Source organism: Miniopterus natalensis, chromosome 1 (genome assembly GCF_054644295.1).
Source record: "Miniopterus natalensis isolate mMinNat1 chromosome 1, mMinNat1.hap1, whole genome shotgun sequence".
Taxonomy (NCBI): Eukaryota; Metazoa; Chordata; class Mammalia; order Chiroptera; family Miniopteridae; genus Miniopterus; species Miniopterus natalensis.
The window spans coordinates 193,298,568-193,439,845 of record NC_142081.1 but is presented as its reverse complement, the minus strand read 5'-3'; the positions used below and the strand labels follow the sequence as shown (position 1 = coordinate 193,439,845).

Below are 141,278 nucleotides of genomic sequence, written 5' to 3'. Positions count from 1 at the left end.
TCTGCAGGCTGGTTTTCCACCACGTTTTCGCATCTGTTGCCAACGCCCGCCCCCCCGTGGACAGTCCTCAAACTGCCTGTATTTTCTAAAAGACCAGGAAACTTGGAAAGGCTCAATCAGCAAGGTAAAAATCCGACACAGATTCTTCACGATCCATCCCCTGCCAACCAAGACAACCTCCTCTCCATGTGCTCCCCACCAGCACTTTAAGCTCCAATCATAGCAAGCTTCTGTAGCCCCCCAGCAATAGCATTGATAAGAGACCAGCCTGGGGATCAGACCAGGGTTCAAAACCCTAACTCCCTTTCCCCCTAGCGGGGGACTCTGGGTGAGTCAGCTTGGACCTCACTTGTAAAGTGAGGACAGTGATGTACCTATCTCCTAGAGATGCTGGAGAGGTGATTGAGGTAAGGCTGAGAAGCATCTTACAAATGCAAAGCTCTCCAGTTCCTTTGAGCTGCTATTTGTAAGCTCATCGTGTGCTTTCCACCTCTGAGCCATTTATTTAATGAGCATTTATTATGAACTACGTGGATGACAAATAAGGCACAGTCTTTAAAGACCTTGTAGGCAGGTGGAAGAGGGAGAAATATAGACACATAATTCTTCTATTTTTAATTTTGCCAAAGGCAGTGGTAAAGTTAAAGATAATTTGAGATCTCCTCCAACAAGCAAACCTAAGATAGATGATAGACTTTATTTTGGGAAGTGGTCCTAGGAAATAGAGATGGAGGGATGGGGGCCTGGGAAGAGTGAACCTGGGCAGGAAGGAAAGTCACTACAAGGTGCTCTATGAAGCTGGATCACGTGGGCAGTTGGGTTTGATCCCACTGGGACTCAGGAGCCACGAGGAACGTGCCTCATGTTGACCTCCTGAAGGGGGACACTGATTAACCCACCAGCTCCGAAGCCCCAAAGGTCAACAGCTGCATCTTGGAGTGTGAACTGCCTCGCCTCCCAGGTTTCTTCCCAGCCCATTTCTGCAGGCATCCAATGCCTCAAAGTCAGGCAAGAGAGGGACGAAGAGTGAGAGAGGCAGGACAACTGAGGAAGTGCAGCTCACCTCCCGAAGGCCCCACCTCCTCACGTTACCTCCCGCAGGAGGGTTTCAACATATGAATCAGGGGAAACACAAACATTCAGACCACAGCACGGGGCGATGGAACAAACCAGTCCTACTTTTCTGAGCCCCCGTCTTATTTCCTATAAGACTTGGATGTCACCCTGAAGAATGAATGTCAAGAACCAAGAAAGACGCCTCAAATAGTTAGACACAGAAATGCCCAACGACGGAGGAGCAACCTGCTCTGAGGAACAGATCCACAAGAACTGAAAACAGGTACCCAAATGTCCGCAGCAGCACTATTCGCAGCAGCCAAAGACGGGAACGACCCAAATGTCTCTCAACAGATGGATGGAAGAACAAAGTGTAGTCTAGACAAACAATAGAATGTTGTTCAGCCACAAAAAGGAGTGATGTCCTAACAGCTGCTCTGACATGGATGAATCTCAAAAACACGCCAAGTGAAAGAAGCCAGGCACAGGAGGCCATGTAGTGCATGATTCCCTCTACATAAAACATCCAGAACAGGTGAATTCATAGAGACAGAAAGCAGACTGGTGGTCTGCTTAGTGGGTACAGGGTTTCACTTTGGGGTGATGAACATTTTGGAACTAGACAGAGATGGTGGTGACGGAACATCATGAACATACCAAATGCTACTGAATTTTTCACTTTAAAATGGTTAATTTTGCGATGTGAATTTTATCTCAAAAACTTTTTTTAAAAGGATCAAAAAAGAAAATGCATGGTACAGGCCTGTAAAAACAGCAACCTGGTGCCCAGGGTTCTGAGCTCAGTTCTGCCACCTATTGGCAATGAGGGGGCTAAGTAGCCTCGGTCTCCACCTGTGTAAAACAAAGGGTAGGATGGGTCACTGGTTCTCAGTGAGAACAGCCTGTGTCACTCCCATGGAGAGCTGCTTCTAAATGCACAGGGCCAACCTGCAACCTCAGATTCTGACGCGCCCAAGGGAGAGTCGTGCCCATCACTGTGTTGAAAAAACGTATTTCAGGCCCTGCCCAGGTAGGTAGCTCAGTTGGTTAGAGCATCGTCCCAATACACCAGGGCTGTGGATCTGATCCTGGTCAGGGCACATACAAGCCAGAAGCAACAAATGAATGCAGAAATAAGTGTAACAAGTGGATGTTTCTCTCCTCGTGTCTCTCTCTCATATCAAAAAAAAAACAAACAAAAAACGTATTTCAGGGCTTAAGTCTACCCCCTTTTGAACACAGCAGACTGAAGCCCGCTAGCAGCCCGCGGTTCTAGTGCATTCATCTGTAACTGTGTATAAGACGCGCTTCAATTACAGACGACAAACATCAATGAAGTGCATTTATTAGGAAGATAAACTCCAAATAATCACAAGTGGTCCTAACACACACTTGGCGACCGCACAGGAAAGACACCTGACAGAATCCATGGGTTTTGCTTACACCACAAAAGGAGTTTTAAGGCAGTTTAATTCAATGCTGCAAAAACTACATCTGTGACAGAAACATAACATTCAACAGTAACTCAGGCCCCCAACTGCCCCCGATGACAACAAACCTCTGAACTAGTCGAACCGACAGCATTATCAGGGGCAGATAAACTGTCTCAAAAGCAACTCAGCGTGACACCGACCCAGAGAGGCCGTTCGGAGGCCTCCGAAGCTTAGGTGGCCAGCATGGATGGGTGACAGCGCTATCTGCAGGCCTCCACCCACACGGTTTTATTTCACACAAACATTTTACACCACCTTAGGAAGGCAAATGCACATCAGGTGAGAGGAAAACAGGTCTATCTCATATCACAGACAGAATTACAGAAAACACAGCCAGACGAGGCTACACTGGGATAGTTGGCTTTCCTGGCAGGCTCCTCTCGGGCACTGAGATGGAGCTTAAAAATATGCCGGGGTAAGTTCCGTCTTTCCCTCTGTCGTCACCACTTGGATCAGGCTCCCTGAGCTTGGTCGGTTTTTCTCTGTGATCCAGTCGTGGAAGGTTCTAGAACAAACAAGAAAAGCATTACATTTTAAAAGCAAAAATCTGATATGTGCTTATATTCACATCAATGGCTTGGGGGCTGCTGTGAAAAAGCCACTGAGGCATCGAGGACACAGACCAGGCCCTCTGCGATTTCAGTACTTCACTCCTCTAACTTCCAAGTGGCAGGAGCTGGCAAGATTTTAACTCTCATTTTTGTATTTTCCTGCATTGTTGGAGTACTTTATAACACAGTAGTATGATTTTAAGTAATTAAAAAAAAATTTCAGTTCATTCTAAAAGATAGACATGTGCACAATATTTAATACGTTGCTGTATTACCTTCCCAGAAATCTGGGAGAGAGAAAGAAGAAACTCATTCTTTTTATTAACAGTAAACATGGAACCCCACAGCTCTGTCAAGCAATAGGGAAATAAATACAAAACACAGACTAGTAGAGTAAAATACATTAAAAGCTAGAACAGGGGAGTTTAATAGCCAACCCTGCTTGAGGGAGTCCAGAAGACCCCCTCGAAGAAGACAGAATAGGGAAGGGCCTAAGAAATCCACGAGGTTGAACAAGTAGCTGCTGATTCTTAAGACACTTCCTCTGAGTGTTGAGTGCACCATCCCTCTGACAGTCCCCCAGCTGGGACCCTGAACCCCCTTTAACTGGCAAGCACTCCGAGGTCCTGGGATATTCCTGAGTGTCCAGCGGTAACGCCTGGACCAGAACTGACGTCTAACGTCCAAGTCTTTCGAGCTCCACTCCAGGGAAGGGACAAAGGCTCGAAAAGCGAAGCGCTGCTGAAATTCCCGAAGTGCTGACATGCCGTGACCCCATCTCCAGGGGCCAGGCAGAGCTGGGGGCAGCTCCACCACCCCACCGACCCCCCACTCTATGAGATCCACACTAAGGTACTACGGGCACTCACAGGCCAGGGAATGCCCAACACCACCTGCGTGGTTAGGCCAAGAGAACACGCACGTGCCCTCCTGCCCATAGCTGGGGGGCAGGGAAAGGGGGCGGGAGCTGCCGGTCACCGACGTCATGACTGTGATACTCACTCCACGAGGAAATCCAAGGGCGTCCAGGAGCTGAAATCGGCCTCGGGCATGGACTTCCTGTTCATCGGGGTGTCCAGGGTAATCCTGGGGTGCAGAGATAAGCTCGTCACTTGTGCCTCCCTTTATAACACCAGCTGCCCGGCCTCCTCGGGCAGGAAGACGCGCCGGGAGCCCCTAGCACCGCGGGAGGCAGCATCTCCCATGGGGAGATCCCGGGATGACAATCGGAGAGAGGCCAGGAAGCCGGCAGAGCACAGAGGTCGCCTCCGAGCCTAATTCCATGTGCGCTTTGTGGCTCACCGTTGGGCAAACGGAACAAAATGAAAGAGCCACATTTGGGCTTTTTAAAAAATACAGTCTTTATGGAAGGAACCGGCTTTGCTGTTTCAAGTCTCCCTTTACTCCCTGAAACGTGGCAGGCTCACTCTGAGGACTTCTGAAGTGCGACAATAACACCCTTTGGCTATGGGGAAAAGACGGCCTCCTCGTTCTGCGGCTATTTCCCACGAAATCATAGGCTTTTCAGGGAGAATGCAGAATCCAGCTGCGTGCGACTTTCCCAAGGACGTTCAGGCCTTGGGAATCGTTCAAAACCGCTGTGGGACCAGGTCACGGGGCCACCGATGCTCACGAATGAAAGGAAGCTGGACGGTCCAGGCCCCCAGCAGTCCCAACAGCTTTGTCATCGGACTACAGGCGAGAGGCGAGCCCGATGGTCCCAGGACCTTTCCAGCCAAAAGGAACTCGGCCTCCAAAGCTGCTGCCTCACCTGCACAGCTGAGTGGGGGTCATCCCCATCACTCGCTGACCCATCGTCGCCCAGTTTCCAGTGCCCTCCCTCAGGCTCCTCCCCACCCCGCACCCTCACAGACTAAATACCGTCTCCCTTCCACAGAGCTCCAACGGTGTGAAACACAGAACTACAAGTATTAAAATAAAATGTGTACACTAGCCCTGGCTGGTGCGGCTCAGTTGGCTGGGCGTCGTCCCTTACACCAAAAGGTCATGGGTTCGATTCCCGGTCTGGGCACAAGTACAGGAAGCAATCCACTGATGTTTCTTTCTCATATTGATGTTTCCCTCTCCCTCTCCCTTCCTCTCCCTCTAAAAAATTCAATAAAGACATATCCTTGGGTGAGGATTTAAAAAAATAAAAATGTGTAGGGTATGATTAGGAGGAAGGGGGGATGGATGGGAGGAAGGGAAGGGAACAAGAAATAAAGAGGCAAGACAGGCAGACCCATCCATCTGCCTGGAGGCTCATGCGACACCCAAAGAAGGCTCTTCAGGGCCGGGGATGAATTTTAGGAGCTGAGGTGACGGCACACACAAGTCCCTGGGGGAGAGCGGCTCTAGGACACGTGGACCCTGGGCAGGGGCGGGCAGAGGCCCCGAGCACTTACGGGAGCACGGCGATGGCGGCAGACCCGGGCGGCATGCCACTGTTCTTCCCCGCGAGGCTCTGGCACAGCTGATGGACGGCGCCCTTGGCCATGCCGTAGGCGATCATCCCTGGGAAACGGGGAGAAAACGGTTCAGTGACCACTGGCGACCGCTGGTGTGTCCAACGACCACCGGGCCAGGGTCCACAGGAAGCCTGGAAGAAGAGAAGGGTGGACATCTACAGAAAGAGCATGGAAGGGACGTAACCTTTCACGTGCACCCCGTCACCTGACAGTTAACATTTATCACAAAAGCCATAAAGATGCACATATTTTTACTTTTATTGTTGAGAAAACCAAGGCTCCAACAGGGTGAACGGCACGCCCAAGCTCACACACACACTTGCACTGAGGCCGCCCCAGAGGCAAAAGGCCAGGCAAGAGCTGGGTTCTGACCCCGTGGATGGTCAACTGCTTATGAGCAAAATCGAGCTGTCATTTGGAGTCAGGCTGCACAGATTCAAATCCCAGCTCTTCCACTTACCACCAAAGAAATCCTGAGCTGTTCTCATTGTCCCTCTAACCACAGTTACCCCATCTGTAAAATGGGGATGTACTTATTTCTGGGCTCAGCACAGGGTAGGAGCTCGGTAATGTTTCCCATATAAATTCACAGAAGTCATGTGCCCCAGAGCCCACCTCCCCGTGTAAAGTGTGAGCAACTCTGACATATGTATACGATGCTGCCTGCTAGTCTTCCTTTGCTCCCACTGATCAGTGACTGTTGCTGACTGAGCAAGGCATGCCTTTTATTAGGACAGGTTTCTGCCTGCTCTGCAGACACATGGCAGGAACAGGGTCCCTCCTCTCTAAAGGCCCCCATAGCACCCAGCTGTGGATGCTCACTAAATGCTGTAAACACCTCTCTTCCTTCACAAAACTTCTTCCAGGAGTCAGCAGCCTCTTTAAAAACAGCCAACAAGCATGCTCTTTAAAGTGTAACAGCCGAGGAGGCATCAAAGGTCCAGAGGGAGGTGGAGAATTATAGCCCAGCCAGGGAGCCAATCACTAAGCCGCTTCCAAAGCAAACTCAAATTGCAAAAGCCGGTCAAGGTCTCAAACAGTTATTTAGAAGCACAAGCGGAATATTTCACCATCCCCGGCTTCTCCGTTTAATCAGGGGCAGGGAGCCAACAGTGGCAGAGAGAAAGGACAAACTCTGCAGGGATTAAAAAAACCCAGCTTATGAGTCTCATTCATTGAGCCCCATCCCCAGCCAACTCCAGGGCTCACTCTTCATTCCATTCAAACAACATGAGAGCCGGGATCCGATGACGCAACAAGCAACCTGCAGCTCTAACGGTTTAATTCTACAGAATTCTGCACAATGCAGGTAAGGAGATCATTTACAAGAAATGGGGGAGGGGGGGAGGAACGGATTTCATAGGAAGATAAACACTTTCTTCCCAATTATAGGGAAGGCAGTCCCTCAAGACTGATTTCCAAGCACAGCAAGACAAAAGTGGTCACCAGCATTTTAATCCAGTTTACCCTCCAGCAGATAATCTACAAGTACAACCCTGGGAATAAGAGGGTGGGGGTTTCTCAGTATCTTCCCAAGTGAAAAAAATATATTTTCATTTTTGAACAACTGTTCTTGGGTTTGAAGGACTACTAAGCCTCTTCATCGTTTACTTTCAAATTATACATAGATTTCCCCAGATTTTTCTGGGGTCTGAATCAAAGCTGAAAGATTTCATGACTCAAATGAGTTTAACAATATCTAACTAAGAACTCAGAGATGAACACATGAACACCTGAAGCAAGAGGACCTGAGAAAAAGCAAGCCTGGAGTAAATAACACCAGTGCACACTTACTGCTGCCTCGGTCATACCTTTCTAAGACATTTACAACCATTAAGATGTCTGTAAGTCACAACCGCTATATAAAGGACCTTATTATTTATCTCCATTTTACAGATGACAACACTGAGGCTCAGAAAGGTTAAGGAACTTGCCAACTATCACAGAGTATGTGGCAAATATCAGAACAGAAACCCAACCTGTGTAGTCCCAGAGTGTGCAGTCTTAACCAGTACCCAAAGCTATAAACAAAACGATACTTACAAGCCAAAGAAAAAAAGGAGACTGGTTTGTCCTTCAGAAAAATTAGTCTTTCAGTCCTGGGCTTTTTTTTCTAAATGTCAAGCTCTTACTCATTTCTCTGTTTGCTTTCCAGTGCCTCTGCTCTCCGTCGCCTTTAATAAAAATCAGAGCTCAACCAAACTAACATCTGACATTTACACAGCTTTAATGACTGGCTGCAACAGCCATGGACTGGTAGGATCATATGCTCCGAGACACGTAGTAAGAAAGTAAGAGGCAAGAAATTGTTGATTTGTAAAAGTCTCACAGTTCAGTGAGCTGCATTAAAATTGAAGATGGGCCAGGTGGGGCGTGGCTCAGAGGTTGAGCACTGACCTAGGATCCAGGAGCTCCCTGGTTCGATTCCCAGTAAGGGCACATGCCCGGATTGCGGGCTTGATCCCCAGTTGGGGCACATAGGAGGCAGCCGATCAATGACTCTCCCATCATTGATGTTTCTCTCTCTCTCCCCCTCTCCCTTCCTCTCACTGAAATCAATAAAGATATAATTTTTTTAAAAATTGAAAAAGGTATTCAAGGTATCTGGCACACGAAACACACTACAGAGGCCACAAAACAGCCCCCCTTTTTATTAAAGAATTTAACTCAGGTAGTGGAAGTGGACACTTTCTGCCTCTGAGCTGTACCCTGCAAACCGCCACTTAAATTCCTTTAACCCTGTCTGAAAGGGAGTATTATGGATTGAAATGTGCCCCACCCAAATTCATATGTTGAAGTCCTAACCCACCCCCCCACCCCCCTCAGAATGTGACTGTATTTGGAGATGGGTCTTTAAAGAGGTCATTAAAATCAGGTCATCAGGGTAGGTCCTAATGTAGTGACTCGTGTCCTTATAGAGGGAACTGGGACACAGACAGGCACAGAGGGACAACCACATGAGGACATAGGAGAAGACGGCCACCAACAAGCCAAAACAAGAGGCGCCAGGAAGAAATCAAGACATTGACTCTGCTGACACCTTGACCTTGAACTTCCAGCCTCTAGAATTCTGAGACAAATTTCTGCCGTGGAAGCCACCCGGGGTACTTGGTTACAGCAGCCCTAGCAAACTAACCCAGGGAGTAAAAAATGCAAAGGAAGCCTGGACCCACCTGATATAATGGGAAAAGCACACAGCTTAGAAATAATTGGGATTCTGGTTCAAAGTAAGATTACAACTTACAAGTGAATTAGCTACACTAAGTTTTCGTTTCCTTACCTATAAGTGGAAAAAGACCAATAATGCCATTGGCCCCAGGACCCGATGAGGACATATGTGAAGCGACCTTTGAGGAGACTCCCATGCACTGGGCACCTCATGTATGTTAATATCTCCCATGCTTACAGCTGCTCCTAGAGGCAGGTGACACTGTCACTAGTTACAATCAAGGAAACTACGTAGAAATTTGGTCAAACGGATACATAATTTGTTTGCAACCAAGCAGCTGGGACGAGGAATCCACCCCCAGCCTCTCTCACTCTATCACCCAGTTTCCAGCAGCCGAGCTGCTTCCCTGGGACACATGAACACGACGTGATGGTGATAATACGTGTTCATTAACTAATTCAGACCCACTCAACACGATCATTCCCTGAGTGGGTCATGGATAAATAAATCAGGTGGGGGGAGGGCAGGGTACAGCATTCCTTCACCACCAGGAACAGGAGGACACTGCACAAAAAGGATCAGGAGTCCTCCTGAGAAGATTCAGGCCTCAAGGAAGCAAAACCCACCCACACAGAGCGTAAAGGGCTCATGGAAGTGCCCAGAGGCCCCAGTGAGCAGGCATCAGCATTCCCATTTCACAGGCGGGGAAACGAAGGCTTACCAGGAGTCCCGTCCAGGGCAGCCTTGGCACCGGCCAAGGTCAGGAGGCCTCCTTCCTTGAGGTGCTTGGTGGCCAGGTGGCTGGAGATGGTGGACGTCCACATGCTCTGCTTCCACATCAGGTCACAGTTTTTAAAGAGAGCTGAGTGAGGAAACAACAGGTGGGCTCAGCCCCTGGCGTGGGGACTGGCAGGGAAGCACAGCTCACGGCGCTGAAACTCAGGCAGCACCAGCCTCTCGGCCCGGGCGGCACCAAGGTCTAGTACAAGCAGCAAGGGCTTTGTGGTCGGGCATGCAGGTCCGAATCCAGGCCGCTGGATCGCCCCAGTCTCAGCTTCCTCATCTGGACACTGGCAACATTTTGGCCAATAAGTGAGGACTGTGAACAGCCCTGCGGGACTGGGACTGGCGTCCGTTCAGAGATTGTTCTGCTTTAGGAAGGGCGTCAGATTTGTAATAGAACCTTCTATTCTGCCCTGGCCGGTTTGGCTCGGTGGTTAGAGCGTGGGCCCGCACACTGAAGGGTCCCAGGTTCGATTCCAGCCAAGGGCACACACCTGAATTGCAGGCTCTAGCCCCAACCCTGTGTCCTCCTCACACCGATGTTTTTTTCTCTCTCTCCCTTCCAATCTCTTAAACGCAATGGAAAAAATATCTTCAACTGAGAATTAAAAAAAAAAAAAAGGAACCTTGTATTCTAAGTCAGGTTTTACTTATGATAAAAAGTGGAGGGAATATTACCCCATGAACATAAAGGGCTTTTACAGAGCTACGTTTTTTATGGCCGAAAGTTTAATGCCGGCGTTAAAGACCCTTTAAAAGAAAGCTGAAATGACAACCATTTCACATTTATTTTAACTCTCTGGCCTTGCTAAAAATGGAAGCAGAAACAAGTGGTAACATATGCAACTTTGGCAGCTGGCAGCTGTCCCCTACCGCTCTCCAACCCCCACTGGAATAACCGATTCCGGCAGGGGTAACCCATGGGCGCTTAAAACCCTGAGGTTTTAGAAAGCTGGGGTTCTCAAGGTGTTTGGGAAGGGGATATTCACACGCAAAGCCAAAGCACCATCCCACTGGTCACTTAGTAACTGCAAGCAGACAAAGGGACATTTATAATGGGCGCCTATCGGCTACCCCCTTGACCAAGCAGCAAATTTGGCATCACTAGGGATGGGCAGGGCCATGTGACATGGTGACAGTCCCAATGTGATTAGTGTGCAGTACTTATTACTCAGGAAGGATTCTCACCTCCAAAATATTTAACCTGAATCTAAGCCCGTCCTTAGATCTAAATTCCAGTTCACAGGAAATACTAGGGCTGGATGAACAAGGTAAATGACAATTTAAAGAAACAGGAAGACACATTCATATGAAAAATGCCCTGATTCACCAACTCTATCGCCGGAAGAAAAAAATCTAGGTTAAGGGACTAAAAACAACAACAAGATGAGGCATAAACCCTGATGTTTAGGGGGAAGAAAACAAAAAACTATAAAAGCCATGGAATAAATTGGGGAATTGGAATGTGGGATGGATATTACTAATCTTACAGAATCACTGTAATTTTCTTGGACACGATAACGTAGGGAAACGAGTGCACTTTGGGGATGGATGCTGAAATCGGTGAAGTGTGAACTTACTTACACGAGGTTAACAAAAAACACCTACACAGAGCACACACGCAGGGAAGCCAGGGAGCAAGCACAGCAAATGTTGGCAGCTACCGAGTCCAGATGGAGGGTGTCGGGCGTTCCCTGAACTTTTCTTTCAGCTCTTCTGTGTGTTTGCAAATGTTCATAATAATAAAGAAGTTGGAAAATGTACTTGGCATTAAAAAAAGCTCAATTCTGAGTTCTGACCTGCGGAACCATCTCCCCATTTCCTATACATCCCCCGATTCCCTGCAATAGGCCCTGTAACACTGGGGCAGGAATAACGCTGATTTTGTTCTGCCTCTAAACTTCAAGCTCGATGTCCCCCTCCCCGATCCCTTTATGGGAAGCTGTCACTGTGTCTGTAAAACGGGGTGTGCGTCCCTACCTCACAGAGCTACTGTATAGACCGGGACACGCAGGGAAACACCTGGCCTGGCGCACGGCGTGGACCCAGCCCCTGCCCGCAGAGTGAATGATCAGCTCGGAAGGGGACTCACACTTGGACTTGGCGTTGCCCCCAGCCCATCCTCCGGCCACGCAAAGGATCGCATCCACCTTCTCTTCACCCAGGAGCTTGCCAACCGCAGCCGTCACCTTAACCGCAAAGGGCAGAAAGATCATGAATGCTCGGGCAAACCTAAACAGGCTGCCGTCTGCACAGACACTTCACATTGTTTTTCACTCTCTTTTAAGGCGGGTAACAGTATCTGGCAAATAGCAGTTTAAACACTAGCTGTAGGATGAATCTATAATAACCATTTCGGGCAGTAAGGCCCACCTACATTTCAATGTGACTTTTACAAAGCAATCTAGAATCTTCTTTTGAGCTCTCTAAAGGGTGGGGCCATAAGCATCCTTGGAATAAAACAATTAATTTAAAGATTGGTAAAAGGTTTAAAAGGTCACCTACAACTTCAGTGCCTGCAGCTAACCTTCTGCATATTTCTTTCTAGACTTTTCTTTGCAAATCACAGAATCATAATCTGAGATGATTCTACTCTTCCCCCAATATAAAAACCCCTCTCGCTGCAACTCCAAGAGAAAATGCTAAAGAGAAATTATTTTCTTAAAGCAGTAACAAAAATACAGTCAATGGCAAAATGTTGGTAAATACAGAGTACATGGGGGTTTATTTTATTTCTCTCTCAATTTCTGTTTGACTGAAAATTTTTAAGTGTTGAAAACACATGCATGTCCTTCTGCTATAATTTATTAAAACAAAGTTTGGAGAGGGGCCACTCTAGCCATTGGCGAGGGCCCTTTTCCCCATTTCTCAGGAAGGGCTGAGACGACGCCTCCCAATTGCTTCCTTACGATCAAGTTTCTGAAGACTTATCGCAAGACGAAGTATCTGTCTCAGCGGCACAATCCAGTCCCTGCCCTCTCCCCAGCAGTGTGTGAGCCTCCGATTATTCCTTCAAAGAGAACGCTTGGCAGTGGAAACCATTCTTTCCTCTCTACACCCCACACCTAGCGATTTCCTTTCAAGAAACCCCTGAAGTCCCCCTGGCCCTATTCATGAGCATCTCACCTAATCCTGACTTTTCTCTGCTGGCCTCCCTCCTGCCACCCTGGTTCCCTGGCTGGGCCCTCCCTTCATTCTTAATCCATGTTCTGTTGCCAAGAGCCCAGACCCCAGCTGCCAGGGGCTGGATCATCTCCCCTGACATCTGTATGTCCTAATTTTAAGAAAGCAAGGGGCCCGCAGCATTTTTTAATTCCTCCCGCTTAACTTTTGCTCTCTGCCCAGTTTTCTAGATTCTGTGCCTTCTTCATTCCTGCATCTCTTCACTGTCACTAGTGAACACCTGCCCAGGGGGGCAATCTGACATGTATTACGCTTGAATTTCCTCTTCTGGAGCTTTACAAACAAAAACTAGATGTCATGCTATTGTCCAGAAATTCTTAATTGGGGGGGAGGAGAAGGGGGGTTGTAGGAGAAGTTAAAGAGTTTAAATACACTGTATAGTCAAGTCTCAGATACAGACAACTTCACACTCAAAAAGCACACAGCCATCAGCACCTGCAGCTAACAAGAGGAGACGCTGACTGCAGGAACACACTGGCGGCTGCTCTGAGCCCAGGGCTGCCCCTGGATTGATTTTACCATCTGTTACTTCATTCACACGGAGCTGCTTTGCCGAGGCAGCTTAGCATGCAGTTAGGAGAGCAGACATCCAACCCCCACTGCCCGGTTCAAATCCTGGCTGTGCCACCTACCACCTGTTTGACCGTGAGCAGATACCAGGGCCTTTCTGTGCCTCAGACTCCCCATTTCTAAAAGGAAGATAAATCAGAAACTTTGTTCTGGGTGTTACAGATATTCAGCAAGTTAACGTGAATACAGCACTTGGAATGGTGCCTGACACACAACAATGCTACGTCAGGTTTTCCTATTACGCCTGGTAAGGCCAATAGCACAGGAAACATAGGACCGTATTATAAAAAGTAAGAATAACAAAGCCCTGGCCTCTGTGGCTCAGTTGGTTGGGCGGCGTCCCATACACCAAAAGGGTACCAGTTTAATTCCTGGTCAGGGCAGGGCACGTACCCAGGCTGAAGGTTCAATCCCCGCACACGGGAGGCAACCGATCGATGTTTCTCTCTCATATTGATGTTTCTCCTTCTCCCTCCTCTCTAAAATAAAAAATAAAATATATTTAAAAAAAAAAAAAAAAAAGAACAAAAATCCACTGTCTGGAATAAGGGAGCTGGCTTTTCATATTCCAACCTATGTCTAACTGATGCTTTCAAAAGAGAAAGTGAGCAGGGCAGTATGCTCAAGATTTAGGGTGTTCTTATTTTAAATTTATACATGTGCACATTTGGAGAAATGGACTGGAAGGAAATCTCACAACACATTAACTGCATAATGGGACTAGACACAATTTCCCCCTTCTTTTGGTTTTACTGTATTTCCTACATCATACATGCATCACTTTTTAAATGTTATAAAAAATAGCTGAGGAGCCCTAGCCCATTTGGCTCAGTGGTTAGAGCATTGGCTGGAGGACTGAAGGGCCCCAGGTTGAATTCTGGTCAAGGGCATGTACCTCGGTTGCAGGTTCGATCCCTAGCCCTGGTCGGGGCTTGGGCGGGAGAAAACCAACCAATGTGTCTCTCTCACGTCGATGTTTCTCTCTCTCTCTCCCCCCACCCACCCTGCGCCCCTTCCTCTCTCTGTGAAAAGCAATGGAAAAAATATCCTCAGGTGAGATTAAATAAATAAATAAACCAATGTAGGCTGCTTTTAAAAAAAGTGCTGTGCTCAGATTACTAGCGAGGGCATAACTAAACGAAAAACGATAAGTCCCTGGACTTATTATAGTTCTTAATAAACTGTGAACAAGTCTCTTGTTAGGAGACCCATGCTCCCAACTCTTCCACTAGCTAGCTTGTTGGCTGTGTCAGTTAGTGTCTGAAACTCAGTCCCCTCGGCTATAAATGGGGCTGCCACCCATGCCCACCTGCCTCACTGAGAGCCCATCTCACAAAGAAGGATGTCATTTCCTGGGGAATGTGGCCTGGAGCCCTGGCAGGAAGACCACACAGAGCATCCTTCAGGTGGCCTGTGGGAACCATCGACGAGCATCTCAGCTACTGATACCAACACATCCATCAAGCTGCTAACAGCTTCCTTCTGGGAGGGACACGGTCTCGGGGTCACAGGGGCACTTCACCACTGACTGACACATTTACAGAGTTTTGTTTGACTTCTTGTTGTACAATAAGTACATCACTTTATAATTCAAAATAACCTGTTTTGTTGGTATTCTTGCTTTGAACTAGAGAGCTCCACTCTTTAGAATGTATCCTAAATAAATCATCGGTAATGGGGAAAAAGACGTTCACCACTTCTTAATGGTAAAAATAAAAAACTGCAAAGAAGTTAAATGTATAACATGTGGGAACTAAAAAAACTGTGGCCAATCCACAAAATTAAACTACACAGACAGGTGTGTTTTTTTAAGTGATCTGAAGAAGTACTGAAATTAAATTTTATTTAAGTTTTTTAAAAGCTGATCATAAAATATAAAATACAAGATTATCTCAACTTGCAATGCTAATAACGTTTAGTATCCACAGGAAAGACAGGAAAACAGGACCAAATGTGAGCAGTCGGCTAACTAGAAACAGATAATAGGTAATTTATCTTCATTGTGTTTCTTTTTCCACTTTTTCCAAATGTCCCTCAATGGGTACACATGGCTTTCATAATTAGAGAAATAATATTTGAGAAAGGAAGAACACGTCACCCGTGGGCACCTCTCCCCAGGCGTGGGGGGTCCTTCTCTGGAACTACCTGGTCAGCCTGCTCGGTGAACGAGTCTGTCATTTTGACGACGACGCTGGCACTGGCATCATCATTCTCTACCACGTCGATGCTGGCCACCCACTGCAGCAAAGAAATAGCTCTGGTCAGGAGGCGACAAGCTCTTATTCCTTTAAAGGTCCATGCCCAGAAATGGGGGCAGTGGAGACAGAGGGGAGGCCTAAAGGAAAACCCATGAGAGAAAGGGTCTAGCTACTGACCTCTGGCACTTACAGGGAGGTCTGACCTGAGCCAGTCCACGCCAGCCCAGCCCAGCCCAGCCCATTCCACCTCCAAAGGCCTCACTTTCCTTTTCTTCCACTCTCACCTCTGAAAGCCAAACCCTGCACTTCCAGAGACCCTCCTCAAGCAGGGTCTGCAAACTTTTTCTGTAAAGGGCCAGGGAGGAAATATTTTAGGCTGTGCTGGCTCTGTGGTCTCTGTTGCAACTACCCAACCCTGCTGTTACCATGGGAGAGCAGCCATAGGCCACAAGTGAATGAACGAGCGTGGCTGTGTTCCAAAAACATTTCACGTGCTGAAATATGAATTTCATATCATTTTCACACATCACATAATATTATCCCTCTCTTGATTTCTTTTCAACCATTTAACAACGGGAAAGCAGTCTTAGCTCTTGGGTTGTACAAAAACAGACGGCAGGCTGGACTTGGCCCATGGATGATGAGAGTTTTGGACCCCTGCCCCAGAGCACAGAGGGAAGGATGGCTCTGGGTTCGGGAATCAGGCAGACTGGGGTTTGAATCCTGCCTCTGCCATACAGTGGCTTTCTCGAGCTCATGCTGCTAAGTGAGGGTTAACAATGAACAGGGCGAGAGTGAGAATTAAGTGAAACAGGAGGCTACGGCTGCCAGCACAGGTGACACATGGTTCTTAGAAAGCTCCAGGGCTCTGGGGTCTGAAGGCCCCAGACATAAAGGTCTCTACCTACCACAAACTTTGAAGGACACAGCATCCATTCAAGAACACTCACTTCTTCTGTCACCAGCCAAGGGAGACACTGAGACAAAGAAAAGTTTCTATCCCAGAACTCGCAGGAATGAAGGGGGTGGGACAGCCAAAGGTAAACCAGTTCACCAAATTCCACCACCAACTCAAAGGTAATACAAAGCACCCCCGCCAGGGGAAAGCACAGCCCTCACGTGTGTCACATGTGGATACCAACAGGACTACTGTAGTAAAATTACTGGGTAGAGTAAAAGAAAGTAAGAGTATGTAAGGGCCTGGCTGGCGTGGCTCTGCAGCTGAGCATCAGCCTATGATCCAGGAGATGGAGGTTCATTCCCCGCCAGGGCACATGCCCGGGTTGCGGGCTAGAACCACAGTAGGGGGAGTGCAGGATGCAGCTGATCAATGACTCTCTCATCATTGATGTTTCTCTCTCTCTCTCCCTCTTCCTTCCTCTCTCTCTGAAATCAATAAAGACATATTTAAAAACAAACAAACAGGAGTACGTAAGGGACCTGGTATGTAGGAACACAGTGCCTGGCCTGGCTGGAACTCCTCACACGTTACAGTTGTCACCGCCTTCCTTCCGTCCATGCAGACTTCCTAGGTTCCGGGGCAGTGTATGGCAGGAAGGGGGGGCAGCATGTTCAGAATCACTTAGAAGCATATTCCTAGACCGGATTCTGAGCCAGAAGAAAGCCCTGGGCCCCCCCTCCCCCCCGGTCCCAGGGCACCCTCTCCCAGGCTGCTAACTGAACCCTCAGGAAAACTCCCCAGAGCTCCAGCTTGGACTTTGAGCAAGTGACAGGAGGCCACAGGGCAGAGTCTCCGCCGGGAGTGCACCGATCCCCGCTCAGAGGCGGGGGTCAGGGTTCCTGGCCTGCGACCCGCTCAGCTCCCACCTCCTCCTTCAGGGAGTGAACAGCTGATTGTGCAAAGTAGCTGAAATGGTCCCCGAAGCAAAGACGCCGCCAGTGTTTGAGGGGCTGAGCCTTCGCTGCATCGGGGTCCACTGGGGGCTAAATGGACAGGGGTGTAGATAACAGGGGGAGGAAGAAACCTCTCCCCTTCCTCTCCCCTTCTAGGTTCTTCCAGCTGGTCCAATAATGAAATCAACGAGGCGGAGGTTAACAAGAGGAAATAACCAACGTAATTACATGGGTACATATGGGAGCCCCGCACGGGAGGTCAGGGGCAGACAGCTCTGCGTGAGAGCTGAGGTGGGCGCCTCGGCCTCCAAGGGGAGAGAGGTCATTTGAAGGACATAAGAGGAGCAGATGTCCAGTATCGGGAAGCTGGCACTGCCCTGTAGGTAGGTAGGTCCTTAAGAAATATTTCTGGTAATACCTCTTCTTATGGGCAAGGCCTCTAATTTAAATTTTTGAAGGGAGAGGGAAAAGTTTCTCCCAAACCCACAAGGTCTCTGTTGCCTTAAGCTCAAAATAATTCCCCCGAGTGAATTAAAGTGAATTCACACGAAATAAACGCGAGCCAGTGACACCCACACGCTGGGAGCCTCCTGTGGGCCCCTCAGGACGCAGGGCAGAGGCATCAGGAGCGGCGGGCACCGGGCACCCACCACCCACCACCCTCCACCCGGCGCGGGCTCCCCGCAAGCGAGCGCCGTTTCCTCACCACCCCTAGGGGCAAATGCACCGGCACCCCCATTTTACAGATGCGGACCCGGGCCTGGGGAAGGTGGGCGGTCGGCTCAGGGCGGCGGGGCCCGCAGCCGGGGTCGGAGGGAGCGACTCCCGGGCCCGCCCCGCCCGCCGGCCCCTCTCCTGAGTCACGCCGGGCTCCCCGGGCCCACCGAGCCCGCGGGGCACCCCCCCCGCAAAGGCCCCGAGCCCACGGCCGCGCGAGCGCGCGCTCGGAGGCGGGAACGGCCGTGCGGACGGGCCCCGGGCGGACGGCGCAGGGACCCCGCCTCCTCCAGGCCGCCCTCCCAGGATGCACCGGGAGGACCCCGGGCCCCCCAGCTCCTCGGGGCGCCCTCGCCCCCCGGCCGCCCGCGCCCGCGCCCGCCGAGTTACCCAGTCGCGGGCCCGGAACGCCTGCACGCATCGCGAGCCCAGCGCGCCGCGGCCGCCGTACACCAGCACCCGGCGCGCCTCGCCCGCCGCCGCCATCCTGCGCCTCCCGCTCGGCTCCCGCTCGGCTCCCGCTCGGCGCCCGCGGCTCCCTGCGCCCCGAGCCCCCGCGCCGCGCCCCTGCGCGCCCCGCCCCGGCCGCCAGCCAACCGGCCGAGAGGCGCCGCGCGCCCGCCGCGCCCGCTGCTGCCCCCTAGCGGGCGGCCGCGCGGGGCGACGAGGGCCTGCAGCCCGGCTGGCCCGCCCGCCGCCTGCGCGGGCGGGTGTCCGGGGCGGGGCGGGGCCTGGGGCGGGGCGGGGGCCTGGGCGGGGCCTGGGCGGGGCCGGCGGAGCGCGGGGCGCCCCCGCCTCGCTGCAGCAGAGCCCGGGAGCTGCTCCGGGCGAAGGCGGCCCGCGTCCCGCACCGCTCCCCTCGCTGCCGCCCGGCCTCCCGTTTCGTAGCCTCAGTCTCCCCGCCGGTGAAGTGGGGGTGCTAGTGGCCTGGCCCCCTCGGGTTTCGGAGGGACTTTAAAAGCCTGGCTGGCGTACTCAGCGTGAGAGGCGAGTAGCAGGAGCTCAGTAAATGCCGGCTGGGCGTCGGTGATCCTGCTCTTGCCGCTGCTTCTGCTACAGTTCACTTGGGCCCCTTAGAGATTGTCAGCTCCGGGCTGCTTGCATTTGGGGAGGGGGGAGGGGTATTTAAATACCTACTTGGGGGCATATTTAAGCATTAAAAATTGCCTAGCAAGTGATACAAAAATTGTAGTATACTATATTTTAAGTGTTTATACTTTACAAATTAATGCTTTTAATAGTAAAAAAAAAACTGCAGGAAATGATTACAAAGTTGCTTAAAAATAGGAGTGCACCGAAGGCCTTTGTTTTGGTAGGGACACAAGTTCAATGATGTAAAGTCCTGTAATACTGTCCTTGGACATCTGTGGCCATATGTGAGCCCCCACCAAATGGCACCACGTGCCCCACCAACAGAGCCTGGCATTTTCTCTCTTGCAGATTAGTCACTTCTTCGCATGGCCTGTGCCCCTGAGACGAGGTTTCTCAGTTGCAGCTCTGTCGGTTTTGTGCAGCATGGGGTGGGGAGATGGGCTGTCCTGTGCATTTTAGTAGGTTTAGAGCATCTCTGGTCTCTACCTCCTAGATGCCCGTAGCAGCGCCCCACCCCTCCAGTCATCACAATAAAAAATATCACCAGATATTTCCAAATGTCCCCCCAGGAAGGGGGAGGCAAAAATCACCCTTGGCTGAGAACCGCCGTCCTAACGCTTGTAACCTTGACAGCAGGATCCCCTATTATGCACCTCTGTGTCACCCTGCCCCAAACACAGGCCCTGTACCCAGCAGACACACAGATGTTTGCTCAATAGACTTGTGCCAGATAAGGCTGCCAGAAGTGCATCCTGGGAGAACCGGCTGCCTCCTGTAGCTCATTTTATTATCAGAAACGTCATTACCAGAAACAGAATTGCTAGGAGACTGGATGGAGAGAACAGCAGTTATTTGGGGCCCTCTGTATGCCACGCACTGTGCTAAGAGACCTGCCTGTGCCATTTCATTTTACCTCGCACAGCAATCCTATGACAGCTTAGGAAGCTGAGTCATGGGAGTCCCAGGCACTTGCCCAGAAGAGCAGGAATTTGAACCCAGGTCTTCAGCAGTTCTGCTTAACCACACCTCCACTGGTCCTGACAAGAGCTTGTTGGGAATCAGTTGTTTCCCATATAATTTTTCTAAAAATAATTGCTTAACCTCTAAAACACCAAAAGTTGACATAGGTCCATCGTTTGGGGCCGAAATGTGATGCAAAAGTAGTAGACGTTTCCTATGTCTCAAAGCAAGCTCAATGTTAAATAGAAAATCATTATCGGTGCACTCTTCATGTGCCAAGCCGTCTTTTATATGTATTTTGTTATTTATTACCGGAAAAACATTTGCTGTTTTAAGGTCATTGTGATGAAGATGAGCTATTGCAAGTCAAAGACCTGACCTCCAGTTTTCTCGGGAGAGAAATGGCTGGAATAGTGCATCCCCTGCCCACCACGGAGGGTTACCGAGCGTCGGGGTGAGCCAGCGTATGGGAAAGCCCTTTGTGGGTGGTCGAGCTCTGCAGAAGCTTTGGGGGCACTCTTCTTTGGGTCCACTGTGGAGAGACCACAGAAGTGAACTCTGATTATGGGGAAGGAATCTGCCATTTCCATTCCTCTGTCCCTCTCCCCTCTCAGCTCCCTCCAGGTAAAGTTCCTGAAACTCCTGTTGGTTAGCAAGGAAATCTGAACCCCCGTCCAGACTTCTGTGACCAAAAATGGAATTTTGCCTTGACCCTTCTGCCCAGTCTTGCTCCTTAAAACTATGGACAGTGGCTGTTGCCAGTCTCACAAGATAATATATTGACATTTAAGCAATAGACTAAAAGTCAAAATTTCAAAGCCATAGTATAAGTTAGAAATATGGGAATATTTCATTGCTGGTGCCTACAGATTAAAAGAAAAAGAGAGAACGCCCCGGCAGCGTGATCATTATTTGCCAACACGTTAGAAACTCACTTTCCCATTTCAGTGACACGACAGGCAGGGGGCGGAAGAGAGGAAGGTAAGTGTTGGGATCCAGGCTTCCCAGCGGTCGCAGATGGGCCCGGGCTGCAGGCTCACCCACGGCAGACTCACCCAGGGATAAATCCAGGAGCCATCAAGCCTTGTTTATACATTTCAGTTAAGAGGCCCGAGCACGGAGGTCATCTCATGGTATTAATAGCAGTTCTGGGGATTCTGACAGCCGTGACATTTTAGAGAAAGAAGGGCCCGGGCACACGCCGGAGCAAGCGACATTTGATCCCATGCATTGTTGGCAGTGTGCAAGTCCAGCCATTGTCTTATTTTCTTTCCGCCGCAAGCATTTTTGAAAATCGTTGGTGTCTCTTTACAGTCGGACCCACCCGGTTGTGCCTGCTGAAGGCGTCCCTGTCGTGAAGAGGTGCACACCAGGGGGATTTAAATACTTGAAAGGAGGAACAATTAAACCCTGGGCTGAAACCTAGTCTAGTGGGAGGTGTAGGGTTACGGCCTTCAGTAACACACTCTGCGCTGTCAGGCGGCCCCGGCCCTGCAGGGACTTAGACGTGCTCGTAGTAAACACGGCCGTGGACGCAGGCGCCCGGGGAGGCCCGGGGATGGGCTTGGGACCTTGAAATGCTGTGTTTCCAAAGCGGACCTCGGACCAGAGGATTGCCCAGTGCCCGGAAGATGTCAGCCGCCCCCCCTGCAGCTCGGACACCTGGGGGGTGACCCGTGCCCACTAGGATGCCTGGATGGTTCAAAAAGGTGTGGTACGGGCTGGCATCTTTACTCAGCTTCTCGTCCTTCGCCCTCATCATCGTCGCCCTGGCAGTGCCCCGCTGGCTGAGTGGGAAAATCCTCTGTCAGACGGGAGCGGACCTGGTCAACGCCACGGATCCAGAGCTGGTGAAATTCATCGGGGACATTTACTACGGGCTCTTCCGAGGGTGTAAGGTGCGGCAGTGCGGGCTCGGGGGCCGCCAGTCCCAGTTCACGAGTGAGTATATTTGGGGCGTGAACGATGCTTTGGAACACTTATTTTTTTCGAATGTGGAGGGTGCTTATGTCTAAATGTGGGATTCGACTTCTGTCTCACTCTGAGGCATAATCGCAAAGCCCACTGGCCAGGGGTTCTTGCTCAGAAGAGACCGTTTTTCCCCCTGTAGAGGCTCATGGAGACATTAGAAATAGGGATTTGCATTTCTGTTAGTTTACCACTATTAATAAGAACTACTTAAATACCAAGCGCTTGCATGTGTCAGACACTCCACTCGGGCTGCACACCTTGCCTCTTAAGCCTTATTGGCACATTTATAAAGAAGGAATTATCAATGATCCCATTCTGCAGAGGACCACACTGAGGCTCGGAGAGGTTGCGTAACCTGCCTGAGGTCACCCAGCCAGGAAACAGCAGAGCGGGACTTCAGGGCCGCGCCACGTGACGCGGGCGCTCAGCCGTCCAGCAGGCAGGCTGCCTGCAGAGACGAGCCTTCAGGGAGCAGCGACTGCTCCCACCTCTGTTTGTATAAGAGCACAGGGGCTCCGGCCACTACCCTGGTCCAAGCCCAGCTTGCGTGTTTGCTGGCGGGGAGACCTCAGGCAAGGCTGCTGGCCCAGAACGCGTGCGGGCACACACGTCGGCTGACAGGCACGAACGCTGGCTGGCATCCAGTGTCACAGCTGAGCTGCTCTGGATGTAAATAGAGCAGGACTCTGTGACTGGCCTATGCAGGGTCTTCTGGGAAGGAAAACAAAAAATAAAAGGCAATATCCTACAAGCCTTTAGAATCAAACAGATCGCTGATGAGAACAGTGTTCTACAAAATCATAATTAATCAACATATTGCTGATGCAAGGGGATAAGGAATTTTATTCATTATTTGATTTCTGTATTTCAGAATTGTAGTTCTTAGGAGCCTGGCCAGGGTTAGTGTCTTATTAAATTTATAAAGACAGAAGCTGGGCCACTGACAAATACTCTAAACAAATTGACATCATTTATATACATGAAGAAAATACATATTTGTTATGTGCATTCAAGAAAAAAGGCGTCTAGGAATAGTTGCATTTACCCAATAATTAATTGGAACTGGGATATTGGAAAAAATAGCTCTACTAAAAACATAGCATAGCCCTGGCTGGGTGGCTCGGTTGGTTGGAGCATCATCCTGGACACTGAAAGGCTGCAGGTTCAGTTCCAGGTCAGGGCACATACCCAGGTTGCAGGTTCGATCCCCAGTCTGAGCGTGTGTGGGAGGCAACCAATTGATGTTTCTCTCACACATCAGTATTTCTCCCTCTCTCTCTCTCTTCTTCTCCCCCTCACCCCTCAAAATCAATTTTAAAAAAATATCGTCTGGTGAGGATTAAAAAAAAACACAACATAAAAGGCTGAAAACATACACACACACACAAGAAGAAAGAAATCAAAATAAAGGACATGTTAAAAGAAAACTCAACCCAGAAATTCAATTTCCAAACCATTCATAGAGAAAACCAAAGAACTATATAGTTGACCCTTGAACAACGTGGGGTTAGAGGCACCAATACCCCACAAAGTCAAAAATCTATATAACTTTTGACTCCCCCAAAACGTACCTACAGTGACCACAAGCCTTACCAATAACATAAATAGTGGGTTATGTATGTATTATATACCATATTCTTACAATAAAGTAAGCTAAAGAAAATATTAAGAAAGTAGCAAGGATGAGAAAACCCATTTCCAGTACTGTACTGTATCGATCCATACCATAAGTTTACCCCATCTGTTTACGAGATGAAAAAGATCATCATGTAAGCGGACCCGTGAAGTTCAAATCCGTGTTTTCCAAGAGTCAACTGTAGCCCTGGCCAGGTAGCTCAGTTGGCTAGAGCCACATCCTGATACACCGAGGTTGTGGGTCCGATCCCCAGTTGGGACACGTATAAGAACCCATCAATGAATGCATAAATAAGTGGAACAACAAATTGAAGTCTCTGTTTCTCTTTCTCTCTCTACAATCAATCAGTAAATAAAAATTTAGGGGGAAAACGTCAACTGTACATCACACCCAGTTAAGGTCTTTTTTTCTACCTCCGAGAACACAGGACTGGCAGTTTCATATTTTGGTTTTTCTTCAATCTTTTGCTACTGTGATGAAGAGCCAATAAGTACAGCTTTGAGCACATGTGGGTGCGCTCTCGTGAAATTGCTTCGATGGACGTTACCAAATTGCCTTCTGAGGAGGGTGTAGGAATTAATATTCCTACCCAGTTTGACAATGCCTTCCTTTCTGCACTTTTGCCAACACAGTGTCTTAGCAAACATTTTTATCTTTGCCAATCCCATAGGTGATTATTTTCTGTTTTAAGTGTCTGGTTAGGATGCTAGTCACATGTTCTCAGGATTGCACTTGAAGAAGGGATTATGAAACAATTAGGTACCCAGGCCTAAGCTACCACGTCTGGAATGAAAAGGGCTGAAAGTGTGAAAAACATCTAAGGGGCACTGAGATGGAAGGGAAGGAAAAGGGAGAGAGAAGCCTTACGGAGAGAAAGCCCCTGGAAAGAAGTTTATTTTCCAGGGTAAGGTTTCCAACGCTGACGCGATAACCTGGTGGAGATAACTATAAATGGAAACACAGAACTGGGAAGTTAGATCAAAACTAAGACCTTAACGTAGAGGGTCTGGAAACTTCTGAGTGGAAAGGACACTCTAAAGGGAGAAGTGCACCTGGCCGGTGTGCTCGGGATCAAGCGTTGTCCCAGGCACCAAGAGGTCCCCAGTTCAATTCCCAGTCGGGGAACGCGCCCTGGTTTCGGGCTCAATCCCCGTAGGCGGCCTGCAGGAGGCAGCCGATCGATGTTTCTCTCATCTGTGTTTCTCTCTCCCTCTTCCTCTGCCTTCCTCTCTCTCTAAAAATCAATTTAAAAGAACATTTTTTTAAAAAGGGCGAAGGAACAAAAATGCTAGTAGTTCTCAGGCTTGGGAGACCCCAACCTTCCATGAATAAAGGGAGGCAGTGAGCCAGCAAAGGCCCAGAGGGGAAAGGGGGGGGGGGGGGGGGGGGATGGAACCAGGAAAGCTTTGAGTCCTGGCTCCTGAGGGGAACAAAGAGGTGCTTGGTCAGTGGTGTCAAATGGTGACAGAGGGAGTTTGGAGCTCAAAGACGGACCCCAATTTGACCAGGAAGTGTGGAGTAGAAGCCTTGGAATAGCTGCAGAACAGTGGGTAGTTTTCATCACTAAAGTCTTCGTTTATAGCTACTGAAAACAGTGATCTGAACTCTGTATACCGTATGCTGTACAAGACTATCATCCTACGTGTAGAGTTCAGGGTCACCTTGCCCAAAGATAAGGGGTTTAAAGTCTCCAAGCCTGTGGGAAAAACTGCTCATAAAATCGACCTCCTTTCCTTGGCACAGGGGTTAAAGGAGACAACAAATGTAAAATGCTTGGTCCGTGACTCTGCTCAGTAAATGCTGTTATTAGCCCCATTGCACTGATGAGGAAACTGAGGCTCTGAGAAGTCACATGACTTTCCCCAAGTCAGAGAGTAAAAATAGTAACAGCAACAACCATAGCCACGCTTTTGAGAACTGACTCTTTCCCAGGCAATATTTAAAATACTCTTACGTCATTCAATCTTCACAGCTAGGACACGGTGGCAAATATAGAGAAAACAAATACAAATGAATATTTCCCTCGATTATCCTGCCACATGCCTATGCAACGTAAGGAGTGAGTGCCCATCAGACACGGGAGATAATGTCTCCCTTGCTGAGTCGTTAGGAGGGACGCAAGCTGATGGTCCTTGCTTCCCACAGTGCCCAGGAGTGGGCGTTATCATCCATACTCTTGATCCGCTGACAATCTTGTAAGATGCGGATGGAGGGCAGGGTTTAGAGGACCCTGTTTTGCAGTTGTGGCAAATGAGTAAAGCTGGGATTTGAACCCAGATCTTCAGACGCCAGATCTAGGCTTCACTTGGCTACACCCTGCTACCCTCTTCGCAGATACTCCTGAGACCAATTCTGATTTCATGAAGGCAACTCTCTGACCCAGATTCAAGCTTTGTGATCGGCCCTCATTCGCTGACTCTCTTGCCAGCCTCCTTTGAAAGAGACGCCATCTGGGCTCACGTGCGCCAGCTCACACCAGATCCCAGAGCTGCAGGGTCAGTGCAACTTCAGTTGCCAACCAGGACACATTTTGACTTTGCACCCCCCCCCCCAACCCCGAGGAAGAGAGAATTGTTGGTCAGCTGACAAGTGGCAAGTCTGGGGCCATGACTTCATCTGGGGAGTGCTCCTGCTCTTTGAAAGCCCAGCGCTTGCTGCCCGGCCCTCGCACCCCTCTATTCATTAAAGCCTCGTGGTAGGCAAGCTTGGGCCCTATGAACTTGAGCCGAGCTTGGCATTGCAATAATGGCCGTGTCTTCTCTCTGCAGTCTTCCCGCAGCTGGTGAAGGAGCTCAATGCAGGCCTGCACGTGATGATCCTGCTGCTGCTCTTCCTGGCCTTGGCCCTGGCTCTGGTCAGCATGGGCTTCGCCATTCTCAACATGACCCAGGTTCCCTACAAGGCGGTCAATGGCCCTGGGGGCATCTGCCTGTGGAACGTGCTGGCGGGTAAGGAAGGCCCCTGGGGGGAAATTCATGTCCCCACTGTCCCCAGGCTGAGTTCCCAGAACTTAGGAAGGTGTGAGGAATTAACATGCCCGCCTCAGCCTTCACTTCCCTGGGTCTGTAACCTTCCCAATGCGGCAGAACCTCTGTCACAATAAAGAGCCAAATGGTTAGTGTGCCCGAGGAGCTGCTGGGAGGCTGGGAAGAACCCTCACAAATGACAGAAGAGGAAAAACCTGGGGGTTTACCCGCCTGTTTCGTTTAAACCTCACAACCTCCATGTAAGGGGTGTGAGGGATTATTAGACCCATGTTTACAGATGAGGAGCCTGAAGGTCACAGCCAAGGTCACACAGCATTGAGCAGCCGAGGTGGGATTCCCACCCAGGTAGAGCTGAGTCTAAGCCATTTGCCTTTTCATTAATTCATGGTCTCATTTATGACCATCGTGACCTATTTTCCAAGCCAAACATTACTGCAAAAGGGGGGTGTGTGTGTGTGTTGATTTGGATGTATATTGATACACAGAAATTAATTCACAATTATAAACTTTAAAAATCATCTGTAATGAAAATAGCACATTCTGAGAAATGAGGGCTGTCTGTGAAAAGCCAGGTCCAGTGTCAAGGTAGCATAGCAGTAATCTTCCACTTCCTTCACTTTACGCAGGGTGACCATGAAGCACAAAAACAGGCACCGTGGTTTGATCCTATATTAGAATACGGTGTCTGCAAGTCGATTATTATGCATTTGCCTGTGTTTGGGACTGTGGCCGTCCCATAGCGTCGCTTCTGTCCCTGCTTGGCCGCACCTGGACTAAGGCGTCCCCTTGGTCTGTCCTGGGCCTCGGCGGCGGGGGCCTGTCAAAGCGCTCAGTCCTGCTCCTTAAGTAAATGCTTATCTCTGTCCGCTTCCTTCCTCACAGAGGCAAGGCTCTCAAGCTCCACTGACCAGAGTATTAAAAAGAGGCATTTTGATAAAACTTCGGCATCAAAAGGCATAAAAATATGAATATCTTTTCATGAAACAATTCCAATGGGGATTTTGCTAAGGAAATAACTGGAAAAGAACACAAAGATATTCACAAAAAGGGATTCAATGCCACGCTTTGTAATATCAAAAATTAAGAGCAATCTAGATACCTAGAAATAAGATCACACTTAATTAAACTTGATTAGTTAGGTGTGTTGCTAGGATAAAATACTGTGTACCAGTTTAAAGCAGTGCTCTAATAGAATATTTGACAATGTGGGGAAATGCCCAAGTAAGGGGGAAAATCAAGTGTAAAATGCTAAGAACCATAACACTGATCTTGTTCAAGAGAAGGAAATGTAAGAAAAGATACTAAAATATTTAAAGTGTTTATACCTGGCTTTTAGGATAAAAGTAAATTTGTACTTTAATCTTTATGATTTTCTCTGGTGTCCATATTTTCTTCAATGAAGGTGTAATAATTAGATTCTAAACAAAAAGCATAGTAAATGTGTTTTTTTAAGTATTAACTAAAATTTAAACAGTAGAAAAAGGAAGGAGAGTCAGAGAGAGACAGAGAGTCAGAGAAAGAGAGACAGAGTCAGAGAGACTCAGAGAGAGACAGAGAGAGAGACAGAGAGAGGGAGACAGAGAGACAGAGAGAGAGTCAGAGAGAGACATAGAGTCAGAGAAAGAGAGACAGAGTCAGAGAGACTCAGAGAGAGACAGAGAGAGAGACAGAGAGAGGGAGACAGAGAGACAGAGAGAGAGTCAGAGAGAGACAGAGAGTCAGAGAAAGAGAGACAGAGTCAGAGAGACTCAGAGAGAGACAGAGAGAGGGAGACAGAGAGACAGAGAGAGAGTCAGAGAGAGACATAGAGAGTCAGAGAGAGACAGAGAGTCAGAGAAAGAGAGACAGAGTCAGAGAGACTCAGAGAGAGAGAGAGAGTCAGAGAGAGACAGAGAGAGTCAGAGACAGAGAGACAGAGTCAGAGAGAGACATAGAGAGTCAGAGAGAGACAGAGTCAGAGAGAGACATAGAGAGTCAGAGAGAGACAGAGTCAGAGAGACTCAGAGAGAGACAGAGAGAGACAGAGATTCAGAGACAGAGAGAGACAGAGTCAGAGAGAGACATAGAGAGTCAGAGAGAGAGACAGAGAGGGTCAGACAGACAGAGTCAGAGAGACAGAGAGAGAGAAAGTCAGAGAGAGACAGAGAGAGTCAGAGAGACAGAGAGAGGGAGAGAGGTCAAAGTTGGAGGCAATAGGCAGGGAGCAGCGAAGTTTGGAGGCGCCCAGCCTCCCCTCTGCTCCCCTTCCCGCTTCCATCCCTCCCTCTTAGCCTGAAGCTCGGGAGAGGACCATTGAGAACATCCCCCCTGGGCTGAAAGCCCAGTCTGCGCGGGAGGTGCCCTCCCCTCTCCCCAGCCGCCCGGCCTCCATCCCACCCTAAGGCACTGAGAGCTCCGCCCGGAACAGCCTGCGGCCGGGAAGGAGCAGCCCCGGGCGGGAGCGCGAGGGGCCGAGGGCCGGGGAAAGGCCACCTCCCGCCTCTCACGCCCGCAGCTTAGCTGCTGCCTTAAGCAGCAATTTAAAATGTGTGCCTCCCTAAGGATTATTTTAAAACCCAAAGCGAGTTTGATGCGCATGCCACAGAAACGCCACCGCCCATAAAGTTGTTACTCCTGCCAAGGGGTCGCTAAGAGCCGCCTTTCTGGGTTCCAGGTGGGGTGGTGGCGCTGGCCATCACCAGCTTCATGGCCGCCGTGAGGTTCCACGACCTGACCGAACGGATCGCCAACTTCCAGGAGAGGCTCTTCCGCTTTGTGGTGGTGGAAGAAAAGTACGAAGAGTCGTTTTGGATCTGCGTGGCCAGCGCCTCGGCCCACGCCGCCAACCTGCTGGTGGTGGCCATCAGTCAGATCCCGCTCCCGGAGATCCAGACCAAAGTAGAGGAGGCCACGGTCACGGCCGAGGATATCTTGTATTAATAGCCTCCTGGCCACAGCCTTTCCCAAGTCAGCTCTGCAGTAGGAGCGGAGGCCTCGTCTGTTTCGCAGGCTTCCCAGTCCAGAATGTCCATGATTTGGGCAACGGGAAGGAGGAGATGAAAGGAGGAAAGGTGGTACCTGGGCTGAAAAAGAAAAACTTTCTCGAATTCCCGGCATCTCTGTCCTTCTCGCGCACTCACCTTGGACTTGGACTTGGAGACTTTGCACTTGCCAGCTGCGTGTGACGTTGGACAGTTCACTGAACGCCTAGGTCTCAGTTCCCTCATCTGTAAAATGGGGATAGGAATGACCTCACGGGATTGTAATGAGGTTTCAGAGAGCTATAATGCCGCCAGCCTTTGGGTATTGTAGAGCATTCCGCAAACATAAGACACTGAACCCTGATAGATGTCTACAGACCCTGGGCTATTCCACGCAATGTTAGGGGGCATATGTTGATGTCCCTGCCCCCAGAAACACTGAATCTTTCCATAGGACACAGGAATCAGAGAGCAACAATAGCACTAAGAATAAAAATAACTACCACCTGGCCCGTGTAGCTCAATGGTTAGAGTGTTGGCTTGCACACCGGAGGGTCTGGAGTTTGATTCCTGGTCAAGGGCATGTACCTGGTGGCAGGTTTGACCCCTGGCCCCGTCAGGGCTCGTGCGGGAGGCAACCAGTTGATGTGTCTCTCTCACATCGATGTTTCTCTCTCCTCCTCCTCCCCTTCCCTTCCACTCTCTCTAAAAATCAATGGAAAAAATATCCTCACTCCTCAGGTGGGGATTAAAAAAAATAATAATAACCATCTTTCTGGTTACTCCACGCTGAAACTGTCCTTAGAGTTTTACACACATTAGGTCCTCACTACAACCACAGATTGTCAGTACGGCTTTATTTCCATTTCATAGATGAAGAAACTCAGGCACAGAGAGGTTGGGTAACTTGCTGAGGTCAGGAATTGAATCGTGGCGGCTGGAGCCAGTGTTTGTAATTGTAGCCACTTTGCTAACCTGATGTTTGACGTACAGGCAATTGCAGCGCAGTGTGACCGGTGCTGTAATAGCGCAGACTTAAAGGGCCGAGAAGGAAGAGTTCTTCAGGACAGGATGTGGAATTAAAGTGTCCCAGATGTGACATTTGATCTGAACTCTGAAAGATGAGTAGGTTTTTTCCAGTGGTGAAGGAAGCAGGGTTGGGCAAGGGCATTCCAGGATGTGTCAGTGATGAGGGGAGACACAAGGTATGAAATTACAAGGAGGGTTCGGAAGCTTGCGAATACCCAGTGGAACTAGAACTAATTCACCTGTTGGATAAGCACAGATGTTTTGCGTTGGGTTTGGGTGTTCCTAAGAGGTACTGTGATGGTTCATTTCAAGTGTAGACTTGTCTAGGCCACAGTACCCAGACAGTGGGTCAAACACTATTCTAGATGTTTTTGTGAAGGTATCTTTTGGATGGAATTTTCATTTAAATTAGTAGACTTTGAATAAAGCAGATTGCTCTCCATATGTGGGTGGGCCTCAGTCAATCAGTTGAAGGCCTTAAGAAAAAGACTTTCCAGTTCTGAGAGAGAGGAAATTCTGCCAACGATTGCCATTGGATTTAAAATGCAGATCTTTCCTGAATCTCCTGACCACCAGCCTACCCTTCAGATTTTTTACTTGCCAGCCTCCACAATCATGTGAGTCAATTCCTTTAAATCTCTCCCATATATATATAGAGAGAGAGACATACATAGACATATATATATACACATACATGATATAAATATGTGTGTGTATATACACACACACACACATTATATTGATTCTAATTCTATGGAGAATCCTCACTCATACAGGCATACAACCCTATTAATTCATTTTCCCATGATGCCAGCTGGGGTGAATCCTTTCCCAGTTCTCCTGTCTTCATGCCAAGTAAAAGTTATCTAATCCCCCAAATTAGCTCCATTTTACATGACATGATTTGAACTCACTCTGCCTTTGCTTAATGCTGAGCTTCAGGAGGTTTCCATGGCATTTCTTCTGTTCTAATTGCTTGTGACCCCCTGTGGGGCCCATCTGCTGCTTCCAGCCCTCTACCTCCATCCCAGACACAGCTGCAGTACTAGTTAGTAGACTGATGTCACTCATCAAATATGCAGATAGCACATGGCTGGGAGGGATAGTTAACTCAGTAGGAGATGGATCCAAAAGACGGTGACAGACTACAGTGCTGACTTCACGTGAAAATGTCAGTGTCCTACCGAGTTTAATATAAAGCCCTGCTGCCAGTTAAAAACAATCCATAACAAATACAGAATTCTCAGGCAACAGTTCATAGGTTAACACCTGGGGATCTGGCTACAGCTATTCATTCAACGAGTGTTGAAACTGATTTGGTTCTGGGAGCAGAGCAATGACCAAGCAGACAAAAATCCCTGCCCCCCAGAGATTTCATTCTCCGAGGGGCTGGGGGTGACATGCTGAGAAAGCACGTGCTGAGACCTTCAACGTGACTGTAGCCCTCAGGTATGTGCAGACTGTCATGTAGGGACAGAGTGAATTCGATTTTGCTCCTAATAGCAGAATTACCTTATCAAGATGGTAACCTTGATCAGATGGACGTGCTCCAAGGACTCGAAGTGCAGGCTTTTGTACATGTGTGCGTATTTCCAGGGACGGAGGTCACAACTTTCAGAAGAGTTCCAGGAGCGTCTGTAACACCTTAGAAGTTTTAAGCCACAGCCCATCAGGTGCAGCTGCAGTGTTGCTGGAGATAATCAGGTTGACGCAATTCACTCGCAGGATCACTCAAATGTGTAGAGAAAATGTGGCTCCTTTATTTTGACAACGGTTAATCTGTCATTTTATGAATAAGCAAAAAATAATAATAAACACCCAGTCCAGTTTAAATTCCAGCTGACCTGATCACTTATACTAACTCTCCAGGTAATGCTCAGCCTTCTCTGTCCCTGCCTTTCTCCGGAAGGCGCCTGTCAGGTTATGGAAGAGGGAGGCACACACACACTCCCAATTTCCAGGACGTCTCCTGGCCTCCTGCTGGTTCTGGGGGTGCTCCGGCTGGGCTCACTGGGTTGCTGCCCCCCCGACTGCTGCTTGCCCTGCCAGCCCCCCAGCGCTGTCTGAGGCTGGAATAATAATTCATGAAACGTTCTTTCAACTGACTGGAGTCCAGTCACTGCTGGAAGGCTTGTCCTTGTCTTGGATCCTACCGGCCGCAGACCCCTGAGTGACCACCAAGTACCCGCTCGCTCCAGCTCACCTGTCCACTGGTCCACACCCAGGCCCTGGGGCAGTCACCCCCCTGCCTCAGCAGCCCAGGAGCCCCACTTGGTGTCAACACAGCATCCTGACCCGGTGGGCCAGGGGCGTAGGGGGAATGGTGCATCCCAGGGCTCCTCTCCATTCCCACTTACAGAGTAATTAAGGTGATTCACAGACTATTAATCTCCCCAAAATTGCACTTAAAAGGCTTCCTGTTGCCAATATGACATAAATATGAAATAAATATGAAATAAATTCCATTTTAAAAATTAAGTCTCTAATTTTCGAAATCACCAGAATGGGCTGTAAGTATATAATCGGTATGAAAGTAAAACCTCACCCTCAGAGCCCATTAAGATGGTTATATTCACACACACACACACCCCCCCCAGAAAAGGGGTCACCAGCTCACTTCCTGCCTGACACCTCGGCAGCCTTGATACTGGCTGCAGGTCGGTGGGGGTGGGGACCGTGTCCCTGCCTTAGGCGCGGCCCAGCCCTTTCCGGGTCACCATTTCCTCACTCACAGAAGGAGAAAGTTTCACTGCGTGATAACACCCACCACCCAGTGTGGGCCGGGAGCTGGACATCCTTCCTACATCTGACAATTATTCAAGATGCGTGTTGCTGTCTTTATTTTACAAGCTCCAGAGAACTTAAATAACTTGCTCATGTCACATTATTGATAAATAATGGACAAAGGATTCAACCCCATCTACATAATGTCGGGGCACCATTTTCCCACTGGCCCACGACTGCCTTTCCTGGAAGACTCGTGAGGCTCCTTCCCAGGGCTTCTGCAGACGGCTGTGCAGGCTGACCCCTGCCCCCCTGCCCTCCTGCCCCCCCCCCCACCTAAGGGGTATTTGCTCAGATCTAGTCCGTCTTCCCCTGGCTTGTCATGGCCTGAACCCTCGGGGACGCTCCTGCTGGGAGGGGGGCCTTTTCCTTACGCTCACCAAGGTGTCCCATGGGCTCACAGTGCCCATCCCAGTCCATGCAAAGGCCAAATGTTATTTTGTGACCTGGATTGCAGTGTAATAATGACGACTGATTTGCATATGTCCCTTAAAGGTGACTACCCCCTCTGTTCATTGACAGATTATCACTCACGCTCCTCCGCCTTTCCTTTCCGTTGTGGTTGTACAGTAAGAGTAGACTTCATCAGACACCTAAGCTACTAAGACCCACGTGAAATTCTTGCCAAATAAGTTAGGTGTTGCCCTCTCCTTTGCTGGTATGATTTCATGAGCATGCAGATAGTGTCGCAACCGGACACGAGTGAGGCCCCCTCCCCACTGACTGTTTGCCACGTGCCAGGCTTTGTGCTGAGTCCTCCACACACCTGATCTCATTTCATTCTCACAAAATCCTGAGTAGCAACTCGAATTACCGGTTATTGAGTTAAAGAATTAGAAACCTAGTTTTCTCACTTGTAAAATAATCAACTTCAATAAGATGATCTCTGATTTTGCTTTTCACTCTAAAATGTTATTTTTCAATCTTATTTTCAAATTGATTTTAGAGAGAGAAAGGGAGGGAGAGATGAAGGGAGAGAGGAGAGAAGGGGAGAGAGAGAAGGGGAGAGAGAGCTGAGTCCTTTGCCTTGAGGACTTTTATCCAATTTCCAAAGGTGGGGACCTTAGAGGAGGTCCCAGGGGAGGATCTCAAAGGAATATTCATCAGCTTTCCAGGTGTGACCTTTTAGGGTCATGGTCTCCACTGATTGGTGGGGGGGTTCAAGAGTCATGCAGCTGGTCCTGAGGTCAGCAACCAGTCAGCCACTCTGACAGGTTTTGCTGCTTTTCTGGGCCTGGAGCTGAAACACAACTAAGGCCTAGATGTTATCTCTAGTTTGACCAAAACTCTGACTCTGTGGTCAGCAGACCCGAGGCTTTGTTCCTAAGATTACTTGATGTGGGTCAGAACCTCACTGTCCTGAGGGCTTAATGCTTAAGGCAGTGGTTGTGCAAAGACTTATATGGGGGTCTTATGAGGCTATTTATTCTCTGCCCCCCTCGTTCCTCCTCTAAGGGGGTCTAAATTGCATAACTAGGGCAAGCCTGGGGAGGAAATGTCACCCTGGGGGAAGGCCCTAGGCTATAAAAGTTTTCTCTGATTTTTCCAGTTGCTAAGCACCTGGGACTTTCCACCCTGGTGACCTTCCAAACCTGGTTTATAGTCCCTACTCTGCACATGTCTAACGGCCTACTCCGCCCTATTAGAAGTGCTTACAGATACGACTGTCAAGGTAGTTGTTTATTTGCCTGTTGTTCATAGCACATGGTACTCTTTGCTTGTTTTTACAAGTGTTTATTTAAGAAATCACATGTAGCCCGGCTGGCATGGCTCAGCGGTTGAGCATCGACCTAGAATCCAGGAGATCTCGGTTCAGTTCTCGGTCAGGGCACATGCCCGGGTTGTGGGCTCGATCCCCCGCAGAGGGCGTGCAGGAGGCAGCCAATTAACTACTCTCTCATAATTGATGTTTCTATCTCTCTCCCTCTCCCTTCCTATCTCTGAAATCAATAAAGATATATTAAAAAAGAGAGAGAGCCCGGCCAGGCGTGGCTCAGCGGTTGAGCATCCATCTAGGATCTAGGCGATCGGGGTTCGATTCCTGGTCAGGGCACATGCCCCGGTTGCGGGCTTGATCAATGACTCTCTCATCATTGATGTTTCTATCTCTCTCTCCCTCTCGTTTCCTCTCTCTGAAATCAATAAAGATATATTTAAAAAAAAAAAAAAGAGAGAGAGAGAGATTAGGACCTGGATACACACAAAGACCTTGTGAAGTCCCAGGCCATCTGCAAGCCAAGGACAGGAGCCTCAGAAGAAACTAGCCCTGCTGACACCTTGAGCTCAGACTTCCATTCCCTAGAACTGTGAGAAATAAATTTCTGGTGTTTATAAACTGTGATTCTGAGGTCAAACACATTTTTAAAAACTGAAGTGGTATGATCACTTTTCACCACTAGGGGGAGGCAGTCCACTGACTATGATCACATTGTGTCCCTGGGTGTCACCCTTGTCTGGACAGGGGACCTTGAATGGTTCTTCCAACTCAGATTCAATCTGATCCTAATAAGCAATTTCAAGTTTCAATCAAATAATAAAAGTCCCTTTATATTTTATATTTTATATAAAATTGCTGGCTAAGTATTATGGGAATCATTTCTCAGGGTGGTGTTGCAGGACCCTCGAGGACAGAAACTGCTAGAACTTTAGAGGTCTTATATTTTACCACTAATCAGTAAAGTCACAGCAATAAAAGATTTTCTTCTTAGTCCTCTGGGGGGAAAACAAGTTCTAAAAATAAAGTATTTAGTTAACTGACAACTCATCAAGTATAAAAAGAAATAGGGCAGTCCTGACTGAATTTTTTTTTTAATCCATAAAAGTTCGCTCCTTAAAATATATTATCATTATAATAATACATGCCAAGAAAATTTGGAAAACACAAAACTATAAGAAAGCAGATAAAGATTAACCTGCTATTGATATTTAATTTATTTTCTTAAATGATTGATTTCCTAAGTTACTGCATTTAAGGCAATACCTTAAACTTTTTCTGGAATAAGAAAAGCAGGATGGATGGATGGATGGATGGATGGATGGATGGATGGATGGATGATTGGATGGGTGGATAGATGGATGGATGGATGCATGGGTGGATGGATGGATGGATGGATGGATGGATGGATGGATGGATGGATGGATGGATGGATGGATGGATGATTGGATGGATGGATGGATGGATGGATGGATGGATGGATGGATGGATGGATGGATGGATGGATGGATGGGTGGATGGATGAATAGAAAGACAGATAGATACACAGGAACCATCTCAGTAGTTTCCAAACTTGGCTGATGGTCAAAATTGCCTGGTGAGCTTTAAAAAACTAAATCAGAATCTATTGGGAGCAGGCAAAAAAGAAGGTAGTAGACTCCTAAGTGTGTGTGTGTGTGTGTGTGTGTTCTGAGTTCTCCAGTTGAAAGTTTCCAGTTGGCATTTGGAAACTACTGATGTGCTCGAGTTTGTGGGTGGTGCCACAGAAAATATTCAGTGCCTGCAAAGTTAAGTACTTAAATTTAATTAATCTAAATTGTGGAGACCAAATTGTAATCAAAGTATTAAAAAAAAAAAAAAAGAGAAAAGAAATGATTTTGCAATAGGAAAAATTGTAGAAGGCATATATTTGACACACTGAGATCCAATAATACTTCCTTTTTTAAGTCAGTAATATTTTATTAGAGAAAGGAGTTTATCTGAAACTTCCACTCCTGAGATCAGCTTGTCTCTGGCAGAATATCGAGAACAAACTGCTGGACAGGAAGTGAGCGCGTCACTCGCTAAAGACCTCCGTTCACATCCCAAGGAAGATTAGTCTCCAAGGAGACGGAGTTCAGGGAATGGTTCAAGGAAGGTCCCAGCCCCGCTAGTGGTGAGAATAAGAGAAGACCATTCGTCATCTTTACTCAGCTCATGGAGGCAGGAGAATGCAAGGAATTTCTGTAAAAGGCACGTGGGCACACGCTCAAGTATAAAGACTTTGAGATTTGGCTCTAATAGGCAAGCAGGACTGGATTCCCTGCTAAGGCTGGATGACAGGGGAGCTGGGGAAGGAGGCCAGTCATCCCAGGTTAGAGTCCTGACAAAAAAGGTGATTAAGACCAGAGGTGTCTGAGGAACAGAAAGCTCAAGTGGGCCTGAAAGCTAAGACAAGAATCGAAAAATAGAAACAACCATCCTGGGATGCAGACACCACCGGGCCACTGAAGGCTTAGGAGACATTTAAGGTGAGTCATGGTCATCGTCAACAGTTCAGGAGACATGTGAGGACAGACAGACCAGAAGTCCAATCTTATGTTCCCAGAGAAAGAACTAGCTGGTTAGAAAGACTCCCAGTTGAGCCCTGAGTCAGGTACAGAAGGGAGAGGACTGTTATGATTCACTGGCAGCCAACACGGCATTTGCGTCAGGAGCTATGAGAGGAAAGTCCACAGGGGTGTCCCCCTGCCTGGGCCGGCAGTCCAACTCAGAGATACCCAGGACCACAGAGCCTCAGAAAAGCTCCTCCTGGGATCAGAAATAAGATGGTGCTTATTAAGCGAAACTGCTGCTCATTGTGGTTCATAGTCCAGCCTCATCAGCATCTCCAGACGGCTTGTTAGAAAGGCAGAGTCTCAGACCCTGTCCCAGAACCACTGAATCAGAAACTGCTTTTTTGTAAGAGCCTCGGGCAATTCTATGTATTGAGGTCAGGAGTCCTAGATCACCCAACCGTGGTGGGGAGTGAGTGGCACCGAGAATGGCCACAGCTGACTTGTTCATTTATTCGCTTAGGAAGACTTTCAGCTCAGGGTTCTGATGTAGGTGTAGAATTACCTGAATCGGTAGGTTGATCGATACACTCCCTGCAGATAAGAAAACTACCCCAATCTTAAACAGAGTGCTCAAGACACAGTTTAGAGTTACATTTGAACTCACTGGTGGGCTTGATAAAAATGAAATAAATCTGTTTTTTATGTATTTCACTTCTCAGAGGCAAGGCAAACCATTTCCGTAGCTCCAGGAAAAGCATGACTGCACGTGCTGTGTGCTCACAATGTTTCAGGCATTCTTCCTGGCACTTCACAAATCTCGTCCTCAAATTCAGTTCCTACATAGATTCAACTGGCCTCCAGTCCCGCAAACTATAGTCCACTCGAGTTGTTGGGCACCGATTTTCAAACTCTAGAACTAGATTCTGTGGGATTGAGAGGCACACATTTCTGTCGTTCTCAAATTTCAGGCTCACCCGGGAAGCTTTTTAAAAAGCCAACTTTCAACTCACCCTCCCGGAGATTCTGAGTCAGAGGGCCTGGGGTGAGAAACCAGGCCCCGCGTCTTTACAAGCGCCCCAGGGAAACCTCAGGCACCAGGGCCACAGCCGCACTCTGAGAAACACCGGCCGGGTGATTCATGATCGCTCCTCACCCCAAGGCGAAGGCGGGCCACCTCCCCAGGGGTGAAGAGAGATCCAACTAGAGCAGCTCCAGAGATGTGCTGGCTTTACGAGCGCTTCTATTATGCCAGTGACGCCAATGAAAGCCGGTTGACACAGGGCGGAACTGGGACTAAGCCGCCTGGCGATGCCTCCCTGGCAGGGGAAGGACTCGAGCCTCTGCTGCCCAGAGGGGAGACTCACAGGTGAGGCCTGAAATGCTAGGAATTTTGTTTTCTCCATTAACTCTCAGAAAACCATCCAAATTTAATACCAGAAGCAGTGGCTTGCACAGCTGTGCAGTTGGTGCTGTGATTTTATGTGAGGGGATTATAAATGTGTCAAAATTGTTGGGTGAAGGACCCTATGGCCAAGATCCTTGCAGGTCAATTAAGCGAGAATTGCCTCCCAGTTACTATGGGAGGGGTGGTTCCTATTTCGTGGCGTGGCACCTCCCGCGGGCACACAGTTGCTGGGCACTAGGAAATGTGATGGCAGGTGTATCAGCGACAGTCACTCTGATGAGGAGAGTATGCTAACTTCTCTGCAACAAGCATTCACCTTTAAACATGCAGGGGACATATAAGAATTGCTAACCTTGGTTGGACTCTATTATTTTATTTTATTTTTATTTTTTAGAAAATATACCAATTCTTTTTTTAAAAAGGTTTTTTATTGATTTTTAGAGAGAGAGGAAGCGAGAGGGAGAGAGAGAAACATCCACATGAGATCAAAACATCCATCGATCGGCTGCCTCCTGCACGCCCCCTACCAGGCACCGAGCCAGCCACTCAGGCATGTGCCCTGACCGGGAATCGAACTGACAACCCACCCGTGCAGGGGATGATGCCCAGCCAACCGAGCCATACCAGCCAGGGCTTGGTAGGGCCCTGTTAATGTACGATGCTCTATTCAAATTGGTTATCTGTATTGATTAATGTAATCCTCACACCGGCCCTTGGATGTGGGCACACTGAGGAAACGAAGGCAGGAAACACTGAATGATGCGCCCAAAGTTGCACAGTCGACACTCAACCGCTGAGCCACGCCCGGCCGGGCCAGTATTTCTTTTTTGCTTTTGATCCGTGCCCGAGGATATTTTTTCTATTGCTTTTCAGAGAGAGAGAGAGAAAGATCGATGTGAGGGAGACACAGCGACTGGCTGCCCCTCGCAAACGCCCTGATCAGGGCAGGGGATCGAGCCTGCAACCGAGGCACGTGCCCTTGGCTGGAATCGAGCCCCGGACCTTTCAGTCCGAAGGCCAATGCTCTAACTACCGAGCGAAAGCCATGGAATGCAAATATCTTTTCCTCTCCACGCTCTGCTTTGCTTTTCCACTCTCTTGATATATTTTTCTTGAACAGAAGTTCTTTTTTTTTTTTCTTTAAATATATCTTTATTGATTTCAGAGAGAGGAAGAGAGATAGAAACATCAATGATGAGAGTCATTGATCGGCTGCCTCCTGCACGTCCCCGGCTGGGGATCGAACCCGCAACCCGGGCATGTGCCCTGACAGGGAATCGAACAGAGATCTCCTGGATCCTAGGTCGATGCTCAACTGCTGAGCCACGCCCGGCCGGGCTGAAGAGAAGTTCTTAATTGTAATGTAATTGGATTTATCAGTCTTCTTTCTTGTAGTGGTTTCTGGTTCCTGATTTAGGACATCTTTGCCTACCTCAGGTTCACTAATATCACCTCCTGTGTTGTCTCCTACAAGTTTGACCGTTTTACAGTTCACACTGACTTGGAAATGAGTTTTGTGTTTGATGCGAGGTAAGGGTCAAAACTCACATTTTTCCCGTATGGATATCCAGTTCACCCGCTTCATTTATTCAGACCCAAAAGCTTCATTTATTAAAAAAGACTGTTACTTCTCCACAGCTCTGCAGTAAGACCTACAATAAATCAGATGTTCAGATAAGAACCCTAATTCATTTTTCAATATCAGTTTGGCATATGTAATGCACAAAATAAATTATATTGGAATACTTTTGTAACATTAGGAGATTTTAATAAAAACCTGATCGGGATACTCTAATCCCATGCAGATTTCAGCTTAGATGTAGGCCTCCAGTGGTGGAATTCCACGAGTGTTTTATCGCAGCTCTAGTCTCTCCCAGAGCTTTCCAGCGTTGTGTGGGGGGAAAATTGTTCTCTGGGGTGTGGGGTGCAGGGTAAGGGAGAGTTTAGAAATAAATGTGGAGGGAAAAACATTAATCCTTCACCACAAACATTCATTCATTTGTTCAGGCCAAAGAATATGACCGGTTTCTCTTTCCCCTGAGATTTTTCTAAACTTGTAAAGTGCTAACACCTAGGGAGCTGCAACAAGAGGCAGCATTTCCCAGCCTTTTTCAACCACAGTCCTTTGATCTTGGAGCACTTCACGCTCAGCGGGGCCTCCACTCTGTTTAATGGGGAGGAGAGAAGCCATTGGGTTCCTGCCCCCAAACCTGTAAAGTCACCTGCGCCTGACCTTCTGTCTGACCTCACTCTTGCCTCCCTCCTCCGCTCTAGGGCTCACCCTCCAGTCCAGGGCGTCCCCTCACGTCTGCTTGCTGTGCACTGGGGAGAGCTTGTCCCATACGGTGGCTGAAGCAAGGGTGAGAGGGAGACAATTCCCATGACGTTTAAGCTGGAATCAAGATGACCTGGTGACGGACTCAGAGAAAGTGAGGGAAAGTGAAGACTTAAAGGTGATTCCTAAATATCTAGCTTAAGCAATCAAGTGAATGCCCTGCTTTTTTTTTAAAAAAAAAAATTCTCATTGGAAGATATGCTTTTTTATTGATTTTAGAAAGGGAGAGAGAAAGAAGAGAGAGAGCGAGAAAATCGAGTGGTTGCCTCCAGTATGCACCCCAGTGGGGGATGGAACCCACAACCTGGGTATGTGCCCTGACCTGGAATCGACCCTTTGGTGCACGGGAAAAGATCCAGCCAACTGAGCCACACCAGTCAGGGCGGATGCCCTGCTTTTAACTGAGATGGAGAACACAGAAGCAGAAGTAGAAGCAGAAGCAGACTTGGTGGGGATTAAGGAAAGAGAAAGCAGAACAAAATGGTTCCATTTTACACGAGTTGAGTTTGAAGGACTTTGAGATATCAAAGTAGAAATAGGCCACAGGCAGTTGGATGTATGGGTCTGGAGCTTGGGTGAGTCATCCTGGTTAATGATACCAATTTTGCAAGTATTAGCACATAGCTGGAATGGAACTAGGGGAATGATAAGATTGCCCAAGTAGAGTATTTGTGCTTGGATGACATGAGGGCCACATACCTAATTTTGAGGAAGGCCTACACTTACGAATAGATGGAGGAAAAAAGACTGGAAAGGTGTGGCCTCGGAGGTAGGAGATAAAGATGCCGATTTGAGGACAAGAGTCATCAACAAGCTCAAATGCTGCTGAAAGGTCAGTGAGCAAGAGTAAAGACTGAGGAGAGTCCAGTGGATTCTGCAAAGTGGAGATTATTTATCTTGGCAAGAGCAATTTCAAAGGCCTTTTCCATCCTCATCAAATCCTGTGAAAATGTAGGTTACTCATGTCATACCTCCACTTTTCAGACTTACAATGTTTTGCAAGTGATCTGGTCTCTCCATCTCCAACCAGTTACCACCTGGACCTCCTGTCCTACGATTCTCTGCTCCTTTCACACTTGCCTCCTTGTTGTGTCTTTAAAAAGGCAGGAAGGCTCCTGCCACAGGGCCTTTGCACTTGCTGTTGGCTCTGCCAGAAATGATGCTCCCAGATTTGTCAAACTCACCCCTTTGCTTCTTTTGGGTCTTTGTTCAAATGTTACCTTTCAGTGAGGCCTTACTAGACACTCAATTTAAATCACTTTTGTTTCCGCTCAAGCCCTATCCCTCTTCCCTAGTTTATTTTTCTTCATAGCATTTATCACCATTGGCATACTATCTATTTTATTTACTTACTTTATTGTCTGTCACTCCATCCCCTTCAAATATAAGTCACACGAGGGAAGAGAGTTTGTTCACTTGTGTTTCCCCAGAACCTAGAACTGTGCATATAACATAATAGGCACTTATAAAATGTTCTGTCACTGTGCTCCTTAATTTCAGGAGCACTTGAAACTCCTGAGCACTCAGTTAGTAGTCACTGCTCCTTCCTTGGCTTTGGTGACCATGAGTGTCATGAAGCTGAGCACAGTAACCAACCTCAGAGCCACATATGGGGTTGTCCAGTCAGGAAGCCCTCTGCCTACCAATCTGCAGTATAGGGACCGGGCCAGTCTTGTGTGTGTGCGATCTGCATGGCCACACAGGTCCACACACTTAGCAGGGCCCTGAGCTTGGTTTCACGCTCTGCCATTACCATCTTGTAATTTTTAATCATGTGAACAAGGAGCCCACATTTTCATTATGCATTCGGCCCTGAAAATGATGTCACCCAACCTGGTAAAAGATTCTAAAATAGTAGTGGACCAAACCAGAAATATAGGTCCCGATCAACTCAAAGTCCCCCTATCTTAATTCTCATACATCTAATGAAATACAAATTGACTTTCTTCCTACAAAGTACATAATAGCCTCAAATGAAAATCAAACGCTCCTCATGATGCTACTCTTCTCTGTGGAATAGTTTTTTTAAAAAGTGCAAATTTTAAGGGGCATCTATAGACCATGCCCCCTCCTTGAGACCAGGCCATCTCCTCACAGCCTCTCTGGACCATGCATAGGTTTCCACTGAAATACAGCTTTTTCCTATACTGTTCAGTCTTTCTCCACCCTTTAGTCCAATCCCTAGCAATCATACTAAAACATAACTTTGACTCCTCCTAGCTTCTACAAAGAACATTACTGAGTCCATGTTGACTCCCACATCAATAATAAACTCTTCTAGCCTTTCAAAATCCTCTTTAATCCAGCTTCACTGTCTTTTATAACCACTTGTTATTCCAGACAGGCCTGATCCCTACACCCCAAGCCAAGCCAACGCCCTCCCACACACCTCTCCACATCCTGATGTCCTCCTCAATCATCTGCATCCTTCTCATTCTACTGGCTCACTTCACGCTTTTTAAAATTTTGCATTTATTATCTGAAGGACGAGTGGGACCTATCCCGTTCTTTAATTATCAAGGCTACATCTATTAGACCTCGATCATGTGTTCATTCAAACATTTTATGAACACCTCGTGTATGTGCCAGCCACAGTCTAGGCTCCAGATTCAGGCACTGGAAATCCAGAGATGAAAGTCATGGCTCCCAAGAGGCCTCAGCGTAACAAACAATGAGCACACAGGTGATTAGTACTTTCAGACAGGTTGCTGTGGGGGCAAAGGGCAGGCACATAACCCAGATGTGGAATGTCAGTGAAGGTTTCCTGGAGGACATGGCATAGACCAAAGTCTTGGTCAAGCAGACAAGGGGGCAGAAGGAACTGGAGCATATGCACATATAACTGTATGAACACTGTTGATTTTTACCCCTTTACAGTCATCATATCTCTTGTCTCTACTAGATTATAAAGCCTTTGAGGCCAGGGACACAAATTCGATTGTATCTCATGGTTCCTAACAGAAAAATATAGTAAATGCTTTGTACTTCGAGTTTGATGGATGACTAAATCTTACATCCCACAGTGGTCAATAATACTGTTCAGCAAGGACAAAAGTTTTTGGGGGACTGTGAAATTTCTTTCTCCTATATCCCATTAGGCACATGAAAACGTAAATGCTGTGGTCGTTGAGGCAAAAAAGTAAATGAGGATATGCCAGGAAACAAGTTATTCCTTTTGGGAGCAGCAGACAAGTAAAATGAAGGGAGCCGACTCAGCTGGGGAGACAGTAGCAACAGCTCTGCACCATGGTCTCCTCTGAAGCTCACAGACCCCCCCCCATTCAAACACAAGGTTGGGGGACAGGTTTTAGCACTTAATTTTTGGTTGTAGAAACTGCAGCTTGATTTCGTTGAAACAAGAAAAGTTATAAACTGATTACAAAGATTTCTCTCTTTCTGAAGCGAATATAGATAAATTTTGGAGAATTTACTGAGTGTATGATGCAGCTCTGCTTTAACTACCTAAAGGAGGTGGAAGCCGAAGAGGACCTATCATCCCTGACTCTCCCAGGCTTCAAGAAAGGTCAGTCAGTCCCTGCTGGGCCAGCCCTTGGAGAATGAAACGGACAGTGTCTCCTTTCTGCGACCGGGGCCAAGGCGGAGACTTTGCGCACTGGGGTTGTGCATAGGGCCTAACCCTGGGCCCTGAGCTTAAACCAAAAATCCAGTTAAGCCTGGGATCAGCTGTGACATTTAGGACGGCTTTCGTATCCCTCCTTGAGCTTCCCATGTTCTCTGTACTTTCAACCTTGTACATTCAACCTTGTACTTTTCTTTTTTCAACTGTGTGCTTTTTTTTACAACAAAATATTTTAAATCCCTTCTAAAAAAGAAAAATATATTAAAACAATGAACACTATTCGCAAAGCTCCTCTCTTCAAAAACAGTATTTGGGTTAACTGCCCTGCAGAGTTACACCTCTGGACCAGCTGTAAGTTCAAAAAAACTGGGGTGGGGAAAAAGGGCAGGAATTCAAAAAACCTCAGCAGGAGCTTCCCGCCTACAGTTTGGCCCCTGCGGTAAAGCCACCGGCTCCTAGTTCCCGGGGCTCCCCGAGCCCCGCCCCGCCCCGCCCCTATTTTACATCGCAGCCCAGACTCCGCCCTTCTCCAGACTGCTCCTCCGCGAGCCCCGCCCCTGGCCCAGGCGCACGCGCACGTTGGCACGTCCCCAAGCCCCTCCCCGTCGCCCAGGCGCACGCGCACGCGCACGTTGGCACGCCCCGAGACCCGCGGCAGCCTCGCGCCCATCCCAGCGCCGCCCTGTCTTCAGAGCATGGCCGCTAGCTCTGCACCCCCGTCCCCCCGCCCCGGTGCCTGCCCCGCGCAGGAGGCGCACGCACGCTCGCTCGCCCGCGCACGCAGGGACCGGCCCTCGAAAGCCCCGCCCCTGGACGCCCTCCCGCCACGCGCCTAGGCGCGCGCCCGTGGCCCCGAGGCCCCGCCCCCAGGCCCGCGGCCGCCCTCCGGGCGCCACGTGCTCGCTGAAGGGCGGCGCCAGGGCCGCGAGGAGAAGATGTTCTTGCTGCCTCTTCCGGCCGTGGGGCGAGTCGCCGTCCGACGTCTCGGGGTGCACCGTTCCTGGAGTCGGGGTTTCGCCGCCGCAGACATGACGAAGGTGAGCGGCCGTGCCCGGGTCCGGGGCCGCCCCGGGAGCCCGGCCCGCGGGCCACGGGGTTGGCGGGGCGAGTCCGCAGTGACCCGGGCTTCTGCGCCAAGTTGCAAAAATGGGCTCAAAGAGAAGGTCCCTCCCGGCGCAGAGCGCAGCCTGGGCGCCGCCGGGGCGGGCCGCGGACGACCCCGAGCGTTCCCGCTCCGGCCTCGCCGGGAGGAGCGCTGGGGGCGAACCCGGCGGCCAGCGCTCCCGGTGCCCCGCCGCCCGCGCCCCGGCCGCCCGAGCTGGGGGAGCCCAGGTCTGCCGAGGCGAATGTCACCTGCGGTCCCGGTCGGCCGGCGGGGCCCACGGCCCGCCCTCCGCTGGGGCGCGAGCCGGGAAACCGGGTGCCTGCCCCAAGGCTTTCTGCAGAGGACCGTGGCCTCTGGGGGTAGGGGCTTTGCACAGAGACCCATCTCTGCGTGGAACTGCAAGGAGAGTGTCTTCAGAAGAAAAGCCTCCGCCGCCTGCTTGAACTCCAAAAAGATTGAGATGACTGTTGGGGTGTGGAGGGTCCGGGGAGGGGAGTGGGAGGGTGGAAGGTGCGCAAGATGGGGAGCTACGCGAGGACCAGGAGGAGATGGCTGTCCTTAGCGGCTGGAGCTCAGGCCCTGGTTGTTCAGGTGGCAGGGGCCCCAGACGCCTGCCGTGCTCCCTCCGACCCTGTGCGATAGTCTGCCCAGGTGGCATCAGTGCCCTGTCTCCTCAGTTCCGTCCTCGGTCCCACGGAGTCCCGGGAAAGAGCGGTCCTGGGAGAGTTAGAACCTGGAAAGGCGACCAGCACCAAGGAAGCCCATTTTCTCCGATGGCAAGGACAGAAAGGGCACAGTTCCCTCTAGGTACCAGCGTGATTTTGTGGGAAGGGGTCAGGGTTCCCGCGGAGCTCAGTGGCCCGCAGGCTAGTATGTCACACCGGGTTTCGGTTTCCTCACCTGTCAGGGGAGAGATTACGCCTTCTTTTTTCCATCTCAGAAAGTTGCCATAAGGCAGAAAACACTTTTAAAGTCATCAGTTGCTGGGCAAAGGCAAATAGTGATTTCTGAGTTTCCTTAGTTCAGTTATTTGGGGCCTGCGGGGGTCGGTCACTGAGTGCTGGGCAGAGTGCTCTGCTCCTGCCCTCCGGGAAGCTGCACCGTCTCTCCTTCTGGGCCTGGGAGCTGCCCCGGTTCTTCGATTTGGCCGTGGGCTTGACTGGGGTAGCATCCCAGAACCCCTGAGATTCGCACAGGGGAGGAAGAACTTCCTTCTGCTTTCCTACGTTCTGTGGCTGGGCCAAAGAATTAAAAGACATAAGATTAACAGGAGAAAAGCATTCAAGTTCTATTTGATATTTTAGTGGACATGGAGTCTTCAAAAGGAAAATAAAGACCCAAAAGGTCTTTATTTTGTGGCCCCCAAACTTATATACCTCTTTTAACAGAGAACAAAAAATTGTGGGGAGATTACAAGACAAAGGGGCTTGGGTGAGGGGCAGTAAATTGTGTCACAGTGACTAGGACCAGTGGACGATGAGGGTTATTTTAGTGGTCTGGTTTGTACATGTCCATTTTGGTGTTGACCCCCAGTCTGCAGTGATAACCATGTTCTCTTGCTGGTACAGGGATACCACCTTTCTCATGGGACATTTTATGACCTGCTTTGGGGTAGAAAGTGGGAGGTCAGAGAGCCCTTCCTACGTTTGCTGTTGCCCAAATACCTGTAGCTCAAAGTAATCAATGTGACAAATTGGTCAGATTCTGGGGTCTCATGTTCTGAACCCTTTCTGACCAGATTTCAGGTGGAATTGTTTTCTTAAACAAAACACCTTTCTGCTCTTACTTGAATGTAAAGGGAGCCCTTTATATTGTAAGAACCCTTTCTTGGGAAGGGACCATGAAGACCCAGGACAGGTAGTAATTCTAGTCTTGCTTTGGCAGGAATTTGAAACATTAGACAGGATGTGAGTGTAACTGCCTGCCCAGCACCTGCTTTTTTGGTTTTGTTCTCTGACCTGATGGGGACACGGTTTGGGTGGAATTATTTGCTCGTTTGGAATTTGGGGGCCCAGATTATATTCATTTTTTCTGCTTGTTCTTAGGGCCTTATTTTAGGAATCTACACCAGAGAAAAAGAAAATGATGTGCCACAGTTTACAAGTGCAGGAGAGACTTTTGATAAACTGGTGTCTGGAAAGCTGAGAGAAATTTTGAATATGTAAGTATTCGCCTGTGGGTGCCAGTTTTTAAAATGCCTTAAAACAAAACAGTATTTTTCTGTGCTTTGTTATTAGTAAATAAAAATTCCTGGAAGCATGCTGGACACTGCTGGTGAAAGTGAAAGTGAAAGTCTGTGTCTCTGGAATGTACTTCGGTACTTTGTGTTTCAGTATCAGTGGGTATGCAGTTCTGGGAAATCTGGCCACCTCAACCATATCACAGATTTATTGTGCAAGACTGACCCAGAAGGGCCTGGAAAGTACCACATTTCCTCTGTCCATCCTCCTGGCTGAAATTCGTTTCTCCCCACCCCTCATCCTACCCTCCGGCTCACCTTCCCACAGCCTCTGTTTCTTCCTTTAATTCCCCCACACTTATGGGGGACCTCATGTCCCTGGACTAGTTCAGAACCGCCTAAGGGCACTGCTGCCTTCATTGCACATCTTGAGTTCCTAGGGCTTCTCAAATGTGAGGGTACGTGCGCATCTCCTGAGGGTGCAGTTGGAATGCAGGTTTGCGGTCAGCAAGTCTAGGTGGGCCTGAGATTCTGACCTCTCTTGGGTTAGCCAGGGTCTAGAGAAGGTGGGAAACGCTGGAGTTTCAAGTCCTGAGCCGCAGGCCACATTTGGCAGAAATCAAAGTGTCAACATAAACCTCTGCAACTACATCTTACTGGGATTATAGATAATTTCTTGGATCTAATACAGGTAGTCTAATAATGATAGTAATTGCCTAATTGTCTAATCATTAGGTAACAGAATTTGCATACCCTCTTAATTAGCAGTCATTCACCAGCAGACAGCCTTTTCCTGGGCCTTGACTAATTCATTAACCCAAAAGGTAGCCTGTTAGAGTACAGAGCAGCCTGGCCTTCCTGACTGATAACTCTCAGCAGCACCAGGATATCCAGGCCATAATCCTGCATGGCCACCTGGTTTGTGAGGGAATTGCCTGGTATCCTATTTGCAGATAAGCCCCCATAAACTACCTCCATGCCACGCACACTGCAGCCAGCCCGCTGCTGGGGCTGGTGTCTTATATTAAAAAGAATTATGATTCTGGTCAGCCTTCACCAGTGGTTCTCCTTTGAGGCCACATGTTATCCATCCATCCCATGCTTTCCATATTTGTTTTCAAATAAGTTTGTATTCAATCTAACCTGGAAGTATGCTAAGTAGTTTTTGAGCTAGACTCAGAAATGCTGCATCTAAGAAACCTGGCCTGAGAAAATTCCATATTTTGATAAATACATAAGTGCAGCAAATTAACAGAAGCAGCAGACTATTTCCTTTTAATTTTAATTTTTTAATTTTAAACTTTTGGCAGTAGAGTATTTTAATAATGCTAAAGGTACATATATGTCACTTCTCAAAGGAGCAGAGCAAACTAATATTTTAAACAACTATTTCTTTCAGATCTGGACCTCCGCTGAAGGCAGGCAAAACCCGAACCTTTTATGGTTTGCATGAGGTATGAGATGAAGATAAGGTTTGGCAAACCCTTAGTGAGCACCTGCTGCATGCCAAGGACTGTGACTGCCTACCCATGCAGGAAATCTTGCATCGGAGTCTATGTATTGCTTTAAGTCCTAGTATTAAGCCATAAGTATTAGTTAAGATTGTAAAGAGGTGACTTGCTGTCAGAAAGTACTGCCTCTCTTTTATCACTTAATCCCGAGGCTTTCTTTCTTTGTTTGTGGGACTTAAGGCACTCTTACATAGAAAAATTATTTGCAGGATTATTCTTACTCTTTACCTTTCAAACACACGTTACAAAGTTTTAGCCAAATGTAGGGCTCAGAAAACCCAACAGCCAAATTTGACACTGATTTCGCATGTGCTGAGGCTACAGTAGTTGAGTTTAGATACCATTTCCTGTGGAAATGAATGCTTTAAAGGTACAGAGTGGTTGATTCTGTGTGTTTCTGGAACAGGACTTCTCCAGCGTGGTGGTGGTTGGCCTCGGCAAAAAGGGGGTTGGAGTGGATGACCAGGAAAACTGGCATGAAGGCAAAGAAAACATCAGAGCGGCTGTTGCAGGTTATTTTACTTCTGAGGGTTAATACTGGTGGAGATTTCTAAGGATAAACTCTTTATACTCTTTTGGTCCTCTCACCATCACCACCCCTACCACATTCAGAGAGAAATAACTCAGTTTCCCTTATCCAGCATGTTTGGTCTTATGTTAGATACAAATGGTTAGCTTGCGGAATTTTATTTTTCTATTTCTTTAGCTTGTGTTTGGAGGTCTCACGGCCATTTTTTCACTCCCACAGTATTGACCTCAGAGGCTTGATTTTAGCAGAAAGTTCTGGTGTGTGGATTTTTTCCTTTTTGTAATGCGACCCTGGTGCTGCCCAACTTTTAAGCCACATGAAGTGTCATATTTACAAATCAGAGAAAATGGATGCAAAGGGTGGGGTACTTATCACTAGTTACCACAGGTCCCAGTTTATCGTGTGGCTAGTTTAAAAGTTGAGGGTGCCATCGAATCCCTTTGGAGCTGAGTGGCAGGATGAGGCCCCCATACAGAGACTGGTTAGGATGCTGTGGACAGCATTGCCAGGGTGGGGAGAATTAGCTTCATTGATCTTTGGCCCTGGGTGTATCATATGTGCTTATTCGATTAACTTTCAAAGTTCATGGTGACTGATTATTTCATAACTTTGATGGGGGAGTTTTTGCTGACCTGATATTAATAAAGTGCTGTGTTAATAATGGACTTTGCTCAGTTCCTTGGGTGTGATTTCCAGTTCACATCTTTGTCATTGTTAATCTGGCATGCTCCCGGTAATTGGGACGCCTCATCAGTAAACCCTAGCGTATCAGAAGTAATACTAGTTAGTAGTCCTCATCACTCTATGAGGAGCCAGACCAGTCATGCGATCTGTCAGTCGGTCCTCCCTGACCTGTGAGGTGTGTGCACACCCTCATTTTACCTAAGAGGAAATGGGGGCTCAGAACTGTCAAATGTCAGCGTTGGATTCGAGCCTCAGTCCTGCTGTTTTCTCAGCACACCTCACCGTGCCTCTGCTGTTCAAGTTGTCTCTGACTGACTCTGATTTTCTGGTTCCTCTGTCCTTTCGAAGCGGGGTGCAGGCAGGTTCAGGACCTGGAGATCCCTTCCGTGGAGGTGGATCCCTGTGGTGACGCGCAGGCGGCTGCGGAGGGAGCGGTGCTTGGTCTCTATGAGTACGATAACCTGAAGCAGAAGAAGAAGGCAGTGGTGTCGGCGAAGCTCCATGGGAGGTGAGGGAACGGAACCAAGGTCAGGGCTGCATTCCCTGGTGTCCTGACAGCGGGGCCTCTTGGACATGAGTCGCCTGCCTTTTAGTACCGGGCACTGCTGCATGGCCTGTCTGGGACCTCTGCCGTCCCCTTAGCCATTTTAAGAGGATGGTACCTGACCCCACATTCTGCTCCTGGCTTTCATCATGTGCGTGTCTCCCCGTGGCTCCCTAGGCCCTTCCATGCTTGCTGGTTACTAGGAAGCCACACCAAGGTGGCTCCCTGAAGAGGGAGGGAACAAGATGCCAGGTCCCAGCGGGTTTCAACCCAGATAGTTCCCATTTCATCAGCATCTGCTAGCACTGTGCTAAATGCCAGAGCTTCACAGATGAAGGGAAGCGGTCCTTGCCCTCATGGTCTCGTGGGAAAACTCCTCTTTCAGCAGATTTATTGAGCACCTACTACATTCCAGCTCTGTTCTGGGTTCTGGGAGACAAGGTCCCTGATGTCAGGACCAGACAGCGTGAACCCTTCAGGAGATGATGCTGTGAGAACAATGGGGGTCTCGGCATAGTCTGGTGGTTGGCAGCTGTGATGTCATGGTTGCGAATGAGGGTTGTGTGGCCCATCAGCCTGGCTTTGAATCTTGGCTTCCCGGACACTCACTGGCTGGTACCTCAGTTAAGTGACTGAGATCTCTCATTGCTCCATTTTCTTTTGTTTAGTGGCATTGTAATTCCGATTCCATAGGGCTCAGGGTGATCGAAAGGCATAAGTGCAAGTGGTAATCCCCCAAACCATGAGCTCCTGTTCCTTCTGTCTCCACACTGCTCATACTAATTCCTACTGTGTGCAAGAGGAGCTAGGATCAAAACATGGCCACATCTTTTCTCTGTTGGAGCTGATTCTTGCCCTCTGGTGGCTTGGCGGAGAGAGCCCTGTCCCAGGCAAAAGTTAGGTGAAAGGCCTTCAATTCTCCATCAGCATCGAGCAGGACACCCTCTGCCCTCTACAGTTAGCACTTGGGGAAGCATGACTCCTGATGCAGAGGAGGGCACAGTGTGCCTTTCTGTGGACGCCTCTGTCAACTGTGGTAGATTTAGGGCTCAAAGACCCATTAGTCCAACCCCTTTTCATACACACAAGGATTCTGAGGTGACACGATCCCTGGGTCTCCCAGGTCACACAGTGCGGCTATGTTTTCTAGCTGTTTGTGCTGCACTGTCGGCCACCCTGGGTCAGATCCAGCAGTGACCCCAGTTCCCACATGTCCACCAGCTGTGTAGTCTTCCTCTTGATTGCACAAGCTATGACATGGTCAGTCTGACAGTCTCCAGCGGTTCTGACAGTGACCCTGTGCTTCCCTCTGCCAGCGGTGACCAGGAGGCCTGGCAGAAAGGAGTCCTCTTTGCTTCTGCGCAGAACCTGGCACGCCAGTTGATGGAGACTCCTGCCAACGAGATGACGCCAAGCACATTTGCCGAAATTATTGAGAAGAATCTCAAAAGTGCTAGTAGTAAGACGGAAGTCCACATCAGGTAATTCAGGATTGTGTCTTAGGCTCATAGGAAGTTAGCTGGGCGGAGCCAGTGTGCGGAGACCCTGTGGGAAACTGCAAGGCTTGTGGCGGAGCAAAAGGAAGTCAGCCAGAAGCAGGGAGGGTCAGGTGACCCATAGGCTTGGCGTGACCCATTAAACTGAGACAGCTGCGCCAGACCCACCGAGTGTAGTGTGTCTAAATCAAAGAAGTGCGCAGTGCTTCCAGAGGGGCAGGACTTGAATAAAACACCTAGAGTGAGTTAGTGATTAAAAATCCCCCATGAGACAGCCTTGCTCCTTTTGAAGTGCTTTTTTTATTGCCATACCTTCCATTTTAATATTTTTTTCCTTCTGAAGTTTGGTGGCCATCTCTTCACAATGCAGCCCTAGTTTCATAGGTTCAGCAAGTGGATAGGCAAGTCAAGAGGAGCGTTCCTTGGCTACGGTTGTTGCTGGTCTGCCTGTAGAAGTGTAGGATTTCTCTCGGCCTCGTTACAGTGGTCAGAAGGCAACACAAAGCCCTTTGTGCCCCCAGCCCAGAAGCATAGCAATGTGGCCTCTGGCTGGCTGGTTGGCACGTAGGACCATTCCCGTCGTATTACCGTTGGTCCTGTGTTTGTGAAGTAATTAGTTTCCCCACTCAACCAGACTTCTCAAACCGGGATTGAAACTGAGAAATAGTGACAACACAGAAAAGACTGGATTCCAGCAATTCTAAATAAACAAGGAAATAGTGAAGTGTAGTTTTGCTGTTTTTTTTTGTTGTTGGTTGATTGCTTGATTGTGTTTGTCTTTTTTTAGGAGGCCCAAAAGTAAAGCAATGGGCCCCTTAACTATCTTTAAGCACCCTTTATGGTCTCAGAGCCTTATCTTTACACTAAAACTTTAAAAATATGTGAGTAGGCTAGGGGGGAAAAATCAAGTAACAATCTACTATGCATTATTACCTGACGTTGTGTTATGTGTCAGGCATGAACTCTTTTAGTAATTCTGCAGCTAATCTTGATGGAGGTACGACTGACCTGATTTTATAGATGAGGAAATAGACTCAGAAACAAATGACTGGGCCAAATAGGATGTGTTAATTAAGCATTGACATGTGCTTATTTTAAGAACTAATAGTTAGACTTTTTTACACATGGATGAGTTTTTTCTGAGTTATTTTGAAATAGAGATAATAAAATATATTTACTTTTTTTCCCTTTCTGCCCTGTAGACCCAAGTCTTGGATTGAGGAACAGGAAATGGGATCATTCCTAAGTGTAGCCAAAGGATCAGATGAGCCACCAGTCTTTCTGGAAATTCACTACAGAGGCAGCCCCAATGCAAGTGACGCACCTGTGGTGTTTGTTGGGAAGGGAATTACCTTCGATAGGTAGGTCTTTGCTGTACCTCTGCTTTGTGTTTTGGTGACTGCTTTGCATACACTTGTATTATTTGGTGTAGGGTTTGCTTCAAAAGCATGGTGTTTAGTCATCTCTTATATGTTAACTTTAAATGTGTTAAACTGCCATTTATAAAATATTCACTGTGTGTTGGAGACTTTGAGGCATTTCACATCTATTAGTCCTGATCTTACCCTTAGGAGATAGGCGCTGTGTACCTTCTACAGATAAAAAATGTGCTTATTAGCCATTGGTACATCGTTAGTGAAGTGTCTGTTCAAATCTTTTGCTTTTCTTAGAAACGTTTGTCTTACTGAGTTTTAGGTTTTTAAAATTGTATTCTAGATGCAAGTCCTTTATCAGATATACATGTTGAAAATACAGTTTTGCCACTGTGAGGCATGCCTTTTCATTTTTCTAAGTGGCATCTTTCAAAGAACAGTTTTTAATTTTGATGAAGTGTAATTTATCCATTTTCAGTTTTATAGTTCATGCTGCTTTTGCCCTGTTTAAGAAACAATTGCCTTTGCCAAAGTCTGTGTTTTTTTGTTTTGTTTTGTTTTTCTGTAAGTCTCATGGTTTTAGCTTTTAGGCTATGATCTATTTTGAATTTTTGTGTGTGGTGTGAATGCATTGAGGTTCTTTTCCCCCCTTTTTTCTTTCTATATGGATATCCATGTTTTAACAGTTTGTTGGAAAGACTATCCTTTCCACATTGAACTGAGTTGGCACCATTGTTGAGTCAGTTGACCATATATTTGTTGACTTATCGCTGCTCTGTGTCCTTCCACCAGGATCTTGTTGCCAGGTATCTTGATTACTACTGTCTTGCCCTGAAGTCTAGTAACTGAGTCCTCCCGCTTGGCTCTTCTTTTTCAAAATTACTTTGGCTGTGTCCTTTGCATTTATTTGCCTCTTAGTTTTAGAATCTGCCATTTTTATACACATCTGCTGGGATTTTGATTGAGATAGACTTTTTTGGGGTAAAAATTTGGTGGTTGTGTGGGTAATGAAATGAGGGGGTAAGACTGATATAGGGAGACCTGAGTACGTATGGCCACGCAGACATCTGAAGGACAGATGGTAGTAGCCTCCAATAGGATGGATGCAGTAGAAAAGGAATGGATGCATTTGAGAGAGATCTAGAAGGTGAACAAAGATAACTGCTGATCTTTGGTTACTTTAGAATGAAAGTCCTAGAGATAGAGTGGAACTCCCAGAGCAAAAGTGGCCTTGAGCTAGAAGTGGTAAGTAGGTAGGTCCCCTGATGAGCTAGCATACTGCCTTTGCCCCCATGGCGTTATTCCTGGACTTCCTGGACCAAGAGGGTTTCTTTTCTTATTCTGAGTCAGTAGATAATCTTTAATTCTAGGTCTCAGTGACAGCCATCTATCTAGTGCTTCTGAGGTGAGTAGGAATTAGGATCTGATTTGTAAGGAAAGAGACCTCTGTGCAGGGAACAGACTCTCCAAAGTCACCAGGGCAAGTCGGCAGCAGATCCCAGAACTCAGAGTTGAAGCCCCGACTCCATGCCTGGCAAGCAGAGCAAGTGCTTTCTGGATTCTTACACCCAAAAGCAGAAGGTCACTAGTTATGGAAAGCTGTTTGGGGGAGTGGATTGGGTTTCTTGTTAATTGAAACCCGGGTCAGCTCTCATGTTTGGGTGCTGTTTCCGAGGCTTTGGTCAGCGCCTTCCTTGTGCCAGTGCCTGGTTCAGGTTGTATTTGGCGATCAGCAGGATCTGGTGCACCTTGGGGATTTGGGGGGAATTGTTTTCCAGTCCTTCTGTGGGGTAATATCCTCCATCTTCTGTGAGCTTGTCAGCTTTCCTTAATAGTTTGTAAGGAAAGAGACCTCTGTTCAGGTTCGGTAAGTTGATTGAGTCATAAAATTTGCTGAAGATACACATCTTTGTGGGTCCAGGAGTTAGTGAGGAAATACAGGGATGGAACTTGAGCAGGGTTGATTGCATGATGTAATAGTGTTTCTGGGGCCACTGCTTAAATTTCATTCAAATAGAAACAAAATGAGCTAAGACACCCATCTATAGTTTTATAAACGCTGCAATATCAGCTTTTAACATGTTGAAATCATTCAGATTCTCAATTTAAAAATTCAGATTTTCTTTGCCAGGTAGATGGTGCTTTTATGTGGTAGTTAGCCCTCAGGATATGTATTCTTTTTTGAGACAGTGGCCCTCCTTTGTATTAATATTGCATGTTGTCCTTTCCCCCCATAGTGGTGGCATCTCCATCAAGCCTTCTGCAAATATGGACCTCATGAGGGCTGACATGGGAGGAGCTGCCACTATATGCTCAGCCATTGTATTTGCCGCCAAGCTTGGTCTGCCCATTAACGTCATTGGTGAGTGGGCGAGGGAGTGTGTTGTGGAGAGCTTCTGGAATCCAGACAGATGGTAGAACTAAGATAACACACATGGTTTCCTCTAGGCTGAACAGATCAAGGTTTTGAAGTAGCTTTTCATCAAGTAGAAGCTGTTTAGTTGGGATAAGTCTTGCCCGAACTGATTGAGTTAAATGCATTTTGCAATCATGGGCTCTAACTAGAACTGATTTGTTTTACTTCTGCAAAAAGTGGTTAGCAGTCGGGGACACATAAAGTGGAGTTTGTGGTTTCCTCCGGTGGAAAATGCCCAGTTGTCAGAGTGGAAGGACACTGTGGGATCATTTAGTGATTGCACCATAGGGTTGTGGCCAATTAAATGTCATGACGCACAGTAAATGCTTGAAACTGAAAGAGTGCTCTGTACACAGCAGCTCTTTGTGTGATACAGGATGCCAGACACAATGCTGGGAGTCTGCCATGTTTCAGAGTTGGGGTAGGGAGGAGGGGAGACATGCCCAGTGTGTCTCATCCATAGCACGGAAAGTTAGAATTGGAATCCAGGTCTCTCTGACATCCCCCACCCCCATAGTCCTTTTTTAAAATATCATAGTCTTTTTCTTCGCCCCTGAACTCCTAAGTAGCAGACATCATGACATGTCACCTGTGTTTCTTAAGAACAAGACATTCTGTGTAACGACAATATCATTTCATTTACAAGGATTGATATGGTAACCTAATTCCAGACTTCCCAGCTGTCTAAAAAATGTTGAGTGTGTGTGTGTTTACACACACCTATTTATTTCTATTTATTTTTTTAAACCTAGGAGCCAATGAAGGATCCTACATTGCATGTGGCTGCCGTGCCTCCTTAGTTTTCTTTAATCTAGAGCCCTATTCCTGCCTTTCCCCCCTTTCATGACATTGGAGGTTTTGAAGGGTCCAGGCTTGTGTAGTGATGTTCCAGGATTTGGATTTATTTGGTTGTTTCATGATAGAATCAGGTTAGGTGACATGGTCTTCTGTTGCTGATGCATGTAATGTCAGTTGGGTCATGAGCAATGCTAAATTTGATCACTTGGTTAAGGTGATGTCTGTCTAGTACACTTCCGATGGCCCACCAGTGGCATCTCTCCTATGGGTGGCATATGTGGACCCAGCACATGCCATGTTCCTTCATTTATTTTTTTCCCAATAGGTTTGGCCCCTCTTTGTGAAAATATGCCCAGCGGTAAGGCCAACAAGCCTGGGGATGTCATTAGAGCCAAGAACGGGAAGACCATACAGGTTTGTAAATGGAAGATGGCCTTCCCCATTCTGCGATAGTGAAGGAATCCCCCTCAGCCACAGACACACCTTGAATGGGTGCAGGGGGCAGGCTCCGTGTAGCGGAGGGCAGTGTCTTTATTTCAACTGGCTTTTCATGCAAAGTCAAACGTACTTCTCTATGGGAATTTTCAGAGTGTTGTGTAGGGGAGGGCAGTGTCTTTATTTCAAGTGGTTTTCATGCAAAGTCAAAAGTACTTCTATGTGGGAATTTTAAGAGTGTTTTTCCTCTCTTATTGTTCCTCCTACATCCTTTGTGCTCTGCACACAAATTCCCATGATCTGCAGCTAGCCCCACAGAGTGTGGCAAAGCACTGAAAGTTGGCTGTTTTCTGAGTGTACCTGTGCCAGGATCAACTCTCTCCATGTAGGTGTGTTGGGGGAACACTGTCCCCAGTCACGGGCGCTGCATTCCTGGGGATGTGGCAGCGGGTCCTCTGCTGGGACGTGTGCACATACTGCCCATAACAGTCCGGCCTCTTTGAAAGAAGGGAACCTAAAATATATATATAGTTGCTGAAGCAGCAGAGTTCTTGGGTTTGGAGGTCCAGACTGCCATTCTTCAGCTTGCAGAAATCTTGGAGTTTTCCCCCTTCTGTTAGAAACTTGTTGGTAAAATGACATCAGATGCTATCTCTTGATTTCAACTTCCAGAGTCATCAGCTCTGGTACAGGGGTTATTAAATATTTGCTTTTCAGATTAATTATATTCCTATTCTAACTGAAGTTGACGCATGTTTTTGATGCTCAGTGACAAACATCGCACCAGCTTTTTCTCACTTCTGAATTGATCGTTGATGTGTCTAATTTTGATATTCATTATTGTTTCACGCTTTTCTTTGCAGGTGGATAACACCGATGCCGAGGGGAGACTCATCCTGGCTGACGCACTCTGTTATGCACATACCTTTAACCCAAAGGTCATCATCAATGCTGCCACCCTAACAGGTCAGACAGCGGGCTCTTCCTGCCTGTGTAAGGAGAGTCCCATGTGTTGGCATATAGCACACATGCACTCAGGGCAGTGTTTACTGAAGTTTGGCTTGTTTCTTTGCATTCAGAGATCTTTCACCAGAGCAATTGTGCAGCAGTTGTAAACTGCTTTGAAAAAAAGTTCGTTGTTTTAGAACATGCCAAGCTATAGCTTTAAAACAAGAAATAACAAGTAGGTCAGATCGGCCCTTCCAGAATGACGTCCAAAAACGATACTAAGAGACGTTTTGTTAGGACCATTTGCTACATATATGAAAAGATTAGTGATAAATCCCAAAATCAAGTTTTTAAAAATTAATCACGATGTATCTGATGCCCAGAGTTTTCTGAACATTTTGTACCAGCGGGGGCGTGTAAGATCCTCATTAACTGAGGCAGGGCATCGTAATGTGTTGTGAAGCATGTTGGCTTTAAGGCCAGCCCAGGGGTGACCCCCAGCTGTGCTGCTTACTAGTCCATCAGCCTTGGGCAAGGTGCTTGACCCCCTTGAGCATCAATACCTGGGGGCAAGTCTGTTTGCAGAGTTGTGAAGGTGGGAGGGTGCTTTGGCCTGCATGCGGTGGGCACGGGGTGAAGGCAGGCCCACCACCACCTGCTCTGTAGCGTAATGGGTAAGTTCCTAAGGGACTGACCGCGGGCGTTGCCGTATTTCAGAAATCCCATGTTCGTGATCTTCCAGCAGTTCTTTCTGGGGAGTCATTCTGTCTGTGCCTCTTTTAAGATTAAAATTCAGGTCATTTTTCCTTTGTTCTTCATTCTCCCCCTGGTCATGTGAGCCTGCGCTTTAGCAGGGCGCTCCCTGTGCCCCGTTGGTGTGGGTCGGGCAGTGGTCCTCCAACGTGCTGCTGAGTCCTTTAAGCTGCAATTGTATCACAGCATTTTCACGGTCCTTTGTCTCCCTGTTCAGTTCAGCCAGCACTTCAAGCTGAGTGATGGAGGTCCTGGGGCAGGTGTTTGGGGACAGTGGTGGGGTGGGTAGCAGTCCCCCTTTTTTTCCAGCCTGAGGGAAGTGTGTCATTTTCTGTTCCTTTGAGGAAGCATACACGTTCCTATTTGTGGTTAGCGCTCATCTTTTCTCTGAGACAGTTATACACTGATGCAGGACTTTTGGGGTGGATAGGAATGTTTTGAGGATAAATGAGTAAGTATGGAAAACCCACTGACTTAAAAAGTAAAGCATTGAGGAGTGTGTACATATAACTTGATGTGCTCCCCACCCCCACCTCCAGTCGTATAGATGGACTACAGGCAGGGAATAGCCAGCCCTGTCATAGTATCTGGTATACAGTGGGTGCCAAATGAGTGGTCATCAACACAGCATGTATTCAGCTCTATTAGTGGCTGGGTTTAGAGGGGGTCCGAACAGATGTGAGGCGTCTGGTCAGCAGATCCTCTCACTGATGGGTCTGAAGCTGCAGGAGACCAGCATAAGCCGCACAGTTAAAAGGAGTGTGGGGGGCCTGTGCAGCTGCAGGTCCGATGGGCAGGGAGCTTGGGCGCCTCGTCTGAGAAGCGCTGGGATCTGCCGGAGGTGGCATCCCTGCGTGGAGGGAGGGAAGAGCATCCCAGCAGCCAAGGGCACACGTGTGTGGGGCAAAAGCAGGCAGCCGTGAGTGGGACTGAGAAGAGCACTGTGGCTGGGGGTGCGGGGACCCATGAGGCCGACGTGCTGGAGCGCCAGACCCCGGCTGGCCTTGGTGTATTGCAGCGTTTCGTCCTGAGCCAGTGCAGCAGGAAGTTCTGAAGGGTTAAGCATGGAGACAGTAAGGTCATTTTTGTGCTGTGACAGGGACCCTCCCGCCAGTGTGCAGAATGGACTGTAGAAGGGCCAGAGGAGACACTGGCAGGCCAGTTAGGCTGGTGAATGGTGTGAAGTTGTTGACTTTTGTGGACGTGTGTGTGTGTTAAGGGTGACTATTACAGTATCTGTGATTGGCTTCAAAATAATCGGGTGTGGAGTGTAGATGAAACAGGTCTGCCCGTGAGGTGATCATTGTTGATGCTGGCTCATGGGTACCTGTGTGTTCACTATGGTATTCTCTTTGCTTTGAGTGTACTTGACGTTTTCCACAGTAAGTGTTTTTTAGAAGACTACTACCATAATCTAATGGTCGATGATGGTAGCAGTCGTGGTGGAAGGAAGTGTATGTAGGTCTGAGAGATAATTGGGAGGTAAAGAGTAACAAAACCTGAAGGAACAAAGGGCCCAACAGACCCAAGTTGCCCAAATGTCATGCAGAATCTCAGGTTTTTGCATAGGGTCACCACATCAAAATAGTGATTTGTTTTAAATTAACTGTTTGTGATTTCTTACTATGAACCAATTATTAATGTAATTTACTTGTGATTTCTTGGAACAAGTGTATAATCCAGCATCATAAAGGCATAGGGGTATCTGACTGAAGAAGGCCTGCTTCCATCCCTGTAGAGTCAGGTTAAGCACTGTGGTGCTGTGTGTGGCCAATGACATTAACCAAATTCACATCATGAAATGATCAACTTTACTTCTGAAATCAGCTAATGGGACACAGCTTTGTTGGAGAAGGAAACAAAGATGACACAAATATGATAAAATAACAGACTTTTTAAAAACAGGCATCAAACTCGTAGCAGATACTTACTGAGATGTGATTTAAAATATTGAAAAATTAGAGATGCCTAAATATCCAATAGTAAATTGTGATATTTCTACTCAATGGGATTTTTTTTTTAAGCACCTTTTTTATTTCCCTTGTTGACACATGCACATCTTATTTTTGTTGTTTGAAATATTACAGATGTCCCTTTTTCTCCCCAATGACCCCCATTTCACCCTGTCCCATCCCCCTCCCCAGTCCCTCTCCCCACCATTGTCCGTGTCCTTGGGTTGTGCGTGTATGCATACCAGTGGACTTTTAAAATCATTAAAACTACTTTCAAACATTTGTTTATAAAAAAGGAATGAATGTTTAAAGCATAAAAGGAAGAACACATACTTGGACATATACAGTATGGTCTTGATTATGGTGTGTGTTTTTTAAGTTTAGAAAAAATCTGGAAATATTAAAATGTGGTTATCCCTGGGGTGAGATTATTGGTGATATTTAATATTATCTTTTTTGCATTTTCCCTAACAACTGAAGGTGAATTCTAGCTTGAGAAATTGGAAAGGTACATACAGTAAGGATTTCCTAAGCTTATTTATATTTGAAAACGAGGGAGATATTTAAAGGCTAAAGTTTTGGTTCGAGTAACAGAAAAACGCATTGTGCATGAAGAGACGGAACACTGACCTGAGGGTGTGTCTTGCAGGTGCCATGGACATAGCTTTGGGCTCTGGTGCCACTGGGGTCTTTACCAATTCATCCTGGCTGTGGAACAAACTATTTGAGGTAGGAGTCACACACAGACCTGAATTGTGGGGATGGTTATTCTAGCCTCAGAATGATCCAGTTCTTCAGCCCCAGTTAAAGTGATTTTTATGCTATAGATTTGCCTTTGAATTGAAAATGCAATAACCTTGATCTATCATGCTTTGGGTTTTCTGTCTCAAAATTACAGGTACAATCCCACCTTCTTCCTGCTCCAGTAGCGCACGGTGATGTAAAATGACTCCCATGTACCATGGCCATACTGTAGAGTCTCTGAGGTAGAAAAGGTGATGAGGGCAGCTTCGTGAAGGAAGGAGTGGCCTTTAATGAATGCGTGTCATGAGCAAAGTAGGCGTGCGTGTAAAGAGGGCTTGCCCTGGCCCATTAGTCGGTGATAAGGGTGCCTTCCGATTGCTGTGCTCTGCGTCCTGTGCCGTGACAGCCAGCCTCTTCAAACATCAGTCTCCTGTCACCACCACCCTGTCCCAGCCCCGTACTTAAGTTCACTGCCATCAGCTTTCCCCTCCAGCCCCACTGTGAGCCTCTTATGCTGTCTAGAGACAGCATGTACCTCGGTGACCTTTTGGTGACACCCCATCTTTGCTTCTGTGATAATCTCTCATTCCCCTTCTTCACTGACTTCTTCCTCAGCCTCCTTTGCCAGTTTTTTCCTTTGTCTGCCCCTTTGGTGGGTGTTCAGTCCTGGGACACGCACCCTTCTTACTGTTCACGGTCCGCACCCGAAGCTCATCTGTTCTGTGGCTTCAGCTAGCCCCTCTGATGATTAGTCCCGTCTCTCCTGAGCTCCAGACTCTGTGCATCCACCACTTGGTTATGAGATAGTAACTAATGGGAGTCGACTGTGTGCCAATGGGAGCAAATACAAAATGTCCTGAATACATTCTTGCTGTTGGTTTAAGGTCCTAAACTTTCTTCACCTTAAACCGCTTCCTCTTCATCTTCATCATCTCATAGTTTGTGAAGACCTCCCCGCCTCACCCCTCCACCCCTGTGATATCAGCTCAGTTGTCTCCTTCTAGGTTGGACCATGGGCCTCTCCTCTAGCCTCCCATGCACCCAGTGTCTCTATCTTAGCACCCACATTGTTGTCAGGTTTGGATTTAAGCTGCTTTGAGAAAGAGTCAAAGTGATACGTGCAATTTATCTTATATTTACTCAGTTTATATTGCTGCTTCCTGACTTACTTTTCACTCTCATCTTTCACCACAGTTTATTAAAACACTGGTCCCTTTGATGGCTCAGGTATTAAGTTCTTTTGGTGCACAGGATGACACCCAGCCAACTGAGCCACACCAGCCAGGGCTCAGATATTAAGTTCTTTATTTCTCTAACACTTGGTGGTGCTCAGTAGAAGTTCATTCAGTAAATGTGGAATGAATGTGTCTAAATGATTACATGAATGAATGAGGTCACCTTGTCTTGGAATCTGGGCCTCAGTGGTACAGTTCCAGGCATGTGTTTCCCCAGTCCACCAAGGTGACAAGCATCACTGTTGCACAGCTTGTACATACGATAGGATACCAGCTTAATAATTTAAACTGAGACACGTAATATTATAATTTTGATTTTAGCAAATGCCCCTAGAAACCTGTGGGATTGTTTTATAAAACACGTGGTTTCTTTTGTAATTCTTAAGTAAATGTTTTAATTAATAAAAAATGATTCTGGAACTTGCTATGTAGCTTGATGTTTTAGAGTAACAGGTCAGAACAGCCCTTTCCTTCCTGCACTGAACACTTCACATTCAGTGCTGTGAATTTACCCCAAACCTTACTTCATTCAGTCTTCCAACTGTTGTGCCTGCTTCCTCTTTAGGCCAGTGTTGAAACAGGGGACCGTGTCTGGAGGATGCCTCTCTTTGAACATTATACAAGACAGGTTGTAGACTGCCAGCTTGCTGACATTAATAACATTGGAAAATACAGGTATGTAAAATGAGCTACAAAAGTGCATTTTCAGAAGCATCACTGGTTGCCAGAATGACCATTTTCAATTTTAGCCCATTCGTAAAAGGTTTAACTATCCAATTTTCTTTTCATGTAGTGCTTATAAACACAATTTCTAGTGTCTTTAGTTTTTAAGGTATTTTCCTAACTGGTTCTCAAAATTTTGCATATTTTCAAATCTAAAGGTCATTTTAGACAAATGGTAAGGGAAAGAGATGGATAATATAGGAATTCATTACCTTGGGAAAAAGAGAATCTGGAATTTATCTTTTACTGCTTAAAGCTATGTCTGAAGCCCTGGTTGGGTGGCTCTGTCTGTTGAAGCCTTGTCCCATGCACCGAAAGGTAGTGGGTCTGATTCCCAGTCAGGGCACATACCTAGGTTGAGGGTTTGGTCCCTGGTTGGGGCGCATGCGAGAGGCAACTAATCAATGTTTCTCTCCCCCCTTCTCCCTCGCTCTCTCTAAAATCAACAAACATATCCTCCCTCTGGTGAGAATTAAAAAAAAAATTAAAGCCATGTCTGAAGATAAATATCTGAAAGTGATTTCTGGGTTAACGTCTTAATAGGTCTCATAAGCTTGACATTTGCTCTCTGGTCATGGAATCTACTTAGCAAGAATGGTGGATCTCAATAAAATGTTCCATACACATGTACATGGGGTAAACCAATCATTTCTGTCTTTTTAGATCCGCAGGAGCATGCACAGCTGCAGCTTTCCTGAAAGAATTTGTGAATCATCCGAAGTGGGCACATTTAGACATAGCAGGTGTGATGACCAACAAAGATGAGATTTCATATCTGCGTAAAGGCATGACCGGGAGGCCCACGAGGACCCTGATAGAGTTCTTGATTCGGTTCAGTCACGACAGTTCTTAGTTCACTCTAAAATTCCTGCCTTCTGTCTTAAATGAGCAGTTGAGCTTCAAAATATTTTGGAATGAATGAAAATTTTATAAAGGAAACAAAGGATGGTGTTTAAAAATGTAGAACAGAATGAAATTTGTATGCCTTGATTTATGAAGAGATTTGAAAATGTAAAGTTAGTGTCTTGGTTGGCAAAGATTTTTAATATATCCTATATATGATGATTGAATTTTTAAAAAACTACCTAATCATTTTTCAGAGTATATATTTTTGAGGAGCAAAACTGTATTCAGATTTGTGATGCCAGGAACATGAACAAACTAAAAGTTACTGTGACATGGTCAGAAACAATAAATCCAGCTTTTTGTGCTCCCTGGTGTGGCTCTGGTATTTCCTTATTACTGTAAACCCAGTGACTACTGTAACACAACCAATCTCTTGTGGCCCTGTTACGGGAAGTAAGTTGAGGCACAGTGATACAGCTATTACCTCAATGTTAGTGATCACTTTGGGGCACTTGATGAGCTTACAATTTGTGATGTGGGTACTATCATCCCCATATAACAGATGAGGAAAATGAGGCACAGGGAGGGTAACATGCCAATGATGTCACAGCTAGCAAATGGGAAAGCAGAGATTTAACCAGGCAGCCTGCCTCCAGAGCTGGCATTCTTGTTACACTGCGCTGCTTTCTTTTAGTTCAGTGACTTGAATGTGGAATTTATCTGAAATACTGAAATAAGAAGACCATAAAGGGGGCTGACAATAGGTAAGCTATTTGCTTACCACCTGGGACTACAACCAATCAACAGCATTCCATTTGTGCAGATTTCGAAGACAGGATGGGGTTAATCAAATTACCTATGAATAGGATGTGTGCCTTTTTAAAGAAGACTTAAGAAGTTTGACAGGAAAAGCTCGTTATGGAGTTATTTTTTATATTTTTAAAACCTGACATTTAAGAAGATACTGTTAAGTGTCTAAACTGGTTTATAAAGGGGGAAGGGAAATGGCCGTGCGTACTTGTGGTGTTAGAATTAAAATCAGGCAGGAATAGTGAGTAAATGCGTTTCTCCAGGCATCCATGTCCAGAAAAGGGGAAACTGGGAGGTGGAACTACCAGCTTGTGAAGGGAACGAAAATCATTTAAGATTCCTTCTGAGTGATTCAGAAGGTCAAGTAGGGACATGATGAAGGCTTTCTATCAAAGCCCTTTTATAAATCAAAGAACAATAGAACTCCTGTGTTTACTAGAGTGTGAGACACAAAAGGCTTGGCAAGCCCTTGATCCATGTGCTTATCTAATCTGGGCGATGCCCAGGCATCTCCTGCCAGGTACTTCACAGATTCTTGGCTGATCTGCAGAGCCACAATCTGAAGCAGTGGTATGTGAATTGGTTTTAGTGAGCACTAAGCATGGCTGTGGAGAGCAGCAAATTCAAACTACCAGTGGTTTAGAACAACAGTGTTAAAAGGTGGCTGAAGAAGGGAATCCAAAGGTCAAGCAGCCCCAGGGGCTCACAAATGTGCGTCACCACCGTGGCCTCAGGCTCCCTCAGTCCAGGTGGCTGCTGGGGTTGAAGGCTACATGATGAGGAAAGGGAGCTTTCACTGAAGTCCCACATAATGTGCTGATATCATCAATCAGAGTGAGGCATATTACTCCCAGGGATTTGGGAGGTGAAGATTAGCTGATAAAAGAGGAGAAAAAGGGAATAAGATTGGCAATTGACAGTCTCTGTGACTGCAGAGATGAGGAAAGAAATCTCAAAGTAAACTGCTAATGTTTGTGAACTAGAAAGTAGAAAAAAAGGTTAGAACCCAGATTGGTGGATCTGCAAGGCCCAGCATCTGCAACCCAGCACACGGCCTTGAGCACAAGAATCCATTACTGAACATAGTGCAGTATCTAAGCCCTCGCTATAAAGGGATAGTGCGTACTGTAAGTGCAGTAAGGGCAGACCATATCTCTATTACTGTCTGCTCACAGCACAGGAGTGTCAGTATTGGATGGAAAATGAACTGGGTGAAATCTTGGCGGTTAAAAGGTTTTAAGTTACGGTAGAATAAATCCAAAAATGCCCTCAGGGTCACAGAAAGAGGAGGTACTGCTGCTGTTTTGAAGAATTTGGTCCAGCAAACATTTTACTCCGTGCTTAACCTATGCTAGGCATTGTAGAAGGTGGTTGTACAAGATGGGAAAGTAGACAAGATGTAGCCCCTGCCCTTAGGAAAATCAGTCTGGTTGAAGGAAGAATAATTCTGGAAGCATACCCTGTCACTCGGTATGTCAGTTAAATGGTATTGGCCTGGCCATTTCCTTGGGGCCCTTTCTCTACTGCCCACCATATTCTGTGGCTGCAGCTCTGCCACTCTTGAACTTTGGGCTACTTCCTTTCATCATGATACTGGGCAAATGTTAGCTAAAAATCGTTCAAATACTGTAAGTCATAATCAAATTCTATTACACAGTCCATTCCCAAACAGTTGGCCTCAACTGCCCCGGTACTGTACAAATCACATCTCTCTGTGTATGGATTACCAGATTACTCCTAGATCTTATTGGTTCTGCCTCCACTTGCTTACCTTCTGTTTCTGTACTGGGGAGAGATTATTTTTAAACAAAATATATCATGTTGTCTTTTCTCACTGGTAATCTGGTACTGTATTCAGCTCCCTACATACATCATCAGCTTTCCAAGGTAGTATTCTCCTACTTTTTACACGAGGAAATGTGTTTTCAGCAAAATCCAAATGTGCTCTATTCTGGGTGAATCCAAGAGAGATACCACTAACCACTCTCTCAGGCAACTTACGGTTAGGCAGACATGAGATACAATCTTTTGAGCCAAACATTAACCGGATTTGCAAAGAAGTAAAATGCTTCCACTCTTCTCACTAATTTATTTCTGGTTTTGGAAAATATTTATATTTTTAATTAAAATAATATTTATGTTAATATGTAGTGAGTTTTTAAATAATTTTTTTTAATTTTTAGTTTTGCCTGGCCAGTGTGGCTCGGTTAAGCGTGGTCCCATGCACCAAGAGGTTCGATTCCCAGTCAGGGCACATCCCCTGGTTTCGGGCTCGATCCCCAGTACTGGGCATGCAGGAGGCAGTCGATCGATGTTCCTCTTTCATTGATTTTTCTCTCTCTCTCTCCTTCCCTAAAATCAATAAAAACCACTAAAAAAACCTCTGTTTTAACAGGTAAATATTTTACCTATTCTCAATTTGAATAGGTAACTATTGGCTGACATAATCCACATAAATAAAAACACTTGGGAGTCCCCAATACATTTTTGGAATGTAAAGAAAAGGATCCTGAGACCCAAAAGTTTGGGAACTGCTGAAGCAGACTAGTTTCCTCCTGGCATTCTATTTTTGTTCATTCAATCAACAAATAATGACTATGTCTACTTTATGCCAGGCACAGTTCTGGGTGTTGGGAATACACGTGAAGATAGGCAGGCCCTGATCTCATGGAGCTTGCATTCCAGTTGGGGGGGGTGTGTGTGTGTAAGGCAACTTAGTGATGAAGGGAACAACTAAAGATCATTGCTGATGACGTTTAAGGGCTGCCAAGAAAATGAAACAGGGTAAAGTGGCTGAGAGCCGAGTCTAAGATTGAGGCTAGGACCCGTCCTCTGTCTAGAAAGCTTTCCTAGTTAAGCTTTTTCTCCAGTCACTCCAGTGCACACCTCTCCAGAGGCCTTTTCCAATCACCTATCAAACCCATCACTAGCCATCCCCCGACCAGGGAACATTTTTTGTCTGGGCACCTATCTCTACATGATATTGCTATATATAGTTACGTGTGTGTCTCCCTCTCCGACAAAAACAACAGTGAGCTCCACGAGGGCAGAGGGCAGAGGCTTGGAAGGATCGCTGTAGCACGCGGATCATTAAATAGTACACGGGACATGGAGGGCTCAATAAATGTGCTGCATTACCACATATATAACTGTAAAATTAAATATAACAGAAATATTTTTACCTTCTGAAAGCAAGTGTTAAAAAAGCAAATTATTAAAATATTAGCTCAGCGACTTCCTCTCTGATGTAAGAAGAATGACCTAAGAGGAACAGGGTCAGGCACATCGGTAAGGGGCCGCCACGCGAGTCGTTTCCGTTCCCTGCCTCGCCCCGGACAGAATCCGGGGCAGGGTCGCCTGCCTGTTCTCGTTATAGCCACGGCGACTGGATTAATAACTGGTACACAGCACACGGGTGCGGAATGAACGGTACCTCCAGCCGCTTGCCGCGGGTACACGGCGCCCGAAGAACGACTCTCGGCCGAAGTCACTCGGGGCGGCACGGCAGAGCCCGCCCAGCACAGCAGCGTCCTGGCGTCCGCGGGGGGGCTCGGGCCGACGAGTTTGTTCTCTCCCCCACACAACTGTGTCAAACGCAGTCAGCGTCCTCACTGCTTAAGAGAAATAAAAGGAAAAGCTGGCGCCCCGCCCGCGCGAGAGGAGGAGACCAAAGCGCCAAGCTTCCGGTTTCCGGGACGCTCAACGGAATCTCCCGGCGCGCCGCACCGCCACGTGACCAGGGTGGTCACCTGACCCAGGGACGCCAGCTGCGCGCAGGCGCAGTGGGCCTCTTCCAGCCATTTCAGAAATGGCGGCTCCGCTGGGAGGTATGTTCTCCGGGCAGCCTCCCGGACCCCCACCCCCGCCGCCGGGACTCCCGGGCCAGGCTTCGCTCCTTCAGGCCGCGCCAGGAGCTCCGAGATCTTCTCCCAGTACCTTGGTGGATGAGTTGGAGTCATCTTTCGAGGTAAAAGGAGACGCGGAAGGGGGATCCGTGTTCCCAGTCTCCTCTCTTCTGGCCTGCAATGGAAGCTGCGCATGCGCAGGTTATCTCCCTCAGGGATGCCGGACCCCGGCCTTCGAACGGGCAAAGTGGCTCCGAGAACGTGTGTCACTCGCTTTAGCTGCCACCGGGAGTCGTGGCCAGTGTTCCACTCAGGTCTACCGGCGGGGCCGCGTACACTTGACGTTTCCCGTAGCAAGTGGGCTTGACGTTTGCCGGGTCCTAACTTTGGGGTCTTTCCCGGTTCCCCACCACCGGATGCCGTCCCCCTGGTTCTCTGTCCCCCCTTTCCCGCGTCCCCGCGTGTTCGGTACCGGCCTCCTCTCCGGGACGCGGGTTCACCGCCCGCGCCCTGCAGCCTTTCGGCGGGGCGCGGCCCTCAGCGATCCTGAAGCAGTGGGACTCTTGGGACTGAATGAGTGGACTTTTAGAAAGCATCTTTTTTTTTTTTAATAGACCACCACACATTTCCTTCGCCATGCAACTCTCCAGGTCTCTATAGAGGCCTGTGTGTTTACACTTTTTTGAGGGGTATGAGAATCCCCCCTAAAACCCCCGAGACCGGCTTTCCTCCCGCCCTGCCTGGCGGCCCCGCGGCTCTGGGGGAGCAGCCCAGCTTTGACGGGCAGGTGCGACTGGGTGGGGTGCTTTCCAACAGCCACAGGATTCACCAAGCAGGGCCACCCCACTCGTACCCCAGATCCAACAGGAGTCATCTTTCAGTGTCACACGGAATGGGAAGTCTTTTCCTGATGTATTCAGCGATTACAGGGGGTTGCCTGGGGGAATCCTGCGGTTTTTCTGTGTAAGTCAGAGGGTGGTGCCCTAGCCGGTTTCGCTCAGTGGTTAGAGCATCAGCCGAGACTGAAGGGTCGCAGGTTCGGTTTGGGCCAAGGGCAGGTCCCTCGGCCGCAGGCTCTATCCGGGGCGGTCAGGGCGCCTGCGGGAGGCAGCCAGTCCATGTGTCTCTATCACATCGGTGTTTCGCTGTCTGTCTCTTCCCTCTCCTTCCACTCTCTCAGGAAAATATCCTCAGGTGAGGATTAACAATAAAATAAAATAAAATAGTGGCAACTGCAGGCAGAAGGGCCCTCACATCTCGCCAGTGGCTTAAATTTGGGCCCAGATCTACTTGCCTCTTACCAAGCGTGTTTGCTTACGGTGGCAGGACTCTGCTTTCCTGGGGCTTGAGGCTTCCTTTCTGACCCCTGCTCCCTCGGCTCCCATCGGTTCTCCTGGCCTGCTGCCCTGTGTCAGGCCTTCTTTGTTGGTAGAGCCCCCTGGCTGAGTCACATAAACATCTGGATCATTGTCCCTTGAGGGAGAACTCCCTCTTTGGGACTTGTTTACCCTTGTGACACCAACCTGTTCTTCTCGTGGGTGGTCCTGTCAGTCACTGGCGTGTGTTTATTGAGCCCGGAGCAATATTCCCACACTAGGCGAATAGTGAACAAGGCTAACTTCCCACCTCCTAGTAGGGGGCAGCTGATAATGCACTAAAAGCATGGAGTGGTGTCAGCTGTGAAAAACAACAAAGCTGGGCTTGGGGCTAGAGCTCAAGCAGGAGGGGTGGGCACCATTTCAAAAGAGAGAGAGTTGGTCTCTCTGAGGAGGTGATGGTTGACCTGAGTCCTGAATGGGTGACGCAGATCATAGGAGCATGGAAGGGAGGAGCTGTGGGTAGGACTGGAATAGGGGTCCAGGCCCTGATGTGGAATGAGATAGTGGGGAAAGGAGCGAGTGGCAGGAGAGAGACCAGATCGGCTGCTGACAAATCCCAGCTGCCTCATTTGGCTCGTCCTCTGTGGGCCTAATGGGGTCAATTTACTGAGTTTCTTCACTGGCATGATAGCTTGTCTGGTGTGCAAACCAGATGCTATCAACTCATTGAATGACTTCAAGAGAATTCATTTCTTTCCCTGAAGTAAGATTTTTGATGTGCAAATGACATTTTTCTTTTGTGATCTGTTTTGATCACAACAGGCTTGCTTTGCCTCTCTGGTGAGTCAGGACTACGTCAATGGCACGGATCAGGAAGAAATTCGAACTGGTAAGAATTCCCTCTTTTTGGACAGTGTTCTTGCCTTTAGCAGGATTCCTGATTGCTGATTTTACACTTGCTATGTTTCAGCCCTGCTGGTATCCTAAGAGAACTCTTCTGGGGGATAAGATTTATGCAGGTCATGCCTGTGTACTGCTGGTTCTCTGTTCAGCTTATTAATTGACATCTTATGTCATTCACGATGGACCACTTAATGATGAACTTTTCATAGTGGTATTAGGACAAACAAGACCATAGTGTGTACTGCTTTTAAAATAAGTTACATTTTAACTGGAGCCATGCTACTTGTCTTTCTTCAGAAGAACTGTGTGTTGTAGTAAGGTCTGTTATGCACCTGATAGAAGTACAAATTATTTGCTATTTAATGTGGTTAACATGTGGAAGGTTTGGGGATTAAAATCCCAGATTACAGGTATGAGAATGTGATGTTTTGATATTCTGACTGTTCATGTAGGAGGGAGATATTTGTGTCCAATATTTTTCTTGATTTAATATTTTGTGTGTTTTTTAAGGTGTTGATCAGTGTATCCAGAAATTTCTGGATATTGCAAGACAAACAGAATGTTTTTTTCTACAAAAAAGATTGCAGCTATCTGTCCAGAAACCAGAGCAGGTCATCAAAGAGGTATGAGCTCCATTTTCTCCTCAACTTTAGGAAGAGCACAGGTTGTCAGGGTTCCATCTGTGCTTTAAATGGTTTTAAATGAAAATCCCTTTCCTGTTAGCTATAGTAGGGCTTTATCAAGTATGAATGTTGCTAGTTGTTCAAGGAATCAAAAATTAATGTTCTGTCCCAGGCTCCTCGAAGCCAAGGATTTCATTATCTCAGTTGCTTGAAAATGGGGCATTTGGAAGTGTGTTGGGGTTGCCAGGATGACTGGAGCTCTAATGGCATTTAATGTGTTGGGCCAGGCCTGCCCCTTGCAGTGTGGAAGAGAGAAGAATCATCCTGCCCAAAAGGCCAGTGGTGCCCCTAATGAGAAACACTAAATTGAGATGATCATTTTGGGGGCAGTTTTTGAAGAAAATACTCCACAAGCTGACCAATTAAAATGTTCTTTTAATTCAATGATAACTGTTGAGAAGGTGAATGATTAGGTGATACTCTTACACTTAATCTTGTCAGATCATTTCCCTTTTTAAAAAAAAAATTTAAGTTTTATTTATTTATTCATTTTTTTGTTCAAAATATTACAGATGTCCCTTTTTCTCCCCAGTGATCCATTTCATTCCATCCCACCCCCCCTCCCCAGTCCCTCTCCACACCATTGTCCGTGTCCTTGGGTTGTGCATATACGCATATAAATTCTTTGGTTACTCTCTCCCCCTCCACCCATCTGCCCTCCTCCCTCCCTCTGAGATTCATCAGTCTGATCCTTGCCTCCATGCCATTGAATCACTTCTGTTCATCAGTTTATTAAGTTCTTTAGATTCCACATATGAGTGAGATCATGTGATGTTTGTCTCTCTCTGCCTGGCTTATTTTGCTTAGCATAATATTCTCCAGGTCCTTCCATACTGTCCCAAAGGATAAGAGATCCTTCTTCTTTACAGCTGCGTAGTATTCCATAGTGTAAGTGTCCCACAGCTTTTTTTATCCACTCATCTACTGATAGGCACTTGGGCTGCTTCCAGATCTTAGCTATTGTAAATTGCGCTGCTATGAACATAGGGGTGCATATATTCTTTCTGATTGGTGTTTCAGGATTCTTAGGATACATTCCTAGGAGTGGGATCACTGGGTCAAAAGGCAGCTCCATTTTTCATTTTTTGAGGAAACTCCATACTGTTTTCCATAGTGGCTGCACAAGTCTGCATCCCCACCAGCAGTGCACCAGGGCTCCCCTTTCTCCACACCCTCCTCGGCACTTGTCGTTTGTTGATTTGTTGATGGAGCCATTCTGACAGGTGTGAAGTGATACCTCATTGTGGTTTTAATTTGCATCTCTCTGATGATTAGTGATGTTGAGCATTTTCTCATGTGTCTCTTGGCCATCCGTCTGTCCTTTTTGGAGAAGTGTCTATTCAGGTCCTTTGCCCATTTTTTAATTGGGTTGTCTTCCTCTTGTTGAGTAGTATGAGTTCTTTGTACACTTTGGAAACTAGCCCCTTATCAAATGCATCTTTGGCAAATATGCTTTCCCAGACCGTGGGGTTCCTTTGTATTTTAAGGCTGTTTTCTTTTGCTGTGCAGAGGCTTTTTAGTTTGATGTAGTCCCATATGTTTATTTTTTCTTTTGTTTCTCTTGCCCTAGGAGACGTATCAGTGAAAATTCCACTACGTGGGATGTCTGTGACTTTACTGCCTATGTTTTCTTCCAGGATTTTTATAGTTTCTTGAAGATCATTTCCTGATTTGAATACTTTAATAGTAACATAGGTGTGTTCAAGGCCAGGTCTTGATAAAGAATTACAATGCTAGTTTTCTTTAAAAAAGCTCTTGAAATTGAGATTTTGACTCTTTGTAATTTGAAATGATAGAACAGTGGTTGTGGATTCTTTTAAACAGCTGTAGCCATGTGTTTCAGATTCTCAGTATTTTAGGTTCAGCCTTTGGACAGAAATACTGAGTGCTTGGGGACCAGGATGGGAAAGAGAGGGTTTCTTTTTGGCTGCTTTTTGATACTTTGGGATATTATAACTTGGGTATTACTTATTAAAAGAAAATGAATTAAAAATAAAAACTCTCTGTGTTAGGCAGACATCTGCCATTGGAAGAGCTGCTCTGGTTTATTCAGATAGGAGAGCCAAGCAGAATAATGGGTGTAGTGTGGTTTAATAGTGCTCTCACTCACTCAGGAACTGTATTCGGCTTTCACAAGAGGTTTCCCTGACTACGTCACCTTCCTTTGCAGGATGTCTCAGAGCTGAGGAATGAATTGCAGCGGAAAGATGCTCTGGTCCAGAAGCACTTGACCAAGCTGCGGCACTGGCAGCAGGTGCTGGAGGACATCAACGGGCAGCACAAGAAGCCAGCTGACATCCCTCAGGGCTCCTTGGCCTACCTCGAGCAGGCGTCTGCCAACATCCCTGCGCCTATGAAGCAGACCTGAGTAGAAGCTGCCTGAAAGTGTCACTTCTGGGTGGCGTGACATTTTGGGAGAACTCTGCCAGAAAACAAGATGATCTTAGTTGCATGCTCCCACCTAAAATATTCCCCCCTATTTTTATAAGCTCTTTTTTTTTTTATTACTTTATAAAATGTGTAGCGCTTTGGTAAACCAAGTAAATATGTTCGTTTTTAGCAACGTTTAAACTGTTAGTGTGATGCCACTAACATTCTTTTTAAAGTTTTTTTCCCCTGCTTTTTATTTTTAAAATTTTTGTGTAACTTTTAATCTCTGTATTTCTAATTTAAGATTAGTGTATATAATTTGAGGAAAAACAGCCTGTCTGCTCTGATCTGTGAATCAGAGGGTGAGGATCTGGGTTGTAGGCCTTTTTTGTTAATCACCCCCAGTGGTGGTAGGTAATAGCACGTAAATTTGCCATTTCAAGACTCTGAACTACCTCAAGAAGAGGAATCTAATGCAGCAATGTCTGTAATGCTTCCAGAGCTCTCAGAATGAGGTATTTTGTAAATAGGTCAAAGAGGATTGTTATGTCCTAGTTTAGTGTAGAAATATTATTACAGTGGGATCCTTAAGTTGATGTTGACTTTTATTTGGGGTGAGTTTATACTTTGTGTGATGTATGTTTACTTTTGGGGTTGGGGGGCTGCAGTAGGAGCAGTGATGTAAATTTTGTTTTCTTCTGCAGTGATGAATCAGTCTGAGTAGCAGACCCTGTTCCCAGTAGCATGACTGGGGCAGAAGTAAAGTGTGGGGATTCAGACTCACTGCGATAGTCTCTTGTTTTGAGTTTTGTTTGCTTGTGTGATTTGTGTTTTGCTTTTTTGGAGCAGGAATTTTCCATAAAGTAAGGTTCTTGCTAATGGATGTACTGATTCCAAGGGACAGGGCCTCAGGTGGGGAGTGGCCTGCAGGGTGACCCTCAGTGACTTACTCTCCACAAAGGGCATGTGGAGCCTCAGCGTTTGGGAAGATGGTTTATTCTCTCGTTGGTCACACAGCCCAATACGATTCTTGATTGATCTGCTGCTGAGAAGTACAGACTGGTGCTTGTCTGGCTCTCCCTGAACAAGGCCCTCTTTTCTTGGTTGTTTAGTCTCTGACTAGGTTACACCCCTTTATCCTAAACAAACACCCTACTGTCTTCTGAACAGGCAGTACCTCTGGGCCTTGGTGTCTTGACTCATTTTGTTTCTCCAGGCTTGGAGGCCCCTCCCCACTCCCATCGACGTCCACTCATGGTGCCATCTGGCCTGGATGCTACCTGGTCCCTGAAGCCCCCAAATGCCCTCCTGCAGACTCTCCACCCCACCGCAGGACACACAGGAGTTCTTGTCTCCTACCAACCTTGCTTGGTGCTCCCTCGAGGGTTAGTAATTTGTATCTGTCTCTGTGCCCCTCATGAGAATTAGGCATCGTTTTCCTCTGAATATAGGGATCATGTATTACTGATCTTTTATACAGAGTGGTACGTATTACCCATTTTTGTTTGTGCACGTGTGGTATACAGCTTGAGGTGAGTGAATCCCCTCAATGAACATGCATTAAAGCTTTGGGTTAAACAAAGCTTTTAAGATTGTTTTTTCTCACATTATTTGACTTCAAGGTTGTTAACCTGGCCACCTTGTGCTGATTAGAAGCTCTGATTGGCAGCTTTGGGTTTCTTTGTTAAAAATTGAAATAAACTGATTAATAAACTGGTTTAGGCATCTTTCAATAATAAAGAAGTTCTTGGTGAAAGGTTCAGGAACTGTCCTACTTGGTGCTTAGTGAAAATATTTGGAATTAACATATGTATCAGTTATTGCCATTTTTTATTCAAGTTTCCAGCAAATAAATAATTTTTCAATCTTGTCTTTGTAAATATCTTTTTCCTTTTAATGACATCTTGCTGATTGATCATAGAAAACCCTCCTTTGATGAGAAAATAAGAAGCCATCAGCTGGGAGTTCCTTCTCACTCCTGTGATAAACCCACCCACATCTTCAGGGCACCTTTTTCCTTCCTGTTCCATCTGCTGAGGTGCTGGCCCTGTGAATGACCAGCCTTTCCCCAGGTGCTCTGGCCCCCAGCCAGCTGCCTTCTCTAGGACGGGACCCCTTAGCCCCTGCATCGTCCATCTACTGGATCATTCCCGCTGCTCACAGGAGCTCTTGATCACCCGTGCTCACCGTTCCCTCCACTCTTGAGCGCTGTGCCACTTCCCTGCCCCTCACCAAGTCTCCAGCTCCTCCCCTTCTCTCCCTCCCTCTCCAGGCTGCCATCTGTTCCTCCCACGTGTCCACAACTGTGCTTTGACAGTGTCCAGCCACTTTGCTGTGGCCAAATCGAATGGACACTTCAGCTTTACTCAAACTCATCCTCTTTAACACGCCTCCTGTTTTCTGTTTCCTCTTCTACCCACCCCCTACATGCTGGCATTCCCGCGTGGTCCTGGCCTCTGGAGGCACAGAGGAGCCATTGCAGGGAGTGCAGTTTCCAAGGCTCCCACCTTCGGGGACCCGTTGCAGTGGTCCCATGAAGACCATGCGCTTCCTGCTGTGACTAAGCATAGTATGGGTGCTGGACCAGGCCATTCTGCCTGACACAGGACTCGCCTGGTGGGCAATGTGCTCTGGAGCTCCCATCAGCCTGGCCAAGACTCTTGAGGGCTGTCCTTTTGTCCAAACCTTCCTTTCACAACTGTCAGCCCTGCGTCCTAGTCCCAAGGCTCTTCCTGGCTTCGGCTTCCTCTCATTTCTCTTTCACAGGTGTTTCCCCTGCGAAGTGGGGAGAGAAAGTTGCGCTGCCATCCGGACGCTGACCTGGCGCTGCTTGGCTATGTTACTCTCCTGTTGGAAATAAGCAGTCTCAGAGCACCAACCTCAGACAAAGCTGCTCGGAGACCAGGATAAAGTGCCAAAACGGTGTCGTAACTTTGTCTAAACAGAAAAACAAGGTCACTGTGCCACCCAAACACCAAGCATCCTCCTGAGTTAAAATGAGTTACCACTTTTTAAGCACTTACAGCTTTACCCTCACCCTACAGGTAAGATTTAAGACACTCAGTCACAGAATTGCCCCCACTTACAGCTTGCAGTAACTAGAGTGACTCCCTGCTTCCTTAGGCTCTCAAATCACCCAATGCCAAAATCTCAAGTAGGTTCTAACACCTTTCTGAGAAGCCCTGCCGTGATGAGCATTTTCCCTCTGCAACGAGTAATAAACGCAGTTCTTCAACTACAGGTGTGTTTCTGAGGGCCTTTGGCTGAACGGCATGGATATTCCCAGTACATTTCTTGCACCTCTGATTGTGTCTTGGGGTTTGTCTCTGGAGGACCTGACTGACGTGGCTGCTATGGACTTGGTCTGAGACGGCAGGCAGGTGGATGAGGCTTGGTGACTGGCTCACTCACTGTCCAGCTGGCAAGAAGGACCCATTCTGAGTGGTGTGGGAAGTACAGATAGTCTCCGGCACAAGGGGTGGCCTAGTTGCTGAAGATGTCACCAGCAGTGCCTGAGGAAAGTGTTCCAGTGGAAGGGAACATTGTCAGTGCAGGGACTCAAACATCTGGAAGGTAAAGGGAATGTTGCCTATAGGAACAGTAGAGTTGGCTGGTTGTCACTGTGCTGTCTTGACTTCCGGTAGAGAGATGGTGACAAATTAACAGTGCTTAATAGGCAAAGGCCACTATGAGGGCCTGGGCCACCTTTGGTTATCTCCTGCAAGGAGAGAGCAGGCTACTGAGACGCTAATAGGAGATAGTAGATCAAAAATAGTATTGCATCTGGTGGTGACGGTGGAGGTTAGTGTGACCCTTGGAAATCTAAAGGTTTCGGGGAGGGCAGACCCTATCGTAGTGCCATTTAATCTGCAGAACCCAGATGGAGCCTGGAGATTGAGTATAGACCAAGTAGCCTCAATCCAGCTGCTGTGTTGGGAGTTGTATCAATGCCAGAACAGCTACTAAGGGCTCACGTGCACCGTCTGCAGCCATGGATTCAGTGAGTTCTTTGCTACCCCAGCTAAACCATTTGCAGCAATATTCCTTTCCAGTTTTGCTCCAGGGACGTGTTAACTCTTCCTCCTTCTGTCATAATCTAACCTAGAGACTTATAAAGTCCTGTTGTTTCTCCTTCCCAACTCAGTCCCGAGCTGTTCATTTTTCTTCGTTTCCGCTGTTCCCTCCAAACCATCACCACCATCTCTAGATCACGTTGCTCTTGAGAGATTGATGGAATAGAAACCAAGAAGATGGTTTTATCAAGTTGAGTTTCTTAATAGTATCTAGGGTACAGAGAGAATGTCTCTCACTGCTGGTCCAGGTGTAAATAGCTGGAAAACTTAGAAATACCTTCTGGATGGTAATTTGTCATATCAAACAAAGAGCTTAAGCATGTGTCCTATGAAGCTTTACTGTAATGCTCAAGAAATATGTCCTAAAGAAAAAATGATAGGAGCATGCGAAGGTTTAGTTAACAAATACGTAATGATTGGGTAGAATCTAGAAATTTAACAAGATCTTTCACTCACCTGAAACAAGAAAGGAGTGAAAACAGATGCAGAGTCTCAATGAATACAATTCCATTCCTGCAGCAGGTGTTACACCGAGTTATGGGGCAGTGTAGTGAAGTGAAGCCTACCTTATTAGTCATCAGGGGTTGCAGGGTGGCGGGAAAATGTTTCAGCAAACGAAGAACTATCTGTGTGCATCTGTAAAACACGAGATACAGACATAATCCTACAATGCTCGCTCTAAGCAAGAAACAAAGGGCAACTGCAAAATGCTTGATGCTGAAAAATAATACTGCATGTTACATGTATGGCAACAAGTATTTGCAGTTAAAAATTACTGGGGCCATGTGTTTTGATTAGCTAGTAAATTTACCTTTAAATGATGAATTCTGAGTTATAATTGCATTTCTCTAAAGGACTTAAGTATGAAAGCAGCCACTTTTTATTTGAAGGTGATACAGTCGAGGTCAATGTGAACTTCCCATTTCCAAGTTCAGTCTTCATCTAATTTCACCCTTCTTTGGCAAATCAATACAAGTCACAACCATTTTCATCACCCAGTTGTTTAAAGTTTTATTCAAAGAGCAAAGCTTTGACAGTGCATAGAATAGACGATTGTTTATGGGCCACCTAGCTGGGCCAGCACCAGAGGATTGGGAACATATTTTGCCCATTAAAAGATGTATTGAGTCTTGTCAAATCGCATTGCTCCTTCAGAGGGTCAGACAGTTCAGTGTGGCCTGACAGCGAGGTCAGCGCCTAGGATGGCCACTGCCCTTTCCCTTTAATCTACCAAGCATCCATGCAATGGGGAAGCAGCGCACCATGAGGCAGATGGCCCAGACCCAAAGACCAGAGGTTCAGTAGATCTTTGACTTGAAAGAACAGATAATCTAGAAACCTTCACAAGTGGCCAAGTGGACACTGCAGTCATTGGAACAGATGCACGGCGGGGCAAGGCTCAGTTATTCACAGAGAAGTCCTGGCAGCGCTTAATTCCAATTTGTAACTGGAATCATTGCCCATATTATTTTGCTTAATTCTCATAAAGCCCCATTTTGAGGTAGGTGTTATCCCCTCTATCATCCACTTCATGTCCTGGATTAGGAAATCAAAATACTCCAAGTGTCAAGGTCGGCAACTGCCCTGTCCTGGTCGTTTTGATTTCCTTGTTTTGTGTTTTAATTGGCTCTCCCGGCTATTTGGATCTTGGTTTCATTCCTCTTCTCACTGAGGTTAGTGTGCATCTTGAATGATATCACTTACATAGAAACACTTTTCAAGTGGATTGAGTCACATCCTCGTGGAAAATGAAATCCCTTTACAAGCAGACCACGGAAACCACAAGGCGAGTGCAGTCTATGGACACGAGATACAACGGGTAGGTCATCAGTAACACTAACAACATTTACGATGCTTTCTGATAACACGACTCATTTTACCCTAAGGTCAAGATTTTTTCATGAACCGGCACCACAATGAAACGGTATGAAATGTCAATGCCCAAATTCGTTTGAGCTACTGGATGCAAACCATATTACAAAGCAAGTTATTTGGTTGATTGGTTTTTTTAGTTCATTCCCTCAGTCCAATGTTTTAAAAAGAAATGTTTTTCAAATGTCCTCTCTGTGATGAATCCCAAGGATCGGTTTAGAAAGAAAAATACTTGGTAAACCATTCCTGGTGGGCAGAGCCCTGTTTCTGCTGGGCTTCTTTGGGTTGGGTGGTTTCACCATCTTGTGTTCTAAAAACAAACAGAAACAGAAAGGTTTTGGTGGTTTTGAGGTTTTTAAAATTATTCAATAAACAACTTACTACCCCACCATCTTTTCAGGGTAAGATAACTGCTTCTTTACTCTTCCAAAGATACTGGAACATCACTGGCCAACATTAGTATCTGGAAGCCGGTTGTCAAGGACGGGTGGGCACAGAATGTCTAATTCCTGCTGTGAAAACAGAAGGTTCTCCATTGTTTCACTTAAGACCATAAGGCATATTTGCAACATTTATTTCAGGCACAAATTAGTAAGTAAACCCCACACAAAAAATAAAAGAGGAGCACTTGAGATCTTGCTTCCCAACATATGCTGTCAGTTTGGCTCAGATACACTCATAAAAATTCTCCAGAGGAACAAAAGAATTCTGGAATCTGGTACCAGGAATAGCCCCTCTTCTAAAGAAAGGCACACAATCTCCCCATTTGGCTGGACTGTTGCTTTTCCAAGGCAGGGCTTGGTCTGCCGTTCCTTGTATCTGCCCCAATGCCAGGTATTTAACAGGTGCCAGATTGGAATTCCAGTCTTTCTCCTATTTTGGGAAAATGGAATCACAGCTCTGCCCCCTACCGTGTGGCCGTTTTCACATCTAGAGACTGGGTGGGTTTGTAAGGCCGGCTACCCCCGGAGCTCGGGTCCAAGCTGGGTGACTTTGTGATTGGCGGGGCGTTGATCCTGGAGCTCAGGTCACCGCTCAGGAAGTTCTTTGCATAGGAGGCGAGGTTGGGCACGCTGACCACTCGGCTGGGCACTTCTTCCATCTTCTTTTTCTGTTTGTATTAAAGGAAAGGCTTCTCAGTATCACCCAAAGGAAGCATTATTGTGATAGTAAGTAGGGGCCACCCACCTGAAACTACAGAGCAAGGAGGCCATACTTTTATTTATGGACTTCCATATTATTTTTTAAAGCACTTTCCCCTCTGATCTATATTGTGTTTTAAAAAACACACATGTTCACAATCTCTTATCTAAAATTTCTGGAAACAGATGTGTTTAATAATTCAAAAATCTCTTTTTAGATTTTAAAAGGCCACATAACATCGCAGCAAGGGCTGGGCCCACCCTGTCCTCAAATGCACTAATATTTCTGAAGTGAAACTTACATTTTGTTACACTAAGAGGGATATATAAAAATTATCAATGATCACACATCAGTTCAGCTTAGGTTTATTGTCCTGTGAGTTATAAAAAACACTGATTTTATTTTAATTTTTTTAGCACTTTTAGGATTTGCTATAGCAGATGAGAGATTTGGATGTGAATGTTCTTACTGTAACAAATTCCGAAAGCATGTAAGGACAAAATGTTAAAAAGTAGAAGATTCCTGCTCTTCTCTCTCTTCTTCCTACCAATTATTATTGTAGCCACTGTTAATAGCAACACATTTATTTATAGAAAAATTGGAAAAGAAAAAAACCCCATAAAAAATGCACATTGTCTTCCTGGCCAGATATAAACACTGTTCATTTGGCCTATTTTCTGTGGGCCTTATTTTCAATGCGTATTCCTCTGAATGTATCCCAGCCATTGATAAATGAGCTACGTCACCTTAGGAAAAATGAAACCGGCAGACTGTGTAATGCAAACTAGAAGAGCCCATTTACCTTCATGGAAGGGGTCAAGTACCCGGGGTGAGGGTTGAAAGAGAAGGACCGGTTCCGATGGGACACAGCGCCGGGGAACGCTGCGTAGTGAAATCTTCTCTCCTCCTAGGAAACAACACAACTGAGTCTAAATGAGCCTAACCACGCAGCACTGGGTTTGACCCCGCGGAAGGTGGCCGTGTGAGGGGGGAATACAGAGAAGAAAAGCCCAGGGCAGGCAGGGGCGCCAGTGGGAACCAAGCTGCCACCCACGGAAGCTGTGAGGAAGCACCTTTACTCTTGGGACCTTTGTGTCCCCAGCCTCTCCTGTAAAGCAAAGGGCACGCTTGTTTGGAGGGCTGGAGGGAAGTTAGAGATCCAGGTACTCGTAGCATCTGGGAAGAGTACTGCAGAACGTTAATAATTAAGGTGCAGAAAGATAGTAATTGAGGCAAAGAAAGAAGACCCCCAGGTACAGTCACTAAATGGCCAACCCTCCACTTTTCTCTTTCCTTCTGTGTTATTTTTAAAGCAAATTCTAGTCATTGTACAATTTCACCTATAAAACCACCAACATGTATCTCTAAGAGATAAGGACTCTTTAAAAATAAAACCACCACGCCTTTGTCACACTTAGCAGATGAGGGCCCCTCGTTAGTATCGGGTAATTTTCAGCTAGTGGTAAAGTTCTCCTGACTGTCTGTGTCTCGTCATGAAAGAGCGTGGCCGGGAGCAGCGGGGCAGGCATGGGAGTGGGACGCGATGCGCAAGAGGCGCGTGTGCTGTGGGAGGACGTGAGGCTCTGCAGGCCGCTGACTTTACTGAGAACGACGGGAAGCCACGGGAGGTACTAAGCAGGGCTGTGCTGTGACAGGACTTCTATTTTCATAAGATCACTCGTTACTCTGAGGTCAGCATAGTGGAGCGAGACTACGTAAGGGGGAGACCAATAGATTCTCCACTGTGCGTGGGAGAAGCTTTGGGGTTAGACGGTGGGAAGTCCCTGGACTGCTGGCAGGGCTGACTAGCTCTGCCCCGTGGGCCATACTGACAGGAGTGTCTATCGCCCTGTCCCCAGAGCTGACTGTACGGCATCGGGAGCTGTGCAATGGGCCATATGAAGAACTGGCCATAGCAGGGAGCGCCGCAAGGCTGGGTTAGAGCCTCAAGCACCAGTGTGAGGTGGGTGGAGCCGGTGAAAGGGCAGGGTGGATGGAGGGGAGGGGCCTTTCAAAGAAATGGCCATGAGGCCTTGGGGGACACCAGGTACAGAATCAGAGGGAGTCCAAGAAAACTCTTCTCTTTAGGGATCCTGCGGGTGGCTTTGCTAACTGGAAAACAGGTGGTCATTTTTACAAAAGGAAGATCAATGAAGAGTAATTGGCTTGCTTGGATCTACTGAAATTCAAACATAAGGCGAGCTGTTCTAGATCTTTCCAAATTCTGTTGGTTTAAAAAAACCCAAACCAATACCAGCCATGGGCAGACGCTATGGGGCTTGGGAGCAGAGTGATTTTTTGCCTTCTACTTTCCCGTGTTAACTGTTTTAGTGAGTATGAGTTTTGTACTATAGAAAAAATAACCAAGGATCTTTTGTAAGGTGGTTTTATGGTTATCAGGATTAAAACTTGAGGTGCCCAGTAAATACCGCCCCCCAGGAACTCCGCGGCGTCCGTGCAGGGCCCACCGGGGGCTGGCAGCCTCACCGTGAGCTGCTTGATGATCTCCTCCCTCTCCTTCAAGCGGGTCTGCAGGCGGCCTATGAGCTGCACGTCCTCCGGCCTGGACGCCCCCTTTCCCGGCTTCTCTCCGGAGTCTTTCAGCCTGTTTCGAGCAGACATGCAGTTAGCCCCTCACTGCAGTTACTCAGCCTCGAGCAGGGAGGAGAGGTGATGACGTGGTGGGGACACCACTGGGTGGTCAGCCTGGACAGCCACTCTCTCTGTTCACAAAAGGGGAAACCGAGGCCCAGAGAGCTTGCCGGAGGCCATCCAGTGGAGTTGGCTGCAGAGCTCCGGGTGCAGCCCAGGACCCCAACTCCCAGTATGACCTTTGTCAGTCTCCCCCGCCCCCAGGACTGTAGGGGCCCAGGACCCAATGGCCTGTGTGCAGAGATGCTGCACTCAGTCAGGCTTCAGGAACCAGGGATGTTTGGGAGAAGAGGCCTCAGCAGGGACAGGCCCGCACCCCACCGACGCCTATAAGCTCTGCTAATACCGCTGTGGCCCTGGCGCCATCTGCTGGCTGGCATAGACTGTGGCATGAGTTAGTTCCCGGGCAGAGGGGCGAGGGCAGCTAGTACCACCGCCCACCCCTGAAGCTGGAGAAAGAGCCCTCCGGGTGGTGGGGAGAGGGAGGGTTAGGACTGCACTTGCCTACTGACTACATTTGATAAGAGCCTAGGCCTCTGAGGTGAGACGAGTTGGGCTCTAATCCCAGCTCTGCTTTTTTCTAGCTAAGACCTTGGGTATGCATGTCACCTGCGAGCCTCAGTTGCTCCTTTAAAATGGGTGTGGATGGGGCGGTTGTGAGGATTCAGTGAGATAATGGGTGCCTGGCACGTGGTAAGTACCCATTAGAGGGCAGATGGTAAAAGCTTCCACTCCAGATTTCGGGTGATTTGCTTTGTATTGGAGACAGTGGAGGACAGTTTTTAAGAGCATAAGCTCAGGATCAGTTAGGTGACATTTAAATTCACTTAGTGCTGATGAACCTGGTCTCCCTGATGCTCACCCCAATCCCCCAGACTCTTAGCAGCCAGAGTGACCCCGTTAAAAAGGAAATCAGACCCTGTCACTTCTGCTCAGAGACTTGCAATGGCTTCCCAGTGCACTGTGGATACATCCAAACTCCTCCGGTTCATTGTAGAATTTCCTTTATCCCGCCGAGTTACCCCATCAACCTCAGTTTCTACTACTCACCCTCTCGCTCATTCCACGTAAGCCACATGAGCCTTCTGGTTGTTCAGGCTTAGGAAGCAGGCCCCAGGGCCTTTGCACTTGCTGTTCTCTCTGCTTGAAATGCTCTTTCTCCAGATGGCTCTCTCATTCCCTCGCCCCCTAGTGTATAGATGTCGCCTCCTTAAAGAGGCCTCCCTTGCCCATCCTTGCCACTCTCTAGAAACTGATCCTATTTTTCTTCGAGCACTTTCACTACCTATATGAAGTTAAATATTTGTTTCCTTTTTTTTTTGGTCAGAATCCCCATTAGAATTTGTGAGTTCTATCAGCACATAGTCTTTGTTTTGTTCCCTACGGTAATCCAGAGTCTAAAACAGTAAGCCCTAATAAATATTTGTGAATGAATACACGAATGCATGCCTACATGCACGAGGGGCCCGTGGTAGGATCTGTCCATAGGAATAACAATTTCACCTCGAAGGACTGCTATGAAGATTAAATGAGATAATGTGTGTCGGAAGAGGGCCAATGCTAATAAGAAAGGTAGCCTTGACCCTTCTGATTTCTCCCCAGTGTGAGGGTCAAACCAAGTCCATGAGGCAGTCCCACTCCTCACAGATCCCCAGGGTCCTGCACGAAAGGGGACTGCAGTGTCGTAACGTGACAGGTGACCAACCACTCCTGTTCCTCTGGGACTGAGGCACTTCCTAGAACTAAGGACTTCTGGTTTTAAAACTGGTAGTCCTGGGGACATGGGATGAGTTAATCACCCGCATAAAATGGCCTATCCACCGGCCCCTCCTAAGTTGGGGCCGAGGCCTCACATACTCGGCCTCCAGGGCAGCCAGCCGGGCCTGGAGGCGGGCTTGGGCGCTGCTGAAGTCGGCCACCACCGCCTGCATCTCCTTCCGGTGCTCCTGGCGCAGCGCCTCGGCCTCCCGGGCGCGCTGGGCTCGCTGCTCCTCCTCCAGCTGCCTGCGGACAGGACCGAAGCACAGCTGGTGACCCGGCTCCAGGGGCCCATCTCAAGGGCGTGGGGTGTTCCTCCCCCTCTGCTGGGTGGCCAGGTTTGGAGACAGTGGGTGGGGAGGTTATGAATCTGAGGTCAGGACACCGCGGGAAGGAGACCCGGGGCATCTGAGTTGTGGGGTCCGGGATAAGCCCTGCTTGGGGGACCCCTTCTCAGCACCTCCCAGCCCAGCACTCCCCGAAGAGCAGCCTGCAGGGGGAGGAATGGAGGCAGCCCTGGAGGGGAGCCCCAGGAAGCACCCCTTTCACTCGGGGCGGGCGGGAGGCCTGGATGCGGAGATTCTGTATCAGAACTGCGGAAAGGTGGACCCCGAGGCCAGCAGTCCAGGTGCAAGGGCAGGGGGCGATGGGGCTAGGAGAGCAGCGTCCACCTGCGGCCTCCTCCGTCCTTTCCTAGCCCTGTGACAGCAGGCCCAGCTCAGTGTCTTTATCTGGAGGCGACAGAAGTGGCCACCTTCCAGGGCTATTGCAAGAATGCGTCCAGAACAGTCTATAGCACAAAGAATGTGCTCAACCGTCAGCTCTCTTTTCTTAACCTCGGTGTGGGGGTGACACAGACAAGCCTCTCAGGGTGTGTCACCCTCAGAAAGGACCTTACGTGCACATTTTGGTGTGATTATACCCTTCCCCCAGGACAGGGAACACTGCTTTTCTGAACTGCAGGGGCTGTAACCAGAAATGGTTGGGACTCCCAACCCTGGTCCCAGCTCCTCAGTCACTGTCACATGGTGAGTCCCAAACTGAAATCGAGGCGTCTCACCTTGGCCAAGTGGGCCCACGGCTGTTTCTTAGCTGCGCCTTTCACTCACACAACTACTTTCACTGGAGCTGAGATAATAAAATGGACAAAGTCCTCGGAAGATACAAACTACCAAAGCTCACCCGAGAAGAAACAGCCTGAAAAGTCAGGTAGCTATTAATGAAATTTAAATTGTAGTTACGAACTTTCCAGGAAGTGGGGGGAAAGGCTGTGAATTCAGGACTGATAACAAGCTGTCCTACCTGGATCAGGTAATAGTAACACCACAGTTTACCCCGGGCTTCCCCCATGCCAGGGGCGCTGCTGAGCCTCTCACATACATTTCCCTGGGGTCTACAGCACTGCAGCCCTGAGAGGGGGCAGTGCCATCTCCATTTCACAGATGAGGACAGTGTTGGAGAGGTTAGCTGACTTGCCCCAGCTCACACAGCTAGTTAAGGGCACACAGCACTGTCTCCCTAAGGCTGGTTTTGAGATACTTTTGGTATCATTTGGTCTGATTCCATACATTCCCTGATTTGTAGAATAATTGGGTTCCCACCTCTATTTCAGGGCCAGTCCTCTGCAGTTTTGACCTAGAATTCCTAGATACTTTTCGTGTGTCCAGGGAGTAACATCAGAGAAGTGCTAGTGGATTAGGGAGTCTTTTCTTTGGAAAGGTGCAGTGGGGTGACCCAATTTAAATCTCCGAGGCAAGCAGCAGTGGAGGGAGGGAAGGAAGGGAAGCTCTGGGGCCTGCAGACTGACCTGCGCTGGTCACGGAGCTGCAGCGCCTCCTGCTGGTGCTGTTCCACCTCTGCCCGCAGCTGCCTCACCGTGTCCTTGAGCTGCGAGTTCTCCCAGAAGAGGCACCCCTCATTTGGAGTCTGCTTAGCGGCGCCCTTTGGGGAGCCCGCCAGGACTAGGCCGTCCCCGTCCTGGGAAGAAGGTAGCCAGGAGAGATGTCTTCAGGAGGCTCAAAAGGTTCAAAGAGCCTCAGATGTGCTCCACCTAGCCTCCAGCCTCAACAGCAGCCGGGAGCCACAGACGGCTACATACAGATGCACTTTAGGTGAATACCAGAGGCAGACGGCGGATGGGGGAGAGAGGTCTGGCCTCCTAGGAGGTCACTGTGCTCCCCAGCTGGGTAGGAATTACGGATGTGCAAGGAAGGAGCCAATGGGCCATGTCTGGCCAGGAAGTTCACGGAGAGTGGGCAGTGAGCTGGGGTGACAAGGCTGCTCCCACTCATGGGAACAGGGAGGTCTGGACAGGGAGAGGAGCTTAGAGACATTCTCCTGAAGATCTGAAGTGACCCTGACTGGCTGCCTCTAAGCCCTGCCTGGTACCAACAATCTGAGAGGCAGATGTGTTTGAATTAAAAATAACATGCAGAACGTAATAAAACCTGTGTTTTGCTTTACAAAGAGGGAAGCCTGCAGGCTGGCCAGGTATCCTCGAGGGGGAGAAGGGTCTTTCCCATTCCAGACAAGGGAATCAAGAGCCAAGGACCTCTTCTTTACGAGTCTGCGGTAGCCCTCACTACTTGGAGAGGGGTGTGGGCGGGTGGGTCAGGGGGCTGACCTCTGTGGTGTCAGTGTGGTCCTCGCTGTCCCCTGCACACTGGGCCATGGCCTGCCTCCTGTCAGCACTGCCCAGGGCCTGCAGCTCAGCCTGCAGTGCCTCCAAGTCCTTCTGGTGCTCAGAGCAGGCGGCCCGCTGCTCCCGCAGCTCCTGCCTAAGGGACTCTGTGGAAGGAAGAGCGGCCAAGGTCAGGCGCGTGGTGAAGGCTGGTCTGTCTGGGGGTGGGGACTGCTGAAGGCGTTGGATAGAGTTCTCCAGACTTATTTCAAGATGACAGTAACCAGAGTTCCATGTATGGCACACTAACTGTGCTAGACCCTGGAAAACTGTTCGCTGAAGCCCTGCAACCATCCTATCTGGTACTACCCCTCCCCATTTTACGACGTGGAACCTGGGCCTCAGAGAGGTTGAGTGAGTAGCCCAGGGCCACACAGCTAGGAAGTTGTGGAGTCAGGATTAGACATTTCCAGTGGTTCTCCTTCACTCTGCACCACTGCTGAACCATTGTCAGGTGGGTAGGAAGGTGGTGGGTTAGGGTGGGATGGCCTGAGCTGGAGCTGAACCCTGAGGCAATTCTGGGCCTCAGCATCAATGGGAAAACAGGGGATTATCAATGACCAGGAGCCTCTTTGGGGTTGCAGGTCTCAAGTTAGAAATTTTACCATTTATGCCAACTCTTAAGGAGACAAAACATTCATGGGTTCTCCTTCCCATAGGTGTGAGGTCTCGGCTGGATTATGGAGGCAGGAGATGGTATGTTACCTCAACAGAATTGGGACTAAAACCAGAATGATTCGGGAGAAATAGATAAGCCGTCCTTAACTCAGGGAGGGGTATGGCCAGAAACTCAAATTTCTCCCCTGAGGACGCTAGTGATTTCTAATGGTGCGCTGGTGTGATTTAAAGGCAAGGGAAGCAATCCTTTCAAAACGAGTATTTTCTGACGGAACACACACTATTCAGTGAGTTTTTTTTTAAAAAGAAGATAATTTTTAAGGGCTAGTGAGTTGAATACCTTTTTGTTATGGACTTTTGACACTATATTTTAGTTACTGCAAATAACTTCTGAAATATTGTTCAATAATTCCATAAACTCTAAGATAAGCATCCAGCATGGGCCTCAGTACATAGCAAGTGCCCAACATATATAGTATTTTTAAAATAAACAAATGATATTTAGAATGAAAATCAATGATATTATAAAAGCATATTAGTTGTGAAAGATTTCCCATATGCCCACTAAGCTTCTCTCAAAGGTCTAGTATATTAAACACATATAAGAGCTTAATATATTCTGATAACATTCTGTTGAAAAACTTACTTGGTTATCTTTTCTCCCCAGTATAATTTTAATAAAGTAATTTCTAAAGCTTCTTTTCTTAAAAACAAAATCCAGATACAACCCCATTTTTTCGAAATCCTTTATCACAAACTTGCAATAAAACCCTTTAGCAAAGCATGAACTGCAGCGTATTTATTCATTACCCTCTCCTCCTTCCCACCACCCATCTACTCACCCACCCACCCATCCACCCTGCCCCCCACCCCCACCCATCTACAGACCCACCCACCCATCCGCCCACCCATCTATCCAGCATGCCTGGGTCCCCACCCCAGTGTACCATATAATCTCCTGGACACTCTCCCTCTCGCCCCTCACACACCGACCTGCACTGCAGGCCAGGCGTGTCTCACACTGACACTGGACTAGGAGTAACAGGGACTAGGAATCCGTAATATCACTCTGTCGTCATGGGAGGTGCTCCCACCCACCCACCACCACCCAGGAAGCCCACGATTTGCTATCCTCATTAGGAGTCCACCCAGCCCTTTCTTCCTGGGGCTGATGCTGAGAATCCCAGCCTGTCCCCAGGGCCTCTCCTGATCCTTTTGTCCTGGAAAGGACCGGACTGCTGTGTGAGCAGAAGGGCCAGAGAAGGCGGCAGGGACATCTGTGCCAACAGCTGCTGGATGTCCGGCCTGATCTCAACCTGGGGGCTCTTGAACCTGAGACATGTGGCACAGCCTGAGTTTTATCTTCTATAATGAGCCTTCCTTAGAGTCTGCTAACCTGAGCATTTCCAACATGACTACCTCCACTCCGGGGAGCTGCTACCCAGGAAATCTGGGGGCCTCTCTCCTTCCTGCTCCCCATCACTTCCACCAGGACACACAGTCTAATGAAAACTCAACCAGGCAGCAGGCTGAGCTTATTCATTTATGCGGGAAAGAAACTGCTGTCTCCATAATCCTTGTAAGGAGAGGCCTGTCTGGGTTTGAAAAAATACTGAGTAAGGGCAACACGGTCATTGACGACAGGCATGAAATAAGGACAGGCATCTGTCTTGCTCTGGAGAATGAGAGGAAGAGCAGAAAAAAGCGTAAAATGAGGCAGAAAGATGATCTGCAGAATGGAGAGGCTCCGCAGTGGGCCACGCAACGCTGGACCATACAGAGGTAGTAACAGTGAACACATTGTTTGCGGGTAGTTTTTATTGCACGCTCTACTACCAGTCGACGTAAAACGTATAAATACGTTCCCGCATACAATGTGTGAATTTACGTAGCCTGTGGTTTACTCATGCAAATCTAATAACAGCCCGACAAGGCGCATACTGCTATTAATCCCATTTTGCAGCTGAGCAACGGAGGCACAGAGCAGCGAAGTGACTTGCCCAAGGTCACACAGCTAATGAAGGTGGGAGCTGGGCTTCAAGCCCAGGCAGTTTGGCTCTGGAGAGCTTTCCTGCCTCTGGTAACTCTGTGTGGTTGGTTTTTGATGTGAAAAACTGAAGAGGAGGTGAGTTTTGTGCTAGGGATCAGGAGCGGGCAGGCAAAGGAAGCAGAAAACATGCAGGAGCCTGGAGGCCTCTGCCCCCCAAATCTGCAGGAATCTTCAGAATGGAGAGGAGAGGTTGAGGCAATGCCATGAAACTCTTGTGAAGGCCCAGAAATATGGTGTATGTTCCATAGTAATGATGATGATGGTATTATCTACATTCACCGGGCTCACGTCATGTGCTAGGTGTCTTATGTTCAATATCTCATCAAGTCCACATGACACCCTATGAGCCTGGGGCACCTGTAACTCCATTTTATAAAAAAGAAGTGAGGCCGAGTGCCACCCTCCCTGGGGCTCACAGCTAGTTGGTAGCAGAGCCAGGAGTCGCCCTGGCCAGTGTGCCTCCAGACCCCTGGGCCCACGCTGTCCCTGGTTCCCAGCTGGGGCCTGCGGGATGTGGCTGGTTGTGTACCTAGCTGCAGAGCCTGCTGAGCCTGTGTCCTCTCCTGCTCTGCCTGGAGCTCTTGCCGGACCTTCTCCTGCAAGGCCTGGAGCTCCAGCCGGTGAGCCTGGTGCTGGATCTGCAGGCTGTGGCTGGATTCCTTTTTCAAGAGCTCTTCTGTGGCCTGTGGGGAAAAGTGGGAGGAAGGAGGCATAAAAGTGGGCACAGAGGGGGAGATCTGTCCCCTTGCCAAGCTCCTCGGCCCCAGCTGAGCAATCTCCGCTCTCTGGCAGAGGGCTTATCAGTCCACGCCCCAACCTGCCCGGGATGGCAGTGATGGCCTGGCCACAGCAGCCATTTCGTAACACGTGAACCTAACCCTGGTCCACAGCTGACTGGACCAGAGTGCACCCTGTTCCACGCTGGACCAATCATTGGGAATTTGGTGTTATGAAGTGGGAAGAGAGAAAGAGAGAGGAAAAAAAGAGAGAGAGAGAGGGAGAGAGACAGGCAAACACTGACTAGATGCCTTCGATTTCAGCACACTCAGGAAAACAGCACTGCCAACACCTTGATTTGGGGACTTCTGAGCGTCAGAGCTGTAGTATAACTGTGTTGTGCTAAACCATCAAGTTTGTAGTAATTTGTTACAGCATTAATAGGAAACTAATGGCCTCCCTCCCTTCCTTCTTTCCTTCCGAACGGAGAGTTCCAGTTAATACACAGCCCCGCTTCTGAAACGAGGGAACTAAGGCTAGGAGGGATAAACTTGCTTTTCCAAGGTCACACAGAAAAGATTCAGGAATCATCATTCCCTCACCTCTTTATCTTTTTTACAGAGGAAGAAACGGGCTCAGAAAGTGATCTGACTGAGGACAGGTCGACAGGGAACGGTGGAGGCAGGCCATGGCAGAGGCAAGATGGTAACCACGGGCTGCGGGGTCCAGGGCCCAAGCCTTTCCCCCTGCAACCTCTGGGAACAGTGAGAAACAGGATTCCACCAAATGCATGAGGCTCCCCTTAGGGGGAGCAGAGCCAGCCTTGCGCCCGAGGCAGCTGACTGACTGCCGCAGCGGCCTTGCCCTGCCGATCCCCAGCAAATGGGGAGAAATGGTCTCACTCCCAGGGGAGACCCAGCCATCCTGCGGTGAGTTTATGTAATAAGGCAGCGAAGTCTCCCGCTATTCAAACTCTCTGATAGTTCCTCCTCTTGTACTTGCTGTAAGGCTCAGAGAACTCCAACTGGTGACATTTTTATGCCCCGTGAAACAGGATCGGGGAGGCGGCAGCAAAGGCTGGCAAAAGACCGTGTTGGAGAAGCTACTGGCGGCAGCTCACTGGCAGTCGCTCTCTGGGCTGTGTGAGCCAGAGTGGGTCCACAGCTACTGGTGAGGCAGGGACAAGCCTCCGCAGCACAGGGAGCCTGGGGCCCCGCGCAGGCGCGAGGGCCAGGGGAGACAGGGTTTGCCTTGAGAGGGCTGCAGGAAACAAACGTCTGGGGAGCAGGCAAGAGTGGCCAATCCGTAGGATCCCGGAGGGAGTCAGGGCACCCCGGCTGCAGGTGGGAGGGCAGGAATGTGTGGCATCCACATCAGGAGGCCACAGGAAGGCAGTCACTGGGTCTGGGCCAGGACTCTGAGGCCACTGTGAAGTCACTGAGGCAGAACATTACCTGATGTCCGCACACACACTTACACCACTGGACAACTGTGCACCAGAAGCCAGAAACAAAGCAAAGACATAGTTGCTGGAATCAGAAAGAGAAGCCGCCCTCCTCCTGCAAGGTGCCTCCAGCGCCCTCTGCTGACAAAGCTTATCACTGTGCTCTTTGCCCAGGAGAAATGCTTCAAGAATCCAGATCATTTTTTGCAGGGCGGGCACTGAAGGCTGAATTGGGAGCTAAGAGGCAGTAAATTGATAACAGAAGGCAAATTTCCTAGTATTTTGTATGTCTGATGACTTTTATTCAATTCTCACACTTATTAATAGTTTAATTGAACAGCTCAGGATTGCTTTCTTGTCTTTCACCTTCCCCTGCCGCAGTTGAGATGCCTGATGACATTCTGATTCAAGCACTTTGTGCCTGGTGTCTTTTTTCCTTACTGAGAGCTTTCAGAATTTCTTCTGTTTTCCAGACGTTTGGAAATTTCAAGATGAGCCTCGGTAAGGGTCTTTCTCATTGAGTTCTAGGAATTTCGTTCTGTTATTTCTTTGAAAATATCCTCTCCGCCACAGTCTCTTTCTGGAACTCCTGTTTGTTAGATATCAGCCTGGATAAACTAAGCCAGAGAGACTGAAAAATTCAATGAGACCCTTGACTAAGCAGCTACTATGAGCTGCACGAGGATTCGGTGATGAACAAATAGAGATGATTCCTGGCCTCAAGGGGCTTCCAGTTTGGTTGATATGATTATATAAAGAAGTAACTAGTATGAAGGCTGCTGTGACAGAGGAGGGACAGTATGTCATTGGTGGCAGTCCTAGCAGGAGCCTCATCTTGCAAGAGAGCAGGAGAGAAAGCCTTCTGAGAAAGCAGGAGGTAGAAGCGATGGATGAACCATGTTCGAACCCCCCTGCTGGAGGGCTGACCCTCATCACAGCTCCCCAAGCCTTTCAGAAGGTCTCTGCTGAGATGGTCTTTCTCAGCTCTGGGCTGCCCTCCCCCTTTTTTAGCTGCTGGGCTGAGCCTGACTCGATAGCATGCATTATGCATGACAATCCCCAAATCAGGAAAGAAAATTGTTCTTGTTATCAAGGTCCCAGGCAGGTCAGGGAAAGCAGTATAATAAACCCAACGGACCCAAGTCTGAGTCCTTGCTTTGTGGCCCTGAGCAAGCTGCTGAACTTGAGTCTCTCTCTTCATCTGGAAAAGGGATATGATAATCATGACCTTGGTTACTGCAGGGGTTGGGATGGTGTGTAAAAGGCACCCGCAGACGGCACGGCCAGCGCTCAGTCAGGGTTGGGCTTCATCACCAGCACCCTCACCTTGAGCTCTTGCTTTCTGGCTTTCTCCAGCACGCGGAGGGCTCGCTGGTGAGAGGCCTCGAGCTGGGCTTTCCCGGCCTGGTTCTGCCGGATGGTCTCCTGGAGCTGGCACTGCAGCTTCTCCCTCTCGAGGTCGGAGAGCCGCCGGAGCTCCTGCAGGTCCTCCTGGTAGTTGCTGGCGCACTGCTCCAGGGCCTGCTGCAGCTGCGACACCTGCCCGCCGGGCAGCCTGCCCTCAGCCCAGCCCCGCAACCCTCCCAGACTGCCCTCGAGAAATACAAGCTTTCTAATGTCTACCCGACCCAGCTGAGCCGCCTCCACCTGGGAAACTCTCAGGGGTGGAAACCTCAAGCTGGAGGAATCTGGGGACCGGCAGGCCTCCTGGGGGCTCTGCAGCTACAGCCGCAAGTGCTGGGCAAGAGCAGGAAGGACTAGGATGCAAATGGTCCAGGAGAAACCAAGAGGGACCAGCATGCCCTCTGGGGACCTACGTGGCCTCCCTCGCCTCCTTCGGGTGCTTGCTCAAGTTTTGCTTCTTACTGAAGCTTCCCCGACAAGCCCACGTAGCATTACACCCACGCCCTCCTCATCAGCCGGCCTCCCGCTCCCCTTTACGCTGCTGCTCTTTTTCCTGCATCCTTGTCACCTTCTCACATTATGGGTTTTATTCATTTTTTATGTCTAATATGTATGGTCTGTAGCCACCTCCTATGCTAAAATATAGGCTCTTCAACACAGGACTTTTTTTCTGGTTTGTTCATGGACAGACCCCCAGCACCGAGAAGGGCCCCTGGCTCATAGTGGGAGCTCATGAGCCACACGGGTGTTGAAAGAAAGAACAGAACTAAGGCTCCCACCTTGCCGTGGACCGAGCATGCCCTCCGCAGCTTGGAAGAGAGTCAGGCCCTGCGTCCACGTGCAAGGCTGTCAGCAAGGATGAGTTGGCGGCGGGGTGTCACTCAGCATGAGCACATGTCCCCATCACGGCTGTCCTCCTACCTGGGCTTGCAACCTGGCCTTCTGGCTCTGCCACTCCTCCCGCAGATGCTGGATTTCGGGTGCCTTCTCCTTCAGCAAGGAGCCCAGGGGAGACTGCAGATCACCTCCTTCCTGGAGGGGAACTTCGATCCTTTGAAGACACAGAGGCCAAAATCACAGAAGATCCCAGGCTAGAAATGGCCCTGCCACCCTGATAACTTCCCAACCTGCTGGGGCGAGGGAGCTCCCAGGGCAGTTAGTGGCATGAAAAACATTCCCTTTGGATTTAAAAAACAACCTGATATTGACTTCTAAGTGTTACTGCCCTTAGGCTACAACCAGGATTCAGCTGAACCTCCTGATATGTTTTAGGGGGTGCTGAATAAATGACGATCAGCTGTCAGGATGACTGAGCTTAGTTACTTAGTTATGGGGTCCTTGGGGGCCCCAGAAGAAGGGGTCTCCATGGTCTAACTACATAAAATAGTTTAGGCAAAGCCCATAGCTGTGCTGAAGGCATACAAGACATGTCCGTTCCCTCCTTTAGCATGATGCAAGGGGCAGTGACAAATACTTGAGGACAGAATGAATGTGTGAATGAATGAATGAATGAATGAATGAATGAATGAATGAATCCTCCCACATCTGGGTCCTCATTCACTGGGGCCCTCAGGGGCTGCACGACCTCCTGTACCTGTCCTCTTCATCACCGCTGGCTCCTTCTTTAGCTGCTAACTTATCTTGATGCTCTTCTCCTCTGGGCAGGGTCTGAGAAGGCTCACTCAGCTTCAAGCATGGATCCTAGGGCAAGACAGTTGCACCCTGAGACAGTACAGTTCCCTGAGCCATGCTGTGGTTTATGAACCCGGAGAGCGGAGGGGCAAGAGCTCCCGCAGTCCCCTGCCGGTGCACGGCTCGCAGGCTGGGTGAGGGGCCTGTGATGATTCGGTACCTAGCACAGTGCCGGGCTTAGCAGCCCTATCAGGTCCTCCTGTCCTGCTTTCCAGGCGACCGGTCATTTCACAGGCTGACGAAACTAAAGCATGGAGAGAGTAAGTAACTTGTCCAGGGTGCCACCATCAGGGAGGAGTGGAAATAGGATATGCAAGCAGGCAGTTCCACTCTGGGCCTGGATGCTGAACCACCTCGTGGTGCTCTCTGTGTATGATCCACAGAGAGGGGTCCTTGTTAGGCCTGCCCACGGGCTGTTGCGGGATCAGAGAAGAGTGCCCGCAGCAGCCACTGGTCAGTAAATGTGGGCAGTTGGTGTTATTATTACTATTATTATTATTATTCCCATTTTCCAGGTGGCAGTCTGTGACATCTCGTTCCAAAGATCAGAAAACATGGAAATTGCTGGGAGAAATGGGGTGTGGTGGGAAGAGAATGTGGAAACTACGAGTTAATGTCGAGGCTTCGGAATTTTCTGTGAATTGAATTTGTTCATGTTATTCTCCCCTTTGCACAGAGGTGAGAAAGACTTTCTCATTTTGGTTTTTCTGCTTGTCAAGGTAACAACTGTCCACAGCAAACAGTAGAGTAAGACAGGCTAGGAACAGATTCCTTCGTTCTTGTGGTTTCCATGCCAGTAGTCACAGGGCCCGGCGAGTTTGGTTCATGGCTGTGTACTCTCAGAAATTATGTCACTGGCCAGTTTACAACCTCCATGTGGACCTGAGGCTAAATGGCCCATCTCTGACTCCTACTCCCAGGTATTTGGGGCACTCAAAGTACCTTGGACAACTCTGATTCCTATAAAACCCAGAAGCAAATATCATAGTCTAAGCAAAACAGCTTTGGGAGACACAGTTATAAATATATGTTGATATAATACAGATGAAATTGCACAGTATATGTGGAACCACCACCACCAAAAATCAAATAGCATAATGCTACAATATAAATACATAAACAATGATTAAAGTTAATTAGGTCCAGGTTTTAAAAGGAAGACTGATGGTTATAACGAAATTTCTGGTAAACAGAAACACAAAATGTGTTGGCAAAACCAAAATGGTAGCAGTAATCATGATACACATGAACTGGCTAAGTTCAACATGGATATCCATCCTGATGAAAGAAATCGGTCATTAAGACACTAAAAATGAAAGTGTAGGCACCTGACAACAGAGCCTGAAAGCATACGCCACATGTTCAGAACTGTAGGGAGAAATGGGTAAATTTATAACTAAAAGGGGAGATTTTAATATACACCTCTCAGAAACTGACATATCAGGTAGACAAAATGAGCTGGAAGATTTGAACGAGATTAATAAGCTAAAACTAAATAGCTAAAAAAAAAAAGACTATTAATTCCCGTAACATTTGTATGGTGCTTAGTGTGTGCCTGGTCCTCAACTCCATGAGCTGGGCACTGTCATCCCATTTTAAAGGTGATGAAACAGAGGCAAGAGAGGATATGTGACTTGCCCAAGGTCATACAATGAGTATATCGCAGAACTGGAATTCAAATATGTATATTTTAACTACCAAACTGAGAATATATGCTTTTTTTCCTATCACTTAGGGAACATTAAAAAAAAAACCTAAAGAAAAAATGATCCCACAGCAGACTACAAAGCAAATCTCAACACAGTTCAAAGTGTTGACATTCTACAGATCATGCTATCTGATGGCAATGCAATAAAATGAGAAAGTAACAAGAAAGCAGGTTTAAATAAAAAAACCAACAACAAGGTAAAATTCAAAGCTCTGAAATACAGCTAATGATATATACTTAGTGGGAAATTTATAGCCTCAGATGTATATATTAAAAAACATTCAAGAAGTTAGAAAAAGACTAACAGAATAAACCTAAAGTAAGTAGAAGGAAAGAGATACAAAAGATAAAATTAAGGACACAGGAAAAAACAGATCTGACCAACACAGCTGAAGGCTGACTTTTTAAAAACCCCTTCAAACGGCTGGTAAGCCCAGTCAAGGAAAACAGGAGAAGGAACTTAAAGCAACATGAATAATGGGCAGAGATCTCATGACAGTTATTAGACAGATGAAACAGACTTTCAGATGGACTCTGAGCCACTGCGAAGGCCGGGGAGGGGATGTGCAGGATGTAACTGCTGGGCCAACTTATCGACCTCATTTAAAGGCACGCTGGGCAGGCGTCCAGAAACAGGAGAGCGTGAAAAATGCTGAAGCAGCTGACGACGCACCTGCGTGGCTCCCCTGCTCCCGCCACATCGCATCTGTCTGTTTCCGCACATTGACTCGGGGGTGCCTACGACTCTGAGGCGGGCAGGAAGGACTCCGCTGCCCTGTGTCACGCATGGGGATCTAAGATCGGGAAAGTTCGACGACACGTCTCAGGTCCCGTGGCCACGGGAGGGTGGCACAAGGACTGGAACCCTTGGGTCCTCTGCCTCCCATCCAGGTCATTCCATGTGACCGCACTGGCACCTGGCTGTGCTGTGTTGGCTCGACCGCCAGCTGCCAGAATCAGGACCTCACTGGGTGTGATTTCAAACCGTGTTGTTACAAACATGCTGCTGAGAAGTAGCTACACAGCCGACACTGAGAATCAGCCTGAGAGATGAAGGCTGTTTCCCATATCTACAGGGAGGAGGGCTCAGTAACCCTGTTTCTATTCACTTGTTTCCAGCCCCTGGAACACCAGAGACAGGGGCACCCTTCCCCAAGGAGATGAATCCCCTCCCACTGCAAGTACTAAAGGACCCCAGGGTTCTTCTAAAGCATCCTCCAGCCAAAGCAAATTTTTGAAGTTCTTCATCTCACCTTTTAGCTACCAGGACTCAAAATGGCTCTCTCAGTCTGTCTGTTGAGCTGTCATGTATCAGTGTATGGATAAGAAAGTGCTAAACATCAGCCACATGCAGGTAGGCGAGGTGCAGGAAGTATAAACAAAACACAGTTCTTGATTTCAACAAACTTATGGTCCAGTGGGGGGGCCAGCGGGCCATGTAAATGATGAAACGTCCCCTTCCTTTCTCTCCTACATACCGTTTACCTGGTGTTTTGGATCAAAGTATATCATTCCAAAGGAGGTAGGGTCCATTTAAATATTTCACAAATGGACTTGACCATGACAATCAAGAGTTGGCTGAAAGAGGGTTTTCGAGCTTCCCAGCACTTATTTCAAATGTGCGCTCTTCTCCAAATTCCAAATGGAACAGACTCTGCAGCTGCTCCTTTTCTGGTTATCAGCTTGGGATCCATCCCAGTGAGTTGCTCCTAGGGCCAGCCCTGACCCACCCTGGGTGTGCCCTGGGTTACCCACCCCTCATCCACACTCTCCGGTTCCCCATCAGGCATTTTCTCAGGTTCAGCTCAGCACGCTCTCTTCAGTGTTAAAGTGACCTGAGTATAAACGGCACAGAAAAATAAACAGTTCTGCTGCTCCTCCAGCCACCCACAGTAAACGCCTCCTCCCTACTCCTCCCGGGCAAACGGCTGGTTATTTTCAACCTGTGTTCATATTAGGTCTTTGTCTTTCATCTTCTAGGCAGGTAACCTCTTCCAATTGTTCCTAATTTAAAGGAACCCCCACACCCAGGAAATCCCCTGGAAGGGAATAGTCAAAGTCATTCTCAAGTTCGGCTGACTTTTCAAAGGTGTATTATGTGTATCTTAAAATAGAGCACCTAATGCAATGGGGTTTTGCTGAAACGATCACAGCGGACTGTAATAGATACTATAGTCACCTTACATTTATAGTGTTTAATAGTTTTGAAAAGTGCCTTCGTGTGCTTTCTTCTGTTCATCACCACAGGTCTCTGGGGTGTGGGGGGCAGGGATCATCACCTCCATTTTACTAACGAGAAGCAGTATAGTTACGTGGCGTACAGCATGGCCCTGGTGCTGCTCTTTGGGCCTCAGTTTCCCCGTATGCAGAACAATGATAATAATAACACTTGCCTGACTGGGTTGTTGTGGGACTGGGTAAAGCACTGTGGGCCTGGCTCACCGTCAGGGCCTTATCTGAGTGGCCACTAGGAGTAAAGGGGAAACTGCTCTCAGAGAGGCTTTCCGATATGAGATCCCCATGCAGGTGTGGGGTAAGGCTGGGGTGGAATTCATGTCCTAACTCTTTGACCAGAGCTGTGGCCCTCCCAACGCTGCCTTCCCGGTGAAGTCATGTGCAACCTCAGTGTCTAGGCAGGTGGCAGCAAATGTCACTGTGAGACTCCTAGATCCCCTGGGCAGAAACCTCCCTCTCCCACAGTGGCTGCACAAGCATCTTCCTGTCATTATTACAGCATTTATCACACAGTTTAAGTACACTGATTTCCCCCACTGGACATGGAGCTCTCCAAGGACCAGGACCAGGCCTCATTCACCTGGGTGTCCAGCCCCGTGCCTTGTGAATAATAGCGTCCAGGTGAAATAGCTTGAATAGTAATTAGCACCAAGACTCCTTTGTCTCCTGGAACAGGTGCAAGCAGTGAAGCCTATGAAAATGTCCACCTGCTTTTCCCCCAGTGCAGTGCAACCTAGGTACCAGAGAAGTCTTCTAGAAAAAAAGACTTCCCTTCCGAATAACCAAGACCGAACTGGCTTTCTGAAAACCAGTGAATAAATTGGTGGCCCCAAGTGAATCAAGGACATCAGACATGGGAGACCAGGACGAAAGGTTCAGGAAGGTCCCAGCTAACTTTGGTGGGGTCGGAGACACACCCAGGGTTGGCGGCCTTCCCTCGCGTATTCTCAGAGTGGACTGTAAAGCCTGCTCTCAGTTGGCATCATTATTTATATCTCTTTGGACTCACGGAAATGCTTTGGCAGAACAGCCAAGGGCCTAAACAAAAACTCCCGAATCTTGAAGAGGCTTAAATTCTATAGTGCCTAACCCAGCAAGGCCGTCACTGGGGAAGCTGTCCTTTTACACGCTGTTTTGACATCCCCGTTTCCACCCCCAGATCAGCCATGGGCTGTTGGAGCCTTGCTCAGTCGCCTCCTTTCAGGCTGATCTGCCCCTTGCAATGCCCCACGTTGCAAGGTGATGCTCACACATCACCCAGGTGACCCTGGGAACTTCTCTAGGACTCTGTATCTCCAGGGCCTAGGCAAAGCTTTGACTCTCTGGGCTGGAAGATAGCTGGCTTCCCACCAATATTTGAACTAAGCTTCAAACATCCTCTGATCGGCCAAGCTCAGAAATGTTTGCAACTCAGTGTTGGCAAGGCTGTGGGGCAACAGCACTGTGGAAGGCAGTGTGGCATGTCTGTCAAAGTTAAAACATACACACCACACCTGAAAGTAACATAAGGAAATACTGAACGTCAGCTGCAGCTGACAAAGAAAAACAGGCACATGCATGGGGCCGAGCCAGCTCCACAGCTGAAAGAATTAGCAGCTACTGAGTATTCACAGGTAAGGGCAGGTGCCGTTTCCAACACCGCACACCTAGGAGCTCATTTAGCCCTCAGGCCCTCGGAGGCAGGCGGCAGCCCATCCCGTCTCACAGGGGAGGCAGCCCAAGCAAGGGGGCTTCAAAGCGTGTGTCCAAGCCTCTCCCGCCAGCAAGGCCACAGGCGTCCAGCTCGGGGCTGAGCTCACTTAACTACCGTACGATGCTACATCCCTCTACAGCTGTTATCTGTTATCATTGACGTGCTATCTGTAATAGAGAAAACCTAAGAACAGCCTAAATATCCATCATAAGGGAAGGTTGAATATATTGTAGTTTTTATGCTTAAGCGAACACCAGACAACCGGGCAGTTGTTTCTTCAAAAATAAAAAGTTGAGATGGAAGTGTACTGAGGTGTTACAGCCTTGAAGCTATAAAAATTTAAGTTAGGAAAAGCGGAGTGCAGGAGAGTATACTGCCATTTATAGGGGGGAAAACCACGCCTGCACATACGCGGTATGGCTCTGCAAGGAGGAAAAAAAATAAAGAAGAAATAAAAAGAAAAAACAAGTGGGGAAGTAGGGGGAGGGGCATGCTTGTCACTGGACACCTGCTACACCTTTTGAATTCTGCACCATGTGCGTGGGTTACCTATTTGAAAAGAAAACGTAATTTAAAAGAACAAACTACACCTGCAAAGTGCATGCTAGTTGCCAAATAGAAAACACAGCGCCGGATGGCTGACGCTGTTACTGAATGTCCACTTCACTTAAACGCTGTCTGTGTCTGCGTATTTCTTCCCTGCAGCGTCCAGCTCAGAGGCTGGCACTTCCTAGGATCCCACAAGCGACTGTGGCAAGAACGAGTAACAAATAACGTGCACGTTAAGTTGAATCAAATGGAACTGGCGTTCATGAGGTGCCCCTGCAGCCCCGTGTAGCCCAGGCGTCTGCACTTCCCTGCAGACCCTGAGCTCAGCGAGGGACAAGCCGGGGGCGTGGATCAGGGCCTCCCTCAGGGCCTCCGGGAGGAGCCACGCCTGCCGACGCCTCGATCTTGGGCTTCTGGCCTCTAAAGCTGAGACAACGCATTTCTGTGCTCTAAGCCACCAAGCGTGTGGCCGTTCATGATGACAAACCTGGGACAGTTATACAGCCACCAGAGCCAAACAGAGACTCAAACTGGGACAGGTTTCTGACCTGGAGCAGCGTCCGGTCCCCAAAAGGGCAGCGAGCAGAGGGCCAGTGTGGGAGGAACCGACCGCAGGGATGCGGAGGGAGGCAGAGGGGCGTTTTATGGCTGTTCCGCTGCGTGCTGAACAGGACCGCAGGCCCCGGGTGAGCCTAGGGCCCCTCTATCCGCAGGGCAGGCTGCTCTCAGGGAGGGAGGGAAGAGTCATCTGGCAAACCTGGCTCTTTTTCAAACCATGTGGGTAATTACTTAGAACTCTATTTTGTTCGCAGCTTTTGCAGAAGGACTTTGTGGTGATTTATTTTCTCCAGGCATTTTGGCAGCTCCGAGGGAGCCCATAAAAGAGCCCATTAATGCCAGCGTGTGTCGCAGGGGACACTGAAGTGCTGAAACAGAGAAATAGCCTTAATTAAAGCAGAGGAGCTAGAGCTCACCTGGGTCTCTAAAACGCTGCTGTGCGGGCAGTCTGGTTCCGGGGGCCCGTCCTCGCCTCTTTGGGGACAGGCCTTGTTCTGTTGGATAAATTCTTCCAGCCTTAAAACCTAAAAGAGAAGAACAGAAATGCTTGGCACTGAAACTGGGTCCTGTCTCCTGGATGTGGGCATTAATCGGGGAATCCCTTCTCCTGGGTCAGTCAGCTCTGGGGACAGGGCTTCCAGAAAGGCCATTAATCACCAGCTGGTCACGCGGTGTTTCCGGCCAGTTCTCTAGTCCCCGCTTCCCGGCACATTACTCACATCACCTGTCTGTACTGGAGTGGGGGTAGTTTCCATCGGCTTCCACACCATTTCACACTATCTCTTTTTTAAAAAGTTAATTGGTGAAGAAAAGAAACAATGTTTAATAACTGTACAGATAATATGAGAGAAGACTAGCTAGAAGGTGCTATTAAATTGTAAAGCGTTAATTATGATAATTATTATTCACCGACTAACTGCTAAGTGTCAGTTAAACAGACGGCGTCCCTGCTCCAGACTTTGAGAACGAGGCCAATAACCATAAGGGAAACTCAGGCACTGCGAACGAGTCTTCGCAGAAAACAGAATACTTCTCAGGCACCGAGCTCAGCATGAGGAGGGAAGGGGAAGGAAGCGAGTGAGAGCAAAATGGTAAGATATCAAAATATCCCCCTGCCTTCAAGGAGCTGTCCTCTGATGGCGAAGACAGACACATGTTTATAATCACAGCAACATTGAACAGACACAGGTACAAAACAGTAATAGGACCACTAATGGTGTGTTGGCTGTGTCAGGCCTGGACCTAAGCATTTTACAGTATTAACTCTTTTAATCTTCACAACTACTGTGAGGTGGGTACTATTGCAGAGAATTTACAACAATAAACTGTCCAGGGAAGTCCAGGGCAGCTTTAGGGGCACTGAAGGACTGAAGGAAGGTTCCATGTCGGGGGCCCAACATGAAGGAGTAGACAGGAGGGAGCAGAATCCTGGGCGGTAGTAAGTTAACTTGGGCCTGAACTGTGAAAAACACGGGAATGAAAGATTTTAGGGAAAGAAGAGTGGGGCCCTGAGCAGATTAGGGTTTTGGAGCACTGGTTCTGGAATCGGCTGACCTGGGGAGTATGTGGAGGCAGGCAATGCAGGCCAGGCTGTCGCGAGACTCTAGAGACCATCCCAGAACAGCAAGGCCATCAGAATGTCTTCTTGGCTTTACATAATGAATATTTGGGGAGGGAATATTTAAAGATTATGAAACTACTTACATTGCATCTTGCTGAGGCTTATGAAATATTTAAATGAGCCCTGTGAGATTTACAGGCAGATTTTTAAAAAAATAGCCTGAGCGAGCCATTCTGAGGGTCTTGACTGCGGCATTGGTGGAAAGAGAGGGGAGAGGACCTAGGGCCTTAAGCGGAAGGACCTTCAGGACTTGACAACTGATTGGATGTGATGGTGGGGCAGGGCAGGGACTCGGGCTGAGGGGGGGAGAGGAGGAGAGAGGATGTGGTCAAGGGTGACTCTTCCATTTCTGTCTTTGGTGGGTGGGTGGGTAGATCATGACACCATTAAGGTGGTAGAAGAATTGGAGGCTGAAGAGCAGGCCTGAGGCACTTGTCCATGGTCAATGTCCAGGTCATGCCCAGCCGTCTGTAAACACTCAGGTTCTGAATGAGGCCCGGTCATCAGACGCAGCATACTACACTAGAGGCAGTGTTCGCAAAGTGGTTAACAGCGGTGTCTTTAGAGCCCCATTACCTGGGTTTAATCCCAGATCTGCTACTTGTTACCTGTGTGACTTTAAGGAAGAGATTTACCTTTTCTGTTCCTCAGTTTTCTCATTTGTAAATTAGAGATACTAATAGTACAGTGGTTGTAAGGAGTACAAGTTAATACATGTAAACTGCTTAGATAGTATCTTAACTAGAGTAAGTGCTTAACAGAGATTCCCCATTGTTACTTTTAAAGAGAAGGGTTCTAAGGGGCAGAGAAATGCCAGTGATGATCCAGGCGTCTGAGTCAGAAGTAGAACTGGGCTGGTCCCACACACATATGTGAAGCCTCCCTGAGCTCTGCAGAGCGAGGTGGTCCCGATTTCATATGAAGATTGGAGTATAGGTCAACAGGACGGGGTGGAGGAAATGAAGGAAGGAAGGGAGGGAGAAAAGAGAAAGGGAGAGAGAAATGGGCTCCTTTGCTGGGCAGCCCACCTTGGGCTGAGGCAGAACAGAAACCTCTATAGCAGAGAATTTTCACCAAGACCTCATCTCTAGAGCCCCTGATATACCAGTGTAAGGCATGGCATGCTCATCATTTCTAAAAAAATGCTAATTTGTGAGATAGAAAAAAGGTTAGAGCCCAGTAGGTGTGGCTCAGTTGGCTGAGCACCATCTGTGCACCAAGAGGTCACCAGCTCAATTCCCAGTCAGGGCTCATGCCCAAGTTTCAGGCTCCATCCCCACTAGGGAGGCAGCCAATGGATGTTTCTCTCTCATGGATGTTTCTCTCTCCCTCTCTCCCTTCCTCTCTCTTTCTAAAAAATCAATAAAAACATATTTAAAAAAAAAGAAAAAAGGAAAAGGTTAGAGAAAAATATAATGTGTGTACTCATCACTCGGCTGTAGAAACCACGCATCACAAATACAGTTACCGCCTGTGTTTCCCCTGCTCTGGCAGCCTTTCTCCCTTCTAGAGATGACCCCGGGCTCAAACTTGGTTGTACCATTCTCACGCATGTCTCTGAACTGAACTCCACTGCGTGTATTCCTAAACATCATTACTGCTTTGCACATGGCTCTGGATCTTCAAAGCTCCCCCAGGAGGCTGTGATGCACGGCCTGGGCTGAAGAACCAATTTCAGGGGCTCCTATGGGATGGTGGGTGCAGGGCTCATCTGGAAGGTGTGAGGGACGGCAGGGGAAGCAAGAAAATCTCTTTAGATGTTTGTTTTTGTCTAATCAGCCTCAGGAGTGAACCCTGTTTCCAGCCCCCTCTCCTTAGTAACATGGGGAACAGCTCGTTTAAACTTTGACCTTGGCCTCTGGGTGGTCTGGACAGGTGGGCCCATGAAGCCAACTCTGTTGTTCATCTGGTCTACATCCAGTGCCTACCCCTTTCTCCCTTGCCTGCCTCCACCATAGAGGCCTGACAGCTAAATCCTCGCTTTACCAGGCTGGCCATGCGACACAGATGTTAGCCCCGGGGAGAGTAGGAGTCAGCTGGGCTTCCGCGAATGCTTTCTGATGCCTGATGGAGTGGGCAGGCCTGGTCATCACTGCTCCTCCCTGCTTCCTGGTTTAAATTTGGACCTGACAACTGAAGCGGCGACAGACATTTGGAACCTGAGCTGACTTCTCCATTCGATGCAGCAGGAACAGTGCCCAGGGCCCACGCTACTTTTAGGGGCCATGAAGAGGTTTTAATTTCTTTTAAAATCAGAAAGAAAAAGATACAGCCTGGCTATATTCATCATCATATGAATGCAGTCATAAAATGGAATTTTTATTTTTTATTTTTGATGAAGGAAAGAGGCCATGATGGCAAAAATGTCTAATGCCCACAGAAGGGATAGCGAGCCAGGGTGAAGGAGAGATCAGGAGAATCGCAGGTTTACTAGGTTGGTATCCTCTAGCCACAGAATCAACACCAGCAGCCTCCTGCCTCCTCTCATGTGCGACATGAAATGCCTCTTTGATAAGCCTCCGTAAGTCAGGTTCTCTGCTACTTGCAGCTAAAGTTATGCTCCCTGAGAGCTTCAGCTTTCTTGTGCCGAAGCCCTTTTGTTTCTTCTGTGGACGCTGAATGTAACAAGGTTGGGGTAGTTCCCTGAGATTCCTGTCATCTCAGTTAACCCGCAACTCCTCAGGCCCAGAACCATCCCTCCCAAGCCCTGCATTGATTCGGGACTTACCTGGAGAAGAGAATTCTGGAGCTTCACATTTAGAGCCGCTTTCTCTTCTTCTAACTGCTTTATTTCATTTTCTGATTTCTTTTTCACTTCCTCCAGCTGTGCCTCTATTTCCTAAATGATGATTAAGAGAATTAGCCACACCAGGCACAAAAACATGAACAGGATACACCCTGCCTTGTCCCCAAAGGGGTTCAAAGAAGTTTATGAGAGTCATAAAATATTGCATAGGAACATAAATTAGAGATATAAGAAAAGGTGAAGAGAAGTGTTAAGTTCTTACCATGAAGTCTGATACATGTAGGTGGAAGGAAGGGTAGACCCCTTGCTTTAAGTTTTGTAGTGTCAAATAAGAAAAGAGAATGCTCATTACTGATACAATTCTCAGTGTCCCATAAGTCAAAAAGCCAATTACGTTCTCAGATTCAGGGAAATAGTAAAGGCAATATATATAGGAGATATTAAGTCATTAGTGGAGATAAAAAAGGAATACTAAAAATATTAAATGAGTAAAAAATAAACAGAAAAAGAGGTAAACAGAAAAGAGATAGAAGTGGTAAATAGGAAAAACAGCAAGATGGTAGACAGTGATAATTACATTAAGTGTAAATGGCCTAAATGACCTCCAAAAGTCAGAGTTTGTCAAAATGAATTAAAGAGTGAGACCCAGCTATACCATAAAAGCATTTTGAATAGAAAGACACAGGTAGGTTACAAGTAAAGAAATGGATTAAAACCCACAGTGCAATACTGACCATAAAAAAATAGAATATATTTTTATCAAAGTAGATTTCAGGACAGGAATATTTCACAAATGATTAAAGGGCTAAGTCATTCAAAAGACAATAATCCTAAGTGTACATACATCTAATAAATAAGTCTGAATTTATATAAAGCAAAAACCAAGGAGAAATAGAAAATTTGACAGTTTAAATTTGATAATTATTAATAATCAACAGAACAACTAGAGAAAGATTAGTGAGGAAATAAGACTTGAACAACACTATCAACCAGCACAACCCAATCATCATTTATAGAACACTCCACCCAACAGTGGCAGATCCATATTCTTGTCAAGTGCACAAGGACCATCCATCAAGATAGACTATATTTGAGCCACAAACAAGATGAATAATTGAAAAGGAATGAAATTATAGAATCCATTCTTTGACCACAAGGGAACTGAATGAGAAATCAATAGCAAAGGGATATCTGAAAAGGCCCCAATATTAAGCAACATATTTCCAAATAACCAGGAATATTTTTGGAGTTGATAGAAAAAAGTTAGGGATAAAATCTGAGAAAATCATGCACACCAATAATTATTATTTAAAGTAGAAAACAGAGACCTAGCATGGTTTGGGGTGATTTTTTTTTAAAGTCTGACAGTGAGTCTGTTTCCCCAGACACAGTGCTTCTTACACACTGACTTGAGTCTGGTGTTTGAGGGTGTGTCTTGTCTCTCCTACTAGAAGGCAAGCCCCCTGAAGGAATGCGTGATTCCTGTACCTCTGCATTGCTCAAAACACCGAGTACACATTCAATAAACGGTAAACAAACAGTGAGTGGATAGCAGCAGGTGAGGACCTGAAGGCTGCTCTCCAAGGCCCACGGCATATGTCCTTTCTTATGCCACACAGGCTTTGGAGTCAGACAGGCCTGATACACATCCAGCTCTGTCATCGCTTAGCTGTGTGACTCTCAGGTCACTTAGTCTCCTGGGTTCCCCATGTGTGAAACAGGAAAGCCCCTGCCCACAGGGCGGAGGTAAGGGCGGAATCATGGAGTGGAGAGCTGCTCCTTTTGGCTGCTCAGCATCTGACCCTCCTCCCGGTGTCTGGGAAATCCTCCATCTGATGCATCAGAGCCCTCCCTCCGCCACAGAACCTGAAAACGGCACACCTGCCTTCCCACACTCCCTTGCAACTGGGCATAGGCATGTGACTGAGGCTCCACCAGACACGCCCAGCCCAGGTTTTGTACAAGCAGGAGGCACACAGATCTAGCGACTTCAGTTTCCAGGGCAGAAGAACTGGTCATTCGAGAGCAGCACTGACCAACGGAACTCTGTGATGATGCAGTGCTCTAACAGAGACTATTCAATACGGCCGCCACTAGCAACATATGGCCATTGAGCACTTGACATGTGGCTAGTTCCACCGAGACACTGAATTTTAAATTGTATTTAATTGTATTAATTTAAACATATGTAGCCACATGTGTGTAGTTGCTACCGTGTGAGACAGGCTGGCTCTCCAGGCCAGGGTCCGGTACTGGTGGTGTCGGCAGCGAAACTGCAGGTCTGGGCTCAGAGGTGGCAGCAGGGGGTGTCCTCGGTGAATGGACATTCCTGGCTGGGTAGCTGCCCAGTTCCCTGGTCTTCCAGAAAACTACTCATTACTACCCGTTACTACATTCCTTTTCCACCTAAACGGCGCAGGGTGTGTGTGATGCTCGCCACCGAGCCTCCTAAGTGATGCAGGAGAGCTGCGGAACGCAGCAGGATCTAGCACAGCCCAGGAGGCACTCTACATTTTCCCACGCTCTCCCCAGGAATCGATGTAGGCAAGTGCTTATTCTAGGACGTGTGCTGTGTTCTGTCTGTCAAGATTATGTGTTAATAGCATCTAATTCCATGGATAAAGAAGACAGACAGGCCTTCTGGGTCACCTCCAGCCCATCCCCTGGAGTATCTTCTTCAGGTTAAGGTAGCATTCAGGATACACATACCCACAGCAAAGGACTCAAAGAAATAGTGTGCTCTTCACTCTAGAGGGGAGATGCTGTCTATTTTTAGTCCATGAACCCTACATTTGGGGCCTCTTCCAGGTTTTACCTAATCTGCACGGCCTAATTTATACAATTTATATCCTCAATTTATAGTGATTACCAAAAAGTAAAAAACTGGTCCCCACACCAAACCCAGGAAGAAACGCAATTTATTTCTACACGATTCACTTCCCAAATAGACTCCTGCCCCCTGATTAAAGCTGAAGTGGGATTTCTACACTCAGAGTCAGGCTTGGCTGACAGGTTACCAGGGCAACCTGCAACTCCGGGAGAGCCCGCCCCTCCCGCTGACTGTGGCTCGGGGTGGGAAGATTGTTCAGCTGTGAGTCTGAGAATTGCATTTGTGCAACCAGTCACAACTCCTGGAGAGAAAAATGCTTTCAGTACAGCTGCTTCCTCCCCGGCGCCGGGGTGGGAAACCATGGACTCTGGGGGCAGGTTTTAATACTGCCTCTACCACTCACTGTCTGTGTGAGCTGAAACAGAACCTTTTTAAGCCTCAGGTTTCTCACCTCTAAAATGGGGATACGAACACCCCTTTTTGTAATGCTGTTGGGAGGATTAGATGTGTTAATAAGAATTAAGTGCCTTTTAAGTATAAAGCCTAGTGGGTTCTAAATAGTATTATCAGATGATGTCACACAATGCACATGGTAACTAATTGTAGCCACCGTTTATTGAACATTTACTACATGCCATGCATTGAGCTAAGAGTGCAGATATAATGCCACATTAAATCCAAATAATGAGCCCTCAAAGTATGTAGCCTTACTCCAAAACCAGGTTTCAGAGTTTGAGTGACCTGTCCATGGTCATACAGCTAGTGGGAGAGTCAGGACTAGTCTGGGTCTTTCATGAGTTCACGCGTTCACCCAACACATATGTGTTGAGTACCTACTACTCTCAACTGTCACACATGCTGCATTCCTAAGTGACATATGATTATCTTTTAGGGAAAACTTACAAGCTGATGGTATAGACCCTTGGGTTGTAAAGAGGCTTCTTGGAATACAATTGCACCCCCTTATCTGCAGTTTTGCCTTCCGTGGCTTCGGTCACCCACAGTCAACTGCAGTCCAAACATATTACATGGAAAATTCCAGAAATAAACAATTCATGTTTTAAACTGTGTGCCATTCTGAGCACTGTGATGAAATCCAGCACCACCCCACTCCGTTCTGCTGGGACGTGAATCGTCCCTTTGTCCAGCGTCTCCACACTGTATAAGCTCCCCACCCATCAGTCACTTAGTAGCCATCTGGGTTATCAGGGCGACTCTCATGGTATTACAGTGCTTGTGTCCAAGTCACCCTTATTTTACTTAATAATGGCCCCAAAGCCATTGACATAACTTTCATTGCAGTTTATTGTTATAACTGTTCTACTTTATTATTATTGTTGTTAATCTCTTATCATGCTTAATTAATAAATTAAACTATATCACAGGTAATGTATGCATAGGAAGAAACAGTGTATATAGGATTCAGTACTATCCAAGGTCTCAGGCATCTACCAGGGGGGTCTTGGAATGTATCCCTCGTGGCTATGGAGTGATGGCTATAATTAAAGCCCCACTTATGTTCACAATAATATTAACTGTTTTCCTAAAACATTCACATACGTTATTTGCTTTCCCAGCAAACAGGAGAGATGAAGCCTTACATTCCTCCTGAGCAGAAAGCCTCCCCCTTTGGTGGGAGGTTGGAACAGGACCCGGAGGCAGAAAATCTTCCCCCACATCGCCAGGCGCTGATTAATTACCTGCATCTGCGCAGAGCCTACTCAGCCTCAGGCGCTAGACTGATGCTTTGTTTTTCGCACATGGATTCCCTTATCTAATTCTCGTATTCTATGAGGTGCTTTGTCATCTAGCTTTATACATGAGGAATCTGAGGCTCCCAGAATCTCTCTCTGAGGGGCCCAGGTTAAATGAAGAGGCTGTGGTCACACAGCCAGAGGGTGGCGCAGTTGGGGATTTGAGTCCAGGCAGTCGGCCAGCCTGAGTGCTTGTTTCACGCTATTTCTCTGTTTTTGCTGAGTGGAGTTGAATTTGCCTGTTAAACGCTCAGATGGCACTATTCTAGCCCATGTCAATGAGTCCAGGCCCACGGTCTTAGGGTGTCCCCACCTCCTCCAAAAGACCCTGAAGCCCCTCTGGACGAAGAACTAGCTTAGATCTGTACACTGCAGGGGCTCAGTAAACGTTTGAGGAAGGGAAGGAGAAATAAAAGAGGCAAGGGGGAGTCAGGAAAAGGAAAGGGAGCCGCGTCCGTGGAAGCCATCTCACCTCCTGCAGCCGCCTCCGGTCGGCCTCCGCCGACGAGCGCACCGACTTGATCTCCGCGTTGTGTGTCCTCACCAGGTCTTCCAGGCGCTTCACCAGCTGCTCTTTGAGATGTTTCTTCTCCTCCTCTGTCTGGTGTTTGATTTTACGAAGGTCCTCTTCGTATCGCTGCTTCATGTGCTCCGTCTCCACGCTCGCCTCCTTCTCGGTCTATAAAAAGAGACAGGGCCTTGTAAGCGGGCCGGAGAGGGGTGACGAGACGGGAACCACCGTTTCTTTTCTATGCAGCCTTTACAATGTTTATGTGCTGGTTTTACAGCCTGTTTCACAAGGTGCAATAAAGTTTATAAGACTATACATTTGAGGTTTGTAAGAGACTTGACTTTACGCACCATCAGAAAAGGGCTCTTTGGAAGAGTGTATCTCCTGTCACAGGACCAGATAGTCGGGTCCACAGAGTAATGGTTTCCAAAGAATGCTTTCTTTGTTTGGACTGGGAACATGTAGTGGGAATACTAAAGCAAGTTTCCAGTTTCCCAGGAGTTGACGATAAGGAGTTGGGAGAATTCTGCTACGTTCTCAGCCTCCTAGTTTCTAATGACATGAAGTTGCCGGGAAGTTGGCTGGAATTCAGACCCACGCGTCCACCCCTGGAGCCATGCACCTGCTGCTTCTAGGTGGATCCCCTGTGGTTGGGGATGGGTCTCCACCTGAAGCTATTCTGGCAAAGCCTCCTGTGTCTTCACCCATAGTGCTGGGCCACACACACCTGTGTATCCGGGCCTCCTTTCGTACACGGACACTCCTTGGGAAGGTTCTCATCTTGCTGAGCACGGGGACTGAGGGCTTCCATGTCCTTCGCTTTCCCTAAGACTTCATTCTCTGAAATTCGCTCTGTTTTCATGTCATCTACGAGCAAAAGGTTCAACATGGTTTGGGATGCCCTTGGCCTTGGCCTCAGTCTGAGGTCTTTGGCAGTTGGGACCCCATTCTGTTATTCAACAATTTTGCCCACCAACCCCCTATGAAATCCCTGCTCCATGGCCTCCTGGCCTTCAAGCATGGTCAAGGTGATGACTGTCATCTTTACTGGAACAGCACCCTGAGTTCACATAGTTGTCCTCTCTTCTTAAGCTACTTATCTTCAGATTTTGTGATTGTGTCTTCCATAGGTTAAAAAAAAAATTTGAGCATATCCTGGATATCTGTACATTCAAAGGATTTAAACTGAGAGGAACTTCAAGGATAAGATAAAAATAAATATAACTAAAATCGATCATTTTCTTCCCGCATTCCCCAAGGTACCCAGTCCCTGCTTTGGAGACCACTGCTCGAAACCCTCCACATGCTCCGGTTCCACTCGAACCTCTCCTCCTCTGCGCCTTTCCAGTCCTGGGTGGCTCCTCCTTTCCCAACACCTCATCTTCCCACAGCCTGGGCCACGCCAGTGATACCAAAGCGGCTGTGGGCTGCCATGTAACTGTCCTCGGCACCCCCTGGAGGCAGAACCCATGCTGTGTGCCTTCGCTGTCTCTCCCAGTGTCAAGCTGGTCACACTATAGGTACTGGAGAACTTTCTGATGAGGAGGCCTAGGGGGAGGGGCTCTGGAATCAGATATTCTTAGACACGAGCACCAGCTCTGTCACCAAGCAGTCTGGTTGGCCTTGATGGAGCCGTTTACCCTTTCTCAGACTCAGTTCTTCATCTGTGACATGTGGACATGTGATACTGACACCACCTATCTCACAAAATTATTGGGAATTTCCAATAACGTCACTGTGTAAAATAATGTTGAAAATATGAGGTGTGCGATGGTTACCAGAGAAGAAGGGGGCGGGGGGAGGCTGAACAGGGGAGAAGGGGCCAAACGTGGTGATTGAAGGGAACTAGACTTCAGGTGGTGAGCACACAATAGAGTTCACAGGTGCATTAATGACGCTGTGCAACTGAAATTTAACCAATGCTATCTCAATAAATTACAATTTTAAAGAGTATCAAGTGTTGTCTAAGTGAGGGGGAAAAGCCAGTGCTAAGAGGTTCGGGCACTATAGTGGGCCTGGTGGGGAAATATTTGGGAGCAAGGGTTCCTTTTGCATCACGCCTTTTAGAGATTTGGCCTGTAGCAGCGCTAGGTGTTGGCTCACCTGTGTCTCCCAGGGACGGGACTGGCCCACCAGGCGGAGCAGATGAAACAGCCCTGCCCCTCCACGCTGCTCCCTCAACAGCGCCAGTCCAAGCTGGCGGCTAACCATCCACCTGGGAGGAAATCATTCTAGGGCATCTCACCAGTTTTCTGTGTCATGTGACACTCCTGCAGAATTAGTCTGTCTTTGGCCACGGCCAGCTTCTCCCCGAGTTTTTTTGCAGTGCTTTTCAACTCTGAGTTCTCTTGTCGAGCCTCCTTGAGCTGCATGTCTAGGTCCTAAACAGAGAGACAGTGTCTCATTTCTCAGGTTACAGTTTCATAGCCAACATCAGATCTGAGCCGCGGGGAAGTGCAGAGCACAAGCCCTTAGTCCTTGGAATTCAATGGCCCAGGGTTCATCCAATCACTACCCATCCTCTGATTGGCTGTGTGACCTTGGACAAGTTAGTTAACCTTTATGTTGTGAGGATCAAATAAGATAAAGTATCTGGGACAGAAAAAATGCTCAGGACGTATTAGGAATATGAGCCATTGCTCCTTAAGGATGGGGCTCTGCAAGTCTGTGGGGCTCACATAACTGACTTAGTGGTCTGGCTGTCCACGAATACAAAGTCCCAAGGATTTCAGGATGGGCAAGTCGTTATGAAATGAGCAGGGTCTTTAGAAATAGGCTGACCTAAGGTAAAAATACTTATTAGCTGTGTGCCCAGCTAGTTCCGTCCTTAAACCCCTCAATTTCGGTCTTGTCTTCTCATCTATTAACTGGAAGTCTAAGCTCTCTGAAGCCGGGGGCCAAAATTAACTCACCATGTGTCTCCTGCACATAGCCCTGGCCTGGCACATAGTAGGTGTTCAATAAATATTTGCCGAATCAGTGTGGTTGAACTCAGTGGGGATAATAAAGCTCACTTCAGTAGAAATCAAGTGCTTCTCACAGCGCCTGACACATAGCAGGTGCTCAAAATTAGGGGGAATGTTTATTATCCCATTGGAAAGGGAGGGAGGGAGGGATCTTGCTCTACCTGGATCCTTTCCTTCAGCTTCTGGGCATACTTCTTCAGGTCACTTATCTTGCGGCCTCTGTGCTCCAGATCCCCTTCCAGCTTCCTGACCTGGGCCTGCAGGGCCGACTCCTGGACCTGGAAGTTCTTGCGGAGGTCGGTCTCCTTTTCCTGCCACTGCCAGAGTGCCTCGCTCACCGACTGCTGCATGGCCTGCCGGATGGCCTCGTTGTCCCGCTCGTAGGTGGCCTGCAGCTCCTCGGCCTTGCGCGCGTAGTCCTTGCTCAGCTGCTGGTTCTCCACTCGCAGCCGCTCCACCTCCAGCAGGACCTCCCGCATCTCGGGGCCCGAGCTCGGTTCTGCCTTGGGGTCAGGGCCCTCCTGGGAGAGCCGGCCCCACTGGGGCGCCTCATGGCTCATCAGGTGCCGCAGTCTCTTCTCGTAGTCAGCCTTGAGCTCCAGCATCTCCTTGGAGAGGGTGAGGACCCGCTCGGCGTGCTCAGCCTCCACCCTCAGCTCCCGCTCCTTGGTCTGCAGCCTGCAGGTGGCCGACTGGGCCAGCGCCTCCTGCGTCAGCCTCTTCTGCAGCTCCAGGGCGCCCTCCAGGGCCTGGATGCGCTGCAGCAGGGCCTCCTCCTCGGCGTGGCCCTGCTCCTGCAGGAGCCTGGCCTCGGCCTGGGCCACCGCGCTCCGCAGCTCCTCCTGGTGGGCTTCGCGCAGCGCCTCCATGCTGGCCTCCGCCTCATCCTGGCGGGTGTTCAGGGCATAAATCACCTGCAGGAAAAGCCACAGAGCCCAGTTAGTGCGGGGGGGGGGGGGGGGGTGAGGGCCAAGTGACCACAGGTGCTCCTTTGTGGTGGTGGCTCGGCCCATTCCCACGAGTAGCACCTGAGAAGAGGGTTGTGTGGAAGTGGCTTATTAGAATCGTCCCCAGCAGAAACCCGTAAGGGAACAGGGACATGGTGGAAGCAAAGGAGGGTGTGATATGACATAAAGGCCCCAAGTGGGCGTCTGTGGCAGTGCGCCCTTGGGGACCCCGGCAGCGCTGTGGGAATCCAGTGAGGGTTTAAAGCTCTAATTGGTTAAAAAAAGATCACCTTGGGACACGAAACACTGGAAAATAGAATTCAGCAATACGTAAAAAGATGTTTTCCCCATCTCACTTCATGGCAACTCACTTCCTCCAGCTGCTTAGGTCAAATTTTAGAGTGGACCACTAAGCACGTGGAAAGATGCTCAGCATCACTAGTCAGCAGGGAATGCAAATAAAAGCCACAATGAGATACCACTTCACTTCCGTTTGGATGGTTATTGTAAAAAACCCAGAAAATCAGCCTTGATGAGGATGTGGGGGAATCAGGACCCTGTGCATCACTGGAGGGCATGTGAGATGGGGCTCTGTTGTGGAAACGATATGGAGCTTCCTCAAAAAATTAACCACAGAGTTACCAATAACCCAGCAGGTCCGCTTCTGGAATTTCAGCTCCAAAACCACCGAAAGATGGGACTTGAGTAGATATTGGTACACACGCGTTCATAGCATTATTCACGCTAGCCCAGCGTCCATCAACAAATGAATGGATAAACAAAATGTGATACAGACATATAATGGGATATTATTCAGCCTTTAAAAGAAATTCTGGCACATGGCACAACACAGATGAACCTTGAAGACATTACGCTGAGTGAAATGTCAGTTACGAATGGATAGATGTCACATTATCCCACTTACATAAGGTTCTCACAGAGACAGAAAGGAGAATGGTGGCTACCACGGTCCACAGGGCGGAGGGAATGGGGAGTTGTTGTTTAATGGGTATAGAGTTTCAGTTTGGAAGGACGAGAAGGTCCTAGAGATGGTGGTGATGGTCACATAACAGTGTGAATGTACTTAATGCCACAGAACTGTGTGCTTAAACATGGTAAATTTTATGTTATTTATATTTTAGCACAATAAAAAAATGGTTTAAAAATCTATTGGAGCCACCCTGTCTCTGACATCCCACATCCACCCCATCAGCTGATCCCAAACCTCTCCACTTCTCACCATTCCAGACTCCCCTTAATCTGGGTCATGAGCACCTCCCACCTGGACCACAATGGCCTCTTAATCCTTACTTCTATCTTGCCACCTAGAGCCTGCTTGAAGTCAGTCAACTTCTATTCCTGTCCGGTCAATGCTCAAAGCCTTCTGATGGCTTCCCAGCACACTCAGGAATAGCCAGAGCCCTGGATTTGGGTGTGGAAATGCCCTGGAAGCGCAAAGATCGTATAGTTGCTGTCCCTCCCTTAATGGAAATGGCTCGGGACAGGTCCCAAAGAAGGCTGTGCTCCTGGGCTGTGCAAATGGGCTTGGAGTGGATTTTTAGATGGAGTCTAAGATGCTTAATTAAAATCTCACCATCACTATTAGAGAGCTGTTGCTAGGCGCCTAGCTGTACAAGGCATTGAGCTGCGAGGCATGAGCTTCTGATTAACGGAAGCCCAAATGTCTCCCAAACCAATTCAGATGGAGACCTAGCTGAAAGGTAAGGGCAGTCTCTCCAGAAGGCTCTTAATTAGAGCCCCCCCCCCCCCCCTTACGAGCCCAAGCGAACACTCACACAGACACAGGCCTGCCTGCCTTCCAGTGAGCTGCACAAGATGCGGGACCTGGCAAGGAACCATCCTGTTATTCAAATTCTGAATGACTTGTTTACAGCTTTTGGGAAGGCAAAGACTAGCAACAGCTCCCTTGGTTAGCCAACTTGGTCCATAGATGTGCATATGTGCTAGTGATACATTTTATTCTGTGAATAAAACCAGCACAGAGGAATCTTAATGCCTCTTGCAGGAAATATTTTAACAGAGAAGTAATCCAGGTAGGAGCAGCAAACCTGTAAGCACGCATACGAAAGAACTGTGTGACCTCAAAAGCAGAAACAGCCACTCCTCAAGTTTATCTGTTTAATTATGCTTTTAAAAATGTAAATTCTGAAAGCAGGCTTTGTGTACATATCTATATAGACATGTATATCCATTTGCTCCATATAAGTGATACAACAATGAGTGCTGTTACTTTTACTCCCCAAAAGCAGTTTTACTTCACAAAGCAGTTTTACAAGGCCAACCCCACAGTATGAAAGATAAAGACACTGAATGCCCATATTAAATAAATTTTTACTTTCTCCACTGTTCTCTGGGGGGAAAAAAATCTCTTTAAACATTTTTCAATCCACTTATTGTATCTTCTGCATAATCCTCAGATAAACAGTATGTTTCAAGCTAAATATCCTTGTCCAAACACCTTAACAAAACCCAAAGATCCATTTATGACACACGGGTCACCTTTGCAAACTCTCTTCCCAGCCGTGGCTGAGTTTCTGTGCTCTGGCTGCACGTGGCCTTCGGCACAGCAGCAGGGAGTTCTGTTCTCAATTTATGGGTGGTGGTAGATGTTGCTCACTGATCATCTATGCCAGAAAGAGAGGTCCACACTGGGTCAAGTTCATGGGCCAGACCACCTTTTGTCTCTGACTTGTGCTGCTAGAAGCATCCGGGGGAGAACAGAGTCAGGACTTACTCAACTTTGTGTCCAGTCTCCAAACAGTGGGCCAGGAGGCACAGAGTAGGTCCTGTGTGAGAAGCTACTGAATGAGCAGGGGCTGTTTTGTTACACATCATTGTCTCCTCACCATCTAGCAGAGCCCCTGGTCCAGAATTCAACAGAGGGTAAATGAATAAATGAATGAGTTATGAAAGAAATGAATGAAGAATTCTATATGACAGAGAGAAGAGAGAACACCACTCAGGTGTGTTAAATGCACGTGAAATTATGGTGGGCTGCCTTGGGAGAAAGGCATGCAATTGTTATCCTATCTAACTGGTAAAAATTGCATTTTGGTGATTTTACTCATCCCTGGTTATAAAATCAGAAAATAGTAGAAATTATTCATCAATAAATATTTAGTGGGCACCTAATATGTACCAGACTCTGAATCCAGACCTCTTTTGGAAAGCAATAGCTGCCAAACTCCTATTAGCACATTCTGGGGGTGAGTATCTGGGAGGTGCCAGGGTGGGTTCTGATAATGAAATCAAGTATAAAATCACCTCTATTTTCATTAATGGTGACAGTCTTCTTATCTTAGCTGACTTCCCTTAGCCAGTCTTTTAAAGTCTGCCAGTTCTAAGGGCAGAAAAGGTATTTAGCACATTCTCCTAAAAGTCTCGTCTTTGCTTTTAAAAAGAAAAGTCCAGGGGCTATGGAATAATGCCCTTTCAGCATTTCTTGGCCTGAGCCTTCCTGTCTAGTAAAAATATGTGAAATCCCCTTTAAAATCTTTCAGCAACCAAATACTAGAAATGTACAGATTTAATAATCAGGACTCTTCTAGATACAAAAACAGAAACCCAAACCCAGGCTGGGAAAAAGGCAATTTTTTGGCTCGTGTACCCGAGAAGTCCAGAGCCAGTGCTAGCTTCAGGTACAGATAGATCCAGGCTCTTAAATGATGTCACCTTGACTATCTCTTACCATCTCACAGTTTTGCTTTTCTCTGAGTCGGCTTTATCCTTTGGCAGGGTTTTGGCAAAGTAGCCACAGGCAGCAAGCACCAAGATTACATTTTGTCAGCTCAGTGTGTCCCTAGAAAGAGCTTCTCTTTGTCAACAGTTCCAACAAGTCTCAAAGTTGACTCCATTCGCCTGAGCAGGGTCATGGGTCTAACGCTAATTCCTACGGCCAATGGGATAGAATACACCGATTGGTTAATTTCAGGTCATGTAGGGTCCCGGATAATGGGATTGAACTTCCTCAACCATATGGACTGAGGAATGAAATGGGGTGAGCGGCCAGCATCTCAATGGAAACTGGAAATCTAGTGCCAGAAAAATGGATGCTGTGTCAGCAAGAACAGACGTCTACACAGCTGATAGACCTGACCCTTCAAAGAAAGCCCAGTGAGGTTCACAGAGCACCAACTTCAGAACTGGAGGAAATAGAACAATGGGTTAGGATTTGGTCTCTACTCTCATAGAGGAAACAAGAAGCACTTATGCACGCACACAGGCACATGCGAAACATCCAGGTGGAAAGAATGCCCTGTGGGGCACTGGAGGATGCACAGGACCAGTGACAAGGGACCTGAGTTCCGAGGCCCAGTCCTGCCCTTCTCAAGCAGCAGGATCTAAGACAAGTCCTTTCATCTCTCTGAGAAAACTAAGTTTATTCTCTTAGTAACGAAATGGTTCAATGAAACTGATATTTTCCAAAGGGAGTGGATGTGAACAAGGGAGCTCAAGGTCAAATGGGCTTGAGGCGTGGTTAGGCAGTTCTGTTATAAAGACATTTAATTGGTTTTGCCCCAACAGTTGGTCACCGAGTTCCTTTCTTATTATAATGCCAATTAATATCCCTCACTTAAAGCCCCCGCACAGTGAATGCACGCTCAGTCAACCTGCAGGTGACATTACAAGCAGCACAAAAGCAAAAGCAGCAGGTGTCTTTAGGACACACACTCACACATGGTACTGAACTCATCGCGTGTCAAACAGAGGTACAGAGAATCCTGCAGTGCTGAATTCAGGATGAGTGACTATTCTTACGCAGTTTCCAAAACCTGGGATGCTCAGCAGCCCCTTTTAAAAGGACAAAAGTAGATGATGATGGTGATGCTGACAGTGAGGGTGATCCTGACAATACTGATAATGGCAACTAACAGTTCCTGGGAGTTTATAATGTGCTAGGCACTGGGCTGACAGCTTTATACACCCTCTCTTATCTAATTCTCACAATAATCCCACAGCAGGTAAGTCTCATTACTGTCTAGTGTTACAGATTTTTTTTGTTCTCTGATGTAGCTCACATTCAGAAACCAGCCAGTTTCAATTCAACAATCTCCACTCATGGAAGTCCTTGTCTCCATCAAGTGCCATGTTAGGAGCAGAGGGATGCAGAGATCTGAAAGCCATGGTCCTTACCCTGGGAGCTTATAATTTAGTGACAAATATTTAAGAACAATCAGGAAATGGTGTAAAATGACATAATTGCTGGGGAGTCTTGAGGAGCCTGAGTTGTAGAGTCAAGGACTTTGGCTTTTACCTAGAGATGAGAGTGCCTGGTGGGTTTGATCAGAAGGGTGGCCATGATCTGACTTAAAGGGGATCATTCTGGATGCTAGGTTGAGAATAAACCATAGGGGGACCAGAGTTGGAGGAGGGAGCCAATTAGGGGGCAATGATCTAGAGGACAGTAATCGGGAATCACAACACAATGTGTCCCACAGTGAAGTCATCCTCTACCTCTTGCTACCCCATCCTCCAACCTACTTCTTGATGTCATAAGACAATCACCCTAGGTGGGATCCCAGAAGTTCTCTTTGATCCTTTCCTCTTCCTCCCAGGACACGTCCACTCAGGTACTGAAGACTGTACAGGCTCAACTGTTGGAAAGTCCTCGCTGCCATCCTTCTTGCCATTCCTCCTCCTACCCTTGCCCCTCAGGCCCTCACCATCCCAGCCATGTCTCCCTGGTGCCCAGCTCCCTTCCTTCCAGGCTTCCTCCATGCTACATCCCAAGTCATTGCACTGAAGGTAGCAGCTCACAGCACTGCCTGGGGGGCTCCCCACTGCCCACCCAATAACACGATACTCCTCAGCCCTGCATTTAAGACTCTGCACAAGCCAGCATCAAATCCTGCCACTGCCCCTCAGACCCCAAGTGACAGCAATGCTGGGTTACACACTGATTCCTAAACAAGCAGCACACTCAGATCCTCCCCCCTCTGCTCACACCTCTCCGCCTGTCTGGAATGCCTCCCTGCCATTCTCTCCCTGGTGAAATCCTCAACATGCAGTCCCGATCCAATGTCACCTGCTTCCCAAAAGCTCCTCCATGAGGGTTCATTCATTCACTGAGTCCCTCAGCAGGTAGCTGGGCACCATGAGTTATCTCTTCTAACCTGAGGACAGGTCTCTTCCAGTATGAAGACAGGGAGAGAGATGAGCATTCTCTTATTGGTGTTCCTCTCTTTTTTCAAAGAGATTGGGGTAAACTGATGACTTCCTTCTCTGCTCCCACATACCCATTCCTCTTTGAAGCCTCTTATGGCACCAGATCCTGTTCTGTGGCAGAGACCACTCATGTTGGGAAAGGCAGTCTCATGCAGGCAGTCTTTCCACCCCTGCTGGACCACAGGAAGAAGGGCCTTGGGCCTGAAACACCTCCTTACCTGAAGATAAAGGGCCCACACAGCCTGTGCCGGGCTTTTCTCCTCGTGTACAGATCATTCCCAGGTTTAAGATCAATGTGTGCTCATTTGTTCTGCTGAAGCCTGTGTGTCGATGGCCCCCAGGCATGCTCCCAGCTGTCAGTATTTCCGACTGCAACTGCACGAGGGAGGGAGGGATCCTCCTGCTGCTGCACAATTGCTGTGCTGGCTGCTGGAGCAGTCGTGGGCCAGGAGGGACCCACGCACAATATGGGAGCTGATCTTTCCCTCCTGTCTTTATACGACTAGAGCATTGGCTGTTCTCTCCAGTGCTTGACTGCGCTGTGTTTTCCTTGGCAACTCCAACACCAAGAAGTAGTGGGTAGAAGTGTTTGGACTTTCATGTCTGGTAGCTGGCATAGTTATGATCTTTGCTTTTCTCCATGAAATTGGAGTCCTCCCCTGGCCTTGGTAAGCAGTGGACGGCATTCTGCTCCACACGCCGCCTACCCCTGGAATCTCAATTTTTAGTTGATATCCTGCTAATATATTCAATTTTCCAGAGTCTCTTGCAGCTGGTTATGGCCACATGGCTAAGTTCTACTTAAGAAAATCTAAGCAAGAGTATTATGTGGGCTTCCAGGAGGCCTCATTAAGTGGGAAGGGTGGTATGCCCTTCTTTACCCCTCTCATTCCAGCACTGTGGAGAGCGGGTGCCATGGCCGGAGCTCCAGCAGTTATCTTGGACCATGAGGTGAGCTTGAGGATGAAGCCTTGCAGCTGGCATGGCAGAGCAGAGAAATAGAAAAGCACGAATCCTCCATCTCACCCTTTAACTGTGCAGCTCTTTTACGTGAGAGAGGAATACAATTCTCATTAGTTTGGGTTTTTCTGTTACACATAGCCAAACCTGATGTGAAGTAATAAGAAGTCCATATTTTGTCTTGCTCACTTTTGTGTCTCTACCTTGCCCGGTGTTTGGCACAAAAGAGGTGCTCATGAGAAATGTCTGATGAATCGTATACAAATCTGTATCTATTAAATGGCCCACATGACAAAGACAATAGAAAATGAATATTATGCCTGCATATATAAAGCATATGCAGGTATTTGTAGTTCAGGGAACATTTGGGGGGTAGTTAGGAATTTTTCACTGTAGCTTTTAGGAGCCAGTTGGGCTGCTGTTTACACTCTTCACGTCTTGAGATAACACACAATCGGCGAGCGAGTGGTTTCAGGATTATCTGTATTTAATATTATAAAAGATAACTGTCACCGGGAGCCAACCTCTAGGCCCCCAGGTGCTCTGTAACGTACAGCCTCGTGGGGCTTATGTTTCATATCATGTATTTCCTTTCCAGCGCAGCGGGCTTCACTGTTGATTCTCCACGCAAAGTGAGCTGCAAAGCCATGTCCTGGAGCTTTGTAGCAAATAGGAACAAACAAACAACTCATGATTTTTCTTAACAAATATATCCACCACCAGTTTCTTGTAAGGAGAAAGAAATGACCCTCAGAAAGTGAAACATGCTTCTCCTTACACACACATTCCCCTTTTGTTCAGTCGTTTAGAGAATATGTACCAAGAACCCGCGATATGCCAGGCACTGTTCTCGGTCGTGGGGCTACCAGCACGCTTAACACCCCCCCAAATCCTTGTGCCATGAAGCTAACATTCTGGAGAGTCAGGCAGTCAGCATGTTAAATAAGTAAAATAAATAATTTGCTAGGTAGTGATAAAGGCTAAATAAAAGAACAAAGCAAAGAAGGAATATTTAGGGGGTGGAGTTAACATTTTACAGGGCACTGAAGGAAGGCTTCATGGAGAAGTCAACGTGTGAATGAAGGTCTGATGAAAGTGAGAGTGAACAGTGAAGTGCCCAAGGGAGAGCACTCCTGGCAGAGGTGTAGGAGCAGAGTCCTAGAGGTGCGGGGTGTGTGTGTGTGTGTGTGTGTGTGTGTGTGTGTGTGTGTGCTCATGGATCTGCAAGGTCAGTGTGGCTGGGGAAGGGTGAGCAATGGGGAGTGCAGCAGAGGTGAGAGGGGGGCCAGGTCATGGAGGTCCCACAGGTCATTGAAGAACTTGGGTTTTTACCCCGTGTGAGATGGGAAGCCCTAGAGACCCCTAAGCAGGGCAGCATGATCTGATCCATATTTTCATGGTTTTTTTTTTTTATCTGTTTGTTTTTTAAATATATCTTTATTGATTTCAGAGAGAGGAAAGGAGAGAGAGAGAGAGATAGGAACATCAATGATGAGAGAGTCATTGATCGAGCCCACAACCCAGGCATGTGCCCTGACCGGGAATCGAACCCCGATTGCCTGGATCCCAGGTCGACGCTCAACCGCTGAGCCACGCCCAGCCGGGCATGATCCACATTTTCGAAAGCTCACTCGGGCTGCTGTGTTGAGAAGGGGTCCGGATGCCCAGATACCATCTTCCATCAGCCACTTCCCCACGTTTCCCTCTTCATTCCTTCGCCAAAGAGCTGTTTTTTGTTGTGAAGATAATTTAGATGGCTATTTTTTTCAGGCCTGGGCTTTTGCATGTGTTTCAGAAATGTGACGTGCATTTTTCCCCAAGGCAAGAGGTAGAGATGGCTTTGACCTCTCGAGTTTGTTGAAGCATCTGGGGGAGAGCGGCCTGTCATTTTTATTGCATAAGTGAGGCTGCGCCCATGGTGAGGCAGAAGGATAATAAATAAGATTCTTGGAGGCCTTTCTATGGCACTTGGCAGGTGCGATGCCTGAGTGACACGTGCCCCCTGCTCGGGGATCATGCGATGAGTGTCTCCAAGCCACAGTGCTCTATATGGCACATGACCTCAGCACCTGATGTCATTTTCCCTTTCTGCTCAGAAAGTTTACCTGATTGAAGGGCGTAAAAAAGTCAGGTAAGCTTAATACAAATGGGAATAAAAGATAGTTGGGAAAAGGTGGGCAAAAGGTGGATTGGCCTCTTTTGGTCAATTCAGACCTTATAATTTATAACCCTGTTATAAAGACAACACATTTTAAATTCAGTCGAACTTTTCTCAGAGGCAGTCCAAGTCTGACGTCAGCTTGGGCATCCTATCCTATCCTTGAGATTCAAAGGAAACGTGGCTTGAACTTCCATTAAACGTACAGTGGGAACCCCAACACCATCTGCCTTTGGGTTTTCAGTCCCCTCTAGCTCCAGGTTCCTGCTTCCACTGGACTCATTCTCTTTAGGGATCAGTTCACTGTCCTGTTGCTGAAGTCCTCAGTCTGTGGTATTTTGTTATGGCAGCCAGAGCTGGCTAATACAGATGCCAACACCTGGCTCTCCCTACCCTAGCCCATCACTCAAATGACACCCAGGCCACCAATGACTTTTATAATTATAGTGATTTTTTTCAGAGCCCAACCCACTTTCCCTCTTTGCACCATCTGCCACCAGTCAACACTACCTCTGGAAGGCTCTTCTCCCTTGGTTTTTGAAACAGCACCTTCACTTGTGTCTCCTGGCACCTCTCTGAAGGCTCTTTTTCATGGGTCAGCAATGCCCAAGGTTCCATCTTTGACAGCTTTCTTTTCTCCCTCTGCAAATTCTCCCTGGGAATGTTGCCAAGAGACCTATTTCCATGAGGATCTTGGACAATCTCCTCCATACCAATGAATGGAAATACCTAGCATACAGTCGGCTTATACTAAATGAACAAATAAACAAACTATCCTCTACGAGCTGAGAAACCCTAAAACTGAATCTCTAGTTTAGAGATCTTTTCTGAGTTCTAGCCCTCCTGCCTTAGGGAGGGATTGCCCACAATAATGCCATGTAACAAACCACCTCCTAAACTTGAAAGAACTTACAACGAGGCGCATTTATTCTCACGTAGGTTAACTGGGATTAAGCTGATCTAGGCTGGACTGGGCTGAGATCTGCCTTACGTTTCAGGTTCCATGTCTGCTGGGCTTGGCTCCAGGCCCTGAGCTGGATTCAGGTCTGCTCCCTTAGGGCCAGGCTGTAGGGGCAGTGGCCACCCAGTACATGCTTTTTTCAAGGTGATCACCAAACCGCACAACACAGTTAAGGCCTCTGCTCCTTTCACATCCTTTAACATTCCAAAGACCAAAGCAAGTCTCAGGGAGAAGCTCGTCATCAGTGGGATGAGGCATGATCTCTGCCTGTGGGCATGGGAGGGGATAGGAGCAAGTGCATGTCTGCTGAACATCCGAACTAGCACAAACGTACGTCGGATTTCCTACGGGACAGCCCCCCTCCAATGTCTTACAAGCCCCTTAAGTTCTCCATGTTGTTTGCTATGAACCTGACACTCTGCCGACTCCCTCCTTCTGTGGGGGTGGATCCTTTGTCCACAACCCACTAGCAGGGGATCTTACTGAAATTGGACAGAACACCTACTTCTTTTTTTAAAAAATATATCTTTATTGAGAGGAAAGGAGGGGAGAGAGAGAGAGAAGTATCAATGATGAGAGAGTCATTGATCGGCTGCCTACCCTGCAACCTGGGCATGTGCCCTGACCGGGAATCGAACCCCAATCTCCTGGGTCCTAGGTCGATGCTCAACCGCTGAGCCACGCCCGGCCGGGCCAGAACACCTACTTCTACTGCCAACTATCCTGAATTCTGCATCAAGGAGCCCCTCACTGCCCTGGCCCCCACAGCGGAACAGCTCTCCCTTTGCAGACACAAGCCCATTTCACTCCTCTGTCGTCTGTGCTTCTCAGACGCTGTGTCCCCGCTACCCCCAGTTCCCATTGGTTCAGTGCTGGTTCTTTCCCTGACTCTCAACCAGCTCCCAAGGGCCCACTACGCCCTGCCCTGCAGCTTGCCTAGGTCACAAAGAGGAGACTGGATGCTGGATGGTCCTTCTGAGCACTCACCTTCTACTCTGGAAATGAGCTTCTCTGCACCAGCTCTTTTCTGGGGACAGCAGCTCATGGACTCTGCCATGAGCCACCTCTCTCCCACCAAAGGAGAGAGGGGTCAGCGAGTGAGTCACTTGTTAGCTTTTGCTTTCCTGTGGTCTGGTTTCGATTATGTTCAGAGCGCACGCACACACACAACCATAACCCAAGACTCAGCTCTAATCTCCTCCCTCATTTTTATGTGGGCTGTCGCCGGACAATTTGATAGGCTTTCTCAGGACAAACGGGCCCTGCTCCAGGGGCTGAGGACAGGAATAGCAAGTCTGGACAGATGCACTTTGGCAGCCCGAGGAGGCGAAGCTTTGCGAGATGAATGTCGGCAGTGTTGCTGGCCCTGGCCTGCTGTATTAATTTCTCCTTTACAAGGAAGCTGACCCATTTTTCTAGCCCATGGCTCTAATGGACTTTTTATTCAGAGGCCATCTTTCTCCCACATAAAGACTGTATTGTATTTAATGATAAGCCTTTTAATGGAATTTGCTATTTCTGGGTCTCTGGGAAAATGCCATTAATGAGCTTGCAAGAGCCAGGACTGGCAGATGTTTGAGGGGCATGCTTTCCAAGGGCAGACTCCCCTGGCAGGAAAATGAACGAAACCCAGAAACAGGTTCTTTTTCACTTTCTTGGAAATGGTCTGGCTTAACTGAAACTGTAATGCAGACAAACTTTTAAAGACAGATTGCTCTCCCCACAGCAGGTCTCCTCACATCACGCTCAGGCTTCTTCACGGGCACTGGCCAAGGGCAGGTGTGCAGGGTGACCAGCGTTAGCCTGCTCGGTTTCCCCACGTCGTGGCCTGGCTTTGCTCTCTGCTGATGATTTCATTGGGATTGGGATGCCAGGAGCATCTGTGGATGAGAGCCAAGCAGGAGCACGCACGGAGGACATTGGGGGTGGGGGTGGCCTAAACAGCACTATCTTCACATCACTCTTTATTGCCTGGAGCCATTCAGCTCTGGCCCCAAACCCAGCAAAACAGAAGCTTTCTGGTTCAACAGTGGTGCCCTCCTTCACAAAGCACTTTACTGCTCATCTCATTAATCGGCAGGGTCCTTCCAAGTCCCACCTCCAACTGGGAATGGCTCACTGAAGACATGGAGAACCTCTCCTCAGGGGGTTCTGCCATTTTGGCAGCATCCTTGGCACTTCCTGGGGTGTACTGCACCCCAGCAATGTGTCAGCATCCTTACAGATGCGGGCGCACCTGCCCTGTAATATGTCTCCTACTGGCACCCCCTGGGACCTGGCCCTAATGGAGGTGCTAGAGACATATAAATAAGGTATAAGATGAGGTCCTTGTCCTCAAGGATTTAACAGCTCAGAGTAACCCAGCTCATATTATTGAGATGTCATTGAGAGCAGGCGCTGTGAGACAAGCTGTTGGAAGTTCAGAAATGAGAAAGACAAAATCAAGCCTGGATTATCTTTTTAATTTTTTAAATCTTCACCCAAGGATATGTTTTTATTGATTTTAGAGAGAGGAAGAGAGAGGGAAACTGTAATCGATGTGCGAGAGACACACTGATTGGTTGCCTCCTGTACGCACCCCAACCAGAGATCAAAGCCTTGACCTTTCGGTGCATGGGACGAAGCTCCAACCCACGGAACCACACCCGCCAGGGCGAGTCCGGATCTGGCTTGCTCAAACCATAGTCTGCAGCATCACCTGGGCTTGTTTAGAATGCAAATGCCCAGGCCTCACCCTTGATTGGCTGAATGACAGATGCTGCAGGTGGCCCTGGCCATTTGCGATTAATATTAATATTTGAGCAAAATTGGCCTACAGAACTTCTAGAAAAGTAGAGGAAATAAGACAAACGCAAAGTCTCTCTGCTCCCAGAGGGGGCAACAGGCCAGGAACTATCACACAGACTAGAGATAACCAGCCTGCTGCAGTAGTTTTAGGCTAAAGTCACAGTCACCAGTGTCGTTTTTAAAACGCGCAGTTGCCTGAGCTCCACCCAAAGGTTTTAATTCACTGGTTTTAGTCTGTATTAAATATGCTCCTGAATTGATTCTGACAGTTATCAGAGGAGAGCACCTCAGCAGGGGTCTGAGAAGGAAGAAGCCCTAGGTCACGGTCAAGAGGCTATCATGATAGAAAGTCAGTCTATTTGATGCCTGTGGCTGTCATAACAATTCACCAAAAACTTGTGGTTTAAAGCAACAGAACTTTATTCTCAGTCCTGGAGGTCAGAAGTTTGAAATCAAGGTGCCTGCAAGGCCACATCCCCTGAGGCTCAGGGGGAGAATCTATTCTTTGCCTCTTCCAGCTTCTGGAGGCTCCAGATTCCATGGCTTGTGGCCGCATCACTCCAGTCTCTGCCTCTGTCTTCACATGGCCTTGGCCTCTTCTGTGTCTTCTCTTCTGTCTCAAATCTCCCTCTGCCTTTCTCTTATAAGTATAAGCACACCCAGATAACACAAGACAATCTCACTGCAACATACTTAATCGTATCTGCAGAGCAATCCTTTTCCCAAATAAGGCAGCATTTGGAGGTTCCAGGGATTCGATAACTTTTGGGGGGCCATTTTTGGTTTCCCACAGCAGTTATCAAGAGATGACAGCACCTGCCAAGTGTATAATTATCACAAAGCAGTAAAAGACTGAACAGTCTGTTGGGCTTTGCAAGGTTAACAAAACAAGAGCCTGAAGTTCAAGGAGTAAGGTTATTATGGTAGCTGTTCAGGATTCCGCAGGCAGGGGCACCTCTTTTCAGGAAGATTTGACACCCATTCTGCCTCAGAAGACTGGGCACAGCATTATTTCTGATGGTGACGTCAAAGTTTGGCAGTAGGTCTTTCTGCTTTGTGTGCCGAAGGCTGCACAGCTAAGAAAAAGGCGTCCTCGTGAGACAGGAACAAGACCTGGAGAATCGCTGGTGTGCTCACTGCTGGCTCCCCTGGACCCTGAGCTGTGAAAGAGAAAGCTGCCTGTTTCCCTGACGCCTTGAGCAACCTGGGAGCATTTTCCAGCTACATCCTCTTGCCCTGGAGGCTCAGAATATAGCGAGTAACTTCAAATAGGTCCATTAAACAGTCATAATGTGAACTGACAGCCTGAGCCCAAGATTATGTCACTATAGTTTGAAAATAATTATGCCATTGTCTCCGTAACTGTGAGAGTTCCGCCCACGAAACTGTGCGGGTGTTTGGATTGCAAGAGAAGAGCGTTGTAGTAAATGCCTTTTAAAATGGCAAGCTTCGTAGTGCACAAGTCAGGATTTCAGTTCATCTTGTCTGTGTGATCGCTGAATACTCCTCTCTCCAGGTCTCGCTCTCCCAATCTTCCAGATGTTCTTTTACAAGAGTCTAACTGTAACAAAAGTGAGTGCTGCTCACAGAAACCTACCCCAAGGGAAAAAACCTAGCAAGAGTGCAGGGATGAAGTCTCAAGAACACCTATCATGCCCTAGCTGGTTTTGCTCAGTGGTTAGAGCATCGGCCTGAGGACTGAAGGGTCCTGGGTTCGATTCCAGCCAGGGGCATGTACCTCAGTTGCAGGCTCGATCCCCCGCCCTGGTTGGGGTGCGTGTGGAAGGCAACCAATAGATGTGTCTCTCTCACATCAATGTTTCTCTCTCTCTCCCTCTCCCTTCCATCCTCTCTGAAAAGCAACGGAAAAAATATCCTCGGGTAAGGATTAAAAAAAAAAAAAGGCCCATCACCATATTAATTATAATAATGGAAAACTGGAATCAATCAAAATGTCCACCAATAACAGTCCCTGCCTGTCTCAGGGAACCTTCCTTGATCCCTCGGACTGTTCAGTGTTTTCGAACTTCTTGCTCGGTAACACATCAAAATGGTAATTCAGTTTTTGCATAAAAATAGTAGAAGCTCTTTTAACCAGTCTCCATTCAATCAACATGTGGACAACTTAATACCCTTCATCCTTGTACTGGAAAACCACCACACTTCTGCTCACATTCATCGTCACCTGCTAATGCCAGTGGTATTTGCTATTGTAACTAGGTAACTTAACACCATACTACATTGATTATATATGAATGTCAAAAGTAAGTGGTGTGCTTCTGAAAACTGGGTTGAATGCTTTGGAAAGACTGAATAAAGGCAAGTTACTAAAGCAAAAAACCTAGTATCAAATTAGGTGTGAATACAGAAGTGAAAAGTTTTAAAGGTTTAGAAGGATTCGGAACTCACACTTGAATCACATAATTTTTACATGTAACAAAATCTTTTTGATATTTTTTCAAGCATTTATAATTATAAAAATCATTCTTGACTCACAGCCATACAAAAAATGGGCAGTGGGCTGGATTTGGCCATAGTTTGCTGACCCCGTCTTACATTTAAAAATATAAATTATGTTTTGTATGTGTTAGGTTTTTTCTTCTACGATTTTCATTTTTAATTATTCATATGTTCAAATGACAATGAACAAGAGGCTTTCTATTCTGTTTGTTCATATTCTTTCTACTTCTCTTGCTTGTAAGGTCCATGAGATAAGGGTTCTACCTGGCAAAAAAATAGGTGCTCCGTAAATGTTACTTAAATAAATGAAGTGAAATTATGCAATATTCACACAACCATTAAAAATTATTTCAGTGAGTTCAAGATTTATTGTGAAGGGAGAAAAAAATGGGTAACAAAACAGTATTGAATAATGTAAGTCTATTTAATTTAATTTTTTAAATCCTCTCCGGAGAATATTTTTTCCATAGCTTTTCAGAGAGAGGGGAAGGGAAAAAGAGAGAGGGAGAGAGAGAAACATCAGTGTGAGAGAGACACATCGGTTGGTTGCCTCCTGCACGTACCCCGACCAGGGCCGGGGTCGAGCCTGCAACCAAGGAATGTACCCTTGGCTGGAATCGAACCTGGGGCCCTTCAGTCCACGGGTCGACGCTCTAACCACTGAGCCAAACTGGCCAGGGCAATGTAAGTCTATTTTAAAACTATGTCTCTATCTGTATGGGAAACAGTATAGTAGAATATATAAAAATGTTATTAGTTATTACACGACTATAGTTATCACAGGTTTGGGAATGCTTTAAAATTTTTTTCTTTCTCCCTATCTGTATATTTGATTTTTCTAAAATAGGCGTTTTCTATGTATAACAGGTCAGTTATTTTTATTTTTCCTTATAACACCAGTGTCCTGAAGGAATTTGCATCTGACCAAATGGAAGCACTAAGTTTGGTCACAGCCTGAGTCTGTGGTCAGGGGCTGGAGTGACTAAGTCCGACGTTGGCCCAGGAGGGAACAGGGGAAGTCCACCCATTTGTCACATGGTCATTTTCCACCGCACTCAGAAAACCAGGAATTTGATGCTAGCACTTCCTAAGTTCTGGCCTTGAGAAAGGAGCCTCCCTACTGCCCCCAAGATGACCGTGTACGCCACGGGTGAAGTCTGGTGTTTCACCGGAGGAGAAACGGGGGGCCCAGGGCGTTCTGTTCACGAGCCTATCAATGAACTCGCACCAGTCGCTAAGCAGGCTCTGGTTCAGCCGCTGGAGGAACAGGAGAGGGCAGAGCACGCAGACACCCCGTCCTCATGGAACGTCCTCTGGGGAGAAGAGAACGCAATAAACATCTGGAGGCAAAAATGGAAAGAGAGGTGGCGCTGAGGGCAGCTCCGAGCGGGCAGGGCCGCAGCACCGTCAGGGCCAGGGGGGGCCCCGTCTGGAGAGACGCCGAGCCAGGCCAGTCGGCACAGCCAGGCAGGCAGAGGAACCACGGAGGCAAAGGCTCGGCGCAGCACAAGCCTGTCACACCTGAAGGCCTGAAGGAAGGCTGGTGCGGCGAGGACGTGACACTGAAAAGCTGACGGCAGCCACCCTGAGTGACCATGGCAGCAAATTCATTCTTGGTGAACAAATGCAATTCCAAGTGACATGGGGAGCCATTGGTGGTTTTAAATGGAAACATGAGATACTCTGGTTTATATTTTAAAAGGTCATTCATGTCACTGTGTGAGAGGGCAAAGGTGGACCACAAGGCCTGTCAGGGGCCACAACAGGGGCTGGGGCCGGAGGGGAAGATGGCCTGGACTAAGACGGACATGGAAAAGGGCGGGCAAAGGTGGACTGATTTGTTAAATCACTGGAACTTGCTTCAGAACTGGATTTAAACAGGGGAAAGACAAGATTCAGCTTGCTTGTTTTAATTTTACCTATTCAGATATAATTCTGATATCCGTACCATACAATTTGCCCATTTAAAGTGTACGATTCAACGGGTTTCAGTTTATTTAGAGTTGTACAGCCATCACTACAACTGACTTTAGAATATTCTCATTACAAAGAAACCCTGCATCCCCCAACCACTATCCCCACTGTACTTTCTACCACATTTATTTACCCATTCAATGGATGGACATTTAGTTTATTTCCATTTTTTGGCTATTATGGGTAATGTTGCTGTGACTACTGTTAGCAGTTTTGTGTAGGTATATGTTTTAATTTCTCTTGGGCATATACTTAGGCATGGAATTGCTGGTTTGTACAACAACTCTCTGTTTAACTGCTTGAGGAACTGCCAAAGCGGCTGCAACATGGTATTTTTTAAAAAATATGTTTTTATTGATTTCAGAGAGAGGAAGGGAGAGGGAGAGACAGGAACACTGATTGGCTGCCTCTTGCACGTCCCCTACTAGGAATCAAGCCTACAACCGAGGCATGCGCTCGGAATCGAACCAGCAACCTCCTGGTGCATGGGATGACGCTCAACCTACTGAGCCACACCGGCCAGCTGGAGTCAGTTTTAAGATCATTCTCGCTGCTATGTGGGGAATGGAATAAACGAAGGCCAGAGTGGAGGTGAGGGAGAGTGCAGAGACCCAAACAGTTATGCAAAAGTAGCGGCGTCTTAGGTAGTGTTTAAAGACACTCAACTTACGGTGTTCTTCATGCTGTTTATGGCAAAAAGATTTCTGCGAGATAGCCGTCTTTGCATCATGAATCATATGGTTAAATTAAACGATTCCAACAGAGAGGACTTGTTAAGACAGATCTGCAGTTTTCAAATCCAGAATCCTAAGGCAAACTGGTGTAGAATTGCTTACACATCTCCCCAAACAAGCTCCTGCAAGCAGCTAAGGGAAACTGGGTGCAATAAAACTTGCACACCTCCAAGCCATGAAAACACAGGGCTCAAGTGGCAGCCGGTTGCTGAGGACTTGGGTAGCAACAGGCCTTACTGCTGTGGCCTTAGGACCCTGCCCTGGCCTCCCAACTCCAGGGAAGGGCTGGCTTTGCTCTAGGCTGTTGATTTTGACAACTGGGCAGCAGTTCTGTCCCTTTAAAGTCCTTCCAGTTCAAGAAGCAAAGGCACAGCCAACATCTGTCAAGTTCACGATGTGCCCGGCCCTGGGCGAGGTGCCCACTTAACATTCCTTAGTTAGTGAAACCTCATAGCTAATCACAGAGGAAGAAAGAAATATTTTTCCTAATTACAAGATGAGCAAAGCTGGTCCCCTTGGACTGGAAGGTCATAAAAGGCCTCTCTGAAGAGATGGCTTCTTAGCTGATACCAGCCATGTGAGTGAGGGTCAGGAGGAAGAGCATTCCAAGGTTAACCCTCAAATTGTTCATTAGCTCTCCAGGTGTCTTCAGTTTTATTAACAGTTTATATTAAATCTATGTGTATTAGCACAAACAAGAGTAAGAAATATCCCTCTGGAAATAAATCAGGTTTAAATTCATTTAAAAGATAACTTCAAGTAGAAAGTATAATTATTTTTCCTTAATATTTCTAATTTTATACTCAGTGCCCATTCTTCATAACAACATCCCCCACCCCATCCCTACCACCTCCCTACCCAACCGTACCCACCCCCATCCAATATCATTGTTTCTGCTTGTGTGTCTTAGTAGACCTTGGTGAGGTTCTGGGACACGGCGACACACAGTTTGGTTCCTTTGATCTGGATGTGACAGAAACAGTGGCTTTGACCTCCAGAACTCCCCACAAAAAAAAGGAAGTATTTACATATACAGGAGTCCCCACTTATCTGCGATGGTTATGTTCCAAGACCTCCTGTGAATCCCTGAGACTGCAGACAATACCAAACCCTATATATATATATATATATATATATATATATATATATATACACATACTATGTTTTTTCCTATACATACATAACTGAGATAACATTTAATTTATAAATTAGCACAGTAAGAGATGAACAACAGTAACATAATAAAATAGAACAGCTTTAACAATTATGTGAATGGCTTTGGGGCCATTATTAAGTAAAACAAAGCTGACTTGAACACAAGCACTGCCAGGACAGTGGATCTCATAACCCAGACAGCTCCTAAGAGGCTAACAGATGGGGATGGATTTGGAACCTCCTGTTGTCCTAAATAACTCCTCTGTGCCCACTTTATAGTGTAAACCTTCAGTTGTTCTAAAACAGTGGTTCTTAACACTGTGTGAACAATAAGAGCTCTTTAGGGGCTTTTGGAAAAATAGCAATCCCTGCCATCACTCTCCCCTCTCCTTCTAAGGTGGGGCCTGGGCCTTGTATACTTTTTGTTTTTGTGTTTATTTAGAAATATTTTCAAATGTAGGGGGAAAATGCCAGAAAAAAATAGTACAATAAACATCCACATACCCTTTATCCAGATTCATCTACTCTTAACATTTTGTCCCATTTGTTTTATCATTGGCTTTCCTTCTCTATTTTATTTTCTCTATTTTATTTATAAAATAAAATGCTTTGAGAGTAAGACATACTTCCTTAAAAGACATATTTCAATGTGCATTTCCTCAGAATAAAGATATTTTCTTGCATAGCCCAGGTGTAGTTGTCAACGCCAGTACATTTAACATTTACACAAACACTTGCATTTTCCCTATTATCATATTACAGTTTCTCAGTTGATGCAGTGATCTCCTTATAGCATTTTTCCATCCAGTACAGAATCCAGTCTAGGATCAGGCATTGTGTTTAGTTGTCGGGTCACTGATGTGTTTTTAAAAGCTCTCCAGGTGGATTTAATGTGCGTACTGATATTTATTCACTACACTAAACATATATTAGCTGTTTACCACGTGCAAAGTATTGTGAATAAATTGAGGAGTTTCTTATTTTAAGGGTTATACTACAGACCAGCGATTTTCACATAAGCTAATTACTAAAATTCTGTGGCACACCAAAAAATGTGTTATATTTTTTGCCAACCTGACAAAAAAATAGGTATTATTTTGATTCATTCACACTGGATGGCTATTGTTGGGTTGGCTATTGTTATGTTTTTATTTGACAATCTCAGGGAAAATGGGTCAGTGCCCCTAAGTAGCCAGGTACTGCATGTTTTAAAAATTCTTGTGGCACACCAGTTGAAAATCGCTGGCTCAACATAACATCTTTGGGATTCATCCTGTTGTTGTGCATATCAGTTCATACTTTTTGATGCTGGGTAGTATTTCATTATACAAATATACCACAATTTATTTACACATTTTCCTACTGTCTACAAAGGGATGAAAATCAGACTGGCAGTAGAACTTTTACCAGCAGCAATTGGTTTCAGAAGACAATGGAGCACTATCACCAATGTACTACGAAAAAGTAACGATTCACTAGAATTTTATACCCAGATAAATGATTATCCAACAGTGAGGGCAAAATAAAGACATTTTTAAATATACAAAGGATTCCTCCTCCCACTGAGACACCTACAGAAAGAACTATTAAATGATGAACTTAGGCTAGAAGAAAAACGAACCCAAAGGGAAGACTTTGGATTCCAGAAAAAAATAGTAAGTACAAGAATTGGTGAAATGTCAGTAAATTTAACTGACTCTTGACTATAAAAACAATTCTTAAATTAAAAAAGTAAAAATCTCCAGGCAATGATGGCAAGATGGCAAAGGGGAGGGCTGTTAAACGGGTAAGGCGTGTAAAGCACTTTTGTAGGAAGAAAAATATTACTTGATTATTTTGTTAAAAACAATATAAGTATGTATGTTGAAAAAAGAAGACAGTTCTGAGAAGAATAGACATAAAGAGTGAAGCCCTCAAACCAGCAGTGGAAAATGAAAAAACATTTTATTAATCCAACAGAAGACAGAGAGGGAGAGAAAGGAAGAATGAAAAAGGTGCTAACTGAAAAGCACAAAATATGATGCAAGAATAAGTCCAAATATATTAGTGATTATAATAAATGCAAAGGGGTTAAATTCACCTATCAGAGAGACAACTAAAACAAAACTTATAGAAAGACTAAATATGAAGAAATGAAAAACATGTGACATACAAACAGTAGCCAAAAGAAAGGTGAGATATCAGTAACATTATCAGAAATGTCTAATTTAAACCATCAGCATGACATATAGTAAAAGGGGCATTACATAGTAAGAATCAACTGTGATTTCTAATGCAAAACACACTTTGCAACAGGCCACCTACTATATGCTAGGGGTCATGTCTGCTTTCTTCGCTGCTGCATCTTCAGGGCTTGGTGCATAGTAGGTGTGCCATAAATATTAATGAGTGCAATGATTACATTATATTGAAGTGACCTGTTTATGTGTCTGTCATACCATAAGGGTAGGGGTCCTGTCTTACTCAGTTTTATGACATCAATACCCAGCACATAGTAGGCACTCCATAAATTCACAATGAACTCAAGGTTCATCTCTTCCACAAAATCTCTCCAAACTGCTCTTACCCGTGATGACTTATCCTTTGTTTTTGCTTCTATAGCACTCATAATTTGAAGTACCCAATTTAGCAACTGATTATATAGTAGTGTCTTTTAGTTTTCAATTCAACCTTGTTCCTCTAAAATTATGTTAGATTCTTTGCATATAGAGAAGATAACTTATACTGTTTACAGTGCCTTGAATCGACACCTTTGCCAGCAGCACATGCCATGACCTCCAAGGGACTATTCCCACTCCCCTTTTCCATCCTTGACTACAGGGATCACTATTTAGAGACAGGGTTATGTGCAAAGAATGTGGAGAAGTTAACATGGGAGTGGAGGCTGGGGGAGAGAAGGCAGCTACTGTCCAATTCCAGGTCTCTGTGCTTGCTCCCTTCTGACAAAATAGGGAGGAAAATGCCTGTGATTCTACAAAAAAAGTAGGTGTGGGAAAGTGGGAGAGAAAAAGTCAGGGAAGAGAGCGTGTTCCATACACTACTGGACAGAACCTGGACCTGGAGTTGATTATGAGATAAAAAGGAAACCCTGGGGGAAACAACTTAATTCAGGCACAGGGAGCCTTAGGAGGCAGAGAGGGATGCTGTCCTCAATCTACCCACAAGATACACCAGGGGAACCTTGGCAAGGACCTCCTAATTGGGAAGCCACAGGGGGTTAATAAAGGGCAGAGTGGTGTCTTCCCTGCTCTGCACAAGGAGGACACCACAGTCCCTGCAGGTTCCATCGGGGCCCTGGGACGAGGTGAGGAGATGGGCTGGCTGACCTCCCAAGGTCCTTTGTAAGCCCATAATTAAATGGTGAATCCTGCACTTGCTTATTTACACTCCCACACACGTCCGCACCCGGTTTGATAGTAAGTCCCCTGGGCTGCCGTCCAGGTTTAGTACGGCGCCACGCAAGCCACGGGCACTCAACACACCACTCAAATACCTGCTGAACGAAGGAATAAATAAATCGAGTGTTTAAACAGGGCGCACCTGACCTCTGGACTGTAAAGTACGGCGATGAATAAAATCGCAACATTCCCGCAGTATCGCTTGAACAGAGCCGGCAAAGGAGGGAGACACACACACACACACACACACACACACACACACACACACACACACACGCACACGCACTGATTCAACTCTAGTCACATTCCCACCCTGGGAGCACAGACCACCTGCTCAGCACGCAGGGTGTAGGAGTTTCCTTGTCAAGGATCCTCTCAGCTGCTTTAGGATGGTGCCTCCAGAAGGGCAAGTCACCAAGATTCAGGACCACTTCCCTTCCTGGGTGGCCTCGGAGACAAAGTTTCAGCCTGGATTCGGCCTGGGCCTCCCCGGGGCCGCCCGTGCCCCCTCCCCGGCCGGGGGAGCCCTGGGAGCGCAGTTACCCCGCTCGCAGCGCCTCACCTTACCTTGGTGAGCTGGGCTATCTTCTTGCACATTTTCACGTGCATCTCGGGGTCGCAATCCATTCTCCAGCAGGAGCCACCGTGGGCATCAGCTTTGGAGCACCGGCAAGTTCCGGGCGCATGAATTTTGCTGGAGACCGCAGAAGCCATCGCAAAAACGCGTCCAGCGCTCAAGGGCTCTCGCTCGTGTTCTCGCTGCCCACGGTGTGCACGTGCGCGCGCGCCAGCGTGTGAGCGCGTGGGCTTTCTCCCGAGAGGTGGCACTGCAGTCCGGCCGCCGCGCCGCCCGCCGCGTGGTCCCTGCTCGCCCGGTGGCCGCCTCCCAGCCACCCGCGCCCACTCCCCCTCCCCTGGTGCTCTCGCTGGCTCGCCGCCCCGGCGGGCACCCGCACCCTGCGGCAAGGCGCGGAGGGCCGCACGAGCCCCTAGCGATCTGAGCCGCTCCCAGCCCGCGCGGGTTTTGCCTGCAGTGTAGAGCTCACTCGGC

General features: G+C 47.6%; 5 protein-coding genes across 7 annotated transcripts; 3 read left to right on the top strand and 2 right to left on the bottom strand.

The window, feature by feature from the left end:
- Positions 1–2,385: 2,385 nt before the first annotated feature.
- QDPR (quinoid dihydropteridine reductase) lies at positions 2,386–18,528 on the bottom strand. 2 transcript variants are annotated; one of them, XM_087828134.1, is made up of 7 exons: positions 18,433–18,528; positions 15,419–15,511; positions 11,613–11,709; positions 9,459–9,599; positions 5,506–5,614; positions 4,103–4,186; positions 2,386–3,054 (listed from the first exon to the last, which is right to left on the bottom strand). In XM_087828134.1, exons 1-7 carry the CDS (start codon positions 18,526–18,528, stop codon positions 2,949–2,951), a joined length of 726 nt encoding a protein of 241 aa, XP_087684260.1. In that variant the 3' UTR covers positions 2,386–2,948. The 2 variants fall into 2 exon arrangements, with proteins under 2 accessions (XP_087684260.1, XP_016055244.2); XM_016199758.2 differs by lacking the exon at positions 18,433–18,528 and adding an exon at positions 16,380–16,828.
- A 2,721-nt stretch (positions 18,529–21,249) lies between these two features.
- Positions 21,250–30,122, top strand: CLRN2 (clarin 2). The gene is made up of 3 exons (XM_016199766.2): positions 21,250–22,035; positions 26,470–26,649; positions 29,342–30,122. Exons 1-3 carry the CDS (start codon positions 21,783–21,785, stop codon positions 29,605–29,607), a joined length of 699 nt encoding a protein of 232 aa, XP_016055252.1. The 5' UTR covers positions 21,250–21,782; the 3' UTR covers positions 29,608–30,122.
- A 15,821-nt stretch (positions 30,123–45,943) lies between these two features.
- On the top strand, positions 45,944–65,670 carry LAP3 (leucine aminopeptidase 3). Of its 2 annotated transcripts, none has more exons than XM_087828126.1 (13): positions 45,944–46,069; positions 48,183–48,298; positions 49,716–49,770; positions 50,234–50,339; positions 51,389–51,548; positions 52,901–53,065; positions 54,283–54,441; positions 56,691–56,815; positions 57,993–58,081; positions 58,966–59,068; positions 62,405–62,484; positions 64,300–64,409; positions 65,121–65,670. In XM_087828126.1, exons 1-13 carry the CDS (start codon positions 45,968–45,970, stop codon positions 65,308–65,310), a joined length of 1,560 nt encoding a protein of 519 aa, XP_087684252.1. In that variant the 5' UTR covers positions 45,944–45,967; the 3' UTR covers positions 65,311–65,670. The 2 variants fall into 2 exon arrangements, with proteins under 2 accessions (XP_087684252.1, XP_087684258.1); XM_087828132.1 differs by having other exon boundaries at positions 52,865–53,065.
- A 4,249-nt stretch (positions 65,671–69,919) lies between these two features.
- Positions 69,920–77,113, top strand: MED28 (mediator complex subunit 28). Its single transcript, XM_016199756.2, has 4 exons — positions 69,920–70,080; positions 72,100–72,166; positions 72,691–72,803; positions 75,034–77,113. The coding sequence occupies exons 1-4, from the start codon at positions 69,922–69,924 to the stop codon at positions 75,229–75,231; spliced, it is 537 nt and encodes a 178-aa protein (XP_016055242.1). The 5' UTR covers positions 69,920–69,921; the 3' UTR covers positions 75,232–77,113.
- A 1,481-nt stretch (positions 77,114–78,594) lies between these two features.
- FAM184B (family with sequence similarity 184 member B) lies at positions 78,595–141,062 on the bottom strand. Its single transcript, XM_016199757.2, has 19 exons — positions 140,795–141,062; positions 116,669–117,421; positions 115,787–115,922; positions 114,269–114,408; positions 113,503–113,709; positions 108,429–108,539; positions 104,496–104,603; positions 97,239–97,345; positions 96,566–96,695; positions 95,567–95,779; positions 92,609–92,762; positions 89,355–89,518; positions 88,535–88,708; positions 86,831–86,973; positions 84,809–84,926; positions 83,124–83,228; positions 82,090–82,289; positions 80,118–81,488; positions 78,595–79,942 (listed from the first exon to the last, which is right to left on the bottom strand). The coding sequence occupies exons 1-18, from the start codon at positions 140,939–140,941 to the stop codon at positions 81,395–81,397; spliced, it is 3,204 nt and encodes a 1,067-aa protein (XP_016055243.2). The 5' UTR covers positions 140,942–141,062; the 3' UTR covers positions 78,595–79,942; positions 80,118–81,394.
- Positions 141,063–141,278: the final 216 nt, after the last annotated feature.

What these genes read in the sequence shown, in the direction of transcription:
- FAM184B (XM_016199757.2), bottom strand. Translation starts at nt 140,941, where the DNA reads ATGGCTTCTGCGGTCTCCAGCAAAATTCATGCGCCCGGAACTTGCCGG. An exon ending in TCCAGAATTCTCTTCTCCAG is followed by an intron (nt 104,604 to 108,428) that starts GTAAGTCCCGAA and finishes CTTCTCTTTTAG; the next exon opens with GTTTTAAGGCTGGAAGAATT. An exon ending in AGCGGTGATGAAGAGGACAG is followed by an intron (nt 96,696 to 97,238) that starts GTACAGGAGGTC and finishes GTGTCTTCAAAG; the next exon opens with GATCGAAGTTCCCCTCCAGG.
- CLRN2 (XM_016199766.2), top strand. Translation starts at nt 21,783, where the DNA reads ATGCCTGGATGGTTCAAAAAGGTGTGGTACGGGCTGGCATCTTTACTC. An exon ending in CCGCCAGTCCCAGTTCACGA is followed by an intron (nt 22,036 to 26,469) that starts GTGAGTATATTT and finishes TTCTCTCTGCAG; the next exon opens with TCTTCCCGCAGCTGGTGAAG. An exon ending in CCTGTGGAACGTGCTGGCGG is followed by an intron (nt 26,650 to 29,341) that starts GTAAGGAAGGCC and finishes TCTGGGTTCCAG; the next exon opens with GTGGGGTGGTGGCGCTGGCC.
- MED28 (XM_016199756.2), top strand. Translation starts at nt 69,922, where the DNA reads ATGGCGGCTCCGCTGGGAGGTATGTTCTCCGGGCAGCCTCCCGGACCC. An exon ending in AGTTGGAGTCATCTTTCGAG is followed by an intron (nt 70,081 to 72,099) that starts GTAAAAGGAGAC and finishes TGATCACAACAG; the next exon opens with GCTTGCTTTGCCTCTCTGGT. An exon ending in TCAGGAAGAAATTCGAACTG is followed by an intron (nt 72,167 to 72,690) that starts GTAAGAATTCCC and finishes GTGTTTTTTAAG; the next exon opens with GTGTTGATCAGTGTATCCAG.
- LAP3 (XM_087828132.1), top strand. Translation starts at nt 45,968, where the DNA reads ATGTTCTTGCTGCCTCTTCCGGCCGTGGGGCGAGTCGCCGTCCGACGT. An exon ending in CAATGCTGCCACCCTAACAG is followed by an intron (nt 59,069 to 62,404) that starts GTCAGACAGCGG and finishes TGTGTCTTGCAG; the next exon opens with GTGCCATGGACATAGCTTTG. An exon ending in AATAACATTGGAAAATACAG is followed by an intron (nt 64,410 to 65,120) that starts GTATGTAAAATG and finishes CTGTCTTTTTAG; the next exon opens with ATCCGCAGGAGCATGCACAG.
- QDPR (XM_087828134.1), bottom strand. Translation starts at nt 18,528, where the DNA reads ATGGCGGCGGCGGGCGAGGCGCGCCGGGTGCTGGTGTACGGCGGCCGC. An exon ending in GGGCAACGCCAAGTCCAAGT is followed by an intron (nt 9,600 to 11,612) that starts GTGAGTCCCCTT and finishes TTCCTCACTCAG; the next exon opens with CTCTCTTTAAAAACTGTGAC. An exon ending in TGCCCTGGACGGGACTCCTG is followed by an intron (nt 5,615 to 9,458) that starts GTAAGCCTTCGT and finishes CCCGTTTCCCAG; the next exon opens with GGATGATCGCCTACGGCATG.